The sequence below is a fragment of the Ceratotherium simum genome, chromosome 28 (genome assembly GCF_057802395.1).
Source record: "Ceratotherium simum simum isolate JZ-2026a chromosome 28, ASM5780239v1, whole genome shotgun sequence".
In the NCBI taxonomy this organism is placed as follows: Eukaryota; Metazoa; Chordata; class Mammalia; order Perissodactyla; family Rhinocerotidae; genus Ceratotherium; species Ceratotherium simum.
In genome coordinates, this window is record NC_141927.1 from 21497379 (window position 1) to 21641557 (window position 144179).

The following is a 144179-nucleotide window of genomic DNA, read 5'->3' on the forward strand; positions in this document are numbered from 1 at the left end:
TCTGGACCACCACTGGTTTGTTTCTATGGTCTGCTTTTTCCCCTGGTTAAGGGTCACATTTTCCTGTTTAGCATATATAATACTTATAGTGGATATGACATTATTGAAAATATGGATTTTGTTGTCTTCCTTTAAAGAGTACTGAATTTTGTTTCGGCAGATAGTTACTATACTGGCAGATCAGCTTGATCCTATCAAGGATCAGTTAAGGTTTTATTAGGGTGGGTCTCGAGTTGCCCCTACTCTAGAGTAGCCTTACTCCTAAGGCATGTCCTTAATTTAATTCTTGGGTTGTTTGGTGAGGCCTTTACACTCTGGCTGATTTGAACTCCACTGTCTCCCAGCACTGTGTGAACTCCAGTAGCTGTTTTCTGCCATGCCTCGTGGAGTCTCGCCCAGCTTATGTGAAGCTTTGTATTCAGCCAAAGACTGAAGAGTACCCCATGCAGATTTCTGATGCTCCTTCTTTGCACAGCTCCCTCCTCTCTGGTTCTCTGTCTCACAAATTCCAGCTACATGAGCCATCCTTAACTCTGGTCTCATTTCTTCCATCCCCTGAACTTGTTTTCTGTTTAGGCTTCACTTTCCTCTGCTGCAGTTTGGAAAGTGCTCCCAGGCAGAAAGCCAGAGAGAATGTAGAGGTCACCGCATGAATTTCCTTTCTCTCGAGGATCAAAACCCTGATGTGTTTGCTGTACAATGTTGTAGTTGTTTATGATGAAAGGATAAGTCAAATATCAGTTAGTCATGGTTGGACCCAAAACTCTCCATTGAGGCTTGGATTTGAGCAATTAAATTTTTTATTTCTGGAAATTCTAACTGGTAAGTGTTAATGCCTACAGTTTTTTTTTAAACTTATTTTTGTAATTTCATAGTTTGTTTCATACACAGCTCTTTGCATTCTGTATTCAGTTCACACATCTTCATTCTTTGGAGTCTAAATTTATTGTCCCTGCTGATTCTCACTCGGAGTGGCTGGCCCTCTTTGGACTAGGTTGTCTTTAAGAGGTTATACTTGTAATCTATGAGAATCCTGTGGGATGGTTTCTTCTGCTTCAGCCAGTCATGTGTGTGTGTCTGTGTGTGTGTGTGTACAGTTGTCTCGGGACCCTTCAGGACCTCCTTGAAGGATTTAGCTCAGAGGAGGGGCCCTTGGATTCAGGTTCTCCTCCTCAGTCTGTTTCAAGGCTCAATATACTCACATACTGTCAGTTTAGAAGGCTGACCTCAGGGAGATCCTCCCCCTCCACAAAGCCTGCAGGCTCCCTATCATTCTAGTTCCAAGCACCTGTGAACCCTGTTGTTCTGGCCTGAGATCCCCACCTATGTGCCTGGTTATTTCCAGCAAGTCCAATTCAGGCTCTAAGCTACCTACTGTTTAGACTTTACCAATGGCTACTTGGGGCTCAGATCTTGGATTTTTAAAAATTTATTTTTACCTTTTTTTTTTTTTTAAATTTGAAGGGAGAAAGCCCTGGAGACTAGAAATGCTTCAGTGTATGCTGTATTTGGGGGTCTAGCTATTGTGGAGAAGTTAACTTCTGAGCTTCTAAAACCTCAAGTATCAGGGAGCAAAAACATATGTATTAATTTTACAATTAGAAATATAACAGAAAAAGGCAACAAATATGTCTATCTGAATTACTAATGTACATATTTATGTGGTAATTAACCACTATGAGAAGTTGAGTTATAAGTATAATCTATTTAGCATTTTTGTATTGCTTAGTTTATTTCTCAAGTCCAAATACTAGCTAAAGGATACTTTCCATTGACTGAATCTTTGTAAATTTTAGAAAAACATATTAAGCTGACAAATGTAGGCTGACATTTGGCCATGCTTTAATAGGCTCAACACCAAGCAAACCCTATTCCTTCATTTGTTCATTTTGCAATAAGTCTTGACATCACCTTCTCCTCTTTCTTAAATTTGCTTACTTAGCAGGGCACAATGCAGTTTTGATGTGCAATCTGATTTCAAAAGAATCTTTGAAACAGCTAATCTTCTGTACACTCATTGTAATGAAATATTACAGCACAAATGGTATATGAGATACTCATTTTCTTGAGAACCTCTTAGGACCAAAGAGCAATGACATAAAAAAGTATAGATTTTCAGAGTGGTTTTTTGTAGATTTTTCACCTTGAACTTTTAACTCTTATAGCACCTAGAGCTTACAAAGAGTAAAGCATTATATATCTTAGACTGGAAATATCTTTATTGTCTTTCATTCTGTCCTAAACTCTCATTTTACCTAAGGTTAAAATCTGCTAGTAGTCAAATCCGCTTACCTTCAAGCTGCTTGCTTCATCCTTGAATATATGCAATAGGAAATGTGATACTGAATTAGACTAATAATCAAGTTCAATTCTTTGTCTCTTATGGTAAACATCACCAAAATATATTTTGTAAGAAAGTATGGCTGCCATCTTTAACTTTTTTAAGCCAGTAAGTGATTTCCACTGACATTCCTTTATCAATTGATACCTTTCCCATCCCTACCATCCAAGCTTAAACCACGTGATAGTTCCATAAATTCACAATCACCATTATACTTTTCTTTTTGTTTTTGAGGAAGATTTGCCCTGAGCTAACATCTGTGTCAATCTTCCTCTATTTTGTATGTGGGTCGCTGCCACAGCATGGGTGCCAATGAGTGGTGTAGGTCCGTGCCCGGGTTCTGAACTGAGGCCGCCAAAACACAGTGTGCTGAACTTAACCACTAGGCCACAGGCCCAGCCCCACTTTTACTTTTCTTAAAACTATCTCTATCCACTTCAAGAAGAAGTTAACCTAACTCTAGATTTGATGAATAGAGCTTCCAATTTGTTTTAAAATATGAACACAGAGTAAAAGAGTACCAAATAGTTGAGAAAAACCTCTAATATGAGACACCAAAAACACAAACAGAAAAAAGGCATGAGGCAATGAAGGGAGCAGAAGAAAACTTCAAAGAAACTTAAATAATCAGAGAATAAAAGCTACTGAGCACACAAAACAAGGAGACAATAAAAAGGTAAATTCAGGGAAAAATTTAAAAAATATAATGGAATAAATAAAAAACTCAAGAGAATAGACAGAATGGGAAGAAGGTTCTCAAGAAATCTTGTAAAAAGGTACAATAAAAAGACAAAGAGAGAACAGTAAGAAAGAAGAAAAGAAAAATTACAGGCTGAGTATAGGAGATGCAACATCTGAATAACAGAAGTCCCAGAAAAACTGGACGGAGAACACAAGAGGGGGAGGAAGTTCTCAAAGAAATACAGATGGTCCCCAACTTATGAAGGTTTGACTTACGATTTTTCAGCTTTACGATGGTGTGAGAGCAACACGGATTCAGTAGAAACCGTACTTTGAATTTTGATCTTTTCCCAGGCTAATACGCGGTGCTACACTCTCTCATGATGCTGGGCAGCGGTGGCGAACCATAGCTCCCAGTCAGTCACACAATCACAAGGGTAAACAACTGATATTCTACAGCGTGTGGGTTGTCAGCATTTGGACGAGTACCCATACAACAATTCTGTTTTTCACTTTCAGTACAGTATTCAATAAATTAAATGAGATATTCAACACTTTATTATTAATAAAGTAGGCTTTGTGTTAGATGATTTTGCCCAACTGTAGGCTAATGTAAGTGTTCTGAGCAAGTTTAAGGTAGGCTAGGCTAAGCTATGATGTTCAGTAGGTTAGGTGCATTAAATGTATTTTTGACCTACGGCATTTTCAACTTATGATGGGTTTTTCGGGACGTAACCCCACTGTAAGTTGAGGAACATCTGTAATTACTTTCTTTTTTCTTTCAGAACTGAATGCTATAAGTTTTTAGATTGAAAGAAGTATTGAGTGCCCAGGACAATCAATGAGTAAAAGACCTTTGCCAAGTTATAGCAATGTGAAATTTTAGAACAATAGGGACAAAAAGAAGATTCTACTAACTTCCAGAGAGAGAAAAACCAGGTCAGGAATCAGAATGGCATGTGATTTCTTGAGAACAATATTGAAAGCTGGAAAACAATGGGGCAATGCTTTCAAAGTTCTGAGGGACTTACCCCTGGCAAACTGTTACTCAAGCATGAGGGGAGAATAAAGGCATTTTTAGGCATATAAGATCTCAAATATTTCTTTACCATGAGGCCTTTCACAGGAAATATGGAGGATTGTGCTCCACTCCAAAAAATGAAACGATAAGAAAGAGGAAGACCTGGGAGATGGAGAGGATAAAACAGAATCTTCAAGAGGTGGAGAAGGGAGATCCTGGAATGACAGTTCTGCACTGGGACCAGAGAACAGCCATTCTAGATGGGACAGTAAGATGGAGAGCTCCAGGAGGCATTTCTAAAATGATAATAAAAGTTTACATATTACTTGATGTGCTAGAATGTATTAACAATACATGTTTAGTTCTGGAGATAAGTCTGTGGATGAATTAATGATTGGTAAATGAGAAGTACACAAAAAATTAAGCAAACTGAACAGGAGAAAATTACTAACTCTAGAGAAAGTAAGAAGATATATAAGGAAGGAAATATAATAATTGATGATGATGTAATAATTGATTTAACTAAAATTATGCTCTAATTATACTGAAAGGATCGAGAAGGGGAAATGTGTGTGTGTGTCTTGGATGGGGTTGTGTAAGAGAGCCAAATCCTCATCTGCCATTGTAGGAAGCGAACTGTTAATAATCTACAAATTAAATCAGTCAAGAAATATTGGTATTAGCATATTATCTTGAAATATGAAGGCAGATACCAAAAGAAACTGCTAAAAGATTTGAAAGATTGCCTCTGAGGAACAGACATGAAGGAAGAGGGATGCTGTTTTTCATTTTAACCCTTTAGAGCTCTTTGTTTTTTAACAATACGTACACATAACTTTGATAAAGATACATTAAAATATAATTCTATGCAATGAAAGTGTGTTTTGAACACAGTGGCATATCATACACTCTTTGTACCTTGCTATGCTCCCATAAAAATATCTTGCAGATCATCTTATACCAGCATGCTAAATGGACTTCATTCTTTTTCATAGTTACATACTATTTCATTGTATAAATATATTTGTTGACATGCAAATTTATAAATATATGTTTTGGAATACTACAATCCCAGAAGTAAAATTCTAGGTCAAAACTTTGAGATATTTCTATATGGCCCTCCAAAGATGTTGGACTCAAATTTACAGCCTTACCAGCAATTACTCCACACACTTACCAACACTATATACAACAAAACCATTCTACCTTTTCAATCTGGTATGTGAAAGGATGCATTGTCATTACTGATTTAACTTGCATTTCTTTATGTTTATTTTTCTAAAAACTGTCTACTCAATCCCAATTTTTAAAATCTATTCTTATTCAGATCCCTTCTCCATTCTCTTCTTATTTTCTCTGTTCTACTTCTCATACACACTGGTCCTTCTCTTTCTTTACAACATTGGACAAAATTTATCTTTTCCAGAAAACTTTTATAATAATGTTTTTACTTCCTCTGAGCATTGTATATTTATATGCATATAGTCACAATTATAGTTATATTCCTCAGTTTTTAAAATGTGTGCCCAAAATACTGATTGTGTTATAAAAAGAATTATAAAGATATAAAGATGTAAAGAGAATTATATCTTTGCACTGATTTTCATTATCCAATATTTCACAGAATTTAAGATGTGATTGATTGCAAGATGCACCATTATTTTATGAGCTACTAAGAAAGTAAAAATGCTGCCAATTAAAAGAAAAAACCACAATGCTTTCTTATCATTTAAAATTTTTATTTGTACTTATTGAATATACACAATTCATATTTTTACATCTTTTGGAAGTAAAAGCACTATAAAATGTTAATTTATTGTATGGCTATAAAAAGTAGGATAATTAATGTATTTTGAAAACTGGTAAATTTCTAGAAGTTGTCTTAGTAAGATGATATCTACAAAATACCAACATTAGTAAAACAGGGGCTGCTGGGTTTAATTACTTTAAGCCATTTAAACTATCAGTTCTGTAAAGCATAACTGATACTCCATTAAGTCACATGTAAATTTTCTGAAAGCTTTCCAGTACAATGACCATAATTCTATAATGTATGAATTCCTACTATACCCTTTGAGAGGCTTTATGGCTCTGTGATTTATTTAGTGTTGATGAGATTAATTTCATGGGCATGTATTGCTATAGCAGAGGGTATAAGATCAATGGAGGTTTGGTAACCAACAAAGTTTTCCAAAGTTTGGAGATGACATTTTTTGGAAAGACATTAGTTCACAGATATATAAAAAAGCAAAGTACTAAGTTTCTTGATTCAAGAGCAGGTATATTTATTTTAAGATAATATAAGAATGTAAGACAGTTTGCTTTACAATTATATTTTATAATAAGAACAATAAACTGGAACTTAAGTTAAAGTTAAATAAATTTCTTAATATGATTCTGAGAAGTACCATAAACCTTTTATCATGTAGACTTTCTGTAAAGAGTATTATACTAAAACTTTATGTATAGCTTTCTCTTTCCAAAGAATAATTTGCAGATGGAAATACTGAGAACAGCATAGACATATTTAGTACATTACTATTTTCAACGCATTTAAAATTTTTTAATTGATGTAAACAACAATCCAATGAGATATTTTTACCTCCATTTTATAGATGATCAAGTTCAAGAGTGATAATATAAGGAATCACTGTAATTTACTACTCTTTTCCATTTTAATTGATTAGAATATTTTATTTATTCCCATTTTAATGTTATACTGCAGTCTTATAAACAGATGAATATCCATTCACTCTGATAAGTAATAAAGATTGCATATGTAGTATTCCTTGGGGAAATGACAGAATTATAAAGAATTTTAATGAGCTAATTCAGTTTTTAATCTATATTTATAGGACTGTTCTAAATAGCAATTTTTCCAAGTATGCAAGATAATATAACTTATAGTCAAAGATAAAAGTAAATTATATTTTTTCAATTATTTTAAACTAGACCTGGGGCACGTTAAATGAAGCATTTATTTAGTCAATCAATTGAATCAACTTTCAAAGCAAATGAAACTAAATTATTATACTATATGGAATCCTCAAACTTATGAATCATATATTTCTATATCAATGTAATAAATACTATCAGATAAAGAATGTAAAAAGTCTAACAAATACATAGTCAACGCTAATAATATTTTCTTGGAAATAACATTACTTTTATAAATAGGGTGATGCAGAACTATCAATTTCACATTTAATAACTTACAAAAACAAAGTCAGTATTTCCTATTTTCATAGGCAAAAGCAAGGTAATAGTTGGAGTGTGTGCAATTTATATTAAATACATCTTAGAAAAGAAGATAAACCAACTTATCTTCCACATACAATATATAAATATATTAATTAAATTCCTTGTTCTATTTTTTATTGTACTCTTTTATAAACTATACTTTTTAACTGAATAGATTTCCGTTAAGTACTATTGAATTATTTTCTCCATGTGAAAATCTAATTTTTTTGATAGAAAGTTTTTCTTTTCTCTTTTAAGATATTATTTTGAAATAATGAATTATACTTAAATTAGTCATTATTACTGGTTGTGTGGTATCACTTTTGCATGTGGTCCTTTTACAAGAAACAAAATATTAAAATATTAACTTCTACCTAATATATACATCAGTCTCCTAAACCATTTTATATTACTCTTTTATAGTACTCATTTTGACACTACAGACATATACTGACAATATGCAATAAGTTACCAGGCTGTAAGATCCTATTTTTAGTAGTGTTATTAACACCTGCCACCTGCAATTAGGAGCAGCTTCACTTTTAAGACGATCATGACAATGACAGCGACTACAGCTACAACTACCACTGTTTCTACCATCGATGGATGACTTGTTTTGAGGAAAAAATCTACATTTTAAATTTCTTCACTGTATACATAAAAGAATAACAGACATTCTGTTGACTTTGGTAACTAAACAAAAACTTTTAAAAAACTTTATATGATTGAAACAATATATGTTAAGTACTTTTAAAAGTTAAAAGCACAATGTAAACCGTCAAATTATACAGTAGCTTCATTTCTATTTGTTTTCCAAAATTACTTCTAAGTAATTAAAAACCTGGTAAATAATGAGGACTTTTTAACAATTCTAAGGGCCCTAAGATAAATCTCAAGGAACATTCATTTTCTGAAAGTAAGTTCACAGTCCAAAATCAAAGAAAATATGTTGTTGTTCATTTTTAAGTGACCTAGATTCCATGAGTCATACATTATTTTGAAATGAGGCAAATTTCTAATAAATTAAAAAAAATATTTAAAATACATTCTGACATAGTCATTGGAAGTATCTATATACTTCTGAAGGGAATGAAAAAGTGCAGAGAGTTCAGTAAATCAAGGCAAAAGCTCAACTTGATAGCACATAACATTTGTAGTTAGTGAAGATACACTTAATTGTTTTATGTTCAAGAATTCAGTTCAAGAAAAAATTATAATTAGCGTTTCACCTTTTCCTTCATTTCTACATGTTCTGATCTCAGACCTCCTTCCACTCTGAAAATTTTGCTTCTTGCATTTGTCACGTGGATAATCATCCTTTAAACTTTGCTTTAGAAGTACCTAATTAAAAAAAATATATATATAAACGATATTTATTTAGGATGAAATTCAGAGGTGATGGCATTAATCAAATATTATTATGAAAATGAGACAGTGAGGTACATAATAAAAACACCCAACAGAAAATATAAGATTCAAAGACTTAATCATAAAACATTTTCTTTAATTTAAAAATTCAGTGTTTTGTTTAGTAACTTGTCTAATCCTCAGTCTTATGAAGGTCTAGAATAAATGTAGTCATTTTTATCTACGGTTCTATGTACTACTACATAGACGCAACAGTGCCAATGTGACACTATTACAGTTGGTTGGGAACACTACCCATATGGACATATAAATGGTACAGTCCTACTTTTTTTTAACGTTTACTTTCTTATAGGACAATATAAAGTTCCTAAGAATAGACATTAGGAAGACCTGACTTCTTTTGTTAGCTCAATCACAGCAGTTACCACCTTAGATAAATAATAAACCTACTTGCCACTAAGCATTTTAGAACAGCATTTCCCAAAATGGGTTCCAAAACACATTAGGTCTCAAAGCTACTTTGCAAAATACTGAATACTATAGTTTTCTTTTAAAGAGACAAGTGAATAGTGGCATATTAAGATGTGATCGATTCTAAGGGAAAAGGAACCTATTTAACCATGTTTATTATATTTCTCAAACTTATTTGACTAAGTAGTTTTCTTTTTTTTTAAAAAAAAGTATAATATGCATTGATATCCTATGGAACCACTTTGGGTAACACTGCCATAGACAAATATAAATGTTTCAAGCTTGAGAAAAACAGCAAGAAATATATATTTGCAAGCATGTATAAATGAACAAAACCTTCACTGTAGAGACCTAACTAATCAGAACCCACAACTGACCAAAATTTTATAGCTACAGTTGACTTTTAAAAGAAAAAAGGAAAAAGAAACCATTTTGGAGTTCTGCAACTAGTTTGAGATATTTCTTTGGGTTGATACAAACTGAATGAATCTCCTGTATCTTCTGCATTCTATGGTGATGGTGTTTAGTAAATAATAAATATGTTGGCTCTGCCATCAGACAGAAGGAGGCTCAGATCCTGGTTTGCCACTTACTAGCAAGTTATCTTGGGCAAATGACTCACTAAGCCTCTATTTCCTCTGCTGTTAAATGGGACATCTAGTTGTGAGGATTAAATGAGATACTATATGGGGGAAGAACACCTACTATAGTGCCAGCCACCTAAAGTAACTCTAAAAAAATTAGCTGCTATTATTGTAGTAGATGTTTCAAATCATGATCCTAAAAATCAGTAACAATTCTCCTTAGATGCTAATGACCCTAGATTATAAAAATCCAGTTTGGATTCATTATATTGTATCTGCTCACATATAAAACTGCAGGTTAAACAGAAAATTTTTCAATGAAGACACTCCAAAAGAATTCCAGTCAGATGACCATTTATTTCAGTTCACTTTTAGATCACAACTTAATAGTGGCAAACTAATGCTTTGTTATAATGACTAATTCTTAAATTGAATTACTACTGGTCTAAAATGAAATCATTAAAAGATTAGTTCTTACACTGAATTAGTGGCCTAAAAATTAAAAATAAATTACATTTCATTCAGCTATTTCCTAAATGTTGTAATAGAAAAATAAATTATGACCCTTCCTTTATTGTTACTGAACAAATTTAGACAGAGAACCTAACATACTTGTTACTGAACAAATTTAGACAGAGAAGCTAACATACTTATCTGCTATGAAGTTCCTTCTTCAGACAGGATTTGAAAGTGGGATACTTCTGAACAGTTTTATAACCCTGTGGAAGAGAGGATTGAAAGTGCGTAAATGTCAATAAAATATTATGGGGCCACAGGTATGCAATAAATGAATAAAGCAAAAATAACACATAACACCTAAGAGAGCAATACAGTGTCAGAGGTTTATAGCATAGTTTATATTTTAATTTGATCTTGTTACTCTAAAATTTTTGAGGAAAAATAAATGATTTTCAAGGTCTGCCCTTTAGGTATTTGTGCCATCATTTCAAATGTTAACAACTAACCACTAGGTGGCAGCTAAGTACACAGTATCTTTACCAAGACAGCTTGGATTTTAAAGAATCATTAAAAATCTTTAAAAACATGGTCTAAGATGAATTTTGATTTTTTGTATATATAACTTTTTCTAAACATATAACACTTAGGGGTATTCAAATAGGGAAAAATGGAATAGTCTAGCTGTTAATCTTAATAAAAAAATTTTTTTTTTCCATTTGTGGCACATCCACAAATGTTAGATGTGTCAACATTTATTGATTTATGCTATATTTGATTCTTTAAAATGTTTCTGAGAAAAAAATCATTGAATTTCTAGTAATTAGTTTGCAGTATAAGATGTTAACAGAAAAAACAAGTTCATCAGACAAAAAACGTTTTTCCCTTTACTTTCCATGAGAAGTACTGAATACGCAGTGATTTAGCCTCAAGTTGCCTAGTGGAAATCTGTGTCATATAAAATGAGAAATAGTGGTATTTCTTGTGTAGTAACAAGTCTGAATAACCAGTGTGCAGACTGAATTAATCAAAAATATTTGGCAACATTCCCCCGCCCCCCAAATTGAGGTGAAGACATTAAAGTAAGTGAATATGAAAATAAGTTATTGAAATTCAAGCTGATTTTATATTTTAAAAAAGCATTATCTTTTATCACCTCAAATTGTTTTTGAAGGTAGGTAAGGCCTTATGTTTTTTCTTTTCAAACATAACATTTCAGTTTGTATCCTTAAAAATTTACATAAATTATTTCTGAAACTTAGATGGATTTTTTTTCTTTCAGATTTAAAAAAGAATATCAATAGGCTTGAAATTTATAGGTTTACCCGGAATCCTCTATGGAGTCTGTCTTTCATAATTCCAATAAATTCTTTATAACTTAATTGATCATCTTTGTCAACGTCAAAAATCTTGAAGACTGTGTTCACTAAATGTGGTGAAAGTTTGAGGCCAGTAGCTACATAGACGGCACGCTTAAATTCATCTAGATAAATGTTACAGAAAAGGAGCAGACTGTTAACATTATTTTTATAATATGTGCTGATTACTAAAAAGGCTATAAGAGAATTATTTTCTAAACGTGGGTCATGATCTTGTGTAACACACGACTTTTCATTAATCATGCTACCTTTCAGGGAACAAGAAATGTTTGCGGTTTTAATTACAGGCCAAGAGGCAGCTGTATCTTAGGTTAATTACGCATTCTTAGCCCATGAGTCATGTTCAGTGAGCACCTACTATCTGCGACAGACACTCTAGAGGTTATTAAGATGAATAAGTTCTCAAGAAACTTACAGGTGAGGTGGGAGATGAGGCACCTGCCCAAAAATCATTATACAGGAGCACACAACAAATACCAAAAAAGCACTGTGAGAATTTGAAATGAGCGACTATTTCTGTAGTATGGAGTAGGGAAAGGAAGGAGAAGGGCAGTGACTAGGAAAGGCTGCAACTTTGTATACAAGCTGAGCTCTGAAGGACAGACGATTTCAGCTTGCAGAGATGGGAGAAATGGCAGATGAGGTAACATAAAGGAACAAAGGCATGGGGGGAGACAGGAGAGTATAGGGCAGGTCAGAAAACAATGAGCAGGCTGGTCTGGGCAGAGCCCAGGGACAGACAGAAGCTGCAGAAGCTCTGCACAGGGACTTGGAGGCAAGCAGCCTGTGCTGAACGTTCAGGTAATGGGGCACTGAAGCGTCTTCCACAGAGGCGTGTGGTAGAAAGGTTAATCTGTGTTCTAGGATGATTATTCTGTGAGTTGTCTAGGAAATATCAGACAGGAAAACGGAGAATGGCAGGAACACCACTGAGGTGGTTACTGCAACAGTCCTTCTGAAAGGTAATAACCTGAATCAAGGTGCTAGGAGTGGAACAGGAAAGAGAGAGATTCCTGGCACCTGCAAGAGTGAGCAATTAATTTTTTTCGTTTCCCAGTTCCACAAAGTAAAAGAGCAACTTTCCATTCTGAACCAGGTAAGCAGATACTGACTTGCTTTTTTCTTTTTAAGGTTGATTAGTAGGTTTAACACGGTAGTAAAGGCTGGCCTGTGAAGGCAGGGCTCCCAAAGGTTTTGGTTTTAAAACACTAAAATGGATTGAGTTGAGAAGATATGTTATTTGAACATCTGGACTAGACAAAGGGTGAAATATGAAAAATCTTCAGGTTTCTCTTACCCAGTGAATAAATGAAGGAAGCTATATGAGGGAGTCAGTATCTATGTTTTTGGGAGGGAGACAATTATCATTAGCTCATTAGCACGTACAGGCTGCAGTCTGGCTCCTCCCTAGAACTCGGTAATAAAATAAGAAGACTCCTCTGAGACTTAAGCTTGGGAACTAGCACTTATTAGATTATGGCAGATGCAGGTGAAATCACATTACAGACATAAACAGAAAGTCCTCATATGGCAAGAATATTAAAAAAGGAGATGGCCACGCAGGGAAGGCAAGTGGTCATAGCCACAGAATCCTAGAAAAAGGACTTGACTTGTTAGTCTATCTACAGGGAAAAAATGAGCTGCCCCTGAGAACAATAGCACTCTGAATTCGATGACAGTTGCATTTCTTTGTAAATTAAGCAAAACTGACATTCAGTTTTGTATATCATTCTTAAAACTTGGTTAATGTAAGCTAAGAGGTGGCTCTGTTGACAAAATTCAGGTTTCTGAGCCAGCAGGGATTGTGGGTAAAATCAGTAATATAAATACCATCCTGTGATGATGTCTGAGGCATGGCCAGCTGGCTCCTCTATAGCTAGACACATATCCTCCATGTTACCAAGAGGCCGTGAAGTTTCTTCCTCTTTGAACCTTTACAAACATGATTAGCTTTTCCCCATTATATGAAATGAAGGGCAAGAATAAATTTAATACAAAAATTTCGCATATTTCTCTAAACTTTGCTTAGGGAAAACAGATTTTCCATTGAAGTATACACCAAACTTTCAGGCAAGTTGATGGCTAATATGATATATCTAATTAATTTGTTGTCAAAGTCCCTAGAGACAATGTAGGATTATTTTTTGTTTTTAATTTTTGAAAGATGATTACTTACCTTGCCCTATAGAACGACTTGCAAAATTATACATGTTCAAGGCGATGGCAAAGTCTTCTAGGTTGTTCAAAAACTGGAAAAAAGACCTGAATTCATCAAATGTGATGCCCTATTTTGGGAGAAGATATGTAAATATATTTGGTATTGCCAAATTTATTAAAATAAGTATCTACACTTACTAGAAATAAATAGATTAAGCATCTGCAATATATCTTGTAAGTAAACATTACCAGGGCACATTCTGAAAACTTCTTTTTCCAAATGGAATGTAAAATTCACTGCGATTTATTTCCACTGGGTAGTGTTGTTACCATTAGCAAGGAAAGGTGAAAATACTTTAAAAACACTGTCATATCAGCACAAAGTTCCAAAAATGCTACAATAAAAATGAATTTAAAAGTTTCAATTTTGAAAACTCTGTATTTCAGGCCTGAATTTTTTAAACGCTGAAAGTAAATATGATTAAGAAAAAAAAAGAAAGAGGAAAAAACCCCTAAAAAAAGTTTCCCCTGTACATGTAGTCCTTAAATATAATTCAGCATTAGGTCATTAATGTCTTTATAATGACTATGCAAAATCAAAATGTTAAACAAGCCAAGAGTAGAGTATTTTAACTTGTTCCTGCCATGATAACGCTGCCAGGACAGCAGGGGAAGTACGACTGTACGCATACAGCTTGGGGAGGCCCAGCACAGGACTCGGTGTGGGATCCTGGAAAGGCCTCTGCAATGTCCTTCACATAAATTGCAACTACTGCTACTGCTATTACTTCAATTAAACAGGAAAGTTATTTGAAATAAGCACAATGTATCTCAGATAATACAAATTTGGACATGAAGAACGGCATTTAATTAATGTGTTCTCAGCAAAATTAACATAATTGAGAAAGTAAACAGAGAAAAGAGCAGAGGGCCAAGAGCTTAGGCTTAACAAATTCTGACCTTAATACACCGCAGGGGTAGAGAAACTAACAAGGCAGCATTGGAAAGCTATGGAAAGAACCAGAAGAGCCTATTTTCACATAAGCCAACTACTGATTAAGTGCTTTATCATCAAAATAATATTTATTATCGAAATAATAATTCCAAATTTTGGTATACATTATTTCCACTTAGATTACAATCCCTCTTTATTTACAAGGAGAATCCTCACTGTCTTTTCTCTTAACATTTCTCTCTCTCTCTTTCCTTATATTCATTTACAGCCACTCCAACTCTGGATTCTGCTTTGTGACCCGATCCCACCTGCCATGTTTTCCAGAGAGGACTGTTTGAATCAGTTAGGGAGACTGAGCCAGAAGGGGTTTGTCTTGATGAGGAGAGCTTGTTGCCAGGGAAACTGGTCACTGCTCTGGTTCTGAATCAGTTTATGCTGCGACCAGCTGCCACAGCAACAGTCTTTGTCTCAGGGTGACAGGTTAATGCTGGTAAAAGTGAAAAACAGGAGGGTGGGATATTTTTAAGCAAAGTGTAAACAAAAATGTCAATACTTTTAGGGAGCATAAAATTAAAAAGCAAATCAAATAACCTTTAGATTTTTCAAAATAGGGTTCTCATGTTTGAAAAGGTAGGTCAAATTCAAAACCATACAATAATTCTTTTGTGTAGATTAAAATCTTTGTGTTTACGGATTCCAAATATGGAATTGTAATTGAAAAGCAAGGCATTCATTTTGATAGAGATAGTTTAAAGCAATCCATTCTTGACAGTACTGAGGTAAAGACAGTCTGGGTGAGTGGCAGAAAGAGGGGGCATGGCCATTTCTTCTCCCTCCCCACTCTCACGCCCAGAATCACTTCTGTAATGATCCATTGGGAACTGAATGGAATGTGTCCTAATTGTTAAGATGTGGAGTAAAAAGAAGTAGCTTCTATTTTAACAAAAATAAAATGATGATAACTGAAAAATTTAAAGTATCAAAAATACACACATACTGAGAATCCAGAAATAAACCTAAATATCTACAGTCAACTGATTTTCAATAAGGGTGCCAAGACCATCTATTGAAGAAAGAACAGTCTCTTTAACAAATGGTGCAGGGATAACTGGATATCCATATGTAAAAAAAAGAAATTGGACTTTAACTTCACTCCATATATAAAAATTAACTCGAAATGGATCAGACTGAAATTTAATAGCTAAAACTCTTACAAAAAAACACAGAGAAAAAACTTCATGATCTTGAAATTGGCAATGGTTTCTTAAATATGGCACCAAAAGCATAAGCAACAAAAGAAAAGACAGATAAATGAGACTTTTTCAAAATTAAAAACCTGTGTGCATTAAAGGACACTATCAAGAAAGAAAAAGACAACCTACAGAATGGGAGAAAATATTTGCAAATCATATATCTGATAAGAGTCCAATATTCAGAATATATAAAGAACTCTTACAGATCAATAACAAAAAGACAACCCAAATAAAACATGGGCAAAGGACTTGAATAGACATTTCTCCAAAACAGATATACAAATGGCCAACAAACACAGGGAAAGATGCTCAACATCATTATTTATTGGGGAAATGCAAATCAAAACCACAGTGATACCACTTCACACCTACTAGGATTGCTAAAATTAAAAAGGCAGGCAATAACAAGTGTTGGTGAGGATGTGGAGAAATCAGAAACTTCATACATTGTTAATGGGATTTTAAAATGCTGTAGCTACTTTGGAAAACAGTTTGGCAGTTCCTCAAAATGTTAAACATTAAGGTTGCCATGTGACCCAGCTATTTACTCTGAGATATATACCTAATTCTCTGGAATTCAAAACAGATTTCCACATAAAATATTGTATACAAATGTTCATAACAGCATTATTTGAATAGCCAAAATTGGAAAATATTCAAATGTCCATCAACTGACAAATAGATAAAATGTGGTATATCTATATAATGGAATATTACCTGGCAATAAAAAGGAATAAAGTACTGATATTTGCTACAACCTGGATAAACACTGAAAAAATAATGTTAAGTTAAAGAAGCCAGACACAAAAGGTCACATATTGTATATGGTCCCACATATATGAAATGTCTAGAATAAACAAATCCATAGAGACAGAAAGCATTTTAGTGGTTGCTGGGGGCTGAGGGAAGGGGAATGAGGAGTGGCTGCTTAATGGATATGGGGTTTCTGTTTGGGATGATGAAAAAGTTCTGGAACTAGTAATAGTGATGGTTGCACAACACTGTGAACATAGTTAATGCCACCAGATTTTACTCTTTAAAATGATTAAAATGGTAAATTTTATGTTATGTGTTTTTACCACAATAGAAAATTACATATACTTATTGAAATATGTCATTCAGGACATGAACATGCATATATATTCGCAAACCGAATACAGCAACACATTAAAAATATCATACACCATGATCAAGTGGGATTTACACCAGGGACAGAGGGATGGTTCAACATCCACCAATCAATCAATGTGATACACCATATTAACAAAATGAGGAATAAAAACCACATGATCATTTCAATAGATGCAGAAAAAGCATCTGACAAGATCCAACATCCATTTATGATAAAAACTCTCAATAAAACGGGTATAGAAGGAAACTACCTCAACATAATAAAGGCCATATATGACAAACCCACAGCCCACGTCATACTCAATGGGGAAAAACTGAAAGCCATCCCTCTGAGAACAGGAACAAGACAAGGGCACCCACTCTCACCACTCTTATTCAACATGGTACTGGAGGTTTTGGCCAGAGCAATTAGGCAAGAAAAAGAAATAAAAGGAGTCCAAACAGGCAATGAAGAAGTGAAACTCTCGCTGTTTGCAGATGACATGATTTTATATATAGAACACCCTAATGAATCCATCAGAAAACTATTAGAAATAATCAAAAACTACAGCAAAGTTGCAGGGTACAAAATCAACTTACAAAAATCAGTGGCATTTCTATACTCTAATAACAAACTAACAGAAAGAGAACTTAAGAATACAATCCCATTTACGATTGCAACAAAAAGAATAAAATATCTAGGGATAAATTTAACCAAGGAGGGAAAAGATCTATACAATGAAAACTATAAGACATTACTGAAAGAAATCGATGATGACATAAAGAAATGGAAAGATAGTCCATGCACATGGATTGGAAGAATAAATATAGTAAAAATGTCCATACTACCTAAAGTGATCTACAGATTCAATGCAATCCCAATCAAAATCCCAATGACATTCTTCATGGAAATAGAACTAAGAATACTAAAATTCATACGGGGCAACAAAAGACCCCGAATAGCTAAAGCAATCCTGAGAAAAAAGAAGAAAGCTGGAGGCATCACAATCCCTGACTTCAAAATATACTACAAAGCTGTAAGAATCAAAACAGCATGGTACTGGTACAAAAACACAACACAGATCAATGGAAAAGAATTGAAAGCCCAGAAATAAAAACACAAATCTACAGACAGCAAATCTTCAACAAAGGAGCTAAGAACATACATGGAGAAAGGAAAGTCTCTTCAATAAACGGTGTTGGGAAAAGTGGACAGCCTCATACAAAAGAACGAAAGTAGACTATTATCTTTCACCATACACAAAAATTAACTCAAAATGGATCAAAGACTTGAAGGTAAGACCTGAAACCATAAAACTCCTAGAAGAAAATATAGGCAGTACACTCTTTGACATTGGTCTTAGAAGGATCTTTTCAAATACCATGTCTACTCAGACAAGGGAAACAAAAGAAAAAATAAACAAGTGGGACTTCATCAGAAGAAAGAGCTTCTGCAAGGCAAAAGAAACCAGGAACAAAATGAAAAGACAACCCACCAACTGGGAGAAAATATTTACAAACCATATATATGACAAGGGGTTAATCTCCAAAATATATAAAGAACTCACACAACTGAACAACAAAAAAATAAACAACCTATCCAAAAAATGGGCAAAGGATATGAACAAACATTTTTCCAAAGAAGATATACAGCTGGCCAATAGGCACATGAAAAGATATTCAACATCAGTAATCATCAGGGAAATGCAAATCAAAACTACACTAAGATATCACCTTACACCTGTTAGAATGGCTATACTCACCAAGACAAAAAATAACAAATGCTGGAGAGGATGTGGAGAAAAGGGAACTCTCAATTCACTGCTGGTGGGAATGCAAACTGGTGTAGCCTCTATGGAAAACAGTATGGAGATTCCTCAAAAAATTAAAAATAGAAATACCATATGACCCAGCTATCCCCCTACTTGGTATTTATCCAAAGAAACTGAAATTAACAATTCAAAGGGACTTATGCACCCCTATGTTCACTGAAGCATTATTCACTATAGCCAAGAAGTAGAAGCAACCCAAGTGTCCCTTGACTGATGACTGGATAAAGAAGATGTTGTATATACATACAATGGAATACTACTCGGCCATAAAAAAGGACAAAATCGTCCCCTTCACAACATGGTTGGACCTTGAGAGTATTATGTTAAGCAAAATAAGCCATACAGAGAAAGAAAAACACCATATGATTTCACTCATATGTGGAAGATAAACTAACACACAGACAAAGAAAACAGTTTAGTGGTTACCAGAGGGGAAGGGGTTGGGGGTGGGCACAAGAGGTGATGGAGCACATTTATATGGTGACTGACAAATAATAATGTACAACTGAAATTTCACAATGTTATAAACTATTATGACCTCAATAAAACCAAAACAAACCAAAAAAACAGATTAAGGGAAGAAGGGGTAGGGAATGCCAAGAGAGGGGGTTATAATTTATATATCAGGCTATTACTTACATAATAAGTTGGTTATATATTATTTATATAATAGGTGATTATTTACATATTACATTGAAAGGGTAGACCTGATTGAGAAATAACACAGTGAGCCTTGTGGACATCTAAAAGAAGAGCATTCTGGGCAGAGAAAAGAACATACACAAAATTCCTGCGATAGAAGACTGCCTGGTATTAAGAAACAGTGAGTGGCCAGTGTGGCTGGGGCAGAGTAAGCAAAGGGGAGAACAGTAGGAAATGAGGTCAGAGGTAACAAGGGAGCAGCTTATGGCGGCCTTGTAGGCCATGGTAAGGATTCTGGCTTTTACTTTGAGAAAAATGGGGAGTTACTATGATAAGATCTGAATTGTGGAATAAAGCATTTCCTTAAATGCCAAATGGAGAACAGATTGCAGGGAGGCAACGCTGGAAGGCAACGCTGGAAGCAGAGAGATGATTTAGGAGGCAACTGCAACAATCCAGGCAAGAGAGAATGGTGACTTGGGTGGTAGCAGCGGAGGTGGCAAGAAGTGGTCAAATTCTGACAGAGGCAGTGTCAGGGGGATTTGCTGATGGATTGTTTATAGAATGTGAGAGGAAGGAGTGTAAAAATTTTGGCCAGAACAACTAGGAGGGGTGGAGTTTCCATTAATTGAAACAGGGAAGATCGTGTGTGGAGCAAGATTTTTTTGGATGATCAGGAGTTTAGTTTTGCAACTACTAAGCCTGAAATGTCTATCGGATACCCAAGTGGAGATGCTGAGTAGGCAGTATGATGTAAAAGTTTGAAATTCAGGGCAGAAGTTTAAGCTGGAGAGACACATTTGGAAGTCTATACACTGACTACCAAAAGTAGTCCTGATTGCATCTGATTGCTAGAGTCACACATCCAACTGCCTCCGTAATTTCTTCACTTAGATATCTCAGGAATCTCAAACCTAACTTGCCCAAAATAAAACTATTGATTCTTTCCAACCCCCCAAATTGTAGTCTTGCTTAGCTCAGTAAATGGCACCACTGCTTCACCTTGTGGTTCAGGCCAAAACCTAGGAGTTTTTCTTGATTCCTCTTTTTCCTTCATATTGAAGTCTAATCCAGCAGCAAGTTCTATCAGCTCTACTTTTCAAATGATCCAGTATCTGACCACTTTTCCCTACTTTCACCCTAGTCCAAGCCATGCTCATCTCTTACCTACACTCCTATAAAAACATCCTAACTTGTCTCTTTCAAAGCTGGGCCAACTAAAGTCTATTCTGTATATACCAGCTAAGACGATCTATTGAAGCATGAATCAGATCATATCTGGCACATGAATCAGATCACCTTTGAGTGTCATAGTAGATAGCAAATACTCACTGAACAAGTATTTGTTGAATGAACAAACATCACACCTATGCTCTAAAGCAAGGTTGGCAAATCCTTACTATAAAGGGCCAGAGAGTAAATATTTTTATTTTTGCAGGCTATACGGGCTGTGTTGCAACCACTCAACTCTACCATTAAGGCACAAAAGCAGCTATAGACAATACATTAAAAGAATGAGCGTGGCTGTGTTCCAATAAAACTTTATTTACAAAAATAGGAGGTAGGTGGTTTGCCGATTCCTGCTTTAAAGTGTAAATGCTATGGTAGCTTCCCATCACTCTCAGAATCACCATTAGAATAAAATCAAACTCCTTATCTATAAGACCTGACAAATCTCTATCTCTCCTTCATCTCCTACTACTTTCCTATTCACTTACTTTACCCTTTTGGCAATTTCTCAAATAAACTAACTTTCTCCATCCCCAGGCCCTTGGTATTTGCTGTTTCTTCTGCCTGGAATGTTCTTCATCAAAAGCTACTGCTTCAGATAAGCTTTCCCTGACAGTCTATCTTCTTCTCCAGTCCCTATGACTTTTGGTCCTCTTCATAAAATTCATCATTATCTGAAAATATATCATTTATTTACTTTTTACTTGTTTTTTGTATCTCTCCACTAAGATGTATTTTCATGAGAGAAGGATCTATTATCTTGTCACTTATCTATAGTGGCTACAATAAGGCCTAGTAAATAGTAGATGCTTAATATCTGCTAGATAAATGAAGGGAAATGAAAGTATTTTAGAAATTAAAGTGCTATTCAAATAGTAGTAGCTGTTATTCTTTTGGAGAGAAGGGGCTGAGAGATGAAAGGAAGGGAAAGACATAAGTAGGGTGTGGTAGGAGTGTCACTGGCTTAGAGTCTTAGGTTTGAATCCTTGGGCAAGTGTCTAAGTACCTGAAAGCCTCAGCTTGCCTTTTTCTAAAAGAAAGATGTCGATTTCTGGAAGGTTGTTCTAAAGATTGATGAAGTAATGCAAAAAAAAGAAAAAACAAATCAGTGAGAATCAATGCTGGTTCACTTGACAAATTTTCCTTTTTTACTGTAATGATTTGTAGTGCTGAAGATACTTCCATCAATTAGAAGTTTTCAGAAGCTGAATTTAACTTAAAACTTTTTATTTTGAAATAACTTTAGATGTAAAAAATAGTTGCAAAAACAGTACAGAGTTCCCATACATTCTTCATCCTGGAATTGAACTTCTTAAGTTATAGATTTCTATAAATTTCCATTTGATAAAAGAAAAAAAAAGCAGATTTTTTTTAAGGCCCTGAATAATACATTAGTAGCTTGATAAAGTAATACAATTTCCAATATTTATCTTTAGGGAAGTGTCTATGAACTGGAAAAATTCAGTTTAACAGATAAAAGACCACTGATTAAGAGATTATGTAAACTAACAGCCAAATGCATCAAGGCCTTTTTTCTCATTCCTTAGGTGACCTGAAGAACTGTTAGCACTGTCACAGTGTATCCATTTTAAACAAAGTCAGACTATTTGCAAGTTTTTCTTGGAAAGATTAACTTGATCCCTCTACAAACACAAATAGAAGGCAATATATCCAAAACATCCCATACTTGGAGGGGTGCTTGTAACACCAGTTCTATTTGGTTGCAATGATGCATTCAAATACCACTAGATAATGCAACTGCTGAGAATTGCTGACAAAACACTTGCTACTAAACAAACAGACAATCAGTTGTCCCAGGTTCTTAACCATTCATGCCATCCAAACTCTTTGAAAAACCTCACTTCAACTTTTGATAAGATCACTCACTCATCAATGGCGGTCTTCATATGATCTTTTATTACGGATATTATAGAAATGAATAAAGTGTGACTGAAATGATGTCAATATAAACTATTTTATAGGAGTTGATGTTTATGTAGTAGTCAAAACATACAGCTCAGCAGAACTTTCTTGAAATATGATATTCATAACTTGAATAAAACAATTCCTAATAACCTTAAGGGTTTTCAGCATATCTAAGAAAAAAATGGATATCTACCCAGAATTTTAAATTAATCAGTTCTTAAGTTTAGCCAGAGTACTTAGCACACAGAGGAAAAAAAAGAATGAAATATATCCAAAGTATCTATTAATCCACAGAGGAGCAAAAGAACTAAGAAACCCAATATATTTTAAAGACCTATATTATTACAAGATAATAACAAGTATATAACAAAGTAAATATGGGGGATTAGATACCTTTTCTTCAGGTATACTGTAACGCACATTTTCCAAGAATATTGATGTGTTTTCCACATTTGTATATCGTAAAAGAATATGAGCAAAATCTTCTTCACTGATAGTATTCATCCCATTCGAGTAGGAAAGGAATTCTATTTCTAGAACTTCCGTTTGGAGGTTATCCATGAATCTACGACAAAAACATAAAGAATGAACAAGACAAATGAAGAGTGATGGTAACACATGGTACCTAGCCTCTCAGGGCTTTAGCTTCTTCATCTGTAAAATGGGGACACCAAAAATACCTTGCAGGGTAGTGATGAGATTTAAAGGAGTCAATGCAGCGCCTAGTGTTTACTACAGTAAACACTATATACATGCTTATTATTATTACTGTGGCTTATTAAGACTAAGGAATTGATAATATACTTTCTTCTGAATATACAGGAAATAACAATCAATCCAGATATGCAGACTATTTTTCTCACTCAGCAACTTTCCGTTGTACTTATCAATGTAACCAATGGTACACAGGTACTGATGGAGTGGATATTTGTTACAGCATCTCAGTTAAGATGACAGCAGCAAAGAGGTGAGTATCACTGCATACTAGATGATTCCTAAAGACCTTTCTGACTTTAGCATGTTAACATTTTTCAATACAAATATAAAAATTAAGCTCACCTATAAAAATCTTCAAAGTTGAGCTCAGCTTTTCCTTTCTTTCCAAAAAAGTGTACGAGAAGTGTAGTATCTGTTACTAAACTTGTAATGTCATCAGCACGCTTAAAAAATCACAACGTAAAGGTTAGCTGCAATAAAACAAACAGAATAGGGATACCTAACATCCCTCAGAGAATTTTATCAACATATTGGGCCGGCCCCGTGGCTTAGCGGTTAAGGGCACGCACTCCGCTGCTGGCGGCCCGGGGTTCGGATCCCGGGCGTGCACCTACGCACCGCTTCCCCGGCCATGCTGAGGCCGCGTCCCACATACAGCAACTAGAAGGATGTGCAGCTATGACATACAACTATCTACTGGGGCTTTGGGGGGAAAATAAATAAATAAATAAAATCTTTAAAAAAAAAAAGAATTTTATCAACATATAAATATCAAGAACATAAATATATTAACATTAGAATGAAAAGCATAAGGCTGTATTAATAAACGCCATTACAATTAAAATGAAGTTCAAAGTCTGAAAATACAAACATGAATGAAATTGGCTTTATCCTCAAAAAATTTTAAAGACATTATATTTTAAGAAGTTTTCAAGTTCTAATTATGCATATAGGGTATCTATATTTTAAATTATCTAAAATAGTCGAAACCCTTTAGTAATCATCAATTATTTTATTTTTAGCTAAGTAATTTAGTTTGGATTTTCCTAATGAACCTGAAAAATCTATTCATTTAGGATGTTCAAAAGAGGCAAATTCTGCAGATGTACTGAACACATGGGGCTGACAAAAGAATGGTCTCAAGCTTCACAAAATAGCTTCCTTGAGCCATGATACTTTCCTATTGTATTCCAAATTTATGATACTTTAAATAGAAGACACTATATTTTGAAAGAGAAAATGCAGTAATGTTACCTTGGAATTTACATCATCTATAATTTTTTTAAAAGAAAAGTCTCATTTTTTTAATGGATAAGAAATTAATTCCAGAGGATTTTTCCTTCCCTACTCAACTTTATAAACCAAGTTCCAACAAATGTAATCTTAAAATAGCTTAATTACAGTCCTTACAAAGTTTAATGGCTTATGAAAATCTTCCTTCTTTCCTTTAATGTAGCTTTACAGGTTTTCCTTTCTTTTCCCTCCCTCCCTCCCCTTCTGTTCCCTCCTCTTCCTTCTCTTTCTCTCCTTCCTTTCTCACTTGGCCATTAACTCATACCTATCTTATAGACTCAGGTAAAAAAATCATAACATTCAAATGACTGTAACTCTCCCATATATTATCCTGGGAAATGTAAGAAAAATAAGAGTTTAAACAATAAGTACCAGAGCCGGCCAGGTGGCACAAGTGGTTAAGTGCACACACTCCGCTGCGGCTGCCCAGGGTTCGCCGGTTCGGATCCCAGGCGCGCACCGACGCACCGCTTGTCAAGCCATGCTGTGGCGGCGTCCCATATAAAGTGGAGGAAGATGGGCATGGATGTTAGCCCAGGGCCAGTCTTCCTCAGCAAAAAGAGGAGGATTGGCAGATGTTAGCTCAGGGCCGATCTTCCTCACAAAAAAATAAATAATAACTACCATTTTCTATATTAAAAAAATAGCTGTAAATGTCCATCTAAAGGTACATAGTTGAGACATATTACTTCTTGGCCAGAATCCTGATAGTACTTCACAGAAAATGTAAGAAATAGAAAGCATATACTTCTCTACAAATGGTCAGTCATCTTCTATGTCCCCTGACAAAAAGTCCTATCTTACTCATCTTCCATACACTTAATTTTGGTAATTCTTTGACTCCTCATAGCCCTTTTCCCAATATTTCATCAAGACAGCTATTTTATCCTCCATAACATTTGTTGGATCTTCATTTCCCTTCTCCCTGGACCAAATACTCTTCTTCTCTTCTAATGACTAGGACGTAGAAACTACATCTTCTGATTAGTCTTTTTCCCTCCAAGATGCCATCTTTTAATCCACAAAACTGTTTTTCTAAAGTGATCTCTCTGCTACTTTGATCACTCACATCTCTCTTAAAAACTCCAACATCTAGGGTATCTTCTACTTTAAATAATCTAAAACTGTTGAAATTCTTTAGTAATCATCTATTTATATTTAAGTAATTTAGTTTGGATTTTCCTAAATAATCTCTAGCATACAACCTCCTTATAATTGGTTTGGAAGAGCTCTACTACTTCTCAGTTTAGTTGGCAGACAAGTCCCAAGTATTCTCAGGAGTTGCAATAACCAAGAAGTTCCCTATAACATAAGCAGCTTCTCTGAAGATCTGAACAGTCGTTTGATCTGATCGTTAGGGAAAGAATAACACAGGAAGCCAGGTGCCACATACTGTCTTTTAAATACACCTTCTTGAACAAGCTCATTATGGATGTTGAGGAGTATCACTGGTGCCAGCCTTTCAGGGCTCCATATGTGACGGCAGACTAGTGTAATTTTGGTTTAGGTTGAGAAGGCAGACTGCTGTAATGGAAAGAGGACAGGATTTAAAATCGGAAGACCTGGGTTCACTGACTTTTTTGACCTTCAGCTTCCTTATCTGTAAAATGGGAAGAACTCTATCTATAATTACAATTTTGAGGATAAAATTAGAATATGAGCGTAAATGAATTAGACATGTTCGTATTGGTAGTCATAAGATGCTTTGGAAAAGAGCATAAGATCTTTGCGGGGAAAAATGTATCTCATGTTCATTATAGACATTCTTTTGTGATTGTGTATAATCAAGTCTAATTGGTTTATTATCAATGGAAAAGCTTAAATTAGTAGGGGGAAGAAATATTTGAGAAAGCATGCCTAGATGGAGCTTAGGAGTGAAGGCTCTACCCAATTAGAAGTCAGCATGAAGAACTGGGGTATCCATCTGGAAGCTAGAGGAATGGGATGTGGGGAAGGGACAAAGTGGAAAAAAGAGGAGACGGGATGGTGTTTTAGAAAAAGTTGCTTACTTCAAAAATAAGCAGTAGTGTGGTGAGCAAATAAGATGATAAGTTCAAAAGTCAGATTTCTGGCTTTGAATCCTGACTTTTTTCCTTATTAGTTAAGTGACCTTGGGGAGGTTAATCTCTCTGTGGGTATCATTATCCTCAGGAATAACAATACCTCTAAAGGGTTGTTATGAGGACTAGGTAACACACTTAAATCACTCAGCACTATAACTGCATACTGTAAATGCTCAATAAATGTTAGCTATTATTATTTATTTTTGCCAAGTCAATATATTTCGAGAAATTGAAATAGGACTAGACAAGATAGAAAAGATAATAATGTTGGAGCTTAATGCAAAAAAGTCATTTTTACATAATACACTCCTACTTCTTTTTTGTTATTGAAAATACACGTTATGTAGATCTGAAAAAATGCCTTAAAATGAGAGGTTACGGGAACACCACCAAAAGTTAGTGAACTCATATGACATAATTAAGGAACGTTCTCCTCTAGTGCCGTGATGTCCTTCGCCACAAGACATAATACATGGAAATGAGAAGGCTTTGTTTTACACAGGTTCTAAATAATGACCTCATTCAGCCAGTTTTTCTCATGCCCATTGAGCAGAGCAGATCTTCATTTACAGCCTTTCATCATCAAAATCTTATTAGACTTGGGTTGCACTTATCCAGATAATCCAGACCCACAGAGGCATAAGTAACAGTTTGACATTAGAGAAAAAAAATTAGAAAATGGAAATGGTGAAAACTTTCTCCCCTCATTCAGTGAAACAGAGTACAGTCAGGAGTCATTGAAAACTATACCAGTGTCCTTGATATCCTAACAGTGTTATATAACTTAAATCACAGGCGAGGTAAGACAAAAATTGAGACTTTATCCCTTTGATTCTTGTGCTTATTGTTAGAATAAAATGAATTCAAGCGTTTTCATAACAAAGCAAGAAAAAGAACCCCATAGGCCATTTACATGAAAGAACCCCATAGGCCATTTACATGAAAGGCCATTATCTAACTTTGTTTTGATTAAAAATTACTTTAAATGATTTCATCAAAAATAAAATAAATTAATAAATTTTCATGAAATAAATGTCAAACTATTAAATAGAGAGTTTTAAGATATTCTTTCAACATACTTTTAGTGATTACAATGTGATCATAATCTTATCAAGCTCTATCCAAGAGTTGGAGGAAATGTTCAAACTCTTGATTTGTTAGTAAAGGTTTTGAATAATCTATTGAAACCTACTAAGGATAAGTAAAGTTTAAAGCAAATAAAAAAATTTAAATTTCATCTGTAAAACTCAAAACGGCTTTTGTAATTCGGGTACCACAGACCGTGTAACAGTTGCATGGTAAGCTTATATTGTACTACTAATTTATTATCTACTATTTTGGTTAGAAAGTGGTGTCAGCTGTGGCATATTCAAATTTTCATTATAACATGGTTTTTCTATAACTGAAAAATCTATGGCTGGAAATAGCTCCGGAATAAGAATATGAGAGGCTAATCTCAAATTTACCTACAATATTTAGAGAAGTGCTTTATCTTAATATTCATATTTTAAATATATAAGAAACAAAGAAATACAAATACAAATAGATTTCTAAGCTTTCTTGCTGAACTAATTTGAATCCTGAAATACTGATACTATAAACAATTCAGTGTTACACTGGCATCAGTAGTAACCTACAAGGAATTAAAAATGAGTTGTAACTTAACTACAATCAATTCTCAATTATCCTCTCTAATGTGGGAGGGTAGTAACAGAGATAATCCCCAAATAATTATTTTACTTTGGAACACAATACAAGTTTTGTTTCTTTTCTTCTTTCTTCTCTCCATCAGATTTACTTGCATGATGTTTGAGTCAATTCATTAATTAATGTAGCAGCTTATGATTACATTGTGGATTGATTACAGCCAATGGTGTGTTAGTAAACTGGCTCTCCAGGAAAAAAAAAAGAAGGCTGATTTGTAGTATTTGCCAATTTCTATGGTATTAATACTCCTGTCACAGCCACTTTCAAGGGACAGGATGTCACAGCATGCTGAGTTGGGAGAGATGCGCAGAATTAGCTGTGGGAAGCTGTAAGAGCCAGCTCCAGCACATCTCCGACAGGGCAATAAACATCCTTAAAAGATTTTACACATATCATATAATCTTTGAGTGTATATAAGAGCTGACTGGTCTTCTGATATTAAACCTCCCAAGATTTAAATTAAATTCAACATTTAATTAGCAGATTGTATCTAACTGTGAGAATCTCTAGCAGAGTTAAATGACATTAGAGACAGGTTAGAGGCTGAGAGGTGGACTGTCTCGTATGGGGGGGACAACAGTGACATGACGTAATTTGAAGCTGGGCCACAGGTGGCTTATAGGGACTCTACAGGCTGGTGTCCCCAGTTGCTCTTACTTTTAGGCACTGACTACTATGTGCCTGCACAAATGATTACAGAATTAAGCACTTCCAAAATATCTGTAAATGGAACATCTATTACCACTTTATGCCTAAAAATGGTTCAAATTTAAAAAGTTAACTGCTGGTCATAATGACATCATATTTATATATCACAGACAGATTAGAGATAGGGCAAAATAATTATTTGTTTTGGGATTTTAAAAATGAGTACAAGTGATACATTTCCAAGTGTTTGTGCTAGTCTAGAGGGTCAATTGAGTACAGTCAATATGCACTGTATGTACAGATAACAGAAGTCACACCTGATTCCAGTTTACTTCTCAGGATATTTTTAGGTGTAATTTTTAAAAGACAAACTTTAGAAAAAGAAATGAGAAGCCAACTTGAAAGAGAAAAAGATATTGAAAAATATATCTTAGCATTTACTGAAAAGTCCTTTGCAGTCAGACTGATAGCCACCTCTAACAAAGTTCTTAAAAATTCTTAACAAGAAGCATAGAACAGTGTTTACTTGACAAGACATAGCCCATCTTTGGAAATCACAAATCCCTATTAACAGTGGCATAATGAGTGGGGTGGTGGGAGTGGTCTACCCGAGTGCAGCAAGAAGGTGCGTGTCTCTATGGAATTCAAAACAGTAACGAATAACCGTCACTCGACTTTTAATTTTCCACGCACTGGCAATCCTAAACAATGTCAAGGTGAATATTCCTCCCTTCCTTGATTGACTGCTCCTAGCACACCTCCCCCATGCCCCACCCCTGGTAAGCCACTCATTATTAATATTAGGAAGTTTAATTGTTTAAATCTATCCGAACTCTAAGGCATTAGCTATCTTTATCAAGTTAAAAGTTACAGCACTTCATGTAACATTGCAAATTATGAGGTTAAAAAATTCAGTGAAACTATCAAATAGTATTTTCAAATTTCCTGAAAATGATCTTTAAGTAAAAAATAACAGTATTTCCTTTTAATTAAGTTGGAAAGTCATGTTTTCTACAACAAGCAAGTTGATTTAACATAGACTATTATACGCGATCTTGCAGCCCCTGCCAGCAGAGCTGACATATTCAAATATATCATTTATATATATGAATTATTACTTTACTGGAGAAAAGGAGAAATATAAAATATATTTTTGGTTTCATCACTGTGACTCTAAAATGAAATGAGAAGTAGATTAACAAAATGGCAAATGGTATGAAGACCTCGTTGAGGTCTAATTATACCTCTGCGAGGTCTGAAAAGAGTGCTTGGCTCGTATTACGTCTCAGTGTATCCCAATAGCTTCTGGAGACAAGTTCCTCAGCATCTGTTTTAAGTACCTGTAGAAGTTTGAAGAAGCACAAGTGAAATCTAAAGAACAGTCACAAAGAATGATAATTTATACACTTTACATCTCTTCTAGCCAAGCTTGAAAAGAAAACACATTAGCTTACCTTTTTTGTTTTCTGCTGCACAGAACAGTATTATATTACACTGCTGGTAAACCCAGGGTAATTTCAAAGGTGTAATGGTATATAACTGCTATTTCCAAGTACAATGTGGCTTTGTCAAAAAGAATCACATTATCCACCCTCTCCCTCCATGCACTTCTACTGAAACGTGCGTAACTTCTAAGAAAGTGTGAAATAAAAATTTTATTCAAACCTTATGTGAAATAAATTCATTGGGAGAAGATTTTGGTAATTTTGTAGCAACCTATAAAAATCATGCTTAATTTAAAAATGAATTATCATTGGCTAGGACACACTGTGTTAGAGCATCAAAGAATCAAAATGACCATATCCGTACTTTAGAGAAACAAAACTTAAATTAATTCAAAACTTGTCAAAAAGAAATATGCCAGTTTAAGTCAAACCACTCAAAGCTACTCAGGGATTTGAACAGACAATGTACTTTCTAATCTATTACAAGGACAGAACACTAGCTCCTAGCTCTGTATTGGCTGATCAGAAGATGATATCAAGATTAATAAGTATAGTCTAATCTTCATATGAAAATGCAGAACTACAAGCATCACTTGGGTCTCTATAAACAAAAATAATTAAATGCCATTTCTGTCAGGATTTACCAGGGAAGATTTCACAGCTTCTCAGTCTTGGTGGTTGTGAGAATAAAATGCTGCATGATGTACTTAGGAGTGACTGGCTGATAATGGGAGAACTTTTATTTTTTTGTGTGTGTTAATTTTTAAAACTTTGGTTCCACTAATAAAATTATAATGCATCTGGGAATTATTTCAAAGATCTAAGTTTTAATTCATTATTATTAACTAGAAAACACTGCTTACTGCCATATTTTAATAAAATGTTAATAAAGTGTTATTTAGCAGGAATCAATTATATAACATAGAAATATTTATTACCATAAGTGTAAATGTAGCAATATGACAGAGAATCTGCTCATCACCTCCTTTAGTAACTAAATAAGCTTTAAGCAGTTATACGAGATAAGTAAAATTAGCTGAATATAGAACTAACACAGTTCATTTTTTTTCTATAGGTGTGGTAGAACCTCAAATAGCAGCTAGATTAAACACTCTGCAAATATTATCTAAATATTTTGAATGTGAGTATATTTTTTAATTGTAACTTAGAAGGTTAGTATATGATAAAGAAAGGGACTGTTAAACTTATCAAACTAGAAAATAATGCTTACTACACTATTATTAGAAGGGTAACAGGAATGATTCGCTTTGTGAAGCCATGTCTCTTCCCTACTTCAAAACACTGGTCACCATCTCTCACACACACACATACATACCACACACATGTATTGATGACATTAGAGAAATATTTACAACGTATTAAGGGATAAAATTAGTTTAAAAAACTATATTGACATAGATCTGTATAGAAAAAATATATTTTCTGAGCATAGTAAAGAAGTAAATATACTAAAATAAACTGATTATCTCTGAATGGTGAGATTAGGATATTTTTTATTTTCTTCTTTTTGCTTTCCTATATTTTAAAATATTTTAAGAATGTATATTTATCAGGATAATATATAAATTTTTAAAATAAAAAAAAATCTTATTTAGAACAGCTTAATAGTCCCCTCTTGCAGAAAGCTTTCCCATGCATCATTTAGCTCCAAAGATTAAATGATAGAACTGAATTGTTGTAACTGGCTCTATTTTTTTATCTTATACAGTCTTTTAATTTATAAAGTTTCTGAGGGAAGGGACAATATTCTCACAGCAACTATTGTATTAAGTAAATATATGATATAGAATCAACAGAAAAAATAGCTAATATATCAGTGATTTCCCAGGCACAGTCATAGATTGCTATACATATGTCTGTTCAGGAGCCAGTATTTAACTTTTTAATTAATGACTTGGATGATGAAATTAAGAGTAAATTTTCAGAATATGTAAAACTAATAAAAAACTTTGATACCAGGAAAATACAATAAGATATTTAAAATAAGTTTAAAGTAGCCATGAAAATTAGGAAGATTTTAATCGCAAGAAATGCAAAGCAAATACAAAACCAGAATATATGCATACAGGCTAAGGAACGACTGATAGGGAAAACGCCCAAACGTAACTGAGCATTGTAATAGTTATGAAACAGCTATTATAATGTTTTGATATGTAAACAGTAGGAAAATTTGCAAAGAAGTGTCTTTGATTACTATAAGAGCTTTAGGCCTCCTTACCAGAGTGTTAAGTGAGGTGTAGATCTTCATTAAAAGAGATAAAAGAAGACACAGATAGTTCAGAAGAACTTCAAAAATAGATGGCACAGGGCCGGCCCTGTGGCTTGGTGGTTAAGTGCGCGCGCTGCAATGCTGGTGGCCCGGGTTCGGATCCCGGGTGCGCATTGAGGCACCACTTCTCCGTCCATCCTGAGGCCGAGTCCCGCATACAGCAACTAGAAGGATGTGCAGCTATGACATACAACTATCTACTGGGGCTTTGGGGGGAAAAAATAAAATAAATAAAATCTTTAAAAAAAAAAAAAAATAGATGGCACAGGCAAAATGATGTCCCAAATCTTCTGTACCCTGTAAGTCTGATATATTTTTTTACCTAAGTTTAGAGCCTGCTATTAGTAGAACTTCCTTAAACTTAGCAGTTTTGGTCAAGAATTACCTAATGCCTTTTTGGCTGAGGCATAACAGGATCCTATTCAAGGCATTCTATGAGGGGAGGAAGGAAAGGAAGGAAGGAAGGAGGGAGGCAGGAGGAAAGGAGGGAGGGAGGGAAAGAAGGAGGGAGGGAGGGAGGGAGGGAGGGAGGAAGGAAGAAGCTGTCTTCTGAAAAATTCACATGTTGAAATCTTAACTCGCAAGTAATGGTATTAGGAGGAGGTGGGGCCTTTGGAAGGTGATTAGGTCACGAGGGTAGAGCCTTCACAGAAGGGATCAGTGCCTTTATTAAAAAGACCAGAGAGAGCTTCCTTGCCCCCTTCCACCATGTGAGGACACAGTGAGAAGGCACCGTCTATGAACCAAGAAGTAGGCCCTCATCAGACACCACACTGAATCTGCTACTCCATGATCTTGGACTTCCCAGCTTCCAGAGCTGTGAGAAATGTTTGTTCTTTATAAGCCATCCAGTTTATGGTATTTTTGTTATAACAGCCCAAATGGACTAAGACAGAAGGAAAGAAGGAAGGAAGGAAATAAAAGAAGGGAGAAAGGAAAGACAGAAGAAAGGAAGAAAAAAAGAAGTTAGGGGCTGGCCCCGTGGCTTAGCGGTTAAGTGCACGCGCTCTGCTACTAGCAGCCTGGGTTCCGCGCGCACCGACGCAGTGCTTCTCTGGCCATGCTGAGGCTGCGTCCCACATAGAGCAACTAGAAGGATGTGCAGCTATGACATACAACTATCTACTGTGGCTTTGGGGGAAAAATAAATAAATAAATAAATAAAATTAAAAAAAAAAAAAAAGTTAGGAAAAAATAAGACTGATTTAGAGTTGGGAATATATCACTGTGGTATACAGACTAATGGCTCCCTAAAGTTGTCCACGTCCAGATGGGCAAATACCCTATATAAAGTTAGAGTCTGAGAAAAGTTATACTCAGAGATTAGGCAAACTAGAAAACAAACCCCAAAGTAGCATATGTCTTTATAATCTGTGCCACTGTGACAACTGTGGCCTGAAAAATTAAATATGAGAGTTGTAATTTAAAGTTACATGGGGGGCCGGCCCTGTGGCATAGTGGTTAAGTTTGGTGCTCTCCGCTTCGGCGACCTGGGTTTGTGGGTTCGGATCCTGGGCATGGACCTATACCACTCGTCAGCCATGCTGTGGTGGCGTCCCACATACAAAATAGAGGAAGACTGTCACAGATGTTAGCTCAGGGCTAATCTTCCTCAAGCACAAAAAAAAAAAGAGGAAAATTGGCAACAGATGTTAGTTCAAGGTGAATCTTCCTCAGCAGAAAAAAAATAAATAAATAAAGTTACACAGGACTGCAGTTCCCCCCGGTGTGCCACAGAAACACACACGCACACACACACACACACACTCTCTTCCCAGGAAAAATACACCCTTAACTCAGCCCTTAAAGAATCCCACAAACACATTCCAACAAATACATGCTCACAATACAAAATTACTAAACACAAAAGAATATAAGCCACTGTGAGTGAGAACCAGCAGAAACAACAAACAGTAGACCTACAGACTTCAGATAATGACATTATTAGATAAAGAATATGAAACAAGTTTAATAAGTTTAAAGAATATGAAGCTGTATTTGAAATGATTCTTCAGGAAAAACAGACTACCAAAAGTTATTAGCCTGGTTAGAAAAAGAACCAAATAAAAGTTCTAGAAATTAAAAATGGAACCACTAAAATTTAATATATTATATACAGCTATAGCAAGAATTAGTGAACTGGAAGATAATATGAATAAATTATACAGAAGGCAGTGTGAAAGATAAAAATATGGCAGATCATTACAGAGAAGCGACATAGAAAAGATCATAAATATCTATGAAAGTTCCAGAAAGTAATAATAGAGAAAATGGGAAAGAGAAAATATTCAGAGACTTACTGGCAGTGAATATTCAAGAATTAATGAAAGAAAACAATCCTCATATTTGAGAAGCCCAATAAATTTCATGATAGTAAAAGCAAAAAGAGAGGTACACTGTAGTAAAACTGTAGAATACCAAAGGCAAACTGAATCTTAAAAGTAGCCAGAAAGAAAACAGATTATCTATAAAGGAATAATAGTTAGACTCAGAGCTGACTTTTTAATTTCAACAACAGAAGCCAGAAGACTGGAAAAATACCATAAGTTTTTGAGAATAAATGTCAACCCACAATAATATACCTAGTAAAATTATCTTTCAAAAGAAGGGCATATATACATGTATTGAATCATTATGTTGTATACCTGAAACTAATTTAATGTCATATGTCAATTATATCTCAATTTAAAAAAATAATTAAAGATAAAAGTAAAAATAAAAGAATTCATAGAAATAGAATAGATTGGTGGTTGTCAGAGGCAGGTGGGGGTGGGGAAATGGGTGAAGGTGGTTAAAAGGTACAAACTTCCAGTAGTAAGATAAATAAGTACCGGGGATATAATGCACAGCATGGTGACTGCAACAATACTGTACCGTATATTGGAAATTGCTGAGAGAGCGGATCTTAAAAGTTGTCATCACACACAAAAAAAAGTCTAACTATTTGAGGTGAGGGATGTTAACTAAACTTATTGTGGTAATCATTTTGCAATATATACATATGTCAAATTTTGTTGTACACTTTAAACTGATACAATGTTTACAATGTTATATGTCAATTATATCTCAATAAAACTCGAAAAAAAATAAGGGAAAAATAAAGACATTTTCAGAGAGAGGGCTTTTTAAAAAAAATTTACCAGCAGACTCCCACTTTAGGATATACTTTGTGAGTATAACATTATGAGATTTAGGAAGCAGTGCGATTAAAGAAGGAATTAGTGAGTAAAGAATCGCAAATATAAGTAATTCTAAACAAACACTGATGGTATATATTTAAGAAGTCTAATTTGTGAGATTAAAAAAAGACAAAGGCAAACATTGTGCAGTTTCAAGTACTCATGCCAGGCAAAGAATGAAAGATATTAACACACTTTGAGACTTTAAGGAAGAGTAAAGATATGGCCCCATCTAAGACTTTATTATTTTAAGTGTACTTATTAAAATTTCAAGAATAACTACAAAAAAATAGGAATATAGTGAATTCTTCTCAACTAATATAGAGGAAAATAAAAAGAGGAAAAATAAACTTCAGTTAATGCAAAAGAAGGTAAGAAAGGAGAAAAGAACAGTATATAGAATGGCTAAAATATATCCAAATAAATTAGTAATCATGGTAATGTAAATTGACTGAATTTTCCAAATAAAAAGCACAGATTATCAACCCAGATTAAAAGGAACCAATAAAATATACAAAATATGCTTTTAAAAAAAGACACACAAAGTATAAGGAAAGAGAGGGGTTGAACAAGATATACCAGGCTTCTATTAATGATAGGCTAGTAAATAGCACCAATCTTCTCATTGAGAATAAGTGAAAAAGCTGGACAAAATATAAAATAGATATATCTTCTTCAAAGCATTTTAAAGATATTATTTGCCTTTGGTACTGTGCTGATATTTGCACTGACGCAAAAGCAATGGCAGGTAAAATTGCTGGCGCCTTAGTGCCAGGACAGCAGTGACACCAAAGACCAAAGTCATTACATTCTTCAGTTTCATACAGTCACCTTAAAAAGAAACGATTCACTTAAGAATGGACTTGCTGAAGAATAAAACTTACAAGTGTGTGAAATTGACCTTTGAGTTCACATCCTTTTAATATCCCGTGTGATGAAACGGGAAGCATGCATACAGCACTTCTCTTGTCTACTGAAGTACTATGGTTGTGTTGAGAGCAAACATTTGTGCGATGGTTTCTGTTGCAAGGGAATTAGCCACTTTTTTCATGAACTATCATTTTTACTTGAAAGAACAATTGATAGACAAACTATGGTTATTCACACTTTGCTATCTGGCAGACATTTTTTTGAAAACGAACCAAGTGAGCCTTTCATTTCAAGGGAAATAACTGATAGTATTTATTGCCAAAATAACATGTAGCAACAGACTGAATGCAGAAGCACCTATGAGAAACCCACTGTCTTCATTAAGCCAGACATTAAAGAGGTTTGCAAAGAATGTAAAATGCCACTCTCCTCACTACATTTTTGAAGTTATTTTTCATAAAAAGTGTTTATGTTACCATGTGAGTTTTTTATTTTAAAATGGATTAATAAATATTTTTAATTTTCTCAGTTTTAATTTCTAATACGGTAAATAAACAGATATAACCAACATAAACAAAAGCTCTTTGGGGTCCTCAATAATTTTCAATGATGTAAAGGGGTCCTGAGACCAAAATGTTTTGAGAACTGTTGCTTCCACCAATAAAAGTGAATGAACTAAGACTAGACACAGCAATGCAGGTGAAATTGACAATCATGATGTTAAGTCAATGAAGCAAGATACAGAAAAACTCATATAAATATGATCCCATTTATATGAAGTACAAAAATGGGTAAAACTAAACTACATTGTTTAGGATGCATAAGTAGGTGGTAAAACCACAAAGCAAAGCAAAAAAGAGATTTACATAAAAGTCATGATTGTGATTATCTTTTGGAGAAGAAGGAGGGATTATGATTGGAGAGACATATGGAGGGGCTTCTTGGGGCATGGCAACGTTTTATTTCTTGATCTGTATGGTGGTTAATCTTTTATTATTATTTATTCCATTTTATATATATATTATATTTGTAGCAAATTTCTGAACTAAAATATATGTAAAAAATCAGGGAGAGCCTCATCATCACTAGAGGAAAAAATAGGAAATAAAAAAAAATACAAAATATTAATAAAAATAAAGGTGGTATATTTATTCTGACAACTGAAATAGATTTTAAGGAAAAAACATTTTTAGAGATCTAGGGATAGTATATAGTAGAAGATTCAATTCACTAAGAAGACATAAGTAATCTATATTCTTATACAGGCAATAATAATGCTTCAAAATATATAAAATAAAAAATAACAGAACTACAAGTAGAAATTAAATCTATCATCGTAATGTGTAATTTAACATCCTAATTGACAGATTAAGCAGACAAAAACATTAGTAATGACACAGATTTAAAACACATAATTAGCACGTTTAGTCATATATATATATATATATGCATATATATCTCAACCCCGTACCCCAAATTGGAGAATATACATTCTTTTCAAACACAGATCATTTATGAATATTGACATTGTTTTAGTCCATAAAACAAGTCTCAACACAAATCAAAAACTGTATTAAAATTGGTATACTTTCTGGCTACAATGGAATTAAAGTAATTAAGATAATCTTTAAAAAACTTTTAAAAAGTCATAAAACGCATGTCAAAGTCAAATATACTTGACTTCTGCATTATTTATTCTAAGTTTTTTTATATTTTTTTCTATTACTATAGTAACATAAGAGTTGACTGTATGAGAAATATGGAAAGAATCAGGGTAGTTTCAAACAGAAAAGGCTATAAGGTAACTATCTTCATGGATACAAAGGAGTATGCTCAATCTTATACTGTAGCAAGAAATAATTTGTCAGAATACAGGCAGAATCTACTGTAGGAATGATTAAATTTGGAACAGGCTATTACAGAGGCCACAGAATCTCTGTCGCTACAGTAACAGTCAACAGTCAAGAGGGGCTGCCTTTCCTGAAGGAATTTCTTCCTTAAGGTAGAATCCCAGGTATATTCAGCTACATGAACTGTACTCAAATTAGATACTTTATCACTCCAGGTGATCTACAATTCTGGAACCTAACAGATAATTGCAAGTTAATTTATAACATTTTACTAATATATTTGTGCAATATACATCAGTGATATTTCATATAAATTTTCAAGCTATCTGAATTTTTTTCTAATTTTAAATGAATTTTCCTTGTTTGCTTGCACTTTTTTAAAGTAATCATTCCTTTCTGAGCAAAAATTTTTCTCTTCTAGGAAAGAAAAAGTCAGTTTATATAACCAACTAAACTCCTAAGGGAATTGAAAAATCATGAAGTCCATTTAAGACTGTGGATAAAAATGACATTGAGTTACATCACTTTAAAATATGTATTTTATATTCTTAGATGGAAAAATGATGTCTTCAGTAAAATTAATAATAGAATTAAAAATATATATTACTATAATAAAATGTAAGGTCATAAATTTTCTTTCCTATTAAATAAGCAAGCATAATATGAGTGAAATATGCAATTTAAATCTGCTTCTCAGTATTATTCTCTTAATATCCAAGTGACTGTAATTTGTATATGTAGCTTAAACTAGAGCTATATTAGTACCTATTTCTTTTTAACAATATTACCCTGAAATGTATTTTTTTAAAAAACATAATCATATGAAAATTATTTATGAGTTTAAAGGAAAAATATAAATTGCCATGGTTGGACAAATGGCTCATGCAATGACATATTAGATTAGAAAAATACATAATAAAGTCATAAGTATTATTAACATTTATTAAGTTTCACAGGGCATATGACACTATAATCTGTGAGATTTTTATCATATACATTCTTACAAATTTTTGAAATGATTAACAGAGGAATCTTTTAAAAATTTTAGAAAAATGGTAGACTTTATTTAATGGAAAACAGTAGTGAATTTTGTAGAAAAAATTTAAAGTATCTTGTAAGTGATCAAAACAATTAGTCAGTCATAAAAGTCCTATGGACTTGGCTTATTCTCCAATACATTTCTAGGTCCATTCCTTGTGATTTAGGCAAGATATCTTAGGTTTATTTTATGCTGAATCAACCTCCAGTGTATGCTCAAATCTAGAACAAAGTTTTTATAGCTTGGAATTTTGATTAACTATCCAATACAGGAGGCAGCACACCTACTTTTAGAGTTGCACACTGTAATGGGAACACTTTTAGCAGGATAAGACTAAGTCAGTCACCCTGAATTCAAGGGCTTCTCTGAGGTGGAATCTGCATAATTTGAGGGATCCTTCTAAGTGACTTAAGGATCCTTGGGGAAATTAAATGAACAGTGCATGTTTACATTCAAAAGGGGCCATGGCCTGTTCTCAGTTGTTTAGTAGCTGGGCTAACCAAGCTGTAACAAGCTCTGACTTTCCAGGAGAAAAGAAAGGAGAAGAAAGCATACATTTGGAAGATCATCTGCAGAAACTCCCAACTTTTTCAGGAAAAGAAGAGTCTGAAAATCATAATCCTCTTTGAGAAATCACATGATACATTGATATAGTAAACATATCGAGTGTCATCTTATACTAGACTTATTGTATTGACCATAGGCAATAGGTAGGCATCAAAGGTTTTAGAAAAAATTTGGGAGAAATACTGAAAGTCTATTCATTAAAGAAAAGACTATATATCCATTGAGGGTCTATCCATTGAGAAAAGACTGTATATCAGATGGATAGATCTAATTCTTCAAATACCTATGTTCTTCAGAAGCACAGCCTAAGAATCTGCTACATAATTTGTATTTAACTCTTCAAATACCACTGAGAAGTATAAAATTTCAATTATGCTACCAGAGTTTTTATTTATTGTTCACTCACCTTTCCCTTATTTTAATCTAAAGTTAAAGATATACAATTGCTTTGTAAATTTTAGTCTTCTCATAAATCTAAGAAGTAAATAAAAAATTTTGGCTTGGTTGCACCTTATTATATTCAATAAATTCCGAAACATTCTCAATAGCAGATATAGTGTTATAATAAATAACATTATCAAGTATAACAGGTGAGGGCTATTTACATAAAGAACATTTAAAGTATTGTACATACACTATTAGTAGGAGAATGGTATCCATAAAGTTGAACACGCTGACATAGAGCACAAAGGGCCAAATGAAGTGTCACATTTCAGAATGAACCCAAGTATAGCAAAAGAAAAAAAGAAAAAGACGACAAAATAATCAATTAGGAAGGGCAAATCATTATGCTACATTCTATATAGAGCACACACACAATACAAGTGGGGTAAATGTTAAAGATGAGTAGCAAAGTTTTTAAAATCTCATACAATTAAACATTAAATGAATTTGTGCTCATTTCAACTATTTTCATTGCGACTTTCTGACAGAACTATTGCTTTGAGTAGAACATGTTCCTCCAAAGTATGCGGTTTTATTTAGACATGCTTCAGCAATTCTACATAGGACAAGGGAAAAAATTTAGATGTAGCAGCATGGTGGTGGAAATGGCATGAGAGACCTACCGTGGAATCTTGTTCTGCTCTTATTAGTGCCATGATCTTAGGCAAGTTAATGAACCTCTCTCAGATGGTTTTCCCATCTGCAAAACAGGTGTGATACTTACCTGGGAGAAATGTACTGAGGACTGAGAGCAACATTTATAATGGATTTAGCACATAATAAATGTCCCAAGAAATGTTGTGTTCATTTCCCTCTTTCCTTCTGAAGCACAGTTAGTTTTATTTTGGTGTGTAAATATTTTTAAATTTAGTTTTGATTCAATTTTGATTTGGGTATGTAAATATTCAGGTCAAAGTAGCTGTGTGGTTCTACTAATTGAAAGAGAACTTGAAGTCTTACAATCAGCTAACCTTTGTAAGTGTTTATTATATTTCAGACACTGTGAAGTGGCTACGTTTTAGCTCAATTAACCCCCATAACAATCACATGTGGTCATTACTCCTATTATCCCCCTTGTACAAATGAAGAAACTGAGGCACAGAGGGGTTAAAGACCTTGTTCGAGGTCACCCAGGTAATGAATGTCAGAGCTAATATTCAAACTCTGAAAATCTGGCTCCTAATCTAATCCATATATTTTCACTATAAGCTAAATTTCAATTGCCTCAAAACTCCAAAATCTCATCAATTCAGATTTGCATTATTTAAAACGTGATGACTATTAACGGTAAGTTACCACTAATTATCATTATCGTTGAACATAGTAACAAATATTTGTAGACGGCTATATTGTTGTAGAGTGTTGTTTAGTTCAGAGGTTGTTCTAAAGATTATTTCTGAATTGTTTTAAGGAATAGTTCTGATAGCTAAGTTACGTAAATGAGATTTCAGGAGCACTAATTAAACTATGTAAGATAAATACCTCTGAGGTAGTGGAGATCAATGACTTTAGTAAGCAAGCATTCCTTTATATATAGGCAAGTCATGCATTAGTTATAAGTTATTTTTATCTGTTATAAGTTATTTTTATCTGTTCTTTAAAACAAGCCTCCTTCCCCATATATTTGCTAGAGAATGCTTCACTGACCTATACGCATATAAAATAATTGAGGGTGTGCTGACATAATTTAGATTTCATAATTCAGATAGACTCTCCCTAATTAATCCAAGTTAATGAGGATTTACCATGTCACTATTATGAACTCATTTGCATGAAAATCACGTTGCCTGGGCTGCAGTGAAGCTCAGAGCCAAGTTTTGTGCAGACACTGCAGCTTTCCCAGTGTGAGCTGTCTGCTCTTAATTCTCCCTGTCCTCTCTCCCTTTCTTATCTGACTTTGTACGATAATAAACGTTAATGATTAGAACAGTATTCTATCTTTACTGGAAGATCCATAAGTTCTTTCTAGAAGTAGTATAAATAAACAAATAAATAAAAGTTAAATTTCTATCCACTGAAATACCATCTACTTTATCACTGAGATATACGAAAAGATTCATGACCATAATTCAACCTCCTAAAAGATATTTTATTAACGACTCACCTATCCAGTCAATTATAGTTAATCTATCAAAAGTAAAATAATTATTTACTCTTTCAATATATTATCTATAGAAAATAAAATTTATGAAGGTATTTAATTCTCTAGTGTTATTTGCTAATGCTCTAAAAAATTGCATTTATGGGGCTAATTCATATCGGATTTATTGATTACAATTTGAAAACCATGAGACCTGAATTAGAGAACTCCTAAAGCCCCTTTTAATACTTGGCTAACATTATAATCAGCTCTGATTTTTTTTACGAGTGTCTTCCATAAGCCTTGTCAATTAGTATATTGGGGGTGGTTCAACAAATACTGACAATTATATCATAAATATCCTATGATATTATATTATTTGTATTTCATATGTATTTCATAATCTTGATAATCTGCTTTTATTAATATAAATATAAATACACACTTCACAAATCTATTGGGATTGAATATGGCACCCATCTGCTACAGATAATTCAGGTTTTAAAAAATACATATCCTTATAACAATGAGAATAATAAAAACTGGTGCAACTCTCTGAAGTTCATTATTTATGAGTTCCTGGTAGACCAATTCAACTACTGCACAGGGCCACTAATTTGCAAATGAAACAATTATCATTTACATGCCAACAAAATTCACCGTGTTTCTGCTGTTTAAGCACCAGATGAAGAAATACGCTACCGTGGATGAAAGTGCAGAATCTGGAGCTGGCCAGCCCGGGCTTCAAAGCTGGGCTTCGCCATTTAATAGCCATGTAATTTTGGACATGATACTTCACCTATCCAACTAACCTTTCCAACTCTCAGTTTCCTCATCTATAATTACAGATAATAAAAGAACTGTTGGGTAGATTAAATAAGAAAACACATGCAAGGCACCTAGTATAGTGCCTGATGGTAAGGTCTCAGTACCTGTTTGTTATTTTTTTTTGTGAGGAAGATCAGTCCTGAGCTAACATCTGTTGCCAGTCCTCCTCTTTTTTGCTGAGGAAGATTGGCCCCGGGCTAACATCGGTGCCCGTCTTCCTCTACTTTATATGGGATGCTGCCACAGCATGGCTTGACAAGCAGGGTGTAAGTCTGCACCCAGGATCCAAACCTGCGAACCCCAGGCCGTCGAAGCGGAGCACACAAACCTAACCACTATGCCACAGGGCTGGCGCCATGTTTGTTATTTTTATTATGTGAACCTGGGATGTGGTCAGGCTGAAATACTTGGGACAAGCATAAAGAAAACTGGTAAGAAAATGGAAGGAAATGTTGCTTAACTCTACCTTCAGAATTAGATGAAAACTTACTCATCCCAGAGGAAGAATCTATAGTATATATTTCCAAGAAGGCAAAAAACCATAATTCCTTGTTTTTGCTTCAATATTCATTTTGTTATAGTACCACTAAATTCATTCACGTATATAGTTAAATCTTTGCAATTCACCTTTAAATTTTTACATGCATAATGATCTGTATTAATCTATTATATAATATACCCTTCAAATCTCACAGATAACGACAGTATGGATGAGAATGATTTAATGAATATGATTATGGATACAGGTGTTTAATATCAATATTTGATATAAATATTGATATCAATGCATAAAAATACTGAAGCAATTTTTCTACATAAGAACTTTAGAAAGTTTTCAAGAAAGGGACAGCTCCAAAGTTACAGACTTTATTGTTTCTCAATGTGAATAAAAGAATTCTTACCTTTCAGGTGGGTTACAAAACCCAACTGAAAGTACCAGCAATTATTCTTACCAGCATTGCACGCTTTTCTTCATCTCCTTTAGTTTCTCTCTTTTCATTTTTTTTCCTGAATATCTCTTGAAGCTGAAAAGGAAACCAACCAAGAATCACATATCCAACAAGAAAACAGTCAGCTTCATCCATCAAGAACATTAAGACTACTACAGATATATTTTCTGATACTAATTTGTTTTTCTCCTGAGAAAAAGAAAATACATCCTTTGGTATTGGCAACCCATAGTGAAGTTAAATGTACAAAATTACAGTTTTACTTTATCTCTAAGGTTCAAAGCCATGGAGTCTGCGGCACACACATAACAAGAGATGAAGCCTTCTAGCGTATAAAGGACATTGGAATAGAACTCAGAGACTCTGGGTTTGAGCCCATCTTCTGAACACACTAATTTTATGATGTTAGACAGGTCACTCAATTCTCGCTGGCCTCCAATTTGCTCATACATAAAATGACAATGGACTAGATGACCTCTCAGGTCTCTTTCAAGGTAACTCAGCATTGTGGTGGGAGCATGGGCTCTGCACATATAACCCCTGGAACAAGTTACTCTAATTATTTAGGGCTTCTTTTCTGTATCAGGAAGAAAGACATAATTCCTTACCTTATAGGGATATTTTTTCCTCCAGTTTTATTGAAGTATAATTGATAGGTCTTATAAGAATGTTGTGCAGAGTAAATATTACAAGTAATTACTTAGCACATTGCCTGTCACATAGTGACTTAATATATGTTAGCCATTATTATAAATGGTATTTTTCCTCTTTAACATCCTACTTTACAAATGGAAGCCTAATCCTACCTCTATCTCTGTTACCTGGGGAGGTCATTGTTCTTGTCTATGTAATTTGAATAGCAATCTCAACTCTTCATTTCATTTTGGATGGCAATAGTTGAAAGTCAAATAAAATGTATTACCTCCTAAGATATAATAATTAAAAATACAGTACAAAACATAAATGATTTTATTAACACAAATTTACTTCCACGCTTTTTCTCACTGAAATGAGTTTTTTAAAAAGCAAATGTTATTAATAATCATTTTATAAACAGGCAGGAGAATCACAGATTTTAGACGTCTACAAACAACTTAGCCCAACTCCACCTCCTGCTTTCAGGAACTCTTTCTGTTTACAAACAAAAAACATCACATATGAGGCAGCAGTACAGCCACTGTTAAGAGTAAACCACAGCTTTATGGGCCGGCCCCGTGGCTTAGCGGTTAAGTGCGCGCGCTCTGATGCTGGCGGCCCGGGTTCGGATCCGGGGCGCTCACCCACGCACCACTTCTCTGGCCATGCTGAGGCCGTGTCCCACATACAGCAACTAGAAGGATGTGCAGCTATGACATACAACTATCTACTGGGGCTTTGGGGGGAAAAATAAATAAATAAATAAAATCTTTAAAGAGTAAACCACAGCTTTAAAGAAAGGGTAGCTTTTTTTTTTTTTTTTGTGAGGAAGATCAGCCCTGAGCTAACATCCATGCTAATCCTCCTCTTTTTGCTGAGGAAGACGGGCTCTCAGCTAACATCTATTGCCAATCTTCCTCCCTTTTTTTTCTTCTCCCCAAAGCCCCAGTAGATAGTTGTATGTCATAGTTGCACATCCTTCTAGTTGCTGTTATGTGGGATGCAGCCTCAGCATGGCCGGAGAAGCGGTGCGTCGGTGCGTGCCCGGGGTCCGAACCCCGGGCCGCCAGGAGTGGAGCGTGCGTGCACTTAACCACTAAGCCCCGGGGCCCGCCCAAGAAAGGGCAGCTTTAATAAGAGTACAGAGTGGAAACAAATAGAAGTTCTACATGAACATTTTTACCTCCCACCTCCACAGACAATATTCCAAAAGATATCTATACACAGGCAACTACCAACAGAGTTCCAAAAGTTAATCTTTAAGTCAGTGGGGTGGAACCTGGCAGTGTTCTCATAGAAAGTTTATTGAAAATTATTTAGATTACTAGGCCCATTCTGAAAAGTCCTAAAATACAGTTGTACACTATCATAATAAAACTATATTAAACTAAATATGTCCAATTTAGGATGTTAGGAACATATCTCTATCTATTGCAATGAATCTGAAAACTCTCACCCCCCCACTATCCCGAAAAGCACTAAAATGAGGGATCCTTCAGGGTCCCAGCTCCAATGGCTTGGCTCAAGGAAGCACAGGCAAGGGCTACACGGGTATTAGATTAAGCCTTTCGATAGATCCCAGTAATTAGGTTGCTTGCTTCCTTTTGAATAGCTACTAATTAGCTTCTCTTTTCTACCATGGAAAAGAATGATTTCATAGTTTCTCTTCCGTATTTCAACCTCTGAAGAAAATACTAAGCTGTTTAACAGGTTTTCCGAGGGATTTTGTTTTTAATTGAAGTATAGTTGATATACAATATTATATTAGTTTCAGATGTACAACTTAGTGATTTAGTATTTATATACATTACGAGTGATCACCATGACAAGTCTAGTAACCATCTCTCACCATACAAAGTTATTACAATATTACTGACTATATTCCCTATGCTGCTCATCTGAGGGATTTTTAATGGCTTCTTACAAAAGAAAAATAGAAGATAAAATGGCTATTTATATGCCATCTTTCCCTTTTCTTTTTACTAGGAGAGTATAAGTAAATATGGAATTGAACATAAATGCTAAGGGTAGACTTTGTTTCTGTAGGGAATAAATTAATGTTAATCTGTATGTTGGAGAAAAAACAGAATAGGCATTTTGCCACAGAAGTAGAAGCAAGATACATGGGTAAAAAGAAATGGAAAAATTCTGGAAGGGGGCGAGTGGTAAGACGAGTGAGCAGCTGATGATGTTGCCAGACCAGCACCAACACTGGACCAATCAGGTGAGAGAGACTGAAGGACAAATACCTAAAAACAATCTTACTCCTCCCACTTTCGATCAGCCCTCGGTCAAAGACAGGAGAAGAGAATTGGAAAATGGGGACAAGACAGGAATACAAGGCAGTAATGAGTGGAAGAGACGAGGAAAAAGAAAAATCATAAATCCAATAATGAGAAGGAAGGGAAGTTCCTGTGGCAAAAAGTTGTGATTGGTTGGCTGATATTATGGGGACTGAGTATTAACCAGGCATATATAACACCTCAGGATTACCTATTATCCACTCAATGGGAAACATTTAACACATTTCAAACTTCCAGAAAATGTATAAAAAACGATAATCATCTTTATACATTGAATACAATTTACATTTTTATAATGTAAAAATTATTCAAAGTACATGAGAATATACTTTTTTTTTTTTGTGGAAGATTGGCCCTGTGCTAACACCTGTTGCCAATCTTCCTTTTTTTTTTTTTTTTTCTTTTTCTACCCAAAGCCCCAGTACATAGTTGTGTATCATAGTTGTAGAGTTGTAGCTCTTCTACATGGGATGCCGCCTCAGCATGGCTTGATGTGCGGTGAGTAGGTCTGTGCCCAGGATCCGAACGGGCGAACCCCGGGCCACCGAAGTGGAATGCGCCAACTTAACCACTATACCACCGGGCCTGCCCCTAAAGAATATACTTCTTTATTAAATTAAGGTGAAAGCATAAAATTTTCACTCTTTCTTCTACAGCAGTATTCCAAATAATGCTTACTTATAAAAATATAAGTAATATTTAATTATTGATAAAATGCAGCATATAACATACATACCACCAAAAACTCTTTTTTATCCACCATCTCATTGCCATCAGTGTCAAACATGTTGAAAGCTATTCTAAAACCTGCATGTGGCTCTGCCAGAAAAATAGAAAAGGATTTGTGAAATGGAAAAATGTTTGTAAAGTATGAAATCCATATTAGTTGTAAACAGTTATTAATATTCTGTACAGAAATACTTTAACCATGAAATTAAAAGTAACCTGTTACTATTAGCTAAATATAATGAAAGCTATATAATAAGTATACCCATTTCTGCTTCATATATTAACACACAATAAAAGAACTGATAATATACTTTAAAAGTACTTGTGTGATACTTGTTGCATAGCATTGACAATAAAATTTGACTACTTTCCCTCCAAAAATAAATATTTCTCTTTCTTATCCAAATTCTGTCAGTTTGTTTAAAAGGAAAATATCAGCGCATCACATTTGAAAAATTTTCAATATGTTCAACTACTTAGATCAGAAGAAAAAAAATATGACACAACAGACCAGTCCAAATTCTGGGGAAAATAATAACAGTAATGACCTATGAAAATGAATGGCAAGCACAAGAGATTACATATTTGCGTTTAAACTTCTAGAGGCTTCAAAAACAGAAACATAAAATAAAAGAGGCTTGAATAATTAATTCCCAATTCCCCCAAAATACAAGAAACAGTTGCTTTTCTGAGAAAGAAAGACTTTCACACACCATGAATTGCTTTAATTTTATGAACCTTATAATGAGGTTCAATCTCTTTTCTCTTCTAAAGCATAAAGGAGAAAACTTAGAAAAAAATTTGAATATGTCCTTCAAAGAGGAGCTCGGTGTACACGCTTTTTTTAAAACATTTGACCTTTTCTTTTGAGATGACTGGCAGAAAGTTGAAAAAGGACCTCCCACATCTACACTTGCCACTACCTGTTGTGAAATCCTGAACCAGGCAAAAGAGAAGCACACAGCCCTCATTTCTTAACTGGTAATAGCTGTCTCTGGAAATAATGGAAACGGAAGCCAGTCTGTTATGCAGGCTCATTTCTTGCATGTATTTTAGGAATCTAAACTTACTTTCATTATCATTCACTGGAGAAAGAAATAAAAAGTTACACCATTTCTGATATTTTAAAAAATATCTTGAAAATACACATAGAAAGGAAGTCCTTACAAGCACTGTTTGGAAGGGAAAATAAAGTTAATAAGAAGTAAAGAGGAACCAGAGGGGTAGGGGGGAGGGAGGAGGGCGAAAGGGATGATTAGGCACATGTGTGTGGTGATGGATTGTAATTAATATTTGGGTGGTGAACATGAGGTAATCTATGCAGAAATAGAAGTATAATGATGTACACCTGAAACTTATACAATGTTATAAACCAATGTTACGTCAATTAAAAAAAAAAGTAAAGAGGAGAAAACTACACCCAGGTAACGTACATTATCTAGCCCACTTCCTCCCAGCCCTCCCCTCACATTTTTCTTGGTTCTAATCTAAACAACATCCATAATTTTTCAATTCAAATTTCTGGAAGTTTCTAAAATGGGTCCTGAACTCCAAAGGAAGATTCACAGCATCCAAAGATCCTAACCTTTCCATAGTAAGTAAAAACCACTCTATGTGTTTTTTCCTATACCCTTACACCAAACCCTGTCTCATCTCAACAAGTGGCTTTCCTAACCAGTTCTGTCTTATTCTTGCCTATCACTCTGCTGGTATAGGTACTTATAACTTCTAATTTAGCATCCAGAGTTGTTCTAGCTAACAAGATAACTTTCAACAAGTCTCTGAGACACTCCTTGGCACCCACTCCTGGACTCAAATTATCATAATGGCTTTCCAGTCTGTAACAACCTTAGGTAGTCCTATTACTAACTGCACAATAAAAATACTTGTTCCTCAGCACCAACATTTTAATTTCATTTTGAGTCCAGGAGAAAAAAAGCAAGAAAAAAATAAAAGATGATAATTTTTTGAAACACGCAAGCATGCACATCCCCCAAACTTCCTGCAACAGAACTCCAACATAACATCATTCATTATTAAATTCAGAATAACACAGTGCCTGTGAATTTTCTAATCATAGAAGTATAAGGAATTTTAAGACTTGTTTCTAATGACAGTTTTATTGATGTTCCTTTTTCCATACATCTCTACAAATTCTAATTGGAAATTCCACCAGCGATATTCTTTCATTCACTCCTTTCTTCATTTATTTGCCAGGAACAGAAAGATCAGGTGGCTGGAGCACAGTAAACTATAGCATATAAGTTCCTCCATTAAATGCAATGAAATTTAACTGAAAACCTTAGTAAACCCTTTATATATTTCATAAGAACGGCTGCCTTTGAGAGGAAGAGTATAACAAAGCTGTTTTAAGATGTATGATAGGTATTCTAATAGATTCACTAGTTAAAAGACTCCTTTCACAATAGTCTTGCAGATAATGTGCTTTGAAGGAATATAGCAGGAAATTTAAAATCACTACATGCCCTAACCGTTAGGCTCTCATGTAGATTAAATCACAAGGACTGGTATATGATACTAAATTTGCAATTTATGAGCATTTTATTACTATACCATAAGCTATAAAAATATTTATGTTTTTGACTCCTGATAGTGCTATGCTTAGCATTTTCCCCCGGCATTTAGACATGAATTTTGCAAAACAGCATAGATAGACCTAAAGTGATTTTCAGTAGCAAGAGAATTTAAGAAAGATTTGTTTCCCAAGATTCTGATTAAAAAAGAAAACTGGATCCAGATACAGATTTAATGAGTATACTTACTTGTTAAAATACATAAAAGAAAAAGATATTCTGTATAAGAAATCACACCTAGAAGAAAAATAGTATTAGTTATGCTATATATAAAATATTACTTTTTCTTCATATTTATCAAGTAAAACATTATTCTCATAATAGCAATAAGTAACATTAATAAAGAACTTACAGTTCTAAAGATACTAAGTATTGTTTTAAATGAGACTAAATTACTATTATAAAATTGTAGCAAAGCAACAAAATTAATTTTACTTTGTTTCACATGCCTCTGTAGAAACCCATACAAAGTTCCCATGAATGCTCCCAAATATATTGGCAAAAAAAGCGCAAAATTATAATGCTTACTTATAGCTGTAAATTTTAAACCTGTCACTAGTTTTCAATGTATGAATCTAACATAAAATAAAAAGGTTGGAAACTTAACACTGTGAAGTGCTTAATTACTTCTTAGTAACTCAAAACATTTAGACATTCTTGCTTAGAAATCTGATTTCTGTATTGCATTCAAAATAAAACTTTATAGTTATCACTTTTCTGCTTTCAAGTTATTTATTATACTTGACAAACAGTGCTTCTATTAAATGTACTCTAACAAGTTTTTCTTTTAATTAAATGGCTCACACTTTCTGTATATTGCATCCTGAATTCCCTGTAATCCCATAATTACAAACAGTAAAATGAGTTTGCTTGGTGTAAATAAAAATATATATTCTGTTATTCAAGTTCTTGCTTTTGGACTATAACACCCAAAATTAGAATTAAGGGCTTAATTGACCTTCCAAGCGGATCTTGAGAAAATTAAAATCAGGAATAAGCCAGTAACACTTATCCAGATATCCGAGTGTCCTAATGCTTGGTAAAATGGTATAAAAAAATCCTTAAATAACCAGATCATGAACTTTCAAACTCCAATTTACCTGATGTTCTTTGAGGCTACCCTCTTTGTCACAGAACAAAGAGAAGACGAGTCACTTGTCAGGCAGTTTGTCAGAAGACATGAAGAGAAGGAGCTAGGAGGCCCTGAAAGCATTCCCTTCTTTTGTTTATACTAGAATATTGTGACCTATAGACATAGTTCTGGTTGATTGCCATGAATGTTATGGGAGAAAGATTCTGGAATGGTCAATGTATATAAAGATACAATACCTAGATTCCATAGGGATCCCTCAAAAACAAAACAAGAAAAAAAAACAATAAAAAAAAGCAAGCATACATGCAGGAGGAAAGAAGGGAAATGGTGTGGGGAAATGGGCCATCCTGTCTCCACAATCCCATCTCAGTGACTGTTGATCTAATTGACTTGGTAGAATACACGAGAGATGCTGGTTGGTACAAAGAAGTTTAATAACTGCTATATATCTTTTATATGATAATTAACTCAAGATTTCGCTCAATGAAGGATTACTTAACAGTGAGCACATACTGATCATGATTACTATGGTGGTCACTTGTCTGTAGAACTAAATGGCTTTTTTTGTGTGTGTGTGAGGAAGATCAGCCCTGAGCTAACACCCTAAGCCAATCCTCCTCTTTTTGCTGAAGATTGGCCTTGAGCTAACATCTGTGCCCATCTTCCTCCACTTTATATGGGACACCACCACAGCGTGGCCTGACAAGTGGTGCGTCAGTGCGCGCTCGGGATTCGAACCTGGGCCACCAGCAGCGGAGTGCACGCACTTAACCGCTACGCCACGGGGTCGGCCCCAGAACTAAATGGTTTTTGAGGTCGTGTAATCCACAGGGAAGAACAAAGTGACACTCGTGATGTAACTTAGTAAAAATGGTCAAGGAAAAGAGGAAACACTACTGAACATGAACTGCAGATTCTTAAAGCTTTCCCATTACAAAAACGGAAAACTATTCAACTGACCTTTCAATTTATTTTAAGGCCACTCAGGATCAAAAAATAAAATAAAAATAAATGCTGAGCATATAGTAATGTTGCGATCTTTAGAAAAAGAGGGTAAGAAAGATGCCAACTAGGCTTTTTTTAGAAATTCAACTTAAAAAAATTCTAAGGGAAATTCCTTAAAAGCATTACACTGTTTAGTTCCTATATCATGATATATTACAATTGGCTAATGTAATACATGTTTTCATAAATGCTGAATACCAACTAATTTTTTGTAAAACTGCGTAACATTTTCCTGCTGGGTAATATTTTAAGCAGATAAAATTCACTTTAAAGCTAAATCTTTAGAGCTATTAAAGATTAATTTAAAAGTTCCTCTGCCACTTAATCTCTTTACAAAAAAGCAAGGGTCTCTGCACCTTTCTCTCTCACCTAACCTAATGGTTCTAAAACTTTTTGGGTACAGGGATTACCTTGATCATCCAATCTCTGTGACATAGATTTGCACTCTCCCACAGGGTAGCCATTGGCCACATGTGACTATTTAAATTTAAAGTAATTCAAATTAAATACAATTAAAAATTCAGTTCCTCAGGTACAGCAGCCAAATTTCAGGTGCTTAATAGCTACGTCTGGCTAGTGGCTACCATATGAGACAACACAGTGTAGAACATTTCCATCACGGCAGATAGTTCTATTGGTTAGCATTGATCAGATCATCTCCCCCGAAAAAAAATACATAAATCTACATAGACATAAGGAAGATTAGGACGTGCCTAAACCCAGGCCTTCCAGATTTAACTCTCCCCTTAACTAAAAACAATTTCCTTCTTCCATGTATTTATTTTTCTCAGATTACATTTGACCCAATTTGTATTTTCCCATGAGAGGTGTTAAGGAAGTATTTTTTAAATTCACCAACTTACCTGATCCTTCTGAGCTCTGAATTTTCCTGATCCTATCATCCCACCCTAAGATTTGAATGGCAATCTTGGAGACAATTTCTAGGAAAAAAACTTCTAAGAGCTTTAAAGATACCTTGGACCAGATTTCGCAAAGATTTTAAAACCCTAGTCATGAAAAACGTATGATAAAAGATAAGGTGTCTCTTCCTTTCAGATTCCATGAGAACCAGGTGGAAGCAATTTGAATTTCTAATTCTACTTAATAAAATATATGGATCATAACTAATCCTTCAAGGTGTTTGTCTTCATGCTAGAGTAAATATATTTTCAAACCAATATTGGTTAAAATTGATGAAAATGAAAAAAGTAACTGTTTATCTAATATATAAAATATTTTTATTTTGTATACTCATACTTGAGAATATAAAAAAGGATATTTCTAAGAAAAATTCCTTTTTAAGATTAAAGAGATTTTATCAATTAATTTTTGCTATAAATATGTACAAAAAGTACACTGTAAAAGAAAGTTGCAATAAGAGCTATATAATTTGATTGCAAGGAAATGTATAAATTAATGAGTTAACTTAGATACATAGATATGGATAATAGAGTAAGTTGAAACAGATGGTTTTTGCAGTGAGTGTTGTTTTTAAAAGAAACATGTTCAAATTGGGCAGCCAAAAGACATATCCAATAAGTTTTTCATATTGATTACATTTAAGAAAATCTATAATTTCCTGGAAGTAAAATGGAAGGAAGAAAAATAGACATTTGGAGATCAGTAGTTTTGAAACACGTTGTTTGTGGTAAATATAACCTATAGTTCTCAATATGGCTAAAAAACTGATTTTTTTTTTAACTATAAAAGTTCACTTTGTTGTAAAAAATTTGGAAGACATGATTAATATATATAAAAAGTAAAATAAAAACCACCCTTAATCCACTACTCAGAAACAACCATTATTAATATTTTGGTGTTTTTCTTTTCAGTTTTTTCTCCATGCACACACACATGTAATTGTAAAGTTATTTTAAGTATGAGGAAAATATGTATATATAAATACTACAAATAATATACTGTCAAAACACGTAAGTACTAAAGTTAACTTACCTCTTTCTTTAAGACTGCGAAATAGCTTTGATGATCCTTTCCAAACTGGTGGTGTTTCTGAGAGCATCTGATTTAATTCCTATGACATAAGGTATCATAATACTGATTAATAGGTAAACCACTTATAGAATAGATCAAAAATATTTAAATGCCTATGACAAAAAATTCTTCACTTACAAGACCTGAGACATGGCTGTATTTATCCTATTCTATACCTGTGGTTCATTCAACCACAAAAAATAATATTTGCCCACAATCTAAATATAAAATAAATGATAAACATGCTATATTAAATTCAATTAGAGCTACCAAAAATTTCAGATAAATTTAATAACTGAAGGAACACATATAAGGTAATCAAATTAAGATAAAACAGTGAGTTTAAGTTCTGGAGCCAGCGACAAAAGGACAGTTTCATGAAAGCCATAGGAAAAGGTGGATTTCCTTATTGGGGTCAGAGAGGATAACGTGGCTTCACACACTGTCTCTCCTCTGTAGCCCTCCTGGATTTAAGGGGCTTTGTGGTAGAGGAAGTAAATGGACAAAGGATTATATTGGGAAAGAATGAAGAGTATTTTAAATAGTGACTCAAAGAAGGATAACATCAGACGAAGTGGGAGGACAGGGTATTGAGTTATTGTGGCAACTGCTTCAATTTTTTTTTCTAATTTTAACTTAAATATTCAGTAAAGAACAGAAACTTCAACTGCTTATTAGTCAGCTTTTTTTTTTTTTTTTAAATCAAACTATCAGACTTAGGGGGGACACTATTTCGGAAAATTTAAACTTTTGAATCATTGCTCAGATACTGAAACAATTTTGAATATATTCTGCATACTGTGTTAAAAATAACTAAGTGAAAATTATAATTTGGTTAATTGTGAAGAAAAATTATTAAAGGATTTGGCAAGATAACTTGAAATAATTTGAAATAAAGAAATTAGTCTGCTAAGTTAACACACTGAAAAACCCTAGAAACCACGTCTATTTCCAGATCTGATTCTTGCTACTCAAAGTGTGGCTCCCCAGTAGCCCAGGCACAACCTGGGAGCTCGCTAGAAATGCAGAATCTCAGTCCCCATCCCAGAACTCCGGACCAGAATTTGTATGTTTAACAAGATCTCCAGGTGATTTTAATCCTGATGCAACTGTACCTAAAAAGGCTCTGTGACATTATAAACCATCTTTTTCATTACAAAGCTGCGTTAGCAGGCAAATAAGGAATCCCTGGGATGCCAAAAGGCAGGAGAGGTGTTTTCAGGGGATTTACGGACTCCCTGAAGCCCATCTGTGGACACTGCTTTCATTTCCTTCATAGCGCTATCTCCGCACTGCAGGTAACAGACGCCACCAGGCAATCAGTAGTGTCTGATTAGGGTAGCAATGGCACAGAGGTAAGAATTCAGGAGTGAATAATGATGTGAAGCTGGGATTTTTACTGTTTAAACAACAGTAAACTGATAAGTATTTCTGTTAGAGCAGACTAAAAAAAAAACATTCTGCATACATTTTATATACTTTATATCATCGCTATTTTATAAATATTAACTTCTCTTTCTCCATTTTAACTGTTTCCATGTATTCAACTCCATTTCTTTTAGCTTAAACTCAGCTAGAGTTTAAGACCAAAAAATCATAGCTATCTTTTATTGAGTGCCCTATATGTGCTTGGCAATGGGCTAATACAATATCTCATTTAATCCTAAAAAACAATCCTCATTATGCAAATTTTACTGAGACTTAAGGATAAGTAAGTCACCCAAGGTCACACAACTAGTAAATAACTGGCTAGATCCTTACTGAGTCTAAGCAGTTTATTTTAGAAATAATTTAGTTTCTTCTGGTCTAGATCATCAACTGACACACTGATCTTCTTTGTCTTCTGTTAACTTTATGAACTTTTAAATTTTATTAAAATCTATAATTCCACTCAGACTGGAAATCTCTCTCCCATTCCCAGTGCCTATCTTGGTCTCTTATATGTAGCAGTGTTGTATAATAAAGAATTTGATCGGCCTTGGTCCCTGGTTCCTGGGAGGGAGACTCGACATCCTTGGATCAACCTAAGTTAGGAGATGACCCAGGAGGGGGGCTGATTGCCAGGAAGAACCACCACGTGATTAGAGGGCTGGGGCTTTGAGCTATCCTGACCTCTGGGAGGGGAGATGAGAGGGTCTGGAGATTGAGTTCAACCACGTGGCCAATAATTCCATCAATCATACCTGTGTAATGAAACCCTCAACGAAAACTCTGGACACCAAGCCCAGTGGAGCTTTCAGGTAGGTGAACACACTGATGTGCCAGGAGGGTGACACACGGATTCCACGGGGAGAGGGCACAGAAGCTCTGTGTTTGGGCCCCTCCTAGGCCTTGCTCTTTGTGTCTCTTCATTTGGCTGGTTCCTGATTCGTGTCCCTTATAATAATTATAAACTGTAATTGTAGGTATAGAACGTTCCTGAGTTCTATGAGTCAGTCTAGCAAATTATCAAACTTGAGGGGAGTTGTGGGAACCTCCTGGATTTGTAGTCAGTTGGTCAGAAGTGTGGGCGGCCTGGGGACCCTCGAACTTGCAGTTGGCATCCAAAATGAGGGCAGTCTTGTTGGGGACCGTGCCCTTAAACCTGTGGAGTCTGACGCTAACTCTGGGTGGTCAGTGCCAGAATTATATTGCAGTATTGCAAGTAGGTACTAAATAAATATTTGCTGGATTCAACTCATTTTTCTAGAATTATAGTTGGAATCCTCCTTTAAGAGGATTTACACAATTTTCTTAAATGAATACAATTTTGTCTTATTATATAGTTAATATATATACATTACACTAATTATAATCCAGGGATGAATCACAATTAAAAGTTTTATTTAACACCCTTTTAGGTTAATTCTCTATCTGGGTTAATTCTCTGTCTAGGTACATCGTATTTTTATTGTTGTTGCAAATATTAAAGCATTTTATACATATTGCTTTGTAACTTACTCTTTGCACTTAATATATCATAGGCATATTTTCCTGCCAAATATTCATTTTCATTTTAATGGCTACACAGCAGTTGTCTATATCAGCAATTCTGTAATGTAACTTTTCATACTCTTAAAAATTATTATGGACCCCAAAGAGGTATTGTTTATGTGGGTTATATTTATCAATATTTAATGCATGTGGAAATAACAATGATGATTTTTTTTTTTTTTTTGATGAGGAAGATCAGCCCTGAGCTAACATCTGTTGCCAATCCTCCTCTTTTTGCTGAGGAAGATTGGCCCTGGGCTAACATCCGTGCCCATCTTCCTCTACTTTATGTGTGGAACACCTGCCACAGCACAGCTTGATAAGCGGTGCGTAGGTCCTTGCCCGGGATCTGAAACTGTGAACCCCGGACCACCGAAGTGGGGTGCGCAAACCCAACCACTAGGCCACCGGGCTGGCCCCAGAAATGATAAATTTTTAAAACACAGAAATATAGAAGCACATATTGTGTTAGCTGTCAGAGTGATGGCGTCACCATTCATCATGCGGCCTCTTGAAAACTCCACTGTACACTCACGAGAGAATGAGAGTAATAAAACAAATATCCTCTCAGTATTATTATTAAAATAGTTTTGACTTCATGGACCCCCGAAAAGGTCTTTGCACTTTAAGAAGTGCCAGTCTATATTATTCTGCAACTTGCTGTTTTACTCAACCTTGTTTTCTAGGTCTATTTTGATACACACAGCTCTAATGTATTTATTCATTTTAGCTCTCTATTACTGTATTTGCCCTTGATACACCTATTTCACATTCTTTTGTTCATTTCTCAACTGACCGACGTTTATATTGTTTCTAAATTTTTTTTGCTATTACAATCAATGCTGCAGGAAACATGTACTGGACTCTTGGTGTACACATGCAAATGTTTCTCTAGTATACATATCTAGAAGTAGAATTTTTGATATGCATTTTCAACTTTATTACATATTGCCAAATTCCTCTCAAACGTGAATATACCAATTTACATTCTTACCTGGTTCCTTCTTCTTGTCCTTGCTAATTATTAGTATTGTTAGATTTTTGGAAGCTGACAATCTGATGGGTGTGAAATAGTATCATACCATTGGTTTAATTTGCATGTCCCTGATCATTAGTGAGGCTGAGCTCCTTTACATATATTTATTGGCCATTCTAACTATGTTTGCCCATATTTCTCTTATTGAGCTGATTATCCTTTTTATATTGATTTATGGCAGTGCTATATGAGCACAAGACACTTAACCTTTCCTGTTAATATACTGTAAGCATATTCTCCCATCTCTCATACATAGTTTAACATTGTTGACTTTTTGGTGTCCAAAAGTTTTTGATATTTAATTTAGTAAAATTTGCCAATAGTTTCCTTTGAGTTTTGCTTTGTGTCTTGGCTACAAAAAACTTTTCATATCTCCCATTTTCAGAATTTTTGTTTGCCAAAAATAAGAACTTAATCCATCTGAAATTTGCTTTTACATACAGTGGTCAGTTTGAGATCTAATTTTATTTGCCCCAATTTTGGAAAGATTGTTGTTCCAATACTTAAAGGTCAATCCTTTCTCTAATGATTTATAGATCTTTCCATATGTCTGCATCTGTTTCTGGACTCTGTATTCTATTACTTCGATCTAGCGTCTAAAAAAATTCTTGCAATGATATAATACTATTTTAATTATTATAGCTCTATTATTAATCTTAATATGGGACAGGTCCAACTGTTCTCATCCCAATGTTTCCCCCTCATCCCCACCCTTTCCTTTTCAGAACTGTTCCGAATATTTGGGGCCCTTACTCTTCCAAATGAATCATCTACGAACACAATATATTTCTGTTTACTCATGTCTTTTTTAAAATATAATATCTTGCACATCTTACCTTAGGTACATTAAGTATCTAATAGTTTTTGTTACTATTCTGAAAGTATCTTATTTGATAACTTTTACTATTGTAAAAAGTATCTTATTTGATAATTGCTATTGCTAGTGAAGAAACATTTTAACTTTGGTTCATTGATCTTACATCCCACAGCAACCTTGCTAAACTTTTACAAAATTTGAATAAATTTGGAATATATGTATTTTTACATTTTTCTCTCAATCTTATTGTTTGCTACTATTCCAATCCTTAGAACCTCTTTTTTTTTCTTGTCATATAGGCTGAATTGTATCTGCCTCAAATTTACATTTGAAGTCATAACTCTCAGTACCTCAGAATGTGACTGTATTTGGAGATAGGGCCTTAAGAGGTAATTAAGATTATTAAATGAGGTCATTATGGTGGGCCCTAATCCACTATGACTGATGTCCTTATAAGAAGAGATTAGGACACTGACACCCTCAGAGGAAAGACATGTGAAGATGGCCATCTACAAGCCAAGGAGAGAGGCCTCAGGAGAAACCAACCCGCCAACACCTTTATCTCAGAATTCCAGCCTCCAGAACTATGAGAAAATAAATTTCTGTTGTTTAAGCCATCAGACTGTAGTACTGGTTATGGCAGCCATAGCAAATTAATGCACTACATTAGCTTAGACCTGTAGTAACATAGTGAGTAGTAGTTGTGACAGCAGACATATTTGCATTATATCTAATTTTAAAGAAAATGTCTCTAAAGTTTCATAAGTAAACATGATGTTTGCTATAGGCTTTGGAAGATTCTCTTTAACCGGTTAAGGAAGTTTCCTAGATTGTTATGTTAATACTGTTTTATTTTTTCACATTGAAGTTTATCATACATATAAAAGTGCAGAAGGAATACAAGTAAAATTTAAAGTTAGAAATTGTTAAGAAATAGAAAATTACTGGTACTTTAGAAGCCTCTTTGGACCCCTCACTGATGATATTCTCTGCCATCTATCTCCCCCAGAGGTAAATATTGTCTTGAATTTTATATTTATCATTCCTTAGTTTTCCTACCTATGAATGAATCCTTAAACAGCATGGTTTCATTTCCTCAGTTTTGGACTTTACATAAATGGAATTATACTTTATTATATTTTTGTGAATTGCTTACTTTGTCATTATGTTTCTGAGATTCATCTAGGTAAAGCATTGATATAATTCATTTGTTTTCACGTGGTATAATACTCACTGTATGAATAGATCAAAATTTATTTATCAATTCTACTACTGATATTGTATTACAGTCTTTTTGGCCATCATGAATAATCTACAGACATTCCTGTGACCTCGCCTGCATAGATGAAGGAGTTTCTCTAGGTACATACACTGGTGTGAAATTACTAGATCATAGGGCATATTCAAGTTTAGCTTTACTAGGAACACGCACATGCACTGTTGCAGAATTTAAACCCAGAAGCAGAACTGCTAGGTATAGGGTATACGTATCTTTAATTTTAGTAGATAATGCCAAACTGTTTTCCAAAGTAGGTATACCAATTTACATTCCCACATGAGAGTTACCACTGACCCACATCTTCACCAACTCTTAGAATTTGTTCACCTTTTTACTTTCAGACAATCTGGAGGGTAAAAAAATGGCACTCTGATATGACTTAATTTGCAGAAAAAAATTATATATGTATATATCACATTATACATATATATATATGCATATACGTAGTGTGCATGCATGTGTACACCAAGAGCTTTAACTTACCTGTTTGGAAAGTGACTTCCATGTTTTAGCAACTATAATAAACAAACAAAATATTAGATAATAAATACCTCATGTAATGTAGCATTATTACAAATTCAATAACTGCTACAACCGTAACTCATAACACCAAGCTTTTATATCTAAGAGACAAAGATTTTTTAACCTCAAGATTTGGATCTAAGATATGATTTTATTTATGTTATGTATTTGTTTCATGTACTATAAACTACTTATAACAAATAATATCAGTGGAATAGGAAACACATTTTCCATAATCATTATCTCACTTTGAGGATTTCTGGATTTATAAAGTAAGTTAACTTACTCCACGTTAAACATCCTATGAGCTTAAAACCATGAATAACATTTATTAAATATTCATACTAGAATACAAAATATTAACATAAAGAAATTATAATTTTAAGGTGTTAACCATAATCTCTGCTGTATTAGTGTCTGATTATAATTCAAAGGTCAGGTCTCTCTAGGGTGAAGCGGAAGGATGGGGGTAATGAGACAAGAAGATGAAGGGGAGAGCAGGTAATGAGAGAGGGAGACTCTCACTCTGTTTTCCATTCTTTTCCCTTACAACTATTTAAGAATCATTTCTGGAACAAGAGTTTAATAGTTGAGTAAAATACCCAGGATCACTTTCTTTTCCAGACTCCTCCTCACACACCGGAAGATCTCACACTATAAATCTTATAATATTGGAATAAATGTGCAGTCAATATTGCTATTTCCTTTGCTCAGATTTGAACACTGTGAATATCTAATGCCTGCCCAAGAATTATCTCCAGATTTATATGTGATTAAGTTCTATAATACAGCCACATTAGCAACTGGTAAATATTAATTATTTCAGCTACATTACAATAATGACAATCAATAATTTTTCTACATGGCAATGTGGCTATTTCTGTATAATTAATACTTAATGTAAACAATATATCAAATTCAAGATTATAAGATAGGCATTTTTTGCTATATAACTTTCTGTTTTTTAAGCAATATAATAAGTCATTTTAAGATGAAAAGGGAAGAAATATGTTCTAAAATTTAACAAACTGATTTTTATGGAGATAGATTTCTTCTCTATGTCGCAACAATATCCTTTCTTTACCCAAGATAGTTTATACAAATGTGTAATCAAGTGATTAAAATCACAGGTCTAAAAATAAAAGCTGAATCAGCATTTAACCTTAATATGATACTGTATACATTTATTTCATAAAGATACCCTCCTTTTCATAATGAACAGAACAATATAAATAATATTTATTATTCTGCTGCTTTTGAAATATAGCAGTAAGAAAAGAAGAAAAATTAATGGTACAAAAGTACATGCACGTGCTCTTATCCAATGTTCAGAAACTATTTATCAAAAGAGGAAGTTAGACACACTCTTGAGTTTTGTAGGGTTTATGAGATTTCCAGGGTAAATTATTCACAAAAGACATATTCATTCTGCCGGATATGTCACCATGTTCAATATTATTAGCTTTTTTTTCTGAAGACTAAAGAGCCATTAAGACCATTCTTCAAAGGATTTTCTGATTTTCTAAATTCCTTATTTCATATGAAGTTACTGCATATATAAATATAACTTGGGTGAAGAGGGACTTCAATTCCATTGGATATATTTTATTTCTTAAGCTATAGGTTGATGTTTACTATATTTTTAATACTTTTATGTATGTCTGAAAATTTTTAGCAATATGTTTTTAAAACTAAAATTAAAATAATACTTGAAGCTACATGAAAATAATCAATTACTTATTTTCATTGTAGAAGGGCAATTCACCTTTTAGGTTCTATTTAAGTAGGTAAAATAAATTTTCTAGATTTCAAACAAGTTACAGTCAACAATCAGATGCATATCTCGATTAATATTTATTAGAACTATAATTATTAAGCAAATGTTTATATAGCATATCATTTTTTCCTGTTGATGTCAACACAAAATTATATCAAAGATTTTTTAAAAATCATGGTTATGAATTCAAGTGATAATGATGATATCGATGATGATGATGACGACAGCTACCAACATTAATTAAGCGCTTATTGTGTGACAGGTACTATACTAAACACACCTGATGTCATTCAATCCTCAAAAAACTTCATGAGGCTGTTATTATTTTTATTTTTATAAAGGAGGATACAAAGGATTAATGACCAAGTTCTCAAAGATAGTAAATGAATGTCAAGGTTTAAACACAAGTCTATCTAATTTCAATATGCTATTTTGATATGTATATGATTTAATATTCAGTCCACGAAGCATATTTTATCTTCTGAGGCAAACATTTCTTTTTATAACCCTGCATTTTCAAAAAAGTTTTCAAAATATCTTGATCTTCAGTCATGGTTCTTAATTATGTCTTATAAGTGTCAGTTAGAAATTAACTGATGTTAATTTGTGATTGTCCAATATCCTGTACAAATTTTTTATAACGGAAACCAGTTTTTTTCCTGCAAGTGATGTTTTTGGAATACCTATCAAAAGAATCATCACAAAAATTATTTCCAAAAAGCAAAAATCCAACAGCAGGCTTCCAGTGAGTATACTCTGAAGAAAAAATTCAAGAAAATAATGATTTAAATAATTTCAAACTATAAAGTTTAAATCATTAAGCATCACCTAAAGAATAACTTCCCAAATGTAAGTTTGACAAAAATTACAGAATTTGATGCAAAAATACCATGTGATATTCTAAGAAATGTATTAATAGTTTTATCAAATCTATACTAACTTCATAATAAATATAAAGAATCCACAGTGTACAAAATCAATTAAACAAAAATGTATGGAACACATATATATCTACTTACATTTAAGGGTCTTGTCTTTGTACAAAGTCCCTACACTCAGGAAACTTAAAATATTATAGGAGGACAAAAAATATAGAAACAACTAATTCCAAGGCATAATATGGTTATCTTGTACAGGGTAAGTACTCAATAAATATTTCTTGAAGGGAGGGAGGGCAGAAAGGAGGATTAAAGGAGCACAGAGCGATGTAATCCTTACCAGAACCTTCAAATTCCTCAAAAAAAGAGCCCTACTTAATTTACAGCCTTTTGTATCACCACCGCCTTACATACTCCCAAAGTGGACTACTATGAATGCACCATTTACACTCTTGATCCCATGTCTTTGCTCATGTAGCTCCCTCTCCGTTAGACGTTATCCTCACAGTCCCCTGTCAAAATCTTGCATGATGAAGTCTCTACTTCAACTACTGTCTTTCATTTCCTTTCTCTTTCACAGCCAAACATCTCAAAAGAGTCCTTTATACCCACTGCCTTCATTTCTTCATCTTCTACTCTTGCAATCTGGTGTTTGCTCTAATCACTACACTGAAACATCATTTTTAAAAATCATCAATAACCTTCATACTACTAAATCTAGTGGTCATTTTTCTGTCCTCATCTAACTCGACTTCTCAGTGGCATTCCATTCAATTGGCCATTCTGGTCATTTTCCTTGGCTTCTATGACTCCATATTCTTCTGATTTTCTTCCTATGTGTCTGGACACTCCTATGTCTCCTTTTGAGGCTCATCCTTTAAAGTCCTTGTACTTTTATCCCTTAAAGTGCAGGAGTTCCTCAAGGATTAGTTCTTGGCCATCTATATTCTCATACTATACTGCCTTCCTAGACAATCTCATCCATGTACACTGCATTAATTACCAATAATGTACAGATGAATCCTAAATATATACCTCTATCCAGCCCTCTCCTCTGATCTCCAACGGAAATCATCCAAAGCATCAAAAATTAATTCATTAAAAGCTAATTTGCAAAGTAGCCAAATTATTTAGGATTTCATTTTTTTGAACTTATACAAATTTTTTTTCACCTCACATAGTTACCTTTTTTTATTGCTGTTGAGAATGCTTCAGATCTACTCTATTAGCAAATTTCAATTATACAATACAGTATTATCAACTACATTCACTATGCTACACATTAGATCTTGAAGATTTACTTTAAGGTTTGGTTTTGCCATATCCCTGTCTCTGAAGAAAAATAGCTACAATTTTTCTAACCTAACTTAACGCATTTGTTTGACAGTTTCAAACAGATTGTTAGTCAAACAACTGATTATGTGGTACATTGTTTTTCAATGAACTGAAATGAATAATCAAGAGCCAGATCAAACTGCCTCTTTTATATCTCCTCTTTTACATATCTAAGGCATCTTAAATAAATCATGTCCAAAATTGAAGTTTTAATTTTTCCCTTCAAAGTTCCCTACTGCCATCCATCCAGTTAAGCCAACCAGAAATCTTCAGTACTCATTATTCCATCATCACCATTACCACCATCATTAGAAGATGTTGAAGCCTGGACAAGAGTCTCCTCTCTGATCTGCTCACGCTCACTCATGGTCCTCTCCAATCTACCTCCACCCTGAAAGATCTTTTCAAAACACAATCTAATCATGCTATGCACCTGTTAAAAACAAGACAACAGGCCCAAAATGGAATCACTCATGCTAAGACCCATGTCACCAAACGGAGACTTGACTTAATTACAGTTTCAGCTCTCCTAGAAATGGAATCTTAAACCAGTCAACCAGGAATCGCCTGATCAGCACTAGTTGGTAATCTAATTACCAACCAATTACTAGCTGGTAATCTGATAAACCCCTGCCATCCCTTAAAGTAATCTTTCAATAGTCAACTTGCTTTTTTGCATAGTATAACTTCCTTGTTATCCCGCTTCCTTCTGCCTATAAAAGTCTTTCATTTTTCTATGTGCTAGTTGGATGCTATAAGATTCATGAATCATTGAATAAAGCCAATACGATCTTTAAAATTTACTTAGTTGAATTTTGTTTTTTTAACACACCAAATTCTTCTCCAGTTTAAACTACCACCATGATTTTCCATTACTTTTAGGATAAAAACAAGAATGTTTAACACAGTCTTACAGACTATGAATGATTTGGCTCCACCCCACATACTCAGCCTCACCTCATACCATATTCCTTCTTGCTCTTTGCACTATAGCCACCCAGATCTTCTTTTCATTTCTCAAATGTATCATATTCCTTCTTGTCATGGCATCTCGGCACGTGCTATTCCGTCTGCTGAAATTCTCCACTCTCAACTTCTCATTCACCTAGTTAACTTTTATGCACGATTTATACTTCATGTTGATATTTATTTCCCCAGGGAAGATTTCCCTGAGCTCTCACAGCATCAGATATCTTTCTTTCATGGCTCTTATCACAGTTGTAATTCGTTATTTGTATATTTCCTTGAGCAGTGTTCGCTCCTTCCACCAGACTGTAAGCATCATGAGGGTGGAGGGTATTTATTTTTTTTGTTCCCTTCACCACTGTATCTCTAGTGCCTAGTGCAGTACTTGGCATTTGATAGGTGTCCTTGAGTATATGTCATTTAATATTCTCTGAGATGGGAAGGGAAGTGGGCATAAAGCACTTCTGCTGCATTCCAAAATACTATGGTTGTCTTGAGAAAAAGCAACGTGTGATTACTTGAGTTGTGAACTGACCTAATTCCTTTTTTCACGGAACACAATTTTTACTTGAAAGAATAAGTGACAGACAAATTATAGTTATTTAGACCTAGGTATTTGGCAGACATTTTCTTACAAATGAACAAAGTCAGCTTATCACTTGAGGAAAACAGCTGACAGTATTTGTTGATGATAACATTTGAGCTTTCAAGTGAAAATCAGAATTTCTGATTTTTATACACCACCATGAGTCTGACAGCTTTCCAATAAGTTAAGACTTTCCTGATAAAATTATGACAATAGTAATGAATGTGATTTTTAGAAAATATCGTATAATGAAATATGTCAACATTTGGAAGATCTGCATAACTTAGTGAACCAGTATTTTCCCTTTGATGTTACACGATTATATAAGGGTAAAAGATCCATTCAAACCACAATGTAGGCCAACTGATTTTAACATAACAGACGACAAAAGTTTCAGATTCCATATTACAACTAAACTTTAAGAAATTACCACTAGCCAAGTGTTGATATAGTATCAAAGAAGACTACAATTATCTGAAAAGGCTATTAAAATACTCTTCCCTTTTCCTACTTCTATATATGTAAGGCAGATTTTCTTCACATATTTCATGAAAGACAACACTGTAACAGATTGAATAAAAAAGCAGATATGAGAATCCAGCCATCTTTTATTAAGTCAGACATTAAAGAGATTTCCAAGAATGTACCTAATGCCACAAAGTTTGAGAACCACTGCTTTAACACATGGAAAGGTAAGAAACAACTAGCCTATATTTACACGGTAGGAGCCATGACAAATACGAAGAGATATAGGTAGAATTCTTGCCTAGGTCTAACTTCAAAGCCAGTCCTCTGAATTACTCTGTTCAAGCTGGATATAAGAATTGAATAGGCAGAATATGAACCTATTATAAAGAACATCAAGAGTAAGGTAGTGCTTAAGTCTGATGTACTGAGAAAGAGAAAATAACTGAAAGTTTCTGAAAAGAAGAGATGTCAGTTTCTAACATATAAGAAATATTAGTCTGGTAACATGGTATAGCAGAAGCTCTTTTGAAATACCACATTACTTGGTCAGTTGTTCAAAAAACTTATACTGCTCCACACTTTAACCAACTAGAGATAAGAAAAAAATCTTATAAAATTGTTAAAGTAATTTAAAAATATACTTACATTTGGGCTCATCTGTTGTAACAGCCAAAATAAAATCATATGGAGTCATGAATAACTGCCCTTCACATTCTATAGAAGCAAACAAACGAAATCGCTTTTCCCGAGACGTAGCATAGAGGTCTAAGTCTTCAACGTCTGTTCTGCCAACAGCAACCTAAAGTTAAGAAAGGAAATAAATTTGGACTGTGTGAAATAACATCTCCTTCTAGAAGATAAATGCTTTTAATTATGTTGTAAGTGAATTAATAGAGTAAATGAAAAAGTGTGAAAATATTCTCTTCTGGAGAACTTAATCATTTTATAAATAAATTACCCACATGAATAAAATGAATTAATGTTTGAAAGATCTTATGATGAATATCATTAAGGGCCTGAAGATTTTAAACTGGCACTTTGAAGGACTTGTGATTTATTTCTTAAGTTTCAGTCTCAGAGAACATTAAATTTCTAAGCTAGTAGTTTCTTCAGAAGGAATACTAACTGCTAAATGCCTATAATGTGCCCTCCACATGGGCTTATTTATTTAATTAGAAGTCTATTCACTGTAGTCTATTAATTTCTAAAAGAAGACAGTGAAACCCTGATAGGCTGTTCATGCCGACCATTAAGGAAACCACTTAGTGGTGGTGCTTAGATTAGAACTGAAGTTGCTAACTCTAGATCACTAGTTAGTACAGTTACCACCAATGGTCATTCTGAATTCTACTACGGTTAAGATGAACAGAATTAGGAGTGTGTGTATATATGGAAAAGGAAGTTTCTTTTGTTTTCCTTAATTTCAAGACCTTTCAAGACAGTTAACAGTGAAAAATTATCTATTTTCTCTTTGAACTAACTACAGCAACTTTATTTTTTAATAAAAGGATTGTTTTCCTGATTACAAAAGAGATGCATTGTTATTATATATAATTTAGAAAAGAATTTAAAATATTTTACAGATATAATTTTTTTCATTTTTTGGCAAAAAATGGGATTATACTACACTGTTAAGTCATCTGATCTTTTTTACTTATTAATATATCAGGGCCATTTTCCCAGGTCATTAAATGTTCTAGCAGACCATTTTTAATAACAGTTCAATATTTCACAGTAAATGTTTGTAGCATAACACAATTAGTTAATTCCACATGGTTAAATATTTAGGTGATTCATAGTATTTTACAATTATAAAACAATGTTATAATGACCAGCCTTGAAAATATTTAGATGTATCTACAAATAGTTCCTTGAGATAAATTCCTAGGCGTAGACTTGATTGGTCAAACAAAACCTTTTCCTACATATTATTAAAATGCCTCTAGGGAGTTTATAGCAATTTATATGACTATCAACAATATATAAATTATATTTTCACATATTTCATAAAAATTATTTTATATTAAAAAAATTCTTATTTAGGATAGCAAGCTTATCTTCTTTATTGTCTCTTCTATGTCTATTAATTCATGATGCAGATTTTGTACAAACTATTAAAATTATTTAAGTATCTAATATCTTGAGAAGTCATATCAAAACAATCCTTAAGAACTTTCAGCAAGGAGACTACATTTTATATTTCTGTTACACTTTATTACATGAAAAGTCAGGCAAATGACTAATCTTTTTCCACTATTCTGAAGACTAAGACTTTTCAAAACACTACACAAGTTAGATAAAAACAAAAAGAAAGGTTCACTCCCTACTTTTTAACAGCATGTATAAGAGAATACAAAGTCTCTGCCTTTAGGAAATAAACAATCTATATGGAGGGACAAAATACTAGTTGGAGAGACAAAAGGACAGAAATAGAAAAGAGGAATGAGTCAAGTTACAGTAAATGGAAGAAAAGCACTAGAGGTTGAGGTTAAGAAGAAGGCTTCAGGAAGAAGAAAATATGAATTTTAATGTCAGGAAGGGATATGAGCATTCTAGGTTTACACAGCATATTTGACAGATGCTAATAATCTTCCTGGAGCAGAGGATTTGCATTCATGGAAAACGGTAGGCAAATCGATGACGATTTCTCAATGCCAGACTAAAGCACTGGAATTTATCTGGCAGAAAACAAATGGCCTTAGGAGGTTCTTAAGTGGAGTAATGACATAAAGAAAATGATGCTTTAGAAAGATAATGCAAACTGGTACCAGACACATGCTAGCTCAACAGTATACTAATAACAATTACTCAGGTAATCCATAGGTATTGGGAAATTGTTTTGGCTCTGCTATGGCTGAGAAGTGAGACACTAAACAACTCCATCTCAATAATGGGCAATAATCTCCCTGAATACTCCTCCGGTATCAATATACCATCTTAGGTCCCCATCTACACATATATCCCAGGAGTTTCTTCTTCCTCTCAGGGCAGGGAAATCAACCTTGTCTGTGACCACAGTTTACTTTCCTGCTTTCTTCTTTCGAGGCCATTTCCTTCGGCCTAGTTGACCCCAATCAACCATGACTCATTTCCAGTGAATTTCCTGGGGGACCATGCTGTGTGGAGCTCTCACTGTTTTTGCAACACAATCTGAAGCCATGCCTCAGTCTAACATCCTAAACCACAGTTTTTGCCTATAACATCTATATTTGCTATGAATTAATATGGACTTGATCTGTGACTTCTGTCCTTACCTCGTGCTGCCTTTACTGCTCCTGATGTACCTATGTTTTCTCATGCAACTTTCCTTCCTTAAGCACAGTCTATCATTTGTCCCGGCACGCCAAACCTGCTTGACCTCTGCAGCTGGGAATTTGATCCACCTTCTATGAGCAAATGCTGACCACTCCTCCTTCTCCTTAACTTCTAACAATCAATTAACAAAGCCTGTTGTTCCCTCTAACTTCTCACATCCACCCACTGCCACCACCTTTGCTCGTGCACTCACTACTTCCCTAAAATTTTATAGTAATGGCCTGTGATTTTTGCCCCTAATCCAGCCTATACTGAGGGAAAATAAGAGAAAACAGGCAGAACTATAACACAGTTTGTATTCTTTAACCATCCAAGTAAGGGCATCAGAAGAAATCTGACCAAATAAGAGTTAAAGGTTTTCATTAAAACTCCACTGTATGAATTCTACCCCTTGTTGCCTGAGCAATAGTACTCATCATTTGTGATAACTGCATTAGGTGGTACCTACAGGTCCATTTAGCACCACTGTAAAAGAAGGTCTGGAGAGGAGTTTGGGAATGGTTTGTGCCCCAGACAAAAAAAAAAAAAAAACATCCTAAAAGGGAAGAATATGATTTATGTATAAAAGAGATAACCAGAACCTAGGTATTTAAAAGGGCTTCCTACTGCTGCAGACTTGTTGCTTCATCCATTGCCTCTGCTCAATGTAGTGTGATAAATCATACAGTGTAATAATACACTATACAATACAATGATACATTGGCACTGCTCAAATGAAACATGGACTGGTAAAAAGTGAAAGCCAATTTTCCCATGATAACCCAGTAAAGTGGCCTGATCCTACAACAGTAGTTACCACCAACTAGGAGGATTGGGCTCATCTCATTGGAGAATGGGATGGGATGAAGAGCAGATAGGGAATCAATACTTGGGTTGGTTTTTATATTCTCTATTCTCTTCCACTTACTTATCTGTCTCTTCTTACTCAAATGCTATACTGTTTTAATTACTGAAACCAGTGGCCAGATAGCCATTAATGATTATTCTTAAAAGTCATGTAGATAAGCAATATATTATCAGACTCCCACTAGGTTCCTTACAGATAACATCTCTGATGCTTGGGTCACCATGCTAATCGGTGCTTAAGTTATTTTTCAGGAACTGAGAGTGGACTCCTTGTCCAGTTCAGGCCATTTGAGACCACCAACCCATCAAATGGTCCTGTGAGGATGCCTGACAGGTGACCGTTTGACGTCAAGGAGCTGAAAACTCCACCCTCAGGTCATGTTAACGCCACCATTTTGTGAACATGTGTCCTATGAAGAGCCATGAAGCTTGACTACGTTTGCACAGATCATCAGTTACCTCACTTTTCCTTACCTCCAATCATCTAGCCCCACACTTCAGACCACCATGCCCCTTTATCCCATAAATATCCCTAATCCCCATTTTTGAGAAGGCAGATTTGAGACTTGTTCTCCCATCTCCTCACTTGGCTGCCTTGTGAATAAACCCCTTCTCTGCTGTAAAACTTGTCGTCTTGGTGATTGGCATGCTGCGTGGTGGGCAAAACCAGCCTGGTTCGGTTACATTACTATAGCTTTTGATTATGTTTTGACATTCGGTAAAAGCAAGATTCCATCTTATTGCCAATCTTTTAAAAATAGTCATGATGATTGATATGCAATTTTCTCTTTTAAGAGAACTTTGAAATCACTGTGTGAAATTCTATCTAAAAAACCCTACTAGTATTTTGTCTGGAATGACATAGACGACATTCAATTTTGGTGTAATTTAGGAAGACCTGATTTTTCCCATCTGGGAACACGGATGTCTACTTATCCAGGTCTTCAACTATGTCTTTTAGTAAAGTTTTAGAGCTTTCTTCACACAAGTTTTAAATATTTTTGGTAGATTTATTCCTATACATTTTATAGTTTCTGTGTAATTATGAATTGGAAATGGAACCTTTTATTCCTATTACATTTTCAATTGGTTATTTCTGATGAATGAGAAAGCTACTGACTTTAGTATATTGGCTTTGGATCCAACTACCTTGTTAAATTTCTTCATTAATTTTAATAACTTCATTCTTGGATTTTCTAAGTAAATAATCATAAGTTCTTTAAAATAATGATGGTTGTAGCTTTTCCTTTTCAATAGTTATACCTTATTTTCATTGCCTTAATTACTAGCGATCTAAGTCTCTAAAAATGGTATTGAACAGTATCAGTAATATTAAGCATTTTTGTCGTGTTCCACGTTTTGAACAGAATGCTTCTAATGAATTGCCATTAAACACAATGTTTGCTGTTGGTTTTGATAATTATCTTCTACTTTAAATCAGGAATGAGTATTTACATAGCCTCCTTTGTTCACTGAAAATAAATAAGTTTAGAGTTAGAATGGTCCTTAGAGATCATTTGGTCCTCCTGTTTCTTTACCTTTTTACCAGAATACAAACAGAAATACGACTCCCCACACAAAAATTTAAAATGTGTTGGGCAAGTAGAAGCATAAACAGAAATCCCCAAAGATCTAAAAGATATAGGACAAAAACTCTATTATTTACATTATCTTTTAACTATTTTTAGTTTCCCAGATGAAGATTTAGCATCAACTAATGAGCTATTGTAAATTCATTTATTCATTCATTCAACAGATACTTGGTGTGTGTCTAATATATACAAATGAATTAATTATAAAATAATTAGTCAATTGCAAGTTTAATGTTTTATTTAAAACTGTTTTAGGGACAAATATAATAAATAAGCTTGGTTTAATAATGCTCTACCTACATATGTCTAACTACTTTTAAACCTTTCAATAGCCCATATCTTTCTTTTTCTGTAGTTTATGAACAGACTATTTTCTTAATGAATGACCTAATGGCACAGATGAAGAATTTAATAATTTCTTTTACTGTGGTACAGTTCTAACCAAATTAAACTTTACAGTGCTTAGTAAGGTTGACATGGAGCAGTGGTCCACGAAGTTCAGCTGAGGATATCTGACGATCTACCAGAATCTCTGAGGAAAGGGGCAGCTTCAGGCCAGTAGACTACCAAAATGTTAGAAGGAACTCAGACCTTTAAAAGATTCAGCTTTGCTTTTGAACTTTCCAAAGTTTAAAAACTCTAAACCTTCTCAAGTTCTAACATCACTATTATGAACACTGAGAAACAAGAACCAATAAATAAAGGTGGAAAATGATATTAAAACCAGTTTACAAATCCTCTTGGCAGTCTTGCCTGCCTACAAATGACAATGATCTTGTTAATGTTCTGAGCCTTTCAGAAAACAAATGCATCCATTTCCCTCGAGCACACTGGCATGAATCTGTGGGTATAATCCTTATATTATTACAAGGAGCAGGTTAAGTACACCTGTATTGACTGGCTGATCTACTTTATTTAATATCTTTTTTACTTATCTAAATCCAATATATCTTTTAAAACTTAATTTCTAAAGCCTAAAATCAACCTAACCATCTTTTACTAACACGTCTTCTTTCAGTAAATGATATTTTTTGCATCACAAATTGCCAATATAGTAAAAACTCATCAATAAGTATAATGTACCCAAGGCTAATAGGAAAGCTATGCTGAAAGTCAAAAAACCTGAATTATATGCATTTAGCTGTTAAAACTTTAATTGCTAAAAAGAAAATCTTTAGGGGCTGGCCCGGTGGCATAGTGGTTAAGTATGTGCACTCTGCTTCTGGCGGCCCAGGCTTTGCGGGTTCGGACCCCGGGCGTGGACCCACGCACCGCTGATCAAGCCACGCTATGGCAGGCGGCCCACATATAAAGTAGAGGAGGATGGGCACGGATGTCAGCCCAGGGCCCATCTTCCTCAGCAAAAAAGAGGAGGACTGGCAACAGATGTTAGCTCAGGGCTGATCTTCCTCACAAAAAAAAAAAAAAAAGAAGAAAAGAAAACCTTTATTATCAATCCAATACTATGTACTTAAAAAACAGGCTTTTCAAAAGTGGTAAAATATAACTAGACCATTTGTGAACTGCAGGGAAGAGACTGACAGGAGTTCTAGAAGTCACGTTCATTTAAGAAAAATTCTTACTTTCTATAGGTTGACAGTCAAACTGAAAAACACATATTTGGGAAGTTGAGGAAGTGACAGCATTTAAATTGTTAAGAAATATTAAACAGAAAACTTTTAAGCTTATAATGGCTACAAAGAGAAACAGCCTCTCCAAGAAGCTGGAGGGTAGCAGAAGCACAGAAGGAAGCTGAAGACTGGGCGGCTTCTACGAAACCATCTCTCCAAAATAAACATAATGCAAAGCTTCCACGGTCCATCTTTCCTGGAGATGCTGGTTTAAAATGGCCTATTATAAGGTGAAATCCTTTCTCTGCATCCTCTCTCTTGCCTTTGTTCTTTTGTTGTTGTTGATGTTATTACCAGCAGGCTCACTCAGGAGCTCTTAAATGCAGGAGGACTGAAACGTAATTTTTATTAGGCAATAAGCACATCAAACGATGGAGGACAGCTTTAGTTATCAATTTCAAAAATTTGCTCTAATTAAAATTCTTAGAGATTGAATATAATTAATATTATTTATACCTTGAATTCATGTTTTCCCTGGTTTTTATAAGACCCAGAGCCTTACTGTGAGAACTCTGATACTAAAAAAGTGTCCTTTAACTTCCCCTTCCTATAAGCATGTGAGGTTGAAGATACGTAAGTACTATTTGTGGTATTCGCTTCACATCCGTCTCTGGAACCAATCCCGCCCCAAGATGGAGGTAACCAAAGACTTTCAGGCCAGAGATTTGGGTGGTGGTGTCTGTCTTGTTCTGGGACCAGGAGCTGAGCTCCCGAATTGCTTCCTATCAACAGAACCTATCGCTTATTTCCCAGTTTCGGTACCTGGGTTCCTACCTGTCACCTGTGCCTGAGACCTTTTCCTGATACTTTAGTAGTTCCCTTGGACCTACAATGCATGCTTACCTCCCCACCCCAGTGCTTGGTGTTAAGCTGCTACTTACCAGGTCTCCTCGATGCTTCTTTCTAGAATGTCTGCTAACAGAGATCTGCTAGTTGTCATCAACACATTTACTGGTTGTCTACTGCTAGTACTTCATGAAACCAACCAAGGTAATACTACCAATCAAAAGACACAGAGGGGTGGGATGGATTGAAAAACAAGACCCAACAATACACTGCCTCCAGGAAACACATCTTGGCTCTAAAGACAAACACAGGCTCAGAGTGAAGGGATGGAAGATGACACTCCAAGCTAACAGAAAACAAAAGAAAGCAGGTATTGCCATACTTATATCAGACAAAGTAGACTTCAAGATGAAAAAGGCAATGAGAGACAAAGAGGGGCATTATACAATGAGACAAGGGACCCTCCACCAAGAGGACATAACAGGAGCACCCAAAGTACATAATACATGCACCCAAAACAGGAGCACCAAAGTACATAAAGCAACTATTAACAAACCTAAAAGGAGATATTAACAGCAACACAATAATAGTAGGGGACCTTAACACCCCACTTACATCAATGGATAGATCATCCAGACAGAAAGTTAACAAGGAAATAGTGGAATTAAATGAAAAACTAGACCAGATGGGATTAATAGACATAGATAGAACACTCCATCCCAAAACAGCAGAATACACACTGTTCTCAAGTGCACATGAAACATTTTCAAAGATAGACCATATGCTGGGAAACAAGGCAGGCCTCAGTAAATTTAGGATGACTGAAATCGTATCAAGCATCTTTTCCAACCATAATATTATGAAACTAGAAATCAACTATAAGAAAAAAGCTAGGAAAGGGACAAAGATGTGGAGACTAAACATCATGCTACTGAAAAACCAATGGATCATTGAAGAAATTAAAGGAGAAATCAAAAAATATCTGGAGACAGATGAAAATGAAAATACACCATACCAACTCATATGGGATGCAGCAAAAGAGGTCCTAAGAGGGAAATTCACAGCAATACAGGCCCAGCTTAACAAAAAAGAAAAATCTCAAATAAGCAATCTTTTTTTTTTTTTGTGAGGGAGATCAGCCCTGAGCTAATATCGGTGCTAATCTCTCCTCTTTTTGCTGAGGAAGACCGGCTGTGAGCTAACATCTATTGCCAATCTTCCTCCTTTTTTTATTTCTTCCCCAAAGCCCCAGTAGCAAGTTGCATGTCATAGTTGCAGATGCTTCCAGTTGCTGTATGTGAGACGCGGTCTCAGCATGGCTGGAGAAGCGGTGCACCAGTGCGCACCCGGGATCCAAACCCAGGCCACCAGTAGCGGAGTGCACGCAGCTAACTGCTAAGCCACTGGGCTGGCCCCTCAAATAAGCAATCTTAAACTTCATCTAACAGAACTAGAAAAAGAAGAACAAAAAAGCCCAAAGTCAGCAGAAGGGAGAGAAATAATAAAAATTAGAGCAGAAATAAATGAAATTGAAACCAAAAAAAAAAAAAAAAACAGTAGAAAGGATCAATGAAACTAAGAGCTGGTTCTTTGAGAAGATAAACACAATTGACAAACCCTTAGCCAGACTCACTAAGAAAAAAATAGAGAAGGCTTAAATAAATAAAATTAGAAATGTAAGAGAAGAAATTACAACAAATACCACAGAAATACAAAGCATTATAAGAGAATACTATGAAAAACTATATGCCAACAAACTGGATAATCTAGAAGAATGGATAAATTCTTAGACTCATACAACCTCCCAAAACTGAATCAAGAAGAAATAGAGAATCTGAACAGACTGATCACAAGTAAAGAGATTGAAACAGTAATCAAAAACCTCCTAAAAAATAAAAGTACAGGACCAGATGGCTTCTCTGGAGAATTCTACCAACATTCAAAGAAGATTTAATACCTATCTTTCTCAAACTATTCCAAAAAATTGAAGAAGATGAAACACTTCCTAACACATTTTATGAGCCCGACATTACCCTGATCCCAAAGCCAGACAAGGGCAGCACAAAGAAGGAAAATTACAGGCCAATATTGCTGATGAACATAGATGCAAAAATCCTCGACAAAATATTCACAAACCAATACAGCAATACATTAAAAGGATCACACACCATGATCAAGTGGGATTTATATCAGGGATGCAGAGATGGCTCAACATAATGCAAATCAATCAATGTGATAGACCACATTAACAAAATGAGGGATAAAAACCACATGATCATTTCAAAAGATGCAGAGAAAGCATTTGACAAGATCCACCATCCATTTATGATAAAAACCCTCATTAAAATGGGTATAGAAAGTACCTCAACATAATAAAAACCATATACAACAAACCCACAGCCAACATCATACTCAATGGGGAAAAACTGAAAGCCATCTCTCTGAGAACAGGAACAAGACAAGGGTGTCCACTCTCACCACTCTTAGTCAATGTAGTACTGAAGGTTTTGGCCAAAGCAATTAGGCAAGAAAAAGAAATAAAGGGTATCCAAATTGGTAATGACGAAGTGAAACTCTGGCTGTTTGCAGATGACATGACTTTACATACAGAAAACCCTAAATAATCCATCAGAAAACTATTAGAAATAATCAACGACTACAGCAAAGTTGCAGGGTACAAAATCAACTTACAAAAATCAGTGGCATTTCTATACTCTAACAATGAACCAAAAGAAAGAGAATTCAAGAATACAATTCCATTTACAATGGCAACAAAAAGAATAAAATATCTAGGAATAAATTTAACCACGGAGGAGAAAGACCTATACAATAAAAACTATAGGACATTATTGAAAGAAATCGATGATGACATAAAAAAATGGAAAGATATTCCATGCACATGGATCGGAAGAATAAACATAGTTAAAATGTCCATACTACCTAATGCATTCTACAGATTCAATGCAATCCTAACCAGAATCCCAATGACATTCTTCATGGAAATAGAACAAAGAATCCTAAAATTCATATGGGGCAACAAAAGACCCTGAATAGCCAAAGCAATCTTGAGAAGAAAGAACAAAGCTGGAGGCATCACAATCCCGGACTTCAAAATATACTACAAAGCTATAGTAATCAAAACACCATGGTACTGGTATAAAAACACACACTCAGATCAATGGAACAGAATTGAAAGCCCAGAAATAAAACCACACATCTATGGACAGCTAATCTTCATCAAAAGAGCCAAGAACATACAATGGAGAAAGGAAAGTTTCTTCAATAAATAGTCTTGGGAAAACTAGACAGCCACATGCAGAAGAATGAAAATAGGCCATTATCTTTCTCCATACACAAAAATTAACTCAAAATAGATCAAAGACTTGAAGGTAAGACCTGAAACCATAAAACTCCTAGCAGAAAACATAGGCAGTACACTATTTGACATTGGTCTTAAAAGGATCTTTTCAAATGCCATGTCTACTTAGGCAAGGGTAACAAAACAAAAACTAAACAAGTGGGACTTCATCAGACTGAAGAGCTTCTGCAAGCAAAGGAAACCAGGAACAAAACGAAAAGACAACCCACCAACTGGGAGAAAACATTTGCAAATCATATATCTGACAAGGGCTTAATCTCCAAAATATATAAAGAACTCACACAACAACAACAAAAAAACAAACAACCCAATCAAAAAATGGGCAGAGGATATGAACAGACATTTTTCCAAAGAAGATGTACAGATGGCCAACAGGCATATGAAAAGATGTTCAACATCACTAATAATCAGGGAAATGCAGATCAAAACTACACTGAGATATCAACCTTACACCCATTAGAATGGCTATAATCAGCAAGACAAAAAATAACAAATGTTGGAGAGGATGTGGAGAAACGGGAACCCTCATACAGAGCTGGCGGGAATGTAAACTGGTATAGCCTCTATGGACAACAGTATGGAGATTTCTCAAAAAATTAAACATAAAAATACCATACAACCCAGCTATCCTACTACTTGGTATTTATCCAAAGAACTTGAAATCAACAATTCAAAGAGACTTATGCACCCCTATGTTCACTGCAGCATTATTCACTATAGCAAGACATGGAAGCAACCCAAGTGCCTATCAACTGATGAATGGATAAAGAAGATGTGGTATATATAACAATGGAATACTACTCAGTGATAAAAAAAAGACAAAATCGTCCCATTTGCAACAACATGAATGGACCTTGAGGTTATTATGTTAAGTGAAATAAGGCAGACAGAGAAAGACAAACACCATATGATTTCATTCATATATGGAAGATAAACTAACACCTGGATAAAGAGAACAGATTAGCGGTTACCAGATGGGAAGGGAGTTGGGTGAGTGGGTATAAGGGGTAAAAGGGTACATTTATATGATGACTTACAAATAATAATGTACTACTGAAATTTCACAATGTTATTAACTATTATGACCTCGATAAACAAAAAAAGAAAAAAAAAACACAATTATTTTCCTTCTCAATGATCAAGGCCTTCACCAATTAATCCTTTTTCTACTGTTTTAGATAGGATAGGCTAAATTCCTCAAATGTAATGGCTCAAACACAACAGAAGTGTCTTCATTTCTCTCTCATTAGAGTCCAGAGAGGACACGCTAGGACTGGGGGTGGGATCAGGGAGCTCTGCTTCTCACAGTCATTCAGAGACACAGGTAATGACGACTCTGCCATTATCAACCAAGGCAGGGTGGGGGTGGCATGCAAGAAGATCATGTGAGACGCTTTTATAGGCCAGGCCTAGAAGTGGTATAAATCACTTCTGCTCACATTCAAGTGAAGAGAACTTAGTCACGTGGCCACACTTCAGTGCAAGGGATAATTAGGGGAAGAGAAAAGATTATGGTCAACAGCCTGCACTCTCTGTCACACACCAACTTTGGGTGACAACATCAAGGAATCATGAAATATAAAGGACTAGGAAGAAAAATATTAGAATTATATATATGTTTAACAAAGACTTGGAGAGATTCACTTCCAAATCAAACCACATCTGCAGGATTAAAAGCCTCATGGGCGCTAACACTTCTAAATCACCTTCATGACGGCCGTCCCCAGTGGCCTAGTGGTGAAGTTTGGTGTGCTCTGCTTTGGTGGCCCAGGTTTGGTTCCCAGGCGCAGACCTACATTACTTGTCAGTGGCCATGCTATGGCAGCAGCTCACACACAAAATAGAGGAAGATTGGCCACAGATGTTAGCTCAGGGCAAATCTTCCACAGAAAAAAAATAAATGAATAAAGTAAATCACCTTCATCAATTTTTCAGGAAATACTAAATTGCTATGATTCACTTAGCACACATTTTCCACACATTTCATCCTCTGCATACTGCAGCTCCCTTTCCAAAGTCTTAGGCACAGCCACTATTGGCTTGAAATTTAATGTTGTTTGCACTGGCACTCTCCTTACCTTTGTTTTTTCAAAATTTGCCAAAATGCTTCTGTAACTCTGACCTTTTCACAAAACACTGCAGTGAGATTAAGAAAACATTGGGTCTGGTCCTCCGTCCTTGAATGCTGAGAAACGTCGAGTGTAAACAGATGCTTTGTGCTCCACCTCCACAGTTATCTATGGGAGGCTGAACAGTAATTACTGTCCTACAGTTTAATTTACAAAAACGGGATTGAATCATCTATAGGTAAAAAGAAGACGGTCTTCAAATTTTTGCTCTACAATTATAAAACTGAGTTATTTCTAAACTGAATTTGGACAGATTGCTATACTCAAAATATCCAACTAAAATAAGTAAAAATTCTAATAAACCTAAAATCTACAGAACAGAAACAAATAAAATATAAATTACCTGAACATTCATATATATGAAATCAAGTTTTTAATTCTAACAACTTCATTTCTTTAATTAATATATTAAAATTCACTCTGAAAATAAAGTATCATCAAACTTCAAAATAATGAAACTATAACGTGTGATTTTGACAAATATTACCTATTAAATGTAATACAATTATGACTTCTTGGCTTCATTTGGGCATATTCTAACTAGATATGTTAAAATTTTTATAGTGCTATTTTTCACAGAATAGGAAAATAAAGACAAGGTAAGGTATCACTGCAATATTTTTAAATGTGGCAAATTTTGTTGAGGAAATGGAATTTTTCATATCAAAAAGATCTTGCAAAACTGCGATTGAACACTACCCAAGCACGGACCTCTGAGTTGGCACGTAAATTATCTTATTTCGAAGTGTAAGGCCACATAGCAGAAAAATGAAATCATAGAAATCTAGAGGTAGAAGAGAATTTAAATTTGCCTTTTCATTTTACTCTTTCTAGGAAATCACATTTTACACATTCTAGGAAATTTATGGGAATTGCTTACCATTCTTTTCAAGTTTGCTAAAAATATTTAGAGAACCTTCTTTCTAGCTCTAAAAAGCTCTACCTTTTCTGTTTTACTGAGAAATCGTGAGCTACATTCTAGTTTTTAAATCTATTTTCCTACTTATAAAAATGGAGAATTTACATGGAAATAAAAATTTCAAACACATCTATAAAACAACATATAAAATTTATTCATAAAAATAAGTAATGATCATTTTCAGGTAACTTTGTGGATCTTCTAAGTCATGCTGACATAAGTAAGATGAGTGGCTTAAGAAGTGGTAGAAATGATAAAAGTTACATTTTTATTACCTCACCTTTCCAAAAAGAAATAAAAATATTGTGTCAATGCAATTATCTTCTCTGGAATTTCCAAACTCAGACCTTTGCAACTAGTACTTAGATGTTACTTCTTAAGGTAGTGAAACTAGGGCCTTCAGGCAACAGAGTACATCATTATCCTTCCTATGAATAACAGAAAGCAAAGGTTCACTGCCAAGGCACGGTCTCACATTACCTCAGGTCAGCAACTCCAAAATTTACTCTGTGGTAAGGTCTGTTTTCCCAGGGAGGCAAGATTAAATGCCAGATAAAGGATTCACTACTTGACAATTAGAGAAGTTGATGCCTACAAGTTGATAATACCCTAAAGAGGTAACTTGAAACAATTATATCAATTATCTAAACACTATAATGCACTACCTTTTAGCAGCCGAGAAACAGAGACATGGGAATGAAGAATGGAAGAAGGAAAAATAAAAACCAATTGTATTAACCAAAATTATTTCGATTACTCATCCTTTTTAGTTTCTTTAAAAAAATTATTTATATTAAATCAATTAATAATAATTTTTTAAAATAGAGAATGATGTAAAAATTTATTTGATTTCATGTAGGAAGTTTAGCATTTCGTATTAGGTCCTATCTGATATTGGCAACCAAACCAATATTTTTGTAAAACAATAAAGCGCAAATATCTTTTAAATTCAGATTTTTAAAAATATTTTCTGGCCAAGAATCTTATGAGATGTGCATGAGATTCTATTCATATCTATTTTTATTCTAGCTAAAAAGATGTTCATGGAAGTACTACACTTGGCTTTCTCAAATGGCTTCAGGCTTACTTAAAAGCTTCTAAGAAGATAAAAGGGGTAACATTTTCTTTGCTTGTTGGGTGGTCGAAAGGTTAAACATCAAATGCCCAGTGTGGGAAAATCCCAAAGTACTCTCAGTAAAATGTTTTGATGCTTAGTAAATGTGTCTACGTGGAAAAACACATAGCTGAAGATCAGCCAATAAATGTTTCCCTGACTTAGATCAAACGGACAAAATTTATAAAATAAAAACAAAAAGAGTAATTGACCGCTTATGATTTTAAAGTCTCCACTTGTGTTGTTACAGTAGCTTACATACAGGGTTCTTCACAAGTTTACAAAGTACTTTCAGATCCATCATCTCATGATGTGATAAGACGACGACATAGTGAAAGTATCTCTCTAAGGAGGCAGTATGCATTGTGGTTTAGGGTGTACAGCTCACCTCTTCTTGCCTATTCAAGGACTTTCCTCCAGCAATACCGCCCTTGCCCTACCTGTCTCACTGTTTTTTCCTCTTCTACTGAATACTTCTCTTCAGCACACACACGATATTTCTCCCATCTCAGAAAGCTTCCTGTCCCACTTCTCCATTTAGCTACCCTTGCCCTCTCCCCACCATTTCTCTCCTGCTCTTCACAGCAGCTACTGGACAGCGCTGCCTACATTTCCTGCGTCTGACTTCCTCTACTTCAGCAGCTTCTCCTCTCTGTCCCTCCACTAAAGCTGCGTGTCAAGGTCATCGATGACCTCCCGTGGCTAAATCCAAAGGTCAATTCTCAGGTTTCATCTTACAGCATCTGACACAGTTGATAACTCTCTTTTCCTTGAAATAATTCTTCTTGGTTTCCAAGACCTGAGTTTCCTGATTTTCCTCCTGCTCCTCTGGCAGTTCCTTCTTGGTACTTTTGCCAGTATTTCTCACCTACATACTGCCCGAGGGCCCGTCTTTGGACCTCCTCTCTTCTTTTAATCTCTAATTTCTCCCTTGATGATCTCATCTAGCCTTTACATATTATAAATATACTGACAAATCCAAAATTTCTATCTCTAGGCTTCTGAAATAACAAATTCTATGAAGGCAGGAATTTTTGTTTAAGTGGTACACTTCAGTTTCCCCAGTGCCTAGAAAAGTTTTTCACTTGCAGCAGGCTCTCAAATATTTGGTGAATAAATGAATGCATGAAAGTGGTTGTAAAACTTACTGTAACTGTTAAATAGTGATTCTTTTAAAAATTAAAGCATAATATTAAAAAAATCAATAATTATCTGGAACTAACAATATAGTAGACTTTAGAAAATGTGGCATGAGGAAGGCAATACAGTAAAACATGTTTAATGATTTGTCTTCTTGGAATGGAAATTTTTTGATACTGATTTATCCTGTTTCAGATGCATATATTAAAAACTTTCGTTAAATTTATGTGCAACCATTGAAGACTAGAAATAGGGTGTATAGCTTTCAAACTACTGGAGGGAGAGAAATAAGAAAAAAAAGGACCAATCTAATGTCAGGTGATAAAGAGAAAGAAACAATGTACTCTCACATAACACAGCAAAATGAATGCAAACATGTCCCTAATCACAACAAATATGATTGGGTTAAACTCTCCCGTTAAAAAAGAGCAACTCTCATATTGTGTTTTTTAAAAAGCCATATACATGTTCCTTACAAGACTCAGAGTTAAGCAACATTACCCAGAGTGTTTGAAAATACATGGAATTAATAAGGGCCAAAAGCATTAAATGGGACAAAGAAAAATTAACAAAGAAGATATTATACACATAAACAAAACAGCTTAAAATTATATGATGGAAAAACTGTTAGAAGAATGCAATTTGATCAATTCACAATCAGGGCTGAGATGTCAACACATCTCTACTAGAAACAAATCAAGTGGAGAAACCAAGTAAGAAAAAGGATCTGAGTAACAAAACGAAGGGCTTATTAACTTTGTTTTTAAAAAACAGAAAATATATACACTGACCATTTATTAATATAGTCACACAAATAATAATACACAGGTTTAATGAAACATTCATACAGTAAAGTATCATACAGTAGTGAAAATAAATTCACTAGAAGTACACGTATCAATATGGATAAATTTCTTTAAATACAATATTAAATTAAAAATATAAATTATAAAAGAATAGGTACTGTTTATGTAATATTTAAAAATTTGCAAAATAAGTGTATATTATTCAGGGATACACCCGTTTGTAATTAAATTATGAAAACTTGCATGGAAACGATAAAAATCAAATTTAAAACAGTGGTTACCTCTTTGGGGAAGAGAGAGAATTATGATGGGAGAAGGTATATATGTTGATACTTAATTTTTTAAGCTGGCAGTACATACATAGCTATGCATTATATCATTATCTACTGTCTTTTTGAAAGTTGGATATATTTCATTTCTGAAAAAGAAATCAGTCAGGTCTTATTCCTTGCCTCATATGGAAAAATGCTAAAACTTAAAAGCAAAAGACTAAGAGAAAAAAATACCACTTTGGAAAATTTAAGATACATTATTAAACAATTAAGCAAATTCTTGGGTTAAAGAAGAAATAAAAAGTGAGATTACAAGCTTTGTGAAAATAAATGGCACTTAGGGACTTAAAAATAGCACCTGTATAATTTGGTCAAAGCCATTACTGACACAGGAAAATTCATATCCTTAAATGTAATTATTAAAAAAAATAAGAATTTAACATACACTATGTCGTCAACTCAAGAAACTAAAAAAAGTATAACATAAATTTGAAGAAAATAGAAGGGAATAGTCAATAGAGATAAAAGCAGAAATAAACAAAACAAAACAATAAAATAGTAAAGTAATTTAATTAAAAAGTGGTATTTGAGGGGCGGGCCTCGTGGCTTAGCGGTTGAGTGCGCATGCTCCACTGCTGGCAGCCTGGGTTCAGATCCCAGGCGCACACCGACACACCGCTTCTCCGGCAATGCTGGGGCCACGTCCTACATGCAGCAGCTAGAGGGGTGTGCAGCTATGACATACAACTATCTACTGGGGCTTTGGGGGAAAAAAAAAAAGGAGGAGGATTGGCAATAGATGTTAGCTCAGAGCCGGTCTTCCTCAGCAAAAAAAAAACAGAAAAAAAAAAGAGGAGGATTAGCACGGATGTTAGCTCAGGGCTGATCTTCCTTACAAAAAAAAAAAAGTGGTATTTGAAAAGACTAATAAAATAAACAAACCCCTATCAAGTCTAAAACTGGCAATGAAATAAACAACATTAAACATAAATTATGGTATATCCATAGTTTGGAAGAGCGTCCAAATATAAGACAAAAATGAAAGACCTACAATATATCGATATAATAATATCTCAATATAATAGTGGTTTAAAAGACAAGAACAATAGGTACAGTATGGTCACACTTCTGTTAAAAAGGAAATGATATATGTGTTTAAGTTTATAGGTCTGTAAATATATTTTAAAAAGGCCTGAAGTTAGCGGAAACATTTATGACCTATAAAGCGGGAACAAGATTCAGTATTTTTACATATCCTAGAAATCAATAAGTAAAAAAATAAAAATTGGCAAAAGATATTAACAGGCAATTCCTAGGAAACTAGAAACAAACAAAAAATTCTCCACCTCACTAGTAATCAGAGAAATAGAAATTATAACAATCATGATAAATCATTTTTCACACTCAAACTGGAAAAACAATTAAATTTGATCATATTAAGCAAAGGGGGACACTGGAAGTCCATTATCTATTGCTGGTAGAAAGTATATCTTAAGACTTTAACTACAAATGCTCTTTAAATAGATATATGGCTACTCAGGTTATCTATTTCTTCTTGGGCAGGTTTTGATAGTTTGTGTCTTTTAAAGAATTTGTCCATTTTACCTAAGCTGTCAATTTATATACATTAAATTTTTCATATACTAAAAAAAAAAGTATATCTTGGTGCAACCATTTTGAAGAACTTGATAGTTTCTATTAAAATTTAATTGCTGTGGACCCAGCAATTTAACATTTGCATTTACATAGAACCCTGGACAGTCACAGCAGCACTGTTTCTAACAGTGAAAAAATAGAAACAATCAAAATTCCCATCAATGGGATAATGGTTAATAAATTACGGCATATCAATGGAATAGTCTGTGGCCATTAAAAAGGATATAGTAGGGGGCTGGCTTCATGGCCCAGTGGTTACGTTTGGTGCGCTCTCCTTCAGCAGCCCGGGTTTGGTTCCCGGGTGCGGACCTACACCACTCGTCAGCGGCCATGCTGCAGCAGCAACCCACATACAAAATAGAGGGAGACTGGCACAAATGTTAGCTCAGGGTGAATCTTCCTCAGCCAAAAAAAAAAAAGGATATAGTAGATCCAGAGGTGGTACTAATAATAAGAGTCACAAGACATATAGTTGGGTGAAAAAAAGCAACTTAGAGAAGAATGGGTAAAAGAAAAGACAGAAACAAAAAAAGTTCATGCTTTAAAGAAACATAAGTAAATATATATGTGTGTATACACACACACATATACATATATACATTCACACATACAGACATACATGTATAGAGAGAAAAAGTTGTTAATGGTGTATTATTTTTTTAAAAGCAAACAGAACATACATTATTAGCCCAATTTTACAAAAGAGTTAGCTTAGTCTAGAGAGGCCTTCATCAAGGTCACACAGATAGCAAATGAGCCTGGGACCAGAACTCAGGTGTTATGACACCCAATCCAGTGTTCTTCCACATTAAACAACTTGGTACATTGGAATAAAAGTGCACAGGTTTTATAATCCTTCAGGCCTATGCTCAAATGCCAGCTTTACCACTTCCTAGTTAGGTAATCTTGGGGAAAAAAATCTCTTTGAGTATTAGCATTTTCAACTGTAAAATGAACACATAAATACTAACTCCAGAAATTGTAAAGATTAAATGAGAACACTTCCTTCTCCCTTGGCCAACAGAATCAGTTTACCAACAGTATCCACTCTACTAATCAGCAGGGTCCAGAAACAGTCTTTGGCTCCATGCATAAAATTTGAAGTATCGAGTATATCCGTGGCACTATACGTTGGAAGTCCTCTAAATATGTCTATGATAAAACTATTCCAACTGCCTGGCATTTCCTTGAGGCTCCCATCTGCCTCATGCTCTACCACCTTTCTTCAATCTTCCTGGCTCAGTTCCAAACATCTAGATTAAACAATATGTGGTATTCTATTTTTTCCTTGAGACTGATGGCTGACCCTTAACGACAAAATCTCTAGCTATGCACTGAGCCACTGTCTTCTAGGCCTGGCTACACAGTGACTCCAAGGTGGTTTTTCTAGATTGCAACTGAAAGAAATGAAAACAACACACCATTGATAGTTTGGACTACTGTCCCTAAATCAATCACCTTGAACTTACCCAACTGTATTAGTTAGCCCAGGCTGCCATAACAAAATACCACAGACTGTGTGGCTTAAACAACAGAAATTTATTTTCTCACAGTTCTGGAAGCTAGATGTCCAAGATCAAGGTGCCAGCATGGTCAGTTTCTGAGGAGAGCTCTCTTTCTGGCTTGTAGATTGTCACCTTCTTTCCTATGTCCTCACACGGCCTCTCCTCATTGTGTGGGCACAGAAAGTGTGAGTGAGCTCTCTGGCGTCTCCTCTAATAAGGACGCTAATCCTATCAGATCAGGATCCCACCCTTATGACCTCATTTAACATTAATTACTTCCTTAGAGGCCCCATTTCCAAATACAGCCACACTGGGGGTTAGAGCTTCAACATATGAATTTTAGGGGGACACACACATTCAGTCCATAACACCAACCACAAAGTGACTCATCTGCCCTTTTTCTCTCCTCACTCATACAGGCCTTAAAAATGTTCTGGCAGGTCATTCCCCTCAAGTTAGCATTTTACCCTCCCGAAGAACTTGAATATTTGGAGATTTTACTTGTATTCTCTCTTTTGGATCATTTATAAAAAACAAACAAACAGGGGCCGGCCCCGTGGCTTAGCGGTTAAGTGCGCGCGCGCTCCTCGACTGGTGGCCCAGGTTCGGATCCCAGGCGTGCACCGACGCACCGCTTCTCCGGCCATGCTAAGGCCGTGTCCCACATACAGCAACTGGAAGGATGTGCAACTATGACATACAACTATCTACTGGGGCTTTGGGGGGGAAAAAAAACGAGGAGGATTAGGCAATGGATGTTAGCTGAGAGCCGGTCTTCCTCAGCAAAAAGAGGAGGATTAGCATGGATGTTAGCTCAGGGCTGATCTTCCTCACACACACACACAAAAAAAACCAAACAAACAAATAAAACACATTAAGTAAGACCAGTCCTAGAATTCTCGGCCCACCTGTACCCCAGTAGGGGGGTCTCCAGCTTGCTAGTCACAACTTGAGGTTCCCTGCCCACCAACCAGCCTTGGCTGCAGCTTTCCAGTGGGGGGTCTCGTGCACGCCAACTCCTGCCCACGGCTCCCTGTCTGCCAACACTGGCCGGATGGCACCCCAGTAGGTGGCTTCCGAGTTGCCAGTCCCACCTCGTGTCCTGGGACACGAGACATTTCCCCATCTGCCAGCCTCAGCCCAGCGACTGTGGAAAAGCTTTAGCTGTGAACACACCTTTTCCAAGGAGGCCTGAATCCCAACATAGGGAGACAGCCAGCCTCCCAAGTTTGTTCCTTCCTTAGGTCCTTTCCCTCAGCCCTAGAGTATTCTTTTGAATTTTGATTCCTTCTTAGTAGCTAATCCCTTGTAAATAGTTAATAATTCTTTATATGAAACCCTCTCTGTCCAAATTACTATGTGATTTCCGTCTTCTGACTGGCCCTTGACTGATACAGAACAGCTTGAAGATGAGTGTCACTGGGTGTTCCACAGTGCTGCCTCAGGAACAAGCAGAACAGACATTCTTCCCCCTCTGTGGCCCTGCCACAGTCTCTGCTGGCAAAGGGGAAACGTTCACAAGTTCCAGCAGCAGCATCACAAGCAGGGCAATGAAGGGTCGATTTGGAGCTGAGGCAATAATCTGACAACCGGTACAGTAACTTTACTGCTACCCATACAAAGTCCCTATTTAGCTACAATTTTTCTTTAAATAGCTAACACATACTAAGACCTTCTTATGTGCCCTGGCCGTTTAAAGGCCTCTTAATAATCATATAATGTAGGTACTATTATTATCAATATTGTACAGATGAGGAAAATGAGGCATGTAAAGTTAATTAGCTCCAGCAAGGCTCTTCAGTGAAAGAGCAGACATTCAAATCTAGGTATTCTGACTCCACAGACCACACTCCTAACCATATTGCTATATATATATAAATATATATATATATTTTTTTTATGAGGAAGATCAGCCCTGAGCTAACATCTGCCAATCCTCCTCTTTTTGCTGAAGAAGACTGGCCCTGGGCTAACATCCATGCCCATCTTCCTCCACTTTATATGGGACGCCGCCAAAGCATGGCTTGACAAGCGGTGCGTCGGTGCGCGCCCAGGATCCGAACCTGCGAACCCCAGGCCACCGCAGCAGAGCATGCGCACTTAACCACCTGTGCCACCAGGCCGGCCCCCATATTGCTATATTAACCTTTGTTTCTATTTCTAAGATAAAAACAAGTTTAAAAAAGTGAAGGGAAACTCTATTAAAAGCCAATGGTCTTTAATACCGTTATTAAAAAAGCCAGCATACTTAGGTAGTAAGTTTTTATCTCTGAAAAAGCCTAGAAACAAGCATGTCAAAATGTTAGCAATTATTAACTCTAATTGGTAGAATATATAATTTTCTATATCTTTTAAATTTGGCAAAAATAACTTTAAAAAGAGAGTATAAGAAAAAAGCACTAACAAAAGATATAAAATTTTAAAAATAGTATTTGATTTTTCATTAGTAGAAATTATTATAGAAAAGGATAAACAAGTTTTAAAATCATATAATACAACTTGGTTTTGGCAGTTTATTCCCATTACATTGGTATTTTACTTTCTGGAAGAAAAACGTTACTTGAATTTAACATGAATGAAAGCTGAAAAGGCATTACTGGCGACAAAGTTTATAAAACTAATGTTTTAATTTATAAAATAGATTTAAAAATTAAGTTTAGAGAGGATTAAAGGATGGAAACAAGACTAAAGCAGCTACTAGTAATAACCAAATAAAATATTAGAAAAAGGAAAGTGATTTCAAGATTAAAGAACTATATAGGTGAAATGAACCTTACAGATTCAAATCAATCATCCCTATCTATGACATTTCATAGAAGAATGATGTCCTTGAAAGGTTAAATCACTCAGTTATCGCTACAGAAACAGACAGTGACAGAGCACTAAATGAACCTCTTTACACATCATATCCCATTTGAAAAATAAACATTTTTAAACGCATAATTAATATGTAGTTTCTAACAGCACTCAAGGTTTTATTTTGGAGAGCACTGTTTGGAGATTCAGTTTCATCATCTAAGAGAAAGTCTGAAATATTACCATGTAGAAAGTCACCTATGAAAGAAGACAAAAAGGTTTATGTTCAAGGAAATGAAAAAGTTCTTCTCTATCCCCAAATACAGAACTATGCAGTGTTTATTTGTAGGAACCATAGCAAACTTATAAATTTCCAGCAGATCACAGAGCATACACCTTGAAAATGGCTCTACATCAGGTTCACAGAGGTGGTAGTTGCAGACAAGATTAAGGCCAGTGAATTTCTCCTACCACATGGAAACTGTAGGCTTCAGACAGGAAGCAGATCCTCCTTCAGGTTTCACCAAGAAAGTAAGATTTATTTTTACAGACTGAGATTACTGAGGACTACCCAAGGACAACATAAAATCTACACACATAATGTTGTTATACGTGATATACATACTTTTGATTAAAAATCTTAAACTTTGGGGAGTTAGTGCTTATGAGAATTAAAAAGTTAAGGGCACGATGTTTGAAGCAGTTGGTGGTAGAGACATATATTAATTATATTAATGAAGTAACTGATTGCTCTTCCTAGGCATACAGCCTGAGTACCATTTCCCAGTATCTCTTGCACTTAGATGTAGCCATGTGACTCAGTTTAAAAAATGGAATGTGAATGGAAGTGATGCATGCCACTTCCAAGCTCAGCCCATAAAACTTTCCCACATATGTTGCCCCATACCCGCCACCCTCTTTTGGGTAACTGGGATGTTGACACCCTGAGTAACCCTGGAAGCCACTTTTTGCAGATGGCAAAGGCATTATCGGTCTGGGTCCCTGAAGGACCACATGGAGGAGAGCCACAGAGAGGAGTCCTCTTATCAACCCCATACACCTACCTAGAATTATTACATAAACAATAAACGAGCTTTTATTGGGTTAATCCACTGAAATTTGAAGATCTATCTGTTAGTACAAACTAGCCTACCCCAACTAATAAAATCATATTTGAATATGATTCTATATATATATTTTTTTATTTATTTATTTTTTCCCCCAAAGCCCCAGTAGATAGTTGTATGTCATAGCTGGACATCCTTCTAGTTGCTGTATGTGGGACGCGGCCTCAGCATGGCCGGAGAAGCGGTGCGTCGGTGCACGCCTGGGATCCGAACCCGGGCCGCCAGCAGCGGAGCACGTGCACTTAACCGCTAAGCCACGGGGCCGGCCTCTGATTCTATATATTAAGTTGATCATGGGTCTTGGAGATGATGTGAATGTCTTGACAAAAAGAAGCAGAAAATGAAAGCATATAATTAGATAATCTGGTATTTCTTTCTGGAGGAGAGTACATTGCAGGGAAAACAAAATGCTTCAGAAATGTGATATATTCCAAAAATTAAGGAGAAGGTAAAGGATTTTATGTGGCCAACGGTGTAATGTTTACGTTTTCAACAATCTTCCTTTACTTGTGGAACTTGGACCTAAATACACTCCCAAGAGTTCAACATACTTGTGCAACTGAATGAATCTGGTCTCCTGTCTTTTATCAAAATTTTTTGTCACTGATGATGATGAAGCCATTCTGCTTTTCTCTGCCATGGAATTCACTTAGATACTAATATTTGGCAAATAAATTCTGAGTCATTGATATTGATGGAGGTAGATATGCCCTGGTTATATCACTTACCACCTTGCCAGTGGCAACTTTTAGGTATTCCTACTTACTTATTAAAGAGGACTTTGAAACAACTCACGGTTTTCCTTGTCACCCCAAATCATGTCAGAGAGAACTTCAACATTCAAGTAGATGACCCATCTAATAACTTAGCCTCAAAGCTCTCTGACTTCCCAACTTCAAAATTCAAGGACGAAATTCTATAACCACACTACATCATCACCTAGAACTGCTCCATCTCTTGGGCTATTGGGCACTGCCAGAGAAAAATCACAGAACCAATACCCATTTATGAACTGAAACTCTTTTCTCTAGTCTCACAGGAAGATTCAGTCTTTCCTATGGAACTAGAAGTGAGGGTGAGATGAAGGTAAATCTAGTTGTGATGTAGTAATAAATGGAGCAAATTTACTTCCGATTATTTCATCTGTGAAGAATGGCAGTCATTTGCTTGAGACAGGGAAAGGTGGGGTGTGCTGTAGGTAGAGTAGAATACAACACTGTTGTGGGATGAGAAAGGGAGGTATCAAGGACATGTAAAAGGATTGTTTAGCACATCTCCTTGTGCACGTTTCCATTTCTCAAGGGTTTATACCTAGATAGAATTTGAGTTATTAGGCATTTGAATCTTCAATTTACTATACAACATCAATCTATTTTCCAAAGATTTGTACCCCTATCAGCACAGTATGAGAATTTCTGTTGCTCCAGATAATTGCCAGCTGTTATTGTCAGTATTTTTAATTTTACCAATCTAATAGGTAAAAATGTGCTTCATTGTGGTTATAATTGTATTTCCCTTTTACTAGTGATGTTGAGTATCTTTTCATGTGTTTATTGGTCTTTTGACTATATTCCCCTTGAATTGCCTGTTCAGGCCCTTTGTCCATTTTTCTATTGTGTTGTCTTATTTTCTTATTGATTTGTAGATCATTGCTATATATTCTGAATACTTATTTCCTGCAAGTGCTATGTATTGCTAAGTATCTTCTTCCATTCCAAGGCTTCTTTGTATTTTATTAGATATTTTTGTTTTAATGAAATGAAATGTAGCAGTATTTTCCATTCTAGATTGTGCTTTTTGTCTTATTTTGAAAATCCTCCCCCTCGTAAGATCAAAATTTTATTTTCATATATCTTCCTCTAAATATTTTAAAGTTTTACTTATCACATTTAGGACTCTAATCCACCTGGATTATTACAGCATGAAGTAGGCATCTAATTTTGTTTTTGTTTCCCACATAGAACACTTTAACTCTAATCATGGCCTTTTGTCTTGCATATTATTGTTGTTCAATATTTCAGATCCACCTTGGTTTAATTCCTTTCAAAATAATAATAATAATTATTGCTGTAACACATAGTCAACATTTAATAATTACCCCATTTTACCAATTTCTTTATTCACCATTGCTTCTTGAATTTCACCCTTCTTTTCATTTCATTTCTGCCTGATAGTCTCTCTTATCTCTCTGTCTTATGAAAATGAATTAATTTTATCCTCATTCCTAAAGGATAATTTACCTAGCAATAGAAATCTATGTTGGCAGTATTCTCTCTCAGCATTTGATGATATAGTCTATGGTCTTCTGGTTTCCAGCCATTGCCACAGATTAGTCTTCAATCAGGCCAACTGCTATCCCTTTGTAGGAAATATGCCCTGTTTCTCTTTATCTTTGATTTTAAAGTTTCACTATAATCTGACTAAATACAGAGTTAGTTCAGGACTGTTTATGTTTCCTGAATCTAAGGATTAATGTCTTTGTTCCTTTTGAGAACTCTTCAGCCATTATCTCTTAGAATATTGCCTTTCTCATACTCTCTATTTTCCTAGTCTTAACCTTAAATAGATGAATCTTAGACCCTTTCAACCTATTTTCCATGTATCTTAAATTCTCCCTAATATTTGCCATTTTTTTAAAAGTGTGTTACATTCTGCATAGTTTCCTCAAAATTATCTTCCAGATTACTAACTGCCTCTTCAGTTCTGTTTTATAAGCTGCTGAATGTAACTTCCGATGACTACATTTTACCTTTCTAGAAGTTCTATTTGATTCTTTATTGTAATCTCCCTATTCTTTTTCATACTGATTTTTCATTATGTCTTTAATCATTTTGAATATACTTAATTTACAGACTCAACCAAATTACTCTATTATTAAATTGTTAAGAATCTATTCACTTAGTTTTCTGGCTCTTTTTCACAGAACTTAATATATTTTGTACTTTTGGGTTATGAGCTTATCCTCTTCTAGACCTTATCTGTAGGAATTACATATGGCCAGTGTTTAGAGCATTTCCCTCCAAAGAAGCTTTGCATTTCTTTCTGCCAGCTACATCAGCTTTTTCTCTGCTTGGGTAATAAAAGTTCTGACTCTGAACCTGTATGAAGTAGTGTGGGATCATGTTTATCTGTTCTCAGGAGAGTCCTTTTTTCCACTTAGAGTCCAGGCAGATATCTCCAGGTTTCTGTGTCATCAACTTGTAATGGAAGGATGATTTTTTTCTACTCCATTCTTTTGATGAAGGCTCTGGCTTTAGGAAGGTGGTGTCTCAGTCCAACTTCCCAAGGCCTTGTCTCCTGTCCCCACAGCCATTAAAACCAAAGTCCCTAGAATTCCACGAATAATGACCCATCGCTCCCCCAAGTAAGCCATAGCTTGTACTGTTCTAGTTATTAGTTTCCTCATTTCTGCCTTTGGCAATGGCCCTTAATTTATTATAAGTATAGTATGGTATTTAAAAGGATGTTTAAAATATTTTTATGACAGATTATGTAGTATGTTGTATTGCTAGAACCAGAAGTATGAACAATTTATTTTATTAAATGAGCATTCCATACTTTATGAGTATTTTCATTTCATTTAAAAGCCATTTTCCCAACACAATATACTTCACACCTAATAAAGACTGACAGATATCTATTCTCTAGTTTTTTCTTAGAAAGAAAACTGATTTTTAGCTAGGCACAATAGCACACAGAATAAAGGTTACATTTCTCAGGCTTTGTTGCCTTAGATAGAGCCATTTGAGTAAGTTTCTGCCATTGACGTATAAATAAGTGTTTTTTGAGACTTCCTGGGAGGCCAATTAAAAGGTGTTGACTCAGCCATATGGGGCACAGGTAAGTAAAGGCAACATCATTATCCTGACTCTTCTCCTGACCCCAAGCCAACGGCTCCTATTGTACCTTGCTTTCACTCACTTTAATCTATGTTATGTCCATAATCACTTTAATCCCTAAGCTTCAAGTTGTTCTAGAGGGCAGCCATAAGTAGAAATGGGCAAGGAGATCATTGTAGAGGAAGGACATGAGGGAAAGGAAAGAGAGGAAGATCTATATTTTCCCAAGCATAAGCTAAACAATTACATGAAGATCAATATTGCTTTTGGACTAGGATGTAGTGCTGTGAGTGAATCAGTTAAGTATACCACAGTGTCTTCACCAATTTTTCTAGTTTAAGTACCTCTGACCCCTCTGTCTCCCAAAGGAATTCAACTCCCTAGGGAGCCACCATGCTCTCCTACAATTAAGAAAGCACAGCTGCATGGAGGCATCACAATCCCTGACTTCAAAACATACTACAAAGCAACAGTAATCAAAACAGCATGGTACTGGTACAAAAACAGACACACAGATCAATGGAACAGAAGTGAAAGCCCAGAAATAAAACCACACTTATACAGACAGCTAATCTTCGACAAAGGAGCTAAGAACATACAATGGAGAAAGAAAAGTCTCTTGAATAAAGGGTGCTGGGAAAACTGGACAGCCACATGCAAAAAAATGAAAGTAGACCATCTGCTATCGACATTCACAAAAATTAACTCAAAATGGATCAAAGACCTGAAGGTGAGACCTGAAACTATAAAACTCCTAGAAGAAAATAAAGGCAACAGACTATTTGACATTGGTCATAAAGGAATCATTTCGGATGCCATGTCTACTCGGACTAGGGAAACTAAAGAAAAAAATAAGCAAGTGGGACTTCATCAGATTAAAGAGCTTCTACAAGACAAATGAAACCAGGACCAAAATGAATAGACAACCCACCAGCTGGGAGAAAATATTTGCAAAACATATTTCGGACAAGGGGTTAATCTCCGTAATATATAAAGAACTCACACAACTGAACATCAAAAAAACAAACCACCTGATTAAAAAATGGGGAGAGGAAATGAACAGACACTTCTCCAAAGAGGAAATACAGATGGCCAATAGGCATATGAAAAGATGTTTGACATCACTAATCATCAGGGAAATGGAAATCAAAACAACACTAAGATATCACCTCACACCCATTAGATTGGGTATAATCACCAAGACAAAAAACAACAAATGTTGGAGAGGATGTGGAGAAACGGGAACTCTCATACACAGCTGGTGGGAATGCAAACTGGTGCAGCCTCTATGGAAAACAGTATGGAGATTCCTCAAAAAATTAAAAATAGAAATACCCTATGATCCAGCTATCCCACTACTGGGAATCTATCCAACGAATCTGAAATCAACAATCCAAAGAGGCTTATGCACCCCTATGTTCGCTGCAGCATTATTCACTATAGCCAATAAGTGGAAGCAACCCAAATGTCCCCCAACTGATGATTGGATAAAGAAGATGTGGTATACATATACAACGGAATACTACTCAGCCATAAAAAAAGACAAAATTGTCCCATTTGCAACAACATGGATGGACCTGGAGGGTATTATGTTAAGTGAAATAAGCCAGAGAGAGAAAGACAACCACCGCATGATCTCACTCATATGTGGAATATAAACCAACACATGGACAGAGAAAACTGTATAGTGGTTAGCAGGGGCAAGGAGGTTGAGGGGTGAGCACAAGGGGTGAAGGGAGATATGTATATATGGTGATTGGCAAACAATAATGTACAACCAAAATTTCACAATGTTATATACTATTAAGACATCAATAAAAAGAAAAGAAAGGACAGCTGCAAACACTTGAATTATACAGTACATTTAAGAAGGCCACTTTCTCTGTAGATTCTGAGATCACTTCCTGAATAAAATATATCACCAAAATAGGGAAGAGACAGGTTTCTAGAACTTCTCTATCAGCCTATAATCAAACAATACACCCCTATTACCTGAGTAACTTCTGCTCTTATATATCTGACATTCAGATAATCTCTCTCTGGTTCACTTCTCCATATCCTTCCCATTTTCACCATTCTATTGATGATCAGTGTTCAACCCAATCTATGGCTTCAGCCATGTTCCAAATTCTGCTGGGTGAGGGGTGTGGGCAGAAGACCAAATATACAAAGTGCTACTCTCCTATAATTTGCCAGCAAACGGCAGGAACCTTGAGAAGTTTGCCTGCTTGCTTATAGTTTTATAAAAATTAAAAAATAACTGCTATAATAATTCAGGGTAAGTTCTGGATTTTAATTATTTTATGATATATGTGTAATATTTTTGATAATTAAATATTTAGTTCATAATATCACCTAGTATTTGTACTTTTGACTAAAAACAATTAGAATCCAATGATCAAAGTATGAAGTGTAGATTTTAACCTTACTTCCCCAATAGGATGTCTTGACTTTAAGTCTGTGTTATAAAAGACTTGAATCAAAGCTGTTATCTGACTTTTATGATGATCAGGTAATCACCAGGGCTGGCAGATTAGAGGAGAACATGACAGGCATATGTGAGAGCATATCTGCACAGTACTGGACCAAAAGGTTACTAAGACTGTATTCTTTATGATGAGGACATAAAATCCTGATGTGACCCATTTATTTGGATAGGAAGCAGTCTGGAGAAAGCCAGGTGCCAATAAAGACTGAATGTGGGAAGGAGGTAAAGTTCAAGTCACAGTGATCTCCTTTAACCACAAACCCCAATCCAAAAGCTACCTATTACTGTCATTAGGACTCCATCATTAAGCTTGATGGTAATACTACGGCAAAAACCTTTCTTAATCTCCTGGGGACAGTGAGTGAATGTGCTTGAATGTATATGGAGATTACAAATCACATCCCATCTCTACACTACTAAGAATAAATTTATAGTGGTTGGAAGAAGTTTATATGATCCTATTTGAATAGAATTAATGAGGAAGACTGGCTCTGAGCTAACATCCATTGCCAATCCTCCTCTTTTTGCTGAGGAAGATTAGCTCTGAGCTAACATTTGTGCCCATCTTCCTCCATTTTGTATATGGAACATCGCCACCACATGGCTTGATGAGCGCTAAGTCCGTCTGCACCAGGGATTCGAACCTGCGAACCTCGGGCCAGTGAAGCAGAGCGTGCAAACTTCACCGATATGCCACCGGGCCAGCCCCTGAATAGAATTAATTTTAATAGGCTGGAGCTAGCTTAAACTGGACCCAACCCACGAGAGCCTTTCTGACCTGATGTGAAGCAGGTTAGGAAAAATTCACTTCGAATTGCCGCAAGCAGTTTGAATAATCCTAGTCACCTAGGATTATCTCACCTAGTCAATACTTAAGTATCAACTAGAAAGATATCATCCTTATCAGAAAGCAGAAAAAAATGGAATTATCTGAAATTCTTTTATATACACTTCCTGTATTCTCAATTCTGGAGATGGAGTTGAGTATTAAAATGGTTAAAAGGCAATTTAGTAAATGGGGAAAAAGCAGAATACATGGATTCTACTTTGTAAATTTAGAAAAATAACTCTTTAATGAGTAAACGCTTACTATGCTGGTCAATTAAATAGAATAACACTAAAGTTCCACATTTTACTCAGTTTATGTAATCTATCAATACAGCAGAGAATAAAAGAGTAAAGGGTTAAAGAAGAAGGTGAAGAAAATAATATACCTAGAAAATCCTGTTTAGTACACAAATGACTAGGTGTTTCTTTTAATGCTAGAAAGATAATGCCATAAATAGAACTTGTTTGATTTTTTTTAAACACATTTTTCTCCAAAACAAGAGTGTTTACATTACACAAAATAAAGTTACTCAAATTCCAGTGTTTGGCACAACAACTACAGGAGATCAGTGAGAATTAATATTCTCCAGTTTAAACTTGCTCATCAAGTTTAAACAAAAAGAATAAAATCTGTAGTGATTATAAGTTTGGTGCATTTCCTATATAAGTTAAATATTACATCATGGGTAAAAGAGTACTAATTAGATCCTATTACTAAGGTTTATACATCTCAAAAAGAGGGATAACATAAACAAGAATTAGAACAGTTGTGATCATGTAAAAACATCCATTGAAAAATTTCTACATTTCAGGAGCAAGTTAAAAATTGATTTTATCATTTAAAAACTCATATCTAACTTTGCCAAATTACAAAACATGAGCAAATTAAAACATCCCATGGTTTTCTAGTTTCTTTTTTAAGTGGTTATTTCAATCTTCCACTCTCCCCCAAATCCTTATCACGGTTACTCCACAAATTTCTATTATCTTGCTCTCAGAAGATGACATCACCTTCTACTTCATAGAGAAAAGAGAAGCCACCAGGCAAGAACTCCTTCCACTACTTGCCACTAAACATATATACTCTGTCTCCTCCCATCCCTTGCTCCTATTACACTGGAAATGGCATCACTCCTATTATCTAAGGTTAAACTCTTCCCTTGTGCTTTAACTTTCATTTCCCATCTCCACCTTGGTCCCTGGCAAATCAATTATCCTCGCTTCCTTTGGGTTTAGTGTTCCTCTTCTTTCCTTCAGCATTTAAAAATATTTAAGGGTCTTTCATCTCAAAAAAAAAAAAAAAAAAAATTCTATGTCCCTTAAGCTACTGCCCTCTCTCATCATCTTCATGGCCAAATTCATGAAAAGGTTGTCAACATTTCCCTCATTTTGTCCACCTCACCTTTTCTTTACCTATACTCTCAACTTATCCAACTATAATCTGATTTTCACCTCCAAGATCTCCCCAAGATCACCCATGACCTCCTTATTGCTAAACTCAACGAACACTCTCTACTTCTCATCTTAGCTGACCTCTTCCGGTAGTGGTCACTGTAACTGACTACCTCTTATTTGAAGTACTATCTTTTGCTGGCTTCCATGACTCGCCTGGCTTTCTTTTCACCTGTCTAGACCTGACTTCTCAGCTTTTTGCAGAGTTCCACTTCTCTGTCAGCCTTTAAATCACTGATGCTCACCAGGACTCTCTCCTTGGGTGGTTTTCTCTTCTTCTACATATTCTGAACAACGCCATCTATTCTTATGACTTTAACATGTAATGATTCCCAAATCTATTTCTATAGTACAGATTTCTCTCCTGAGCTTCTGACCTATGTATCCAACTGGAAATTTCCCTTCAGCTGTCCAAAAGACACTTTGATCCACTGTGCAAGTTAAAAACTTATTACCTGTGCCCACTACCCCCCACCTTTTTTCCCCCTGAGGACCTCAGTGAACTGCTGTGCAATCCAATCAGTTGCCCAAGACAAAAACTTGAATATCATCCTAGACTCTTCCATCTCCCTCATCCCTAAAATCCAATCAACTACCAATCCTGTTGATCCTACCTCCTGAATCTCTCTCCAATCCAGCGATTTCTCACTGCTTCACTGCCAATTCCTTAGTAAAGCCATAACCATCTCTTGTCTAAAGAAATATAATGTTTAAAAACCACTTGACATGTATTTTTTTAATTAAAAACTATAGAGAATCATACCCTCTAACATTCTCACTTAAGAAGCCACAGCATCTTACCTGGCCTCCTGCTTTTCAGCACTGCCTCCCTCCCTCTACTTCCCCATCCAGTCAAAGTGATATTCTTAAAATGCAAATGTGATTATATCATCCTCATGACTAAAAATCTGTCAATGCCTCCCTACTACTCTTAAGATAAAGTTCAAATTCCTTAATAGGCCTTAGAAGGTCCTGTACTATCTGCCTCCTGATTATCTTCTAGACTAAAGTCTGATCACTCTTGCCTTAAATTCTCTGCTATACATCCACACTAACCTTTCAGTTCTGGGAACATATGCTTATTCTCATATATGTTTTTTTTCCTCTGCCTAGAATACATTTCTTCATCTCCTTGCCTCCTTTTTACCTAATAATTCCTACTCATCTTTCAAGTCTCAACTCAGATGTTACTTCTTCTAGGAAGCCACATTTAAGGTCACAAGTCTGAGTGATGTCCTTCCTGCACGATCCCACAGTATACTCTATTTTTCCCACCATATCACTTTACTGTATTGCATTATAATTATTCTGTATCCTCACTAGGTTGTAAACTGCAAAAGGACATGAATTTTATTTCGTCCACCACTAAATCCCTAGTACCTACCACACTTCAGTAAATATTCCTTGAATAAAATATTTGAATGAATAAATGGATCAATCGACAGATGAATGGATAAATTTATTGTTTCCAAATGGCACATAATATGGAAATCTTTATTTTCATGCCTATGAAATTGAAAGAAACTGCTTGACACATAAGTCTTAAGAATTACTAATCATTTAGATAGAATCACGTACTCTAACATAAATGATCTTCCTTAATACTTTTCCAGGACCAGAAAAGATAAAACTCTTCAGCATATTAAGGACCATTAACATAATGTGTATTTAAAAGAGAAAGAAGCGGATGGGCTAGGGGTTAAAGGAGGATTTGCTGACAGAAGTGCCACATTGACAGCAACTAAACAACTTTTGAAAACTAGTATGGGAATCGGGTGGTGAATAGTTTAGATATATAATTTTACATGTGCAACCATCTCAAAACAAGAAAAACATTAAAGCATTTAATACTAAAAGACTAAGGACTCCAAAGAGAATGAAGCTATTGTCTTCATAGGTTTAGAGTGAGAGAGGAAAACAAAAATGTATGTACTCTGCATCTGCTATCTCATGAAACTGTAATTAGTTACTAAATTCACATCTACTACTAATGCTATGACTCAGTGTCCAATCCTTAGTCCTCAAAGATAACACAACAAGGTAATACATCCATTATTCTACCTTCCTAAATTAAGGTGTGTAGACGATCTCCCAAGGTCTAAAGTCAAATGCAAATTTGCATGGATGAGATGATTTTGTAAAAGTGAGATTTTTTACAGAACTGTAATAATTAAAATTTTATGGATTTAGAATTCATTCAATCAACCATTAAATAAGAATTTATTAAAACCCTTATGAGATACAAGGCTTATGTGCTATATGGGGGAATGAAGAAAACTTCTCTCAAAGAAGCTTCAAAAATTTAGGGTTAATATAATCATTTTAATGATCCCAAATATCTTCTTTAATCTTTAGGTAGAAAATGGCATCCATTTTTCAAAAATTATTAAAGATAAATTATATATTCAATCAATAAGAGGGTGGCTATATTTTACTTTACTTACTCATAAACAGTCTAGCCTAAAATTATATAAACAGAATTATATGTGAGAAGCAATTAGGAAGTCACATTAAACCCAAATACTATTTACCTGAATTCCAATTCAAAATACAATTCAGTGTTTTTATTTTTTAAAGTAGAGATAGACCAAGTAAAAAAAAAAACACATTATACACCTTTATTCAAACCAATTGCTGTGCATTATCTGAAAATTTCCAAGTCTTGGAATAGAATTACGGATGAGAATTTTTTTTTAATTTAAGTTCAAGGTCATGATAGTTTCAATTCCTGATTCCCAATGTGAATCTGAACAAAAGGACATCCATAAAATGTTGTGACTATCTTTCATTGCAACCCAGACAAAAGGTGGGTGCATTTCCATAACTCCTGGTTTGATATAACTAGACAGAGGATATATTTTTTTCCAAATTCATCTAAATTTTATTCTGCGATTTACTTAGAAAAAAATCCACACTCAAATTGTTGTATGTGAATCTATAACATGGTCAGGCCACTAGAAGGGATGCAGGTAGAATCTGGTGCATTTACTTGTCACAGGGTGATTCAGGAAACCCAAAGAAGAATCACCTCATTTAGCTTCCAATACAACAATGATATTCTACGCAGAATTAACCTATCTTCAATTTCACATCTACGTGACTTCCCTCACTCTGTAAAAAATTAGGACTCTTCTACATTTACACATCTGGCAAATTCTTCAGTATTCTGGGAAAGAATAAGCATAATCTCACGTGTCAAAATGTTCTGCCTTAACAAGAGGTTGGAAAAGATATACAGGGAAAGAAACTTTAAAAAATGCATGATTATTGGCAATTATTATAGAAACATACAAAAGAGATACAAATATTGTTCTCTTTTCCACTTCTCAAAGCTTCTTTAGATGAACAAATCATAAACAGATCACGTGTTCTGCATCATAAGTGAAATACTGCATTAAAGTGTGTTAAGCAATCTAGTAGATTTTTGTATTCTGGACCCGAAACAAACAGGCAGTTCTAGAACAAAAATTCTTTCCACTAATAAAAATAATGCCCTAAGGCTAAAACCGTAAGATTTTAAGCAAAATCTTGTTAACAGCTCTTTATAACATTAATAAAGTTCAAGGTCATGTTTACTGAAAAATTTTGGCAAGCCAAACTTGCACAATTAAAATAAATACAGTGTCACGTGGTCTGTTCTCCCAAAGCCTAGAATTTTGACCTTGACTGAGGTATTCCCAATTCTAATGCTATAAATAACTTCTTTAGCTGAACAAAAAAATTAAACTATTAATTCTCACAGAATGTGGTTGTGCCTTTTCAATGTGTACATCCCATGAAAATATTTAGCATGGGTTTATTTGTTTGACAAATATTTATTGTGTGTCTACCAGGGCTAAGCCCCATAACAGGCAATGAAGACAAGAAGGTGTTCAAGATCAACACAATGCCTCTTAAAGGGCTAAGACAAACAGAGAAGACAGACAACTAATAAATAATTGTAAAAAGTCACCATCTAGGAGTATAGGAAAATAAGGGGTATTTTAACAAATCTATAGAGTCAGGGAAGGCCTTCTGGAGGAAGTTCAGAGGCAGTGTCTTTAAAACAAAAATCTTCAAGGCTATGGTAACAAAACTGTATGTCTGTAGATTACTGCCGTTCATTCCCATCAGTTAAATTATTCTCATAACATGTACGGGTTAATTTATATGCTAGGCTTATGTTCAGTATAATATGCTGCTTTAAAGAGGCTTTATAAACCAAAGGTTCTTAGCTATAGTTTTAACCATCAAAAAGAATCATTTCTACCACTTCAGGAAAATCAAATAAGCATAATAAATGAAGTGGCAACAAAGGTTTAAAATATGTCTGAAAAATGTCAGATTGATCTCAGGAGTTTCTTTCAACCTCTTCCTCCCCAACCACATTAAAATCACAATAAAGGTATATATATATAAAAAAAGGTGTAAACATACAAGAACTAAGAAAGAAAAAAGGAGACTAAAATATTTAAGAGAATTCATTAAATTTTCATAAAATTGGAGAAATGGAAGAGTGATAATTGATCTAGGGGAGCAGAGGCACTACCTGGGTACTGTAAAGAGACCAAATGAAAGTAAGCTGATTTATGGTACAGACCCCAGAAAGGATAAGGCCTTGGGAACACAAGGAGCTGTGGAGGCAGAGTAAGTGGTGGGGCTGAAAACAGAGGATTAGATACAACAGTACATGACTGGATACTCCCCCAGCACATATGCTCTCACACATCTGTGCACAAGCTCTTGCATCCAGAAGATTACTGCTCCTCCCACTTCTCCTATTCTTGGGAAAGCTCAATGACATCAGAGAAAAAGACTTAAAAAATACTGACATTTGGATGCCAGTCTAATGAAAAACCCAGATCATTAAATGAAAAGCCATGCTCGTGTATAAAGAGCTTCTGAGTGGCTCTCAAATATAGATAGGCAACAATCACAGATATGTAAGGAAAACCTCCAAAATGAAAGTGAGAGCTTAGAAAATCAAACAAGAATAAAAAAGAACCTGGAGAAAACAACACAATGCATGGAGCAGAAGACAAAAAACAAAACAAAACTATAATTAATATCCTCATAGTAAAAAGAGAAATATAGCAGCCATGAAACAAAACAGAACACTGTAACACATGAACATCAGAGAATACAAAATAGTTATTTGAATCAAAAAGTTTGGATAGGTGAAATAAGACATTCAATAGCAAGGTTGGAAGATGACGTCAAGGATATCTCCCATAAAAACAAACAAAAAGATTAAAAAGTTGGAATATAAGAAAGATTAGAATTACAATTGAATTAGGATCTGTCAGGAGCTTCCAGAAAAAGAAACCAGAGAAAATGGAGAAGAGGAAATTGTCAAAGAAATAATACAAGAAAAGTATACGGTACTTTCCAACATGAATTTCATTTCCATATTGAAAGGGCCCTCAAGTACCTATTATGATAAACGAAAAAATGCCCACACCAAAGATCATTATTGTGAAACTGTCAAACACCAGGGCCAAAGAGAAGAATATAAAAGTTTTCAGAGGGGGAAAAAAGGTCAAATACAAAAGAAATAACAATCAGAATGTACAACTGGAGACTTGGGAAGGGTAAGACAGAGGACTTTAGTATTATTCGACTTCTAAAACAACGTACAGGAATTTTTATAAACACTAAGCAATAATAATGTATGGAAATAAATAATAGATAATAAGTAAATGAATAAGATAAAAAATAAATTTATTGAATACTCACTACATGCTAGGGGTACCATTCTAACTGTTTTAAATGTATTAACTGAATTAACTCTCCTAACTCTAGAGGAAGACAGTTAAAAACAGAACAGCTGCTTCTTTTCTAAATTATTGTCATCTAAGCCCTTCACACTCTTCCAGTCTTACAAAGAAAATTTTCCTAGATGATTTTTCCTAGTCATTCACATGACTACTTATTATATTTACTGATATGACCAAAACATCGTGCTCCTTTACTCCCACCTTACACACATATTTACCTTAAATATATTATCAACTACATAATGATACTTGCACATTTTCATTTGAGTTTCCCTGTAGGAGTTAGCTTCATTCAGTTTCCTACTTTTACTGTCCTATCCATCTTCTCACTTATTGATCCTACTTAAGAAATTCTGGCTTGGGGGTTAGGGGTGGGGGGTGGTAAGAGGAAATATACTCTTTTTAAAAAGAGTAGATTTTTTTCCTTTTCTAATCTGGTGACATCTTCATTCTTTCCGACCGATGATAAAGAGGCTACACAGTTTTGGCATTTCCTCTCTTGGGACTAATAAACTTCCATAAAATAATGTAGTGGCTTTTGAGACCTCAGACCACTGCTTCAAAACTCATCTTACTGCCCCGGAACTCCTGGATCATTTGCTGTTGCCCGGCCCAGAGTGGGAGTTCCTTTCTCTCAAATATGCAGCCTTCCTCTTTCTGCCTGTCATGCCCTTGACTTCTTCTGAGTCGGTTTTTTGTTTTGTCTTGGTTTGTGTCGGTTTGGGGTTTCGGTGGATAGGTGTTAGCTGCAGCAACCTTTAAGGTCCTGATGCATCAATGCCAGCATCCTCTATGTCTTCCCAACACCTGGGTGAACAGACCCAGCGCTGCCTGGCCTAGAAGGTCTTGGTCTCGTTCACAGAACGTCCCCATCCGCGGCCGTAGAGCTCACATACGGCAACCTCCAGTGTCGGGTGTCACGGGGCCCAGTGCCAGGCGCACCCCGCCCGGCTGTCACACCGTCCCTCCCGGCGCTCAGGCGGCACACCTGGCGGCCCTACCCGCGGGCGTCACCTGCGGGCCGGCCCGGCGCGCGCACGCGCTCACACACCTACCGTCTCCTTGGCAGCCGCGACGGGGATGGGAAGCAGCCCCCGGCCGCGCGGCGGCTCCTCGGGCTCTGCGGCCGCGCTCTCCGAGGGGTGCCCGGGGGCCGGCCCCCGCGCGGAGTCGGCCCTGGGGTCCCCATACAGCTGGTAGCACACGAGGCCGACCAGCCCCCCGCCGGCCGCCGCCGCGATGCTCAGCTCCCCCCAGCGCCGCCGCCGCCTCCAGGCTGCCTCCGCCACAGCCCCCTCCTCCTCCTCCCTGCAGGAGAAGGGCCGGCCAGGAGGGCCCGCGGCTGTCCCTGCAGGCCGCCCCCACGGCCCAGGGAACGGAGGGTGAGGGGAGGGCGGAGGCGGGAGCCGAGGCGGCGGCCACAGCAGCCTCCGCAGGGCGGCCATAGCGGGAGCTGCCGGCACCAGAGCTGAGAGGGGGCGATGAGGGGGTGGGGGATGGGGGGCGCCGAAGCCTCGCGAGAAGTCGGTGCGCGGAGGTTCGCTGTTGTCCGAGAGCGACCCCTGCACACGCGCGGCGTGGGGTACCCTCCAGGCCCCCTTCAGCTGGGGAGACCGGGGATCTCGGGCTAAGGAGAGCCCGGGGGAGAGGGCGGGCCCGGCTGCTCCTCGGCCGCGCACTCCCAGCCCAACCCCGCAGTCATAAATAACTGCGCCTGCCCCCGGCGGCACCTGACTGCGCGAGAAGCCAACACCGCAGGCGACAGCCAGGTCACCGAGCTCAGACGAGCCCTCGTGTGCGGGGGTGGCGCGGAGCGCCCGGGCGCCCTCCGCTGACTTTGCCCTTCGCCTCTGCTTTGCTGCGGGGGGAGGGGGGGTGTAGCGGATCCTTAGTAGCCCCCTTCTAAGTAAGTCACGTCCCCTATCGGTATCCTGACCTTCCGACACCAGGTCGTGAATCGTTTGCAATTGTATCTTCAGGTGTACAACAAAAATGAGGTATAAAAATTTGTCCCAAGTCATAAAGATGGCAAATTAAGTCAAAGGATGTTTGGACTACACAGTGACCGCTTCTGGACTTTTGATGGGGGAAGGCTAATGCTGGTTTTTAGTTACCGTTAATATTTTTAAAAAACATTACCATACTTGCGGTTACTTCAACACAGCCGAACTGTCTTGAAAGATACCCTTACTTTGGGGAGAAAGTTGTTGGTATAAATATGAAATAAAGAATTGATAAGTGTATAGCGTCGTCTTATTTTTGTTATTGCTATACTTGTTAGTTTGCTACACTGTCAGTGTCGCTTTTAGGAGTATATACGTATGACATTCGTTTCCCACCCCTGACCCCAGTTTTGCTTACCTGAGTTAGGCTAGCTTTGGTCTCTATACTCTGGAATAGTGCCAGGAGCCCCTAAAACATTCTGGGTCTAGGAGTGTAGACAACTAAATCCAGTAGTCTTACTTGAGCTGCAGGAATTGGATCAGTTGATTTTGGCAATTCTTATGAAGACTAAGAGCTTTCAGAGGCAAACAAAATGAGGTTTTTTGGCCCAGATCCAGGTATTCCCATTCCTCACTAACTTCTTGCCTACAAGTAATCGATCAGATACACTTCAGTAACATTGTTTTTATATAGGTTAATGGAATTTTCCTTTCTTAAAGCCACTAAAAGTGGTAAACAGAAAAACCGTCTATAACATGTGAACAAAATGTGTCTATTTTAAGATGCCATCTGAATTTCTTTCACTTTCAGCCTTTTGGTTATCTAAATAACCAATGCCATAAGAAAGACTCAGTGGTAGCTCCTTGCTTTATCACCAAGGTTCCTTCAATTTCTGCCTTCCTTGAATTTTGGAAAATTTTAGTATTCCCAAAAAAGCATTTATTCTTTGGATATATAACACAATTCTTTTTCTGGCATTGTTTACTTCGAGCTGAACACGATTTCCAGATTTTCTCATAAATTTCCAATATGGCCTAATGGCAGAATTCTTGGACAGACTGATGAATTTTTATCAGCTGCATATTAAAAGCTGAGTAGCTCTAAAGAGAATTAGGGAGGTAATGCAATAACATATTACAGATAGGGAAAATGACAGCAATTCAGCATCTAAGATGACTTCAAATATGTATATAATTTCTCCATAGTTTTAAAAAACTTAATACAGCTCTTGCAAATCATTTCTCTGACTAGAAACCCAGTTCTGCTGTAAGAGGTACTGGGTTTAGGTTTGTCGAATACTCAGAAAGCTTTGGATAAAAGGTCTCTCTATGTGCAAAAGTTATTCTAATTATAACTTTCCTCAGTGCCTCCCTTCTAAAAGCCAAATTTCTTTAGGAATAGTTAGTGTTTTCTTCTCATATTTGATGCTCTGTAACTACAGCTACATAAAAATAACCAGATTCCTTTATTATCTGTATATTTTTCTGAATTTGATTCTCAAGGGGAAAAATTATAAGAAAGCATGATATTAGGAATTTGGAAACTTTTTTGAAACTACAGAAAATGTTGTTAGATCAGTATAGATTTAGCCCATTTCTTTCATCTTTTATATCAATTCTACTGAGCATTAATAATATTCAAAAAATGTCCCTACTACACAGAGAAAGCTCACGCTCTCAGAAAAATATCCACGTATGTTCACTATGGTCTAAGTAATAAGAAATGCACTGAAACGTTTTAAAAATCTTTGCAACAGTAAGGATTAAGCCAGAGAGTTTTCAGGAAAGCATACCTGTCAGTAGTTAGAGTGATAAACTAGAAAGAAAATGATTTGGACTCATGATTTTGCTGCATCTTAGTTGTATAACCTTATAATGCTTTGGAAGCCACAATTTCCTATAAAATAATGGAATTGAATAGGTGATTGCCTTCTGAACACATGATCCTAATTAACCAAAATGCTCCAAGGGTATCAATAAACCATATATAGATATTTCATAGCATTTTTCAATGTCATCTCCCTTCTCAAAACCCATAATTGCCCTACAATTGCTTTATTCTTTCCAATTAAAATTCTAGCCCTCCCATGACCTAATTATTTTAATCTTTTACTACTTTTTAAATTACAAATAAATGGGTGACTTCTAAATTTTGAAAATGTGAAATTTAAGTGTGGTACATGTTATGACTAGGCAGAAATGTCCTGTGTAACAAAACTTCTATTAAAATATGTTGCTTATCTTATTTTACTCTGAGCGCCAGAATTTTGACTAGTTGAAAGAGGAGCACTTATATCTGAGGCCCTACATCGGGGCACATGAGCCCCCACCCCCAGGTCTATTCAGTTCTGACAGAGGGAGGCCACCAGCCAAAGAGCATGGCTGCAGCAAGCCCCTTCTCTCTTGGGAAAGTTGTTGTAAACATTGTCCCCATCTTCAGTGCTGTCTTCCTTGGGGGATAATTGGCAAGATCAAAGGAAAAAGTGGTGGGGAAGATGTGTCCTGTGGGGTTGCAGCCTTTTCTTGTTCTTTTGTCTTCAGAGTGCTCACTACTAGAAGTCTGGAACTCAATTCCCCAGGATCCAGGGCTATGGAAACCAAGTTACCCAAGGCACTGGGGGTCTGTTTTCTATTTTGACTATCTCCCCCTCCCAAAGACAGATTGACGATGGTTTGCACCCTGCCTTTTTCCTTAGCCAAAGCAAAGCCATCTAAGCTCCATGAAGCCAGAGTGTGTATTAGCCCAGCTGCTGGCATGTAGCAGGACATCATTAAATGTTTATTAAATGTAGAAGGGAATGTATTATTGTTGGAAGGGAGAAGGCCAAGATGGGAAGGCAAATTAGGAGACAAGGAAATAAAGTAGCTCCTCAGATGCTAAAGGAGTTGATAAACTAAGCAATACATCTGGAAATGCCATTGATGCAAATGGAAGGCCAAAAGGAGAAAGCAACAGGTTAGCAAGGAAGATCAGAGACAGAGTGTGGTCATGGAGAAGGGTTGATTCAGGAACAAATTTTGTGACTTGAAGCTATCCTCTTACATGTTATAGTTTGGCATGATCCTGCTGGACTTACAACCTTAAAGCAATAAGCTTCCACCACGTTCTTTTGGTCCTTTGAGGAGTTCCAGCATGATCCATGGCCAAAGGTCAGTAACTTGACCTTGACACCTCCCTTTTTGTTCCTACAAGTCTCACTGATGACAACACCAAACTGCTAGTTGTACACATTCAACTATCTAACTTCAAGACCAGTAAAAATCTTACTTTGACCATTACTTCTGTCTAGTCTGATTTATATAATTTCTGATTTTATATAATTTCCAGGGCCTTTGCTGACAATGTCTCACTGTTCGATTTTTTGTTGTTATCTTTGTCCTCCATTTGGTGATAATCTTATGTATTTGCGAAACAATGAATAGCAGCTCAGACTTGCTAGTAGCAAAGCCTCCTGTCTGAAAACAAGCAAGCCCTGTCTCAATTGTTTTATCCTATTTTCATGCCTGATAGTAATGAAAGCTTCTATGCCCATCAAAAGCTGTCTTCTGGTAGAGAATAGCCTCAGAATAAAATAACCATCATTCATTATGCAAGCATGACACCTGGGTGGCAAAACAAATAATCTTTCTAAACCTATTGACAGTAACTACTGGAGTTTAACATATACATATCCTGTGACTCATCAATTTCACTCCTAGGTGAAATGCTCAGCAGAAATGAGTACTTAACGTGCACCAAAAGACATATAGAGAAATATTTGTAATTGGCCAAAAACTAGAAAGTATTTAAATGTCCATCAACAGTGGCCTGGAATTTTTTTTAAAAATGTGATATTTTCACACAATTGAATGCTATATAGCAATGAAAATAACTGAACTGCCACTATGTGCAATTATGTGGATGAATTTCACAAGCAGAAAGTTGAGTCAAAGAAGGCAGACACAAAAGAACACATGGTTATTGTTATTCTATTTATAGAACAGTATTATTCTATTTATAATATTATATACAGATGTGGTGTCAGAAATCATAATAGTGGTTTCCTTGGGTAGAGGATAGGGACTGGAAGGGGGAAAAGAGGGGTTCTGGAGTTCTGTTCATGTTCTGTTTCTTGATCTGGGTGCCAATTACACAAGTGTATTCACTCTGTGAAAATTCGTAGAACTGTCCACTTACAACTTGTGTATCCTTTTAATTTATGTTATACTTCAATAAAAAGTTTATATGAAATAAAAATTAGATTTTCTTCCTAATGCTCTTATTAAGAATGTGCTGTTTACTAGAGGACTTGCTCAGTTATGAATTGTACAACTTAGAAGGAATGTATAGTGCTTATAAAGAGCAAAAATTGATCGAAAAGTTGGAAACTAATGGAAAAGGAGATAATCTCTAAAGCCTAAAGAGCTTTAACCAAGGAGTAACTCAATGTAAGTCTTTTAGTACCTGAAAACCCCCAAGAAGATACTCATTAGCTGTTTTCCGTATTTATTAAGGCAAGACCAAAAGGAGCTTGATATTTTAAGCAATGACCTAGTGTTTTATCTTCTTTGACTTGTAGCACTTTCTCCTGTGAAATGACCATATGGACAGACCCAGTAGGTATCTGGAGGGAAGGCCTAGTGCAACCAGTATATACCCTTGTCTCTGGCTCTAACCCCAGACTGTCAGGAGTTGGATGGGAAATTGCTTTAATGGCAGATAACCAAACAGAAGGGCAGCCTTCAGAACAGATGGGAAGCTCAGCACCAAGAGGGAACCGTTAGAGAAATCAAGCATAGCCTAAGGTAAGTCCGTGCACATACACGCGACCCTTAGCAAGATGGCAAACCAGTTTCATTTCTTGCCAACTCCAATTGATTGATATTGGTTACCCAGAAAACAATGTTGAACAAAATTTTCAGACCAGGTCCAAAATTCACAGGAAAAAGTGCTTTAGTGGATGACTATGTCTGCTAAGAACGGGCTATCAGATTGGGCTGAGCAGAGTCATAGGTCTACCATGTTTTTTTTGCAACTCTCCAATAAGAGAAGGCAGTGTAAATTAGTAGCAGGAACAGAAAAATTGGAAAATGTTTAAATGTTTCTGTAATACTCATGTGAACATTTTGTATTTATCCTGTAAAGATATAGCAGACTGACTCTTCAATAAATGGTGTTGGGAAAACTGGACAGCCACAGGCAAAAGAATGAAAGTGGACCATCTGCTATCGTCATTCACAAAAATTAACTCAAAATGGATCAAAGACCTGAAGGTGAGACCTGAAACTGTAAAACTCATAGAAGAAAATAAAGGCAACAGACTATTTGACATTGGTCATAAAGGAATCTTTTTGGATGCCATGCCTACTCAGACTAGGGAAACTAAAGAAAAAGTAAGCAAGTGGGATTTTATCAGATTAAAGAGCTTCTACAAGACAAATGAAACCAGGACCAAAATGAATAGACAACCCACCAGCTGGGAGAAAATATTTGCAAAACCTATATCTGACAAGGGGTTAATCTCCATAATGTATAGAGAACTCACACAACTGAACACCAAAAAAACAAACCACCCGATTAAAAAATGGGCAGAGGAAATGAACAGACACTTCTCCAAAGAAGATATACAGGTGGCCAATAGGCACATGAAAAGATGTTCAACATCACTAATCATTAGGGAAATGCAAATCAAAACAATGCTAAGATATCACCTCACACCCATTAGAATGGGTATAATCACCAAGACAAAAAACAACAAATGTTGGAGGGGATGTGGGGAAACGGGAACTCGCGTACACAGCTCGTGGGAATGCAAACTGGTGCAGCCTCTATGGAAAACAGTATGGAGATTCCTCAAAAATTAAAACTAGAAATACCCTATGATCCAGCTATCCCACTACTGGGAATCTATCCAACGAATCTGAAATCAACAATCCAAAGAGGCTTATGCACCCCTATGTTCATTGCAGCATTATTCACTATAGCCAAGAAGTGGAAGCAACCCAAATGTCCCCCAACTGATGATTGGATAAAGAAAATGTGGTACATATATACAATGGAATACTACTCAGCCATAAAAAAAGACAAAATCGTCCCATTTGCAACAACATGGATGGACCTGGAGGGTATTATGTTAAGTGAAATAAGCCAGAAAGAGAAAGACAAACACCGTATGATCTCACTCACATGTGGAATATAAACCCACACATGGAGAGAGAAAACTGTATTGTGGTTACCAGGGGCAATGGGGGTGAGGGGTGGGCACAGGGGTGAAGAGAGACATGCATATGGTGATTGACAAACAAAAATGTACAACCGGGCCGGCCCAGTGGTGCAAGCAGTCAAGTGTGTGCGCTCCGCTGCGGTGGCCGCGGGTTTGCCAGTTGGGATCCCGGGTGCGCACCCGACGCACCGCTTGTCAAGCCATGCTGGGGCGGCATCTCATATAAAGTGGAGGAAGATGGGCATGGATGTTAGCCCAGGGCCAGTCTTCCTCAGCAAAAAGAAGAGGATTGGCAGATGTTAGCTCAGGGCCGGTCTTCCTCACACACACACACAAAAATGTACAACCAAAATTTCACAATGTTATAAACTATTAAGACATCAATAAAAAACAAAACGATATAGCAGACTGAAAAGAACTTAGAGATAGCTTAGTCTGGAAAATTTTTAATCTTTTAACGTTTCTTTTTTTTTTTTTTTGGTGGAGTCCTTTGTGGAAACTATTAAAAGAAATCTTATATAGAAGCCACAAAATACAAAGTAAATAACAGCATGGTGTCTCTAGTTGAAAACAGGAGGGAATTCTGACCCTGTTCCCTTAAAGCCTCCCTTTAAACTCCCATAGCTGGGGCTGAAGCACCTCTGTAGAATCTTAGGGCTTAAAAACCACTAAAATGTACACACCTTTGGTTTTTTCTACTGAGGAAATTGAGAGGCTGTCAGGTTAGAGAATTTTTTCTGGGTCATACAATCAGGACTGGAGCCTCAATATTCTGCCTTACATCTACATAGTTTCTATATTGGAATCAGAAACAGAGAATTTACAACAGTTTTTCAAAGGCACATTCATTTGCAAGGAATAGAATAGAAATTGCATTAGCTCAAATAAAAGGCAAATTTTTTTTTTTTTTTGGTGGGGAAGATTAGCCCTGAGCTAACATCTGTTGCCAATCCTCCTCTTTCTGCTGAGGAAGGTTGGCCCTGGGCTAACATCCATGCCCATCTTCCTCCACTTTATATGTGGGACACCTGCCACAGCATGGCTTGACAAGCGGGCGTAGGTCCATGTCCGGAATCCGAACCTGTGAACCCCAGGCTGCTGAAGCGGAGTGCACGAACTTAACAGCTATGCCATCGGGCCGGCCCCAAAAGGCAAATTTTAAGAAAGAAATCATATGGAATCCAGAGAAAAGTGGTACCACGAGGTCTCAGGAAATGTAGTAACCAGGTCAGCCCTACGGACCTACATAATGACTTCAATGACATTTATTCTAACATACTGCTGTGAACATGACTTGGCTACTAATCCCATCCATCTCTGTGAATTTTAGTTCAAATTCTAAAGAGAAAGCATTGGCTTGGTCTGGCCTACAAATATTTTCTACCTTTGTTAGTTTTTCACTCTTAGGCCAATCAGCTGTGCCTGGGACAAGAGGGGTGGAGTCATGTGGAGGAGCGGTTTCTGGGAAATGGGGACACAGCTTCTCTTAGAAGGTCCCCTGGGCAGGTACCATGGGTGTGCTGGTAAATGTTTAACAGCCGGGTCTAGGGTAGAAGACAGGGGAGTCCTGACTTGCAGTGTGTGCAGATTTCTGTGGTATAAATACTGCCACCATGGCTGGTGTTAAGCTACCATCATGACATTACTGATTGCAGAGTTGTGAAAAGATGCACAGTAGCACATCATAATACAGAATTTCCCCTATAGGTATACAAAAGACACAATAGATATAATAAAATAATTGGGAAGTGATGAGTTTTTAGTACTTAACACCTTTCATTTTAATATAATTTTTCTAATTGTAAGTTTATATAATTTAATGTTTAATAATGTCTCTATTTAACAACTTGGCTCACTAAATTCCTGAAAATTTAACAATCAACTCTATTGAGCTAGTGCAAGCTGGCTCCAGCACACTGTAAGCGGGTACTTACAGATTACCACGTCCATTAGAGAGTTCAGGAACTCTTAAAGATGGGTGTTTGGCACGAGAAGGAAATAGTATGAGTAGGACATAAGACAAAGCCAAAAAAAAAATCAGGGTTAAGAATTTGCCTTTAGCTACAAATGTCAAAATGAAATTACCCATCCTTTAGTTAAGAGGAGGGTTAACAACCTCCCCTCCCTTCCTGGGGTTGTTAACTGGTTTCAATCAACCTATATATAGATATTACTGTGGAATTATTTTTACTCTTTCCAATTAATGATATTTGTTCTTCCAAAGACTTGGAGTTAAAGAATCATCTCAGGCCTGGATGGGGACAACTGGCTTCCCAGAACCAGATGGAGACCACTCTCGAGCTGAGTTTGCTGTGACCCAGTTAAAAAGTGGTGCATTTAACAGCTGATACCCAGTGGGCACCAGCTCTCATTTGATATTACCGAGTAATTAGGTCTTGGTTTATGCTAATGTTAATTTTTACGTTTGATTAAAATATGTTATTTAAAATTTACAATACAACAATATAATACACCTAAACAATACTTGAATTTATTACACTTAAACTTTATATTTTGTCCAAAGGAAGGTATTCATTCTTAAGCTAAAGTAATAATCAAGTGATTTAGGTCACTATGCAATATATTTTTTCTGTTAGAATAAATCAATTTTCATCAAACACTAGAGATTGATCTAAAAGCAAAAAGTCTGAAAACACGGGTATTCATAAATTCCTCGGCAGCTGAAGCATATCAAAACTCTTGCGCTTTGAAAATGATTGCAATTTTTTCAGGACTGTCTCAAATCCTATGTTCAGGAAGCTGTAAACCTCAGACCACCACATCAAGGGAAATAAAGTGAACCTTTCACTAGATGATAAGACTTTATAGAACGCCACTAAATGAGTTACTCTCACATCATCATGCAGGTGCATGGGTCTCCTTGAACAAATTGTTCCAGAATAAGGAGGTCTGTTCCTCCATCCTTCCAGTGCTATACAAGGAAACCATGTTTGATTAGGATTTTATTGTGTGTAGTATTTGTTTCAGGGCAGATGCTTTGATCAAAATCTATGTAATGGAGACTTGTAGTTCTATGATATCTAAAATTAATCATTGACCTCTTGGCTATGGCTAAATATAATAATTACACTGACTTACTTATTAAACACCTATGTGCCTATGAAGAGTTTGTCCCTAAAGTGAATTTTTACATAAAGAGGAACATCAAAGAATGATGAAACCAATATATGAAACTCAAGATTATTATCCAAACGAGGTGCTTTCTCACACTGAAAATGAATCAAATGAAGAAGAAGGAAGAGCTTAAAGTTGAACTAGTAGAGTGATTCCTCATTTTAAGCCTTTTCAAAGTGGAAACAAATGAGAAATGAATTTGAGAACATGGTGTGAATGCTCATTTTTTCTTATTTTCTGTCTGTAGATTAAAATTAAATTTCCTTCTAATCTGTCTCTGATAACTATGAAGGACTGATTTGACATCCAACCAGAAGAGGCCACTAGGCAGTTAGAGATGTGAAACTAGACCTTTGGGAGTGAGGTCTTAAAGGTGGTAACTGACCACTATGCAGCTTTGTATTAAAATTTAGTTGAGTTTTCAATGCGGTATTAGTAAAAAATAACATACTTTGAAAGACAGTTTACATATGCTATAAGTGGATTATATTAGAATCAAAAATTGTAAATTAGGGGGTGACGTCGGCGTCATGGTGGAGTGAGCTCTCCCTTTAGACTCTCCCCCCAAGATACAACAAAAAGGATACTCATATACCAAGAGAGGACATTCACACAACACAGAAGACTTCTGAGAGACCCACGCAGCCATACGTCTGAAAGTGGAGGTGCTGGACCACCTGGAGGAAGTGGAAGGAGCATTGTTCACTACAACTGGGAGGTGGAGGCAACCGAGGTGTCCATTGACTGATGATTGAATAAGGAAGATGTGGTGTGTATGTACAGCGGAATACTACTCAGCCATAAAAAAAGACAAAATTGTCCCATTTGCGGTGGCACGGATGGACCTTGAGGGTATTGTGTTGAGTGGAGTGGGTTGAACTGGGAGAAACAGGCACCTTGTGGTTTCGCTCATGTGTGGAAGATTAACACATGCACAAAGAGAACAGTTTGGTGGTTGCTAGGGTTGCGTGGGTGGGCACAAGGAGTGAAGGGGTGCATTTATATGGTGACTGACAAATAATAATATACAACTGAAATTTCACAATGTTATAAACTATTATGTCCTCAATAAAATAAAAGCCACAAAGAATAAACATTATAAATTGTATAGCATTTACATAATAATGGGAACTTGTAGATACATCTACAGAAATATTAAGCATTATGTTTAAGAGAACTTGAGAAGTTGGAAGCTCATGTACCTATAAAAATATCTTTATCTTCACATTTGTTTTGATAAAATATCAGTATTTGAGTCTCATAATTAAGACCTTCCCTATCTTCTTCAAAGTTCTGATTTTAAGGGAAGGGGAGTTTAAATAATTAGAAGAGATAGGTTTGTGAAAATTAGTCTATAAAGTTACTGAATTCTACTTTCCAATTAAATTTTACCTTGAAATTTGGATAGAGAATCATAAAATGTTAGGTTGATAGAGCCATAGAGATAATCTAGTCCAAGACCTGTGTTTCAGAAAGGAGGAAACAGAAGCCTTACCCGGAGAAATTTCCTGATCTGGCTTCTGTCTGCTTCCCCTCCTTTCTCTGGCACTCCCTAACAGGATGCTGCTTAGATGAAACTTCTTCCTAAATGCTTACCTCATTCCAAGGCCAGTTTAGTTTACCCTGCTACCTGCTTTTGAAGAAATACCTTGAACTTCCCTATCATAGCACCACCACTAGAATGTTCTCCTTTACTTGTTTGTATTGGCCAACTTATACAACTAAGCTGTAAGTGGCAGGAAGATAGAGTGTGTTTTGCCTTTTAACAAACACAGACAGTACTTGTTACATAGTAAGAACTTATGGATTTTTTGAACGAAAGACAAATATTTGTTTTTATAAAATTACCTAGAACGCTTACAAATTTAACATGAATAGAAATTCTTTCTTCAGGATAATAAGGATATGAATTGAATTGCTCAAAATTCAGAAACCCAAGTCAATAAACTACTAGTTAGAATGATTGCCCTGAAAAACACATTTCAGTTGTAATAGCTCATTAGAAATATTCACAATCTATTATATTGATAACTTTGAGGAACCAACAATGGATCTGAGTTTATCGATGTGAAAAAAGCTGCTATCTGAATCTTTCATCTCTTACTTAAAAAAAAATCCTCACAGAGGTCATTTGCTGTTGTGATTGTGTCTTTTTTTTGTAGATTCTGTTAGATGGAGTTTGAGGGGTGATGCAATTCTCATAGAAAAACTGCTGTTTTTATTTGTTTTGTGTGACAGCAAACTACTCCGAATCCAATTCCTTGCCATTTCATTTACTTGACTCAGTCAGCTCCTCATCCTTGAACTCATTTGAAAATTTCATCACCAGCTAGAAACTTACAGCCTTGTTCGCAGGAATAGCTCGAGTCCAATACTTTCAGCGTCAACACCTTCATCGTGTCCTGACAGCTGCACCATCTCTGCCGAGCTGTATTTTATTCCCCACCAAGATTATCGACATTTTCACATTTTTTTCTGTGATTTTTATCTTTGCCAATGACCTACTCATTATAATTGTGCTATTCTTCTGTTTTCATTTTTGGAAGTGAGACGGAGATGAGGAATTTACCCACAGTATGACTAGAAGCTGAAGAAGTGAAACTTGGCAGCATTCATTCCTGTCCGTCAAGTTCCCTCTTGGCCTCATCAAGGGTCTGGCAGCGTATGTACCCACACTGTCCTCTAGTGGCTGACCCCAGGAGAGCCTGGCAGCCACTCTGCCACTGTGGCCAAGACCGTCCTTTCTCTCAGTGCATGGCTTTATGCCAGGGGTTATTATTTTTTAAGATGAGGGATATTTTTCCTAGTGTACATGTGTTTTCTAACAGTCAAATTAAGTTTCACATCTCTGAATATACATTCTGTGACTTAGAACCACTCTTAGGGGAAATATAAAGACAAATTAAAAAATCTAAGCAAGTACTCAGATTTCTGAAAAAGTCTTAAAGTGTATATCAACCCACCAACAGATATTTATCAAGTATAAAAAATATGCCAGGCACTGTTTTAGATGCCTGATATACATTAATGAATGAAATAGACAAAGATCCCAGCCATCATGGAGCATACATTCTAGTATGAGTACTACATCCAGGAATGTGTTTCTCCTTAGGACACCCGTGCAAATCAGACTACTTGTAAATGTGACATATTTCAATAACTGTGCTATTGTGAACTTAACTTTCAGTAATGTAACTGATGTTTGTCTTTATTTTTTTTGTGTGTGAGGAAGATCAGCACTGAGGTAACATCCACGCCAATCCTCCTCCTTTTGCTGAGGAAGACTTCCCTGAGCTAACGTCTGTGCCCATCTTCCTCCACTTTATATGGGACGCCGCCACAGCATGGCCTGACAAGCCATGCGGCTGTGTGTGCCCGGGATCCGCGCCCGGGATCTGAACCCGAGCTGCCAGCAGCGGAGCACGCGCACTTAACCGCTATATCACTGGGCCAGCCCCTGCTGTTTGTCTTATCTTCTCTAACCTGCCTTCAGGGTAAATTGGAGGTGACCTGCAACATGTGACTTATACAGCTGGCACTAGCCCCAGTCACACCGCGCCATACGGTTGCATTACTCGGCTCCCATGTACTACTGTTTCTTCCTCCAGAGTAACCATTATAGAGAGCTATTGATGTCTTCCAAGATTGGGTGCCGGAACGCGCCTTCACCCAGTTCCCCTCTCTCCAAGGATGAGACTCATCCTATTCCTCCAGTACTCATGTGGCTAACCTCCTCCTGAGCAGGTTTTGCCTGGGGCTAGACTCCAGTTCTGTATAAACCGGTCTAGTTATCTCAGGCCTCTAATTAGGGGAGAAAAATGGGTAAATAAGGCTTTAGTTACTCTTACCACATTACTTCGCTTGAAAGATATGAAATTTCAAGGTAGTTTAATAAATCACTTTTCCATTTTCTGACTTTTAAAGGGAATGTAATTCATCCATATTATTGATGTAACGATAGATTAAACACTTGTATCTCCAGTCTTGTAATGGTGTTTTTATTTCTAGCTAATTCTAAGGAGAAACAATGAACAAATTTATTAATTGTTCGAATCTATTGACTTCCTAAATTTTATAAATCGATTTTCTTTTTTTTTTTTTGTGAGGAAGACTAGCCCTGAGCTAACATCCGATGACAATCCTCCCCTTTTTCCTTGAGGAAGACTGGCCCTGGGCTAACATCCGTGCCCATCTTCCTCTACTTTATATGGGACGCCGCCACAGCATGGCTTAACAAGTGGTGCGTCGGTGTGCGCCCACGATCCAAACCTGTGAACCCCAGGCCACCGCAGCAGAGCATGCACACTTAACCGCTTTGCCACCGGGCAGCCCCTATAAATAGATTTTTTTCTGTGGAAGAGTATCATTTAAAAAAAAAAACAGAATTTTGATGGCAATTTTATGCCCTCAGAAAATGCAATTTATTTGAATATCAGCGATTTAATTTTTATTTATTATAATAAAAATACTCCTAGTGTTTATGTGGCATTATGCTTCAGAAGGATTAAGCACATTTAATTTAAAATACTGTTTTTTACTTCAAAAATGGGGACATTAAAACCAAAGAGGCTTAGTGGCATCTGTGGATACATTTATGGTAAGGAGGTAATAAAGCAATGAAAAAAATACCAACTATAATAATTTTTCTTAATCTACTGTTCAGATGCTGATTCTGGGGATCAATCAAATAAAGTAATATATATATGAGCAATGATGTCAATTTGAACCCCCCTTTTTTTTTTTTTTTTTGGTAAGGAAGATTAGCCCTGGGCTAACGTCCGTCCCCATCTTCCTCTACTTTATATGGGACGCTGCCACAGCATGGCCTGACATTCGGTGTGTTGGTCCTCGCCCAGGATCCAAACCTCTGAACCCCGGGCTGTCGAAGCAGAGCACGTGAACTTAACCACTATGCCACCGGACTGGCCCAGAACCACACTTTTTTTCAAGCTACACTTCAGTTGCTCTAGAGAATCAACTTTTATTACTATTTAGGTATTTGCAGCATGATTTGGTGGGAACGGCATTGGAAATGGATGTGAAATATTTTAATTTAAATTATGATTTTTCCGTTAACTAGGTGGCATTTCTCTGAAAGCCATCTTCCTCATCTGTAAAATGAATGTGTTTGGTTATGGTGACCTGGCAAATTAGATGAAAAATATAAAATACTTCCACACTATAATTTTATGATATATTCAAATGATGACAGAAGATCAGGTAACATGTGAATGAATGATGTGTATTTAGCCAGATGCTGTGAAATAGGCTATTCCAAAAGAACTTGGTTATTTTAGAAGTATATTTAATGCTTTCAGACACATCTCAAAATACTATTAAACTTTTTATTGCATGAAGCATAAAAATATTTCTTCTGTGCTCCAAATAAGGGCCACTATTAGTTTTGATGACGCTGTAAATCCCACAAACCATCTTTTAGAATTTTAAGTGGCCTAAAACTCATGGAAAATTGATAATGATTATCATCATTAAAATTATCGCTTAGATGGTGTAGCACTAATGGATTTTCAAACATGTTTATCCAAATGATTCAAACAACACTTCTGCCAGTCGGATAGAACATATTTTATTAGCTTAATTTTATAGAGGAAAACACTGAGTTCAGGTAGACAATGTAATTTTCTCAAGGTCTCATATCTACTGAGCGGCAATATCTTGCTTGTATCTAGCAAGACGAATAAAGAAAGAAAAAAACCACAAGGCAAAGATCAAACTATGTGTCGTTTATTAGTCTTGCAGCTCTTCATGGTTTGTAAAGTGGGGAGTGGGGCTGGATCATAGTAGTCAACATTCCTGAAATAAGTAGGCAATAACAAAGATGTTCAATTTTTGCTAAATTTTCATTCTGCCTGAATTTGGTCCCCCAAATAATGTGACTTCATGGTCAGTTAATATTCCTTTCTCCACATGTGTTCAATACTGTCCACAGAAAATATCCAACCTGTTCCAGTCGAAGTTTGGGATTCTGTGCAGCCTGGGACTCTTCTATGCAAACAGTTCAAATTCAGGAATTCTGACTTCTCTCAATTACCCTATATAATAGTTGTTGAATTTAGATTTTTCTCTCCAATAAATTCAAGTGTTTCTAATATCTAAGTCGTGACCTTTCAAAATTTACGTTAAAAACTTTTATTTTGATATAATTTCATTCTTACAGAAAAATAAGAATAGTACAAAGAGCTCCACATACCTTTACCTACATTCTTCAATTGTTAACATTTCACTGTTTCATTGTCTATTCTCTTTTTTCTGTTTATAGTTGTATATTTTTCTGAACCACTTGAGAATTTTGTAGACATCGCACCGCTTTATCCATAAAGTTTTATGTTGTATTTCCTAATACTTTTCCTTATCTAACCACAGTACAGTTGTTAAAATTAGGAAATTTATACATAGATACAACACTATTATTTAATTCACATTCCAGATTAAAACTTTGCCAGTTGTTTAATAATGTCCCTTATGGTTTTACATTTTTCTGGTTCAGGCTCCATACCACGATTAGACATCACATTTAGTCTTCATGTATCTTTAGTTTCCTTTAATTTGGAACATTTCCTCAACGTTTCTTTGTCTTTCTTGATTTTAATATTTTGGAAGAGTATAGGCCAGTTGTTTTGTAGAATGTCCCTCAACTGGGGTTCATCTGATGTTTCCTCGTGATTAGATTCAGGTTATGCATTCTTGACAGGAACATCAAATAAGTGACCTCGTATGCTTCCTAGGGTATCAAGAGGCACACAGTGTTGGTTTGCCCCATTATTGTTGTTTATGTTTATTAGGTGGTTAAGATAGTATTCACAAGACTAATCCACTGTAAAGTTACTATTTTCTTTTGGTGATCATGAAACAATTTGTCAGGGGATTTTGAGAGTATATAAATAGTCTCTTCTTCATCAAAATTTTACCCACTAGTTTTTTTTTTTTTTTGGTGAGGAAGATTTGCCCTGAGCTAACATCTGTTGCCAATCTTCCTCTTTTTACTTGAGGAAGATTGTCCCTGAGCTAACTTCTGTGTCAATCTTCCTCTATTATGTATGTAGGATGCTGCCACAGCATGGCTTGATGAGCGCTGTGTAGGTCCGTGCCTGGGATCCGAACCTGCGAACCCCAGGCTGCTGAAGCGGAGTGCGTGAACTTAACCACTATGCCACCAGGCCAGCCCCTTTTACCCACTAGTTTTAGTATGCATTGATGATTTTGCTGGATTCACAATGATCCTATGATGGATGAAAAATGGTCATTTTCTAATGGCATCATTCTTTCAGTATTTATTACTTAGTATTCTACGATAAGGAAAAGTTTTCACTTCTCCCTTATTTATTTGCTTGCTTGATTGTTTATTTATTTATTTAAACAGTTACACTCACAGATTCATATTTTATTCTATACATATCTTGTTTCTATCATTATTTATTTTGATGCTCAAATTGTTCCAGATTTGATCTGTATATTTTTGACGTCCTCTTTACTTTTTGAGTACTTCCTTGACATCTGAACAAAAAGATGGCCCAGTCCTGGAGGGAAACTTCTTCAACGTGATAAAGAATGTCTATAAAAACCCTATAGCTAACATCACATTTAACGGTGAGAAACTCAAAGCTTTCTCACTAATATCAGGAACAAGGCAAGGATGTCTCATCTCACCATGCCTTTTCTTTAATTTTTTTTTTTTTTTGTGAGGAAGATCAACCCTGAGCTAACATCCATTGCCAATCCTCCTCTTTTTTGCTGAGGAAGATTGGTCCTGGGCTAACATCCTTGCCCATCTTCCTCTATTTCATATGGGATGCCGCCACAGTATGGCTTGACGAGCTGTGCGTCGGTGCGCGCCCCAGATCCGAACCTGCGAACCCCAGGCCGCCGAAGCACAGCGCGTGCACTTAACCACTGCACCACTGGGCCGCCCCTCATCATGCCTTTTCATCATCGTACTGAACTATTGGCTAATGCAATAGGACAAGAAAAGGAAACAAAAGCTATACAGTCTGGGAAGAAAGAAATAAAACTGTCTTTGCAGACAACATGATCATCTATGTAGAAAATCCAAAAGAATCAACAAAAACTCCTGGAACTAATAAGCAATTATAGCAAGGTGGCCAGATAAAAGTTTAATACAAAAGTCAATTGCTTTCCTGTATACCAGCAATGAACAAGTGGAATTGGGAATTAAAAACACAATACCATTTATATTAGCACCCCCAAAATTAAATATTTAGGTATAAATCTAACAAAATATGTTCAAGATCTATACGAGGAAAACTATAAAACTTGGATGACAGGCATCAAAGAAGAACTAAACAAATGGAGAGATAGTCCATGTTCGTGAATAGGAAAACTCAGTATTGCCAAGATGTCAGTTATTCCCAACTTGGTCTATAGATCCAGTGCAATCCCGATGAAAATCTCAGCAAGTTGTTTTGTGGATATAGATAAACTGATTTTAACGTTTATATGGAGAAGCAAAAGACCCAGAATAGACAAAACAATACTGAAAAAGAAGAACAAAGTTGGAGGACTGACAATACTTGACTTTAAGACTTACTATAAAGCTACAGCAATCAAGACACTGTGATATTGGTGAAAGAATAGACAAATAGATCAAGGGAACAGGATAGAGAGCCCAGAAATAGACCTACATAAATATAGTCAACAGATCTTGGACGAAGGAGCAAAGGCAATACAATGGAGCTAAGATAGTCTTTTCGATAAATGGTGCTGGAAAATGATGTGGATCTGGACATCCACATGCAAAAAAAAAAAATGAATATGGACACAGACCTTACCCTTCTCACAAAAATTAACTCCAAATGCATCATAGACCTAGATATGAGATGCAAAACTATAAAACTCTTAGAAGATAACATAGGAGAAAACCTAGATGACCTGTGATATGGTGATGACTTTTTAGATACAGCACCAAAAGCATGAGCCATGAAAAATATAATTGATAAGCTGGAATTCATTAAAATTAAAACCTTCTGCTCTGAGAAGGATGATGTCAAGAGAATGAGAAGATAAGCCACAGACTGGGAGAAAATATTTGCAAAAGACACATTTGATAAAGGACTATTATCCAAAATATGCAAATAATACTTAAAATTCAACAAGAGAAAATAAACAGCCTCATTAAAAAATGGGCCAAAGACCTTAACAGACACCTCTTCAAAGAAGATATACAGATGGCAAACAAGCATATGAAAAGATGCTCCACACTGTATGTCATTAGGGAATCGCAAATTAAAACAACGAGATACTACTACACACCTATCAGAATGGCCAAAATCCAAAACACCGACAACACCAAATGCTGGTGAGAGTGTGGAGCAACAGGAACTCTCAATCATTGCTGGTGGGAATGCAAAATTGTACAGACACTTTGGAAGACAATTTGGCAGTATCTTACAAAACAAAACATACTCTTACCATACGATCCAGCAGTCACACTCCTTGGTATTTACCAAAAGGAGCTGAAAACTTATGTCCACACAAAACCTGCACATAGTTGTTTATAGCAGCTTTGTTCGTAATCTCCAAAACTTGGAAGCAACCAAGATGTCCTTCAGTAGGTGAATGGATAAATAAACTGTTGTACATCCAGACAATGGAATATTATTCAGTGCTAAAACATAATGAGCTATCAAACCATGAAAAGACATAAAGGAAACTTAAATGCATCTTATTAAGTGAAAGAAGCCAATCTGAAAGGGCTGCGTACTGTATGATTCCAATTATATGACATTCTGGAAAAGGCAATACTATGGACACAGTAAAAAGATCAGTGGTATCAGGAGCTGGGAAGGGGGAAGGATGAATAGTTGGGACATAGAGGATTTTTAGGAAAGTGAAAATACTCTGTATGATACTATAATGATGGATACCTGTCATTATACATTTGTCAAAAATCATGGAACGTACAACAGCAAGAGTGAACCCTAATGTAAACTATGGACTTTGGGGGTTATGATGTGTCCATGTAGGTTCATCAGTTGTAGCAAAAGTACCACTTTGGTGTGGGGTGTTGATAACGGAGGAGCCTACGCAAGTGTAGGGGTTGGAGGTATATGTGAAATCTCTGTACCTTCCTCTTATTTGCTGTGAACCTAAAACTGCTCTAAAAAAAGTCTTTTTTTAAAAAGATACCTGGAACCAGACATTTTCTAGGGATTCGTGGGTCATTTTAGGAGGAAATTGAATTGAGAAACTAAGATCTAGGCACTAGGTGTGCTCAATTGCCCCCGATGTGTCTTTGCTTCTAGGCCCTTTTAGTGGAGAGAGCTAAGATACACACACGCATCATGTGTTAAAACTGATAACTGCAATTCCAATTAAATACTACAGGATTTCTTCTAGTCTTCCCTCTCTTCATTTTTGTAACTCCATTCTCTAACAGTGAAACACCCAGCTCTCATTATCATCAATATATTTACTCGTTTGCTCAATCTTACAATACATTAGTCCAACCCCTACTGCTGAGAAAAACAATCTTTATAACTGAAATTCAGTATTTGTTTATGTATTTTTTTTTGTCTTTAGACTTTGATTATATGGTCAAAGAACTGTATTTGAAAGTTACTCAGGTTTTTTTTTAATGTTATTATTATTCCCTTTTGTGTGGTTATGTTATCCACTTGAATTCAGTTAGGTTAATTTGTTCCTGGGTCTATTCCATTTCCTCCCTCGTTCTTGTTTATTTTATTTTACTTTTTAAAAAATCTAAAACATTAACATTTGTCCAAAAGTCAAAACTCTATAAAAAGTTGTTCTCAAAGAAATGTCACTCTCTCATCTCTTCTATTCCATTCACATCCATCCTAGGCAGTCAATTTATCAGGTAATCAATTTCATTAGTTTCTGGCTGATCCATCCTATACTTATTTTTGATAAAAATAAGCATATACATTAGAAGTTTCTTATTTTCATTCTTTCTTACAGAAAAGGTAGCACATTATATATAAAGTGTCTTAAAGCTTTGCTCTTTTCATTTAATAATGTATCTTGGGAATATGCCATATTAGTTCATAGAGATCTTTCTCATTCTTTTTATTCCAGCTGCATAATGCTCCACTGTGTGAATGTACCATAATTTATCAATCAGTTTCCTATGTGTGGAAATTTGTGTTGTTGCCAATATTTTGTAATTACAAGTAATAAATAATGTTGGGCAAACGCACTTTTATTTTATTGGAGGTGTAAGCCATGACTTTTAAATTAGCTCCTTTTCTTTTTCTTTTTCTCAAGTTAAACATATATAAAATTATCAAAAGGTATTAACTCTTTTTTCATGTGTAAAAACAAAGATTCATGACAATGTGCTTTCTGAAAAGCCATATAGAAATTATATGGTCTGGAAAACTGTAACTACATTTTGTGGAAGTAGAAATTGTACCACATATTTGTATAACAGCAAGGCAAGTGTGGTCTCTAGGAAGTATAGGTAAAGTTGATTAGATTGCAGTGTATACTTAAAAGTTGAATAATGCACTCTTGTAAAACACTCTTCAAAATTATTTAACTTCCCATGATATCATCACAGCATGTGCAAAAAAAATCTTTAGTGTTATCTTTTCCTGTCACATGACTAGTGCAAACAAAAGAAATCCTTATCTTTTTGTTTCTATTCTTGCCCTTTATAAAATGGCATGAAGCACCATTCAAAACTTACACATTAAAGGTTTGGTTTGGGGAAAAAAGATTTATTTTGTATTTCAAACAAATTATATTTGTTAAACTGAAGCTGTCTAACATCTTATATGCATAGAAAACTTTATAATTTTAAAACCACTTTCCTAAATATTTTCACATTTAAGTCTCATAGCAACTCTAGGCATAGTGAACTAGGCAGGAGTTATATTGTGCTTATTTTACAAAAGAGGGAACAGAGGCATTTAGAGAGTTTAAGAAAATTGCCCTGGGATGTAGGACTCTGGACTAAATCCTGAGCTGGAATCCAGGACAATTATTTTTCTTTACAAAGTGGGATGTGCCCATCTCATAGGCTTATTGTGGTGATCAAATAAGATAATGTACTTGAAAATGCTAAAGTTGTACAAAGAAAAGATAGTTCTATTATTATTAAAGTATTTGGGCTTTGGTGACTATGCATAAAATTTCTCCATATTTTAGTACTATTTATATAAGTAGTAAAAGAGATTTGAAGAGTCTAAGAGCTACGGATCACACAGCAGGACTTAGAGTGTTCATGTGGTGAAATATTTTATAGACTGAACTAGTACCTCAAGGAGCAGGTGACGATGCTATATATCCATTGTGGAATAATTAACAGCATTATATTTTGCACAGAACTTAGACCTTGAAACAAACCTCATTAAAAGGTACTTGATCTTAGTTTTAAACCTTTAAGTATCTCTTCTTTAAAAAGTGATCAATGTAGGCACTGGCTACTTTGGTTATCCCGCTATGAGATTCACACAACTTTGATCTAACTTTCTTTGATTTAACACTGCAATTAAGAAGATTTGGTTCAAAGTAAAAGCTCATTGGTTGATGTTTTACACTGATGTGATAATGTTTACACAGATGTGCTTTGAAATCTTGATTATGGTGGATTTGGGGGTCCTACCACAAGACAGACTGTTAATTGAAAGGTGAAATAATATGACATTTACCTGGTGCAACCTTTAAAACAGACTTAGCAATATACATTTCTAAAGTGATTTATCTGTTTATTGTTTTTAGCCAGTGTTTTTGTTTTATTTCATATCTATCATCAGTAAATCACTTGTTTTAAGGACTCTTTTATAACTTGGTTGCACAAGGGTCAGTACTTAGGGCCATAGTGATGAAAAGGTGTAACTTTACCTACTTTAAAGCACCTGCCAATTAATTGGCAGAAGACTCTTCAGAGCAAATAAACTAGAGCAGACCCATCCATTTGCGCTCCCAGATTTAGGCTTTTGCTGAACGGACCATGAAACAAGGCTGAAAAACTCATCTTTAGTGATTCCCTAAAAGTTTTTGCTCAGGGGAAGTGTAAATCTGCCAAATGATACTCAACTTTTCTGCCACTGAAAAATTTTAACAGAAAGATCACAAATTTAACTAGTAGTACAAAACCAAAGTTTTAAGATTTAAATGGACATGAATCCAATGCCTTCGCTTCAGTGACTTTTTACTTTACAAATATGCACAGGCACGCTTCCATGTTTACCAGTAACTTTTCATATTTCAAAACACATCAAGAATCAACACTGTTTTCTGTTTAGTTGTTTTTGTAACTGAAACGTAAACAAAAAATCGAGCCTTAAAGAAAACGCAACTGAGAAGAAAGGCGAAGTGCCCTTAGATTGGATAAGGGCCCCAGAGGCCACTCATTGTTTATGACACTATTACAGATATTATTTTCTATTCATAGCAAATATAAGAATGTAAACCATCTCTTTTCAGCCTATTTGGATTTACTCTTAATCCTAGATTCATGATTATATTATGTTATTATATCATGTTGATTAAAAGTCCATGACCTTAGCACAGAATTTAAAACTTCTATAAAGGGAGAAGGGAATCTTGGTTACATCATGTGCTATCTGAGTAAAAATAAACATTAAAGAGAACCTGGGAAGGGGGGTGTGTATGTTCCTAACCTAACCTTGATTATGTAAAGAAAATCCCCCATCTAAATGATAAAAGAAAAGAGTAATGCTTGTACATTTTATTAGTGTTTTAAAATTAGTGAGCTAAACTGTCAAAGCTTTGATTTTCCTTTCATATGTGTCTGGGCAGGTCTAAGCCTCAGGTAACGCCCTTTTTCCTTCTCCCTCTCTTACTTTTCTTTGCACCTGTCCACTGCAGGCTCCCAGCAGCTCCCAAAGAGTCCAATTCTCCTCCTCTTCTCTCCTTTTCCTCCTCCTCCCCTCCCCCTCTCCCCGTCTCCCCTCCCTCCCCTTACCCTTTCTTCTATATACCTGCCAAGCTGGGCTCCTCTTAGCAGCGATCTATCACTGCAAAGGAGCTCACATCAAAGGCGGTTGTACAGCAGCAGCCGAACAGCATCACGGTTGTGCCAAAGACAAACCCGAAGAGGGGCCTTGACTGCGTCTCCCCGAAGTTGCTGGCTAGCTTTGGCCAAGTGTGGGAATGATTTTTGCGACTGCATGGATAGAGAACCGTCAATGGCCCCTTTTGGTCACTTCCGAAGAGCAAAAACGTGTTGAGAGGAGGCCGGTTTAAGATTTCAAACAGAACCTCCCCAGCGAGCATGAAAGGACTTGATTAGCATATGTCAAGAGGACCCGCATATATACTCGGTGTGTATGTACACAGGACTCTGATCTGATCAGTTTGCGGAGTTGGAGCCCCGGCCCCCAGCCCCAGCCCCTGCCCCAGTATTGGCAGCGGCAGCTATAGATGTTTCTGCAAAGCCAGCAGCCGGCTCCCACCTACCCAAGGAGAGAAGATCACTCCAAGACAGTGAAAGCTTCCCTGCTGTCTCAGTGCAAAGTCCATTCAGCGACCTCACAGGAGTAACGGGGCCTTAACTTTTTGCGTTTCTTTTGCTATAATTTTCTCCATTCACCTCCCCATCTCCGCTACAATTTTTACTGGGGGTCTTTTGTTTTCCGGATCCTCCGTCTCTCCCTCTGGCCCCTCCATGGCTCCCTTAGCCGAAGTCGGGGGCTTCCTGGGCGGCCTGGAGGGCTTGGGCCAGCAGGTGGGCTCGCACTTCCTGCTGCCTCCTGCCGGGGAGCGGCCGCCTCTGCTGGGCGAGCGCCGGGGCGCGGCGGAGCGGGGCGCCCGCGGCGGGCCCGTGGCTGCGGAGCTGGCGCACCTGCACGGCATCCTGCGCCGCCGGCAGCTCTACTGCCGCACCGGCTTCCACCTGCAGATCCTGCCCGACGGCAGCGTGCAGGGCACCCGGCAGGACCACAGCCTCTTTGGTACGTACTGGCATCCCAGCACCCCCCGCACCCCCTGCTCCTCTTCACCTGGTGCCCCTCCTTCCCCGCCTGCGCCTCCGGGAGGGCTGCGCGGAGCCCGAAGCCCCCGCGATCCATCCTGTGCGAGGTTCGGGCTGGGGCTGAAGGGCGGGCCAGCGCAGGAACGGGGGGACTTTTCCTGCCCGCTTGCAGCCGCAATCTCGAGCAGGCCTGCTGCTCCAGATGCTGGGGGCGGGAGGAGAAAGGGTGGGGGATCCGCACGCGCCTTGCTGCCCTGCCCTTCCTGCTGCCTGGGACACCAACACCTGGAATCGGAATCACAGCTGTGTCGCAGGCAGATTTTTAAATCTCTATATTATTTTCTCCTTTCTCTCACATTTCCCCCAGTACCGTCCACTTAACAAAAATTAATAGCAGGAAGCATTCTGCTTCTTTAAACATGCCCCGCGGTGATGCAGTTGATTATGCGTTCATGGCTACTGCTCAGAGGGTCGCTCTTGTACAGGATGCGAGCATTTACGCGTCCACCTAGAGAACCGTAAATGTTCACCCGAAGAGGTAACAGATTAACTTTCCATGGGCACCGTCGCTACTGTCAGACTCACCTGGCTGCATTTTACTGCGCTCTTAAAGTTCTATTTGAGTGAGCAAAGAAAAAAAAAAAGCCTACCTGGCTACTGAGCATGCCCAGTCCTTCAGCCGAGCTCCTCTTTAGAAATCCCGAAAAGAAACCCGAAAGCAAAGATCTGAGTATTGACCATGCGTAAGAGGAAATGGGGAAGCGAAAGAAGATATGGGTGGGAACACACAGGGCCACGTTTCAGAATACCGCCAGCAGTGCCTGCGAGCAGGAGTTAAAAGAAAGAAACAAGCAAATGATTGTTAAGGCAAATTGTTAAGACACTAGATTGGGAAATCATAAGGTCTCTACTGTTAATTACTCGCTAACTAGCTGTGTGACTAGCAATGCCCTCACCAGTCTGAGTCTTAGTTTTCTTGTCTGTACAATGATGGAGTTAAATTGTGGTACCTTTAAGATGCTTTCCGTTTCTAACATCCCAGCATAATTCCTCCACTGCGGAAGTTTTCATTATATTAGAGTTAAAGGGATAGAGCACTCTCAAAGAATTTTGATCATTAAACTTGGGACATGATTGCAGAGATTCATAGTATTTTTTTAAAGGTGCCATTTACTTGTCAGCAGCCATGTGAAACTGCCCAACAGTGTCAGCTTCCTTTCCCTTCCTTACCCTTGTGGGATTCTTCGAGAATCTCATCTCTGAGTCGCCCTCTCTTATCTTGTCCTCATCCCCTTGTTCTTATATCTCATTCCATTTTTGACTTGTTGCACTCGTTAAAACTTGGGAGAAGTGTAAATCTCGGTTGGAGGGGCATTTGTAGCTCTAGATGTAGAAATGAGCATGTGGTGGTAATTTGGTAGCACTTAAAGGCTTAGAAAATTAACTTTTTAAAACCCATATGTTTGCAGCTTCCACTGATCTCTTCCAAATTCCCATTGACTATGAGTCAAGAGTGTCATGACCTAGTGGCCAACCTTGGGGTCACTTTTGGAAAGTGGTTTCTAAATTGAGGAGGCTGAGATTCTGATTCTAAAGAACTTGGCTGACACCAGGCGGCTCAGTTCTCTTGCCTTGAAGAATTCCTGCACTCCATCCATTACAGAAAAATCCTCCAGCTACCAGAAAGATTTAGACATGGACACAAATGTGATAAGGCCTATAAGTAGAACAGGTAGAAGTTAATCTTGGGTAATATTCAGACTTCCTTCCTGCAGTACATAGTGTAGCCTTGGAAATTCTGCTTTTGAGACACTTGTAATTCAACTATAATCTCCCCAATGACAAGAGTTGCTTCTTCCACTTTGTGTCTCTTGATAAGACTGACGCTATGGGAAGAGATTAGTAAATATTTGTAGACTTGATAACGTTCATTAAACTCGTATTTAAATCCATTCCTTACGAAATGAAGCTCTTGGGGCCGGCGCCGTGTCTTAGCGGTTAAGTGCGCGCGCTCTGCTACTGGCGGCCCGGGGTTCGGATCCTGGGTGCACACCGACGCACCGCTTCTCTGGCCATGCTGAGGCTGCGTCCCACATACAGCAACTAGAAGGATGTGCAACTATGACATACAACTATCTACTGGGGCTTTGGGGAGAAAAAGGGAAAAAAAGGAGGAGGATTGGCAATAGATGTTAGCTCAGAGTGGGTCTTCCTCAGCAAAAAGAGGCGGATGGACATGGATGTTAGCTCAGGGCTGATCTTCCTCACAATAAGAAGAAAAAAAAAATGAAGGTTGCATATCAGAATTATCATCTTAATAGGACATTTTTTTTTGCTAAAATTTTGTGTAATTATTTAGTAATTGCAAAAATATGACTGACTTATTTTGTGCTGATTTGTCACTCTCTGATGGGAGGCTACGTATCAGAACAAAATATTTACTGACACATGAAGGGAAGATAACAGATTAGTTTGGTAGCTAAAGGAGTGAAAGCCTCTATGATGCATGACAGTGCATCCTAGTGGCCTCTGATTGCTAAGACGTCATAATTTACTACAAGGGAGTGGAGATGACAAGGAAAGTTTATGTTTAGCATGTATAACATTATATGCTTCTCTCTATATTTGCTTTCTATTTCTAGTATTTCAATTATTAATTATGAAATTATTTTGGTATTTTTCTTTTAAACTCATTTCTGTGTCATCAAAGTAAGAAGTTTGAAAAAGCTTAAGAATGGCTATTTGAGATATTAAAGTAAATTACGTTTCAAATTTATACTGATTTGGCCATGATTAAATAAAAAATTCAGAATCCTGTGTTTTAAAATTTCAAAACCAGGTCAATAGATATAAACAAAAAGTTCCCAGCAGGGTTTAAATAATTGCCTATCTCAGCTAGCTCTAAACTTATAACAGTTTTTCTGCACAGTAGGACGGTAGGGAGATTTTACTTAATACGTAAACATGGAATCATTACTTAAAAAAAAAGTTTAGCCTGAGATCAAACATATTCCTTTAAAGGCTTTTCCTTTATTCTCCCATATTCTCCACAGATTTGTCTGATGTGGTTGCATTGTGGGTTGACTCACCTGTTTATTATGATTTAAAAAAAAAACCTGGCTTTGAAAATGATACCAGAAAGACAAAGTACCTTCAAGTCTTTTTATGGGACACTGGGCATTAGAAAATCTATCTAAAATCTGTGATTACCTCTTAAGGAAAGTTTTTCATGTCTACTCTTTGTTAAGGAATTAGCTTAGTTGCCACCTCCTATTATAAATAAGAAAGACTTGTCAAATCTCATTTAAGAATCAAATGATTACAAATTACTATGTGGTATACTATTTCTTTGAGAGACAACGGATCAGAATTAAAAAGTGTGGCTAAAATCTTTAAGAGGAACACAAAAAAACACATAACCTTTTTCCCATCATCCCCCATGAGCCATTGCAAAATTATTTATGCCTAGTTATGTATGAAGTTTTGGATGTCATTTGAGAAAGTTGAAAATATTGAATATCATCATTCTAAGAAGATATGTAATTTCTTGTTTCTCTACAACTACATATTTTTTTGGACAAGAAAACAGAATTATCTTAAGATGAGGATTAAAGTATAGGTGGTTTACCATTTAGTTTTTCAAGAAAAATCGATACTTGATAAGACCTGTTATATAAATGGTTCATATGGAAATGAAGCTTATATTTTATTGTACTTGAAAACTGGTTCTATTATACATTCTAATCAGCTAATCAGTTCCTGTTCTTTGAAAGACAAGAATATCTTAATGTAAATCAGATACTTAAAGAGAATTAAGTTACATGAGAGCCATAGTACACTTTTCAAATTGAATTTAACATTCAATACAACTTCAAGTAATTATGCATTTGTAAGTATATCCTAGATGAAATTCCATTAATATAGCTTCTTCTACTAATCAAGTTTTGGACCTATATTTTTGTTTGTAACAAGAATCGCTCACTAGTGAGCTTGACAGTAACTTTAGTTTTCATTTACTCCCCATCTCTATATTTGTCATTATAATGGCTATCCAACAGCTGTATCTTGTCTCTGCCTTTGGCTCTCAATTAGGGACACTGACTCTTTCAAGCCACTTATGGACTATTTAGTAGTGTATTGTTGCTGTAAGATCCTTGATAGCTCTAGTGTTATACGTGATCTCCTAATAGTTTGAAAGAGTTCATTTGAGCTCTTAAGAATCTATGTTTAGAGTTTAAGATCTGTGTTTCTGCTGAAGAGTGAATTAGGCTCTGGACAGAATAGAGCCTTCTGTATAAGCACATAGCCAGACTTTGTCCTTTCCCTTGGCCTTGGGGATGTCATGTGTCCAAACAGGAACTTGTACAATAAATCAAGAAATGACTTAAGAGCAAGAATCAGGCTAAATGGCACACATTTATACTGTTTGTAGAGCTTAAGAGCAGGTGAAGGAGTAAAGGCAGAAAGCTATTGAGGAAGGCAGTTCCAAGCATAGAAAGTATGTCTATATTCTTTTTCAGCAGAGTCTAATGGGAAGAACAAGACAAAGACACTAGTCCAAAAGTTAGTGTTTGCGGAGGAAAAAAGTGATGCAGAGGGAATCATTAAGGTTTTTTTTTTTTATGATGGTGTTTTAGTGTATTAAGTGGAGAGTTTTCGATACTAGTTTACCTATTGATAAATGGAAATAATTCTAGAAAGTTATTGGTAGCAAAATTGACTTGCATGCTAAATTCTTAATAGTTGGCCATCACATTTAATGATTTATAAAGTTCTTTTACTTTTTTGAACTATAAAATTTATTTTTAAGAATCATGTAACAAGAAACAGCATATTATATAATATATAAAGTTTTGAAATTACTGTGTGGTCCTCAAGAAACTGTCCTGAAGTAGAAACATTGAATTAGGGTTCAGAAGATGTGAGTTCAAGTATCAGTTCTATTAATTACAAACACCATGTCTCTAGGCAAGTCAATAAACCTCTTTGAGCCTCAGTTTCTATATATGTAAAATGGGGATAATAAGATGTTCCATACCTATCTTAGGGGATTGTTTTTGAAGACTAGATAGAAAATATAAGCAGAAGCCCTTTATAAACCACAAAATAATAAAATACCCATATAAGGTATACTGATTGCTGTGAGTAAAAGATTGACTTGATTGATAGTAAGTAAAAACAAAACAAAACAATTAATAGAACGTGGTTGTAATTAACTAATGGACTCATGGAGAACTAAGAACACCTCTATTATACACGAATTTATGATAATAATAGCTTCTGTTTGTTGAATGCCTAAACGTGTTAGTCCTTACCTCTCTCCTGTAGAGGGGGCATTTCGCCCATTTTGCATATGAGGACACTGAAGTTCAAAGACAAATGACTTGCATATTCAGACTAGCCAGTAAATTACTGAAATGCAATTCAAACCCAGGTTAGTCTGGTTAAAGGTTTTACACCCTTAACGTTGTACCATGATGAGTAATTTTTTCCTTTTTAGTTTTTTTTTTCATCTGTACAATGGGAGGGTCATCCTAATAAGATAATCATATAGCACTTTTCAGTTTGCAAAGGACTTTCACCTAAATCATTATATTTAGCAATATTGGTCTACTGCTATTTGAAAGATATTCATTATGGTATGTTCATTAATAAATACAAATCATTATCTTGTTTATAAATTCAGGTATCCTGGAGTTCATCAGTGTGGCAGTGGGACTGGTCAGTATTCGAGGTGTGGACAGTGGTCTTTACCTTGGAATGAATGACAAAGGAGAACTCTATGGATCAGTACGTATTTTAAAAAAATTATTATAATTCTTAAAATTATGACTATCCATTTTGTAAGTAAAATATCTATCAATAGTGAATGTCATAAGAAACATATAAAATATACTTAGGTAAAAATTAAAAATCTATATCCTGATAAATTTCTATATGTCTGGGCAATAGGAAAGTAACTCAGTTTCATTTTTTAAACCCCAAACTGTTTTGCTTTCAGCTCCCTAGTTCTTCTTGCCCATTATCCTGGGTCTTTCTACTTTCCTCCATATGTTGATCATTCTCACCAGAGAAAGAGAAAAATGAGAGCATTTTCTTCTTATCATGTTAGATTCTTTTCACCTTTCCATTCATTTAATATAAATTTTCTCTACCCATTATTATCTGCCATCACTAAGTATATGTTACTTACTTGCTGATCTTCGTATATAAGAAATGAGTGGGGACGGCCCTGTGGCGTAGCGGTTAAGTGCGCGCGCTCCATTGCTGGCGGCCCGGGGTTCGGATCCCGGGCGCGCACCGATGCACCGCTTCTCTGGCCATGCTGAGGCCGCGTCCCATATACAGCAACTAGAAGGATGTGCAGCTATGACATACAACTATCTACTGTGGCTTTGGGGGAAAAAGTAAATAAATAAATAAAATTATAAAAAAAAAAGAAATGAGTGAATGAAATCTTAGGATATTTAAGCAACAACAGAAAATGACAACAACAATAATTTGACCATATCTGCAGTCTTGATAATCACAATAGCCATGAGCCCACTCAGAGTTGCATTAGGCAATTTTTAACTTGCCACTGAGGATAAGTGCACATTCGTGGGTCTACTATAAATGTTTTAAATATGGAGCTTAAAGTAAACTTTTCAGGTTAACATTTCATCAGTATAGGTTTTTAAAATTTTTTTACAACAAACCAGCAGCAACAATATGAAAATTAGAGTAACATGATAATATAAAACTCCGTCTGTAGTACGGTATAGATTTTTCTCTTTCACTGGTAACATTTTTATTTGTTCACAGTTGCTTACATAATTTTAAGAAAATTGGTAAAGTGTAAATATGTGCCACTCTTCCACACATCCTATCATATGAAATCCCTTTTTAAAGTCAAAGTCTCTATTTCCAAAGAGAATTTACTTTTTATGATTTAGCAAATGGCACTGCCTGGTACCTTCTTTTCCTTAAAATCTCAATTGAGACCACAATATACAGTTAGATTCTCAATATGGAATGAGAAAAATTGGTTATAATATTTCAGTAAGTGGTATTCCACTTAATGTCCTTTGTAAACACAAAATTTGCCCTGTCTTGGTTTTCTGTCAGCTCAGAAGAAAGAGAAATAATGCACTGTGTAATAATCATAAGAGTAGAATTACAATTAAAAGAGAAAAACATGCGCGTAACCCTCCTTCTTCATGTATGTGTTGGATTAAAAAAGTAGCTGTGGCCTATCTCTTAGAATAATATACAGTCCATCTTGAAAAGACAAGAAATTGTTGGGCTTTTACTACATTTACCTAATATGAACATCCAGGTAAAAGTTAACCATGGGGAATATATCATCAATTAATAAAGTCATGAAGGGAAGAAATATGATTTGGAGTGATGATGTTGAATGAGGAATATAGATGTTAGCAAGATCTTGAACTGTTTCAAGATGATAGTAGAGATTTGCTATGTAGAACTTGGGCATCTAATGATGGAACAAGATAAACTACAGGCCTGTTTGATGGTGATGGTGGTAGGAAGGAGATAAAAATGGAGCATGGGAAAGTTCAGAATATTTATTAAGTTTTGAAAATAAAATTGAGAATTGACATTTAACTTAAATTTCTTTGAGGTAAACTGCTGAATGAAGTCACCTGGGAGAAAGAATTCCAGGTAACAGAAGAACTAAAACAAACAAAAAAGAAAACCAATTTAATTTTTCTCCTGTGACAAGGATATAGTTATAAGCAAAGAAATAAAAATATGGAGTTGAGACTTTTCTAAGGAAATTCTCTCAAAGGTATTTTTTTAAATGGTAGTTACTTTCTCTCTTTTAGGAGAAACTGACTTCTGAATGCATCTTTCGGGAGCAATTTGAAGAGAATTGGTATAATACCTATTCATCCAACATATATAAACATGGAGACACTGGCCGCAGGTATTTTGTGGCACTCAACAAAGACGGAACTCCAAGAGATGGTGCCAGGTCCAAAAGACATCAGAAATTTACACATTTCCTACCTAGACCAGTGGATCCAGAAAGAGTTCCTGAATTGTACAAGGACATACTGATGTACAGTTGAAGTGTGATAGTGTCTTTGCTGAAGAACCAAACTACAACTATTCTCTCTTATTAGAGTTCCCATCATAAAATAATAACCCAAGAAGACATTCGGAATGTTATGGAGTCTACTTTCCACTGGGAGACTGACTTTGGAAAGAATATTGAGAACAAACAAACAAAAATATTTTGACTTGAAGTAGATCAAGATCTCTCTTTATAAGTGGACTAAGTTCCCTTAGGAACACCAGCTCAGTCCTTACTAGTAGATTGAAGCTGAAAAATCTGTTAAGCTGTGGATAATGGGAACCCCACCTAGTTTGCTGCTGGTGCCTCACCTCTCTGGATTATGTTTACTTTAAAAGTTACATTAAAAATAGATACTTCATGTTGAAGAAATGGATTGACGTAGTTGGCCAAGATTATTGCTATATAAATTCTGAGGACTTGGTAGGATTTTGCAAGTTATGGCATTATATGTAAAAGAACCTGGGTGAAATGTGGACTATGAATCATGCCACAGCAAGACAGAACATTTTTTTAAAGGATGGACCTATTTATACATTTTCAGTTTGCAAATATTTATTATATATATTTATTTATTAAAGAGTTTATTTTTTACTGGTATATGAAGATAATACAAAGAGAAAAAACACAAAAATTCCTTTATTGTGCCATTTCTTTGTTGTGGTGTCTTGGGCTGTAAAGAAGACATCATTATTGCAACACATTTAGTGTAGAATAAGAGCTTGAATTTCTTTTTAAAAATAAAGTATAGCATAGATTATATTTTTTTTGCAGTCAATTGCCTTCTAAATGTAACATTGGTTCCTTTGGCCTGGAAAAATGCTTTATCAATTTGTATTGAATTCACACATTCAAAAGGGAATTAAACATTTTTATTTTATGTTTTGGTTTCATTTCTTTTCAGGCAAAAGTTATTCTACTTATATAACATATTTTTGAAATGATAAAATTCTAAGTTCCCTGAAGAAAAAACTTTGGTATTTAGAGAACTTCTAATGTTGAAAATTATCAAACATTATAGGCAACTTATGCTTACTTATGTTTTTGATTCGGTGTGGAAAACACGATTTCTTTCACCCACTATGATCAGGGAAAGAATTAGTGTTTATGGCACTGCCGTTAATAATGGTGAGGCTCCATCTACCTCTCGGAGTCTGGAGTTTTTTCCATTGTATCTTCTATTCAGTCATATATTCAATAAATATTCATTAAAGCCAACTATACAGAAGATACTATTAGGCACTATAGAAAATCTGGTGATCAAGACAGAGATGCATCATGGCATCATGGAGCTTAATGTCTAATAGGGGAAACAGATGGTAAACAAGTAAACTAATACCATAATTGTGATGTGCTCTACGAGGAAAACAAAGTTCAGGCACGGAAAAAAAGAGAGGACAAATTTAGATAGGATGAATCAGAGAAGGCTTCTCTAGAGAGGTGACATTTCTGATGGACCTTAAAGGATAAGAAAAAGCCAGCCAGGCTAAGAGGATAATCATAGCCTTACAGGAAGAGGAAACAGTCAGTCTGGAGTCCCAAGGCAAGAAAGAGCTTTGTGGCTGGAGCTTAGTGACCAATTGGCAGAGTGACACAGATGAGTTTAGAAAGCTATGCAGCTACAAATCCTGTAGGTTCTTAAAGGCCTTTCTGAGGTTTTATTTTCTCCTGCCCAGTAGTTGTCAATGTCACCTCTCTTAGATGTAGCAATCATTGTTGGGGATGTGGTAATGATAATGGTAGTGGCTGCCACCAGTTACCAACCTGAAAGGCTTAGTAAAACTCAGATTGCTGGGCCCCAGCCCAGGAGTTTGATATGTAAGTCTGGTGTGGGGTCTAAAAATCTGCATTTTTAACAGGTTCCCAAGTAATATTGATGCAGTTGGTCTGGAGACCACACTTTGAGAACCACTAGTCTGGAGCAGTGTTTCTCAAACTTTAATGTGCATAAAAAATCACCTGGGGATCTTTCTAAAGGATGGATCTGTTAAACTGAGGTCTAGGGGTAGGAGGCAGTCTGAGATTTTGCGTGTCTAACAATGTCCTGGGTGATGCTTGATGCTGCTAGACCACGGACCACACTCTGAATGGCAAGACTGACTGTTGCTTTAACGCTATCTGGAGTTATTCCTATTAACTCATTCTCTCATTACTTAGATAAATTAATGGTGATGTTTGGGGTGAGGGTAGGGAGTTCGACATACAACTTTAACAAAGCTACATGGAAATGTGTGTGTGTGTGTGTGTGAGGAGGGTTGTGTGTGCACTTGAGTGTGTGCAGGATGAGAGACCCAGAGACAGAGAAATGTTTCAGCTCAAAACCTCTTGGTTTTAAGAATGTAAAAAATAATAGTAAAAAACTGTTTAGCATTTTTTAATACTTTAATAATCTTCAGAATTAATTCATATTTTTACTTTTATTTGTAAACAAAAGTAAAAACTAGTTTTGGTTCAATGTTTGACACCTATATTTAAAGTATGTGTCCCAAAGCTAGTATTATGCAAGTATTTCAAGTCTTTTGCAAAATGCTGCTGGTGTCTAAACTTATAACTATGGAGGAAGTCTTATGAATTTAAAGAGAGTGCATTGATCAAAGATGGCCCACCATAAATATTGTTACCCAATGAAAATTTCTTGTTTTTTGAGCTATAACAGGAATACGAGTCAAAAATTTTTTTATTGTAATAGCTACTTGTAGTGATTTGAGATAGGAAATATGATTGAAGCAATGGCTTTACAAACTTTCAGAAAACTAGGAAGTCACTATATCTTGTATTCTCATATTTACGTATTGGTGTCTGTTTTTGTGACAGAAAAACAATATGCATCTGCTGAATTGTACTACTTGAATAAATGATCTATTAAGTATCTGAATAGATTTCAATTGGTACTCCTAAA

At 35.9% G+C, this 144179-nt stretch overlaps 2 protein-coding genes across 5 annotated transcripts; one reads left to right on the plus strand and one right to left on the minus strand.

Annotated features, from left to right (window-relative positions):
* Positions 1-5843: 5843 nt before the first annotated feature.
* MICU3 (mitochondrial calcium uptake 3) lies at positions 5844-108444 on the minus strand. Of its 4 annotated transcripts, none has more exons than XM_087418450.1 (15): positions 108037-108442; positions 68251-68404; positions 61557-61588; positions 54930-55008; positions 51068-51115; positions 48292-48374; positions 44620-44691; positions 40949-40987; positions 30319-30414; positions 23706-23806; positions 23040-23211; positions 13718-13790; positions 11488-11645; positions 10357-10425; positions 5844-8624 (listed from the first exon to the last, which is right to left on the minus strand). In XM_087418450.1, the coding sequence occupies exons 1-14, from the start codon at positions 108424-108426 to the stop codon at positions 10357-10359; spliced, it is 1566 nt and encodes a 521-aa protein (XP_087274576.1). In that variant the 5' UTR covers positions 108427-108442; the 3' UTR covers positions 5844-8624. The 4 variants fall into 4 exon arrangements, 3 of the variants coding, with proteins under 3 accessions (XP_087274576.1, XP_004428849.1, XP_014641790.1); XM_004428792.3 differs by having other exon boundaries at positions 13718-13826; XR_015548827.1 differs by lacking the exon at positions 11488-11645 and having other exon boundaries at positions 13718-13826; positions 108037-108444.
* Positions 108445-132894: 24450 nt separating this feature from the next.
* On the plus strand, positions 132895-141595 carry FGF20 (fibroblast growth factor 20). The gene is made up of 3 exons (XM_004428793.3): positions 132895-133180; positions 138887-138990; positions 141030-141595. Exons 1-3 carry the CDS (start codon positions 132895-132897, stop codon positions 141273-141275), a joined length of 636 nt encoding a protein of 211 aa, XP_004428850.1. The 3' UTR covers positions 141276-141595.
* The last annotated feature ends 2584 nt before the right edge of the window (positions 141596-144179 follow it).

Bases quoted from the DNA above. Each gene is read 5' to 3' on its own strand.
- MICU3 (XM_004428792.3), bottom strand. From the start codon at position 108,426: ATGGCCGCCCTGCGGAGGCTGCTGTGGCCGCCGCCTCGGCTCCCGCCT. The intron at 51,116-54,929 runs GTAAGTTAACTT...TTTTTCTTCTAG, and splicing joins TCGCAGTCTTAAAGAAAGAG to GTGTGATTTCTTATACAGAA. The intron at 10,426-11,487 runs GTAAACCTATAA...TCTCTTCCACAG, and splicing joins GACTCCATAGAGGATTCCGG to GGTTATAAAACTGTTCAGAA.
- FGF20 (XM_004428793.3), top strand. From the start codon at position 132,895: ATGGCTCCCTTAGCCGAAGTCGGGGGCTTCCTGGGCGGCCTGGAGGGC. The intron at 133,181-138,886 runs GTACGTACTGGC...TTATAAATTCAG, and splicing joins GCAGGACCACAGCCTCTTTG to GTATCCTGGAGTTCATCAGT. The intron at 138,991-141,029 runs GTACGTATTTTA...TCTCTCTTTTAG, and splicing joins AAGGAGAACTCTATGGATCA to GAGAAACTGACTTCTGAATG.